Raw genomic sequence first — 109,815 nt, forward strand, 5'->3', positions numbered from 1 at the left:
CCTGGTCATGCTCTCCTGGCTAAGCAGACTCAGGGCTGGACAACAAACCCAGATATGTATGGCCAGAGCACTGCTCCCAGGAATTTGAAATTGATATCTGGGGACCACAACACGCGCATCTGGGAAATGGAGCTGAAAAGCAGATAAAGTCAGGGCTGGGGAGAGAGAATCAGAGTGAATGGGGAGAGGGAGGCAGAGACAGAGAAGGAGAGAGAGACACAGAGAGAGGGGGAGGGGACGGAGGCAGAGGGAGAGGAAGACAGAGACAGAGAGAGAGATGGGGGAAGAGAGAGAGTGGGGGAAGAGAGAGAGGGGGAGGAAGAAAAAGGGGGAGGAAGAGAGAGGGGGAGGAAGAGAGAGAAGGGGAGAGAGAGAGAAAGAGGGATAGAGAGAGAGGGAGACAGAGACAGAAAGAGAGAGACATTGATTATATAAGCAAGCAACTACCCAGAAGGAAGAAAAACGATTCAGGACCAATGGAATAATTCTGGTTCCTACTTTGATTCTTTGTCCCAGCCCACCCATGACTGTATGACAGTTCATATGATTCCAGTTTAGCTGGCTAGGAAACTGAGAATGGAAGAAGGCAGGAGTTCACTCGGGGCACAGGCGGTGGGGACCAAACGATTCCAAGTGGTACTGGTGCCCTCATGAAGCGCTTCCATAAAAAGCGGGAAGTACTCCAACTGCTGGGAGCGTCTTCTAAATTGGGATGTTCCTGGCGGTTCAGGGCAGCCAGAGGATGCCTCCTCAGAGGGCTTCCCCCACTATGTCCAGAGCGTCGCCGTTGCTCATGGCTCCACGCCTGCCTCACCGTTCTCAGCACTGATCACTCCCTGTCATCTGCTACCTGCGTGTTTATCCATTTGCTCCTCATCTGGCCCCACTGGGGAGTGCTGAGTGCTTGGTGCTTAGTCTATCCTCACTTCCCTCTGACTGCTGAGTGCTTGGTGCTTGGTCTATCCTCACTGCCCTCTGAGTGCTCAGTACTTGGTGCTCAGTCTGTTCTCACTGCCCTCTGAGTGCTTGGTGCTCCATCTGTTCTCACTGCCCTCTGAGTGCTCAGTACTTGGTGCTCAGTCTGTTCTCACTGCCCTCTGAGTGCTTGGTGCTCCATCTGTTCTCACTGCCCTCTAAGTGCATGGTACTTGGTCCATCCTCACTGCTGAGTGCTTGGTGCTCGGTCAATCCTCACTGCCCTTTGAGTGGTCAGTATTTGGCCCTTGGTCCATCTTCACCGCCCTCTGAGTGCTTGATGCTCAGTCCATCCTCACTGCCCTCTGAGTGCTCACTACGCAATGTTCCATCTGTTCTCACTGCCCTCTGAGTGCTCGGTACTTGGTCCATCCTCACTGCCCTCTGAGTGCTTGGTGCTTGATCTATCCTCACTGCCCTCTGAGTGCTCAGTACTTGGTGCTTAGTCTGTCCTCACTGCCCTGTAAGTGCTTGGTGCTTGGTTTGTCCTCACTGCCTGGAGCAGTGCCTGGCATAAGCTCAGTGGGTACACGCTAACTGACTGAGTGACTGCAGCCTCCCCCTCCCACCCCACTCTCTTTCAGAGACCTTGGGCAACATTATCAAATCCTCCAGGCCTCAGCTATGAAATGGGTGTGACTGGAACCTCCTTCCAGGCTGTGATGAGACTAACTGCGTTATCACACACAGCACGCTTGGAACAGCACCCAATGATATTAACTATTAAAACGGTGGTTAAACCTGGTGTCATGGACTACACTGCTACGTGTAATCTTAATGCAAGAGTACACAGACTGAAAGGGCCACTTGAGACGTGGTCCCCCAAATCCCTGACCAAGTTGGAGATCAGTGGTGGAATTTTCAAAGGTAGAGGACACAGCTACAACCTTGGGAGTGGTGGACTGCCCCGAGAAGACAATCATTTAACTGGAGAAAATGGTTTTAAACATCATTTAAAGTCTCTGAAATGATCCTAAGGGCATACACAGACTGAAAACTATTTCTTCAGGAAAATTCAGTAAATCTTGGTAAGAACAGTGACAGTCTGTGGCATTTGAGCCTCAGCCTCCTTCTCCCCTCCCTCCAAGCCCATCAAGAAAACGGGAGCTCTGCTCTGTGCAGACGTGGAGAAGAAAACGGGGGCCCTACTCCCCCAGCGCCCAGTCTGGGGCTCTGGCCACCTGTGTTTCCCACCTCCCAGCCCCCTTTGAAAATGTGGAAAGCCAAATAAAGAGAAAGTCTTGAGAGCAGCAAGGGCAAGTGACCCGCTGTGCAGGAGGGAGCCCCGGGGAGACCTGTCTCGCACAAGGGGATTCTGTAGATAATTGTAAAAGACAGTATACTATATTTCTTCTTTCTTCTCTTAACTTATTTAAAAAATACTTACATAAAAGAATATGTATATAATTATATTATTTGTATTATAACATATAGAAGTGTAATACATTTGAAAATAGCAGCACAAAGGAGGCGGGTTGAAACAAAGCTGTACTGGAGTGAAAGAAATGGCATCAGATAGTGACCAGAATCCACAGGGGGAAGAAAAGAGAATCAGAAATGGTAAATCAGGAGGTTAATATAACAAACTTTATAAACATATACTTTCTCTCCTTTCTTCTCTCAACTTCCTTAAAAGACTTAAGATTATGTAAAGTAGTAATTACAACAATATATTGTTGGGTTTGTAACATATACAGGGACAATATATTAAACAAGAGCACAAAAAAGAAGTCTATGGAATGAAACTATGTTTTATGAAGTCTATGGAATTGAACTCATTCCACAGGAGTATGTTTCTATATTTCACTGGTATTAGGCTAGTATAAATCTAAAATTAAATTTGACGTTAAGATGTACATGGTAAGCCCTAGAGCAACCACTAAGAAAATGACTCAAACAATACAGTAAAGAAGTCATTTAAGAAATAAAAAGTATTACATTATAAAATATCCGCTTAATACCAAAAAGCAATACAAGAACATAGAGGAATAATAAGGACATATAGAAAACAAAAAGTGGGCCAGTCGTGGTGGCTCACACCTGTAATCCCAGCACTTTGGGGGGCCAAGGTGGGTGGATCACGAGGTCAGGAGTCCGAGACCAGCCTGACCAACATGGTGAAACCATGTCTGTACTAAAAATACAAAAATTAGCTAGGCGTGGTGACGCACACCTGTAATCCCAGCTACTCAGGAGGCTGAGGTGGGAGAATCGCTTGAATCCAGGAGGCGGAGGTTGTAGTGAGCCAAGATTGCACCACTGCACTCCAGCCTGGGTGACTGAGTGAGACTCTGTCTCAAAAAATAAATAAATAAATAAATAAGAAAACAAAAAGCATAATGGTAGATATAAATCCAATAATCAATAAAAATAATATTTAAATGTGAATCAATTGAACAAGTCAATCAAAAGGCAGAAATTACCAGATTGAATAAAGGGAAACAAGAAACCGGCTTATCAAGTGTGTGTCTGTGTGTCTGTATAGTAGCTACAATGTACACTGACTTCCTATAGAAAAAGTATTCATATTCTGTAGAAAATCCAGTGTAGCTTTTAAAAATATAAATGAGTTGAAAGTTAAAGAACAGAAAAACATATGCCATCAAACAGCAACCATGACAGAGCTGGAGAGGCTATACTAACATCAGAAAAAATAGACCCTAAAACAGAAAATGTTACTAAAGATGAACATTTTGTAATGATAAAAGAGTCAATTCATCTGGACAATATAACAATTATAAACCCATATACACCTAACAGTGGCACTCCAAAATATATAAAGCAAACTGGTGAAACTGAAGGGAGAAGTAGACAATTTAATAATGGTTTTTACAAACTTCAATACCCCATTTTTAATTATTTATAGAACAAATAGGCAGAAGATCCACACAGAAATAAAAACTTAAATAAACTTAGATTTAACCAGCACCTACAGAACACTTCACCAAAAACAGCAGAATACATATTCCCAAGTACACATAAAACATTCTCCACAATTGACAATATGGTGCATACACCATAAAATAAACTTGAATACCTTTAAATAGGATTGAAATCATAAGTATATTGTCTGAGCACAATGGACTTAAGTTAAAAATCAGTAATAGGAAGAAACTTGGGAAATGCACAAATATCTGAAAATTAAACAATACACTCCTAAATAACCAATGGATGAAAGAAGAAATTACAAGGGAAATTAGAAAAAACCTTGAGAAGGATGAAAACAAAAGTACATCATGCCAATATTTATAGAATGCAGCTAAAGCAGTGCCCAGAGGAAAAGTTATAGCTCTACATGCTTATATTAAAAAAGAAGCTCTCAAATCAATAACCTTTCTACCTTAAGACACTAGAAAAATTTCTCACAACAAAAGATAAGTGTGTGATGTGATGGATATGTTAATTAGCTTGATATAACCATTTAACAATGTATATATATATCAAATATCATGCAGTAAATATATGTAATTTTTGTCAACTATATGTTAATAAAAATTTTAAAAATAATTAAATAATTAAAAAGAGAAACTAGATAGAGAAGGGCAAACTAAACTTAAAACCAGCAGAAGAAAGGAAATAATCAAGATTAGAGCAGAAATAACCGACAGAGAATAGAAAAACAATAGAGAAATCAACCAGACCAATGGTTAGTTCTTTGAAAAGATTGACAAAATGACAATCCTTTAGAAAGACTAAGAAAAAAAGAGAGGGACTAAATTACCAAAATTAGAAATGGAAGGGAGGACATCTTATAAAATAATGACCTTATAAAAGTAAAAAAGGATTATAAGTGAATAATATCAATTATATGCCAACAAAGTTAGATACAATTCCTGAAAAAACACAAACTACCCAAACCAACTCAAAAGAAAATAGATCTAAAACAATTAGAGATTAAATTAATAATGTTAAAACTTCCTTGCGGCTGAATGTGGTGGCTCATGCCTGTAATCCCAGCACACTGGGAGGCCACGGATAACGATCACTTGATGCTGGGAGTTTGAGACCAGCCTGGACAACACAGTGAGACCATCTCTTTAAAAAATAAAAATGAAAAAATTAACCAAGTGTGGTGGTATGTGCACCTGTAGTCTTAGCTACCTGGGAGACTCTGGCAGGAGGACTATTTGAACTCAGGAGTTTGAGGTTATAGTGGCCTAAGATTGTGCCACTGTACTCCATCCTGGGTGACAGAGCAAGACTCTCAGAAAAATAAAAATAAATAAATTCTTTGCTATGGTCTGAATATTTGTATCCACCCACCATGTATATATGACACTCAATCACCAAGATGATGTTATTAGGAGGTGGGGCCTTTGGAGAGTGATTAGGTGATGCAGGCCCTGTGAAAATGAATACGATTAATGCTTTTATAAAAGAGGCCCCCAAGAGCTGCCTTCCCTTCTGCTATGTGAGGATGCAGTGAGAAGTCACCATATCTATGAAGCAGAGAACAAAGCTTTTCTAGATACTAAATCTGGTGGTGCTGTGATCTTGGACTGTCCAGTCTCCAGAACTGTGAGCAATAAATTCTGCTGTTTATAAAGTACCCAGTATGGGGTATTTTGATATCATAGTCCAAACAGACTATCCTTGAAAACCCAGGCCAGGCAGCTTCACTAGCAAATTCTATCAGACATTTAAAAAGGCAGGGCACAGTGGCTCACACCTGTAATCCCAGAACTTTGGGAGGCTGAGGTGGGAGGATCATTTGAGCCCAGGAGTTTCAGGCCAGCCTTGGCAACAGAGTGAGACTCCATCTCTATAAAAAATCTTTTTTTTTAAATAGCCAGGTGTAGTGATACACACCTGTGGTCCCAGCAACCCAGGATGCTGAGGTGGGATAATTGCTTGAGCCCAGGAATTCAAGGCTGCAGCGAGCCATGATTGTGCCACTGTACTCCAACTTGGGCAACAGAGGAGATCCTCTCTTTAAATAAAATAAACAAACAAACAAACAAACAAATAAATAAATAAATAAAACATCCATAATAATCAATACCAATACTGTCAATACCAATCCTACCAAAAAATAGAAAACGGTTTAACACTTCCTAACTCATTCTATAGAACAGTATGACCCAGAGATAAAACAGGCAAAGATATCAAAAGAAAACTACAGACTAATGTTCCTTGTGAATACAGACACAAAAATCCTCAACCAAACACTAGCAAACAACTTAAAACAATGCATAAATGGAATTACACACCATGAGTAAATGGAATTTATCCTAGGAATTCAAGGTTGGTTTGGCAACAACCAAAGTAACAGCAACAACCAATGTAACAGACACCATATGAATAAAGTACAAAATCCATGTGGCTTCCCAATAGATGCAGGAAAGAAATTTGAGGAGACTCAACACCCTTTCATGCTAAGAGGATGCTCAACAAACTAGAAGTTGAAGGAAACCTCCTCAACCTGATGCTTATGTTTATGGTCAATTGATTTTCAACAAGAATACTATGACAACTCGAAGGGGAAATAATAGTCCTCTATTTTTTAATTTAAAAATGTTTATTTTTTCCAGGTTTATTGAGGTATCGATGATAAAAATTGTATGTATTTAGGTTGTACAGTAGGACTTTTTCATATATGTGTAGATTGTGAAATAATTACCACAATAAAGCTATTTAGCACATCTATCACCTCACAGAATTACCATTTTGTGTGCATGAAGAACAGTTACTTAAATAAATGATGCTGGAACAAGTGGATTTTATGTAAAAACATGAAGTTGAACCCTTTTCTTACACTACTCACAAAGTCTAACTAAAAATGGACCACAGACCTTAGTGTCAGAACCGAAACTATAAAACTGTCTGAAGAAAGCACAGGTGTAAGTCTTCGTGACCTTGGATCAGACAATGATTTCTTAGATATGAACCAAAAGCACTAGTACTGAAAGAAAAAAGTAGATAAATTGGCTACATTAAAAATTTTTTTGTTGCAAATGATACCACCAATAAAGAAGACAACACACAGAATGGGGGAAAATTTTGTGAATCATATACCTAATCTAATGAGGGACTAGTATCCAAAATATACAAATAACTCTTACAACTCAATAATAAAAAAACCCAACTACACATTAGTGAAGGATCTGAATAGACATGATTCTAAAGAAGTCATGCAAATGGCCAATGAGCACACGCAAAGATATTTGACTTCATTATCCACCAAGAAAATGCAAATTGAAACCACAATGAGACATCACCTCAAACCTGTGAGGATGGCTAGATGAGACAGATAGATGATGCAAGATTAGAGAGGATGTGAAGACATCAGAACCACTGAGATGAGGAACCAAGGTAATGCACACATTCCTGATGAGGATGTGAGATGGTGCAACCATGTGGAACACAGTCCAGCAATTTCCCAAAGAGGTGAACACAGAGTCACCACATGATCCACTCCTAGGCACAGACCCAAGAGAAGCAAAAACACATTCACGCCAAAGCTTGTACATGATTGCTCACAGCACAGTCGGTATCAGTCCATTCTTGAACGGCTATAAAAAACTACCTGAGACTGGGTAATTTCTAAAGAAAAGATGTTTAATTGGCTCCTGGTTCTGCAGGCTGTACAGGAAGCATGGCTGGGGAGGCCTCAGGAAACTTACAATCCTGTGAAGGTGAAGGGGGAGCAGGCACGTCCTGCATGGCTGTAGCAGGAGGAAGAGAGTGAAGGGGGAGGAGCGACACACTTTTAAACAGTCAGGCTCCCTGAGAACTCACTGTCACAAGGAAAGCCAGGTGGATTCCAGCCCTGTGATCTAATCACTCCCACCAGGCCCCTCCTCCAACATCGGGGATTACAATGAGATTCTACATGAGATTTGGGTGGGGACACAAATCCAAACCATATCAGAGTCCTTCACAATCACCCAAAAGTAGAAACAACCCAAATGCCTGCTATCCGATGAATGGATAAAGCAAGACCTATTCCAACAATGGAATCGTAGCCACAAAAAGGAAAGCAGCAGTTCATGCTACCGCAGGAATAAGCCCTGAAACCACGAAGCCAGACACAGGAGGTCACGTAGTGTCGTGCTTGTCTACAGGACACGACCAGAGGAGTGGACAAATCCACAGAGACAGGAAGTAGATTCGGGGTTGCTGGGGCTGAGGGTACGGGGTCTGGGTGCATGGTGGGGTCTAAAGAGCACAGATGTCTTTTGGGGGTAACACAAGTGTTCTCACATTCAGTGTGGTGATAATTGTACAACTCTGAATATACTAATAGCTGCTGAATTACACACTTTAAATAAGTGAATTTTATGGTAAGCAAATTATGTCTTAAGACATTCAAAATAATAACAAAGGACGGAACTCACACATCTTCTTTAGACGGAAATGGAGTCTCACAGCAGCAAGTGTGCTGAAACTTGCTTCTGAACCATGCGCAGTTGTAGGCCTGTCTCAAGTGTTCTGTCGCTGGCCTGTGTCCTGCCTTGCCGGGGGATGTGTACGTGGATCATGGTCATGTTCTCTGTTACGCAATGTAGTTTTCACCTTGGGCTAAGACGACGTGATTCTTCAAAGGTTTGTGGCAGAAATCCCATTTAAGAAACTGGTCCAGATTTCTTCATACCATAAAATTGTTTAAAGAAGTTATTTATTCTGCCTAGCAAAGAATATTATTTTTATTCCATTTTCATCCATTCTACAATAGAAAATGTACTTCACACTTCACAGCTTTCTTCTATACATATAAAACTTTTGAACATGTGAACCATTTCCACGCACCCTCCCTGGCCTTCTGTGTTTAATTTTCTTTGCCATTTTCTCAGGGAAAGGAAGCTGCATATTTTGTGGCTGTTTTAAAGAAGAGTGAAAATAGACTGCACAGAATTATCTGTAGAGTTTGACGTACAAATTGCTGGGAGTTAGGCCTGAGTCTACTTGGAAATTGTATGGCTGAGAAAATCCCATTCTCTGACAATTCTACTCAGAGCCAAATATTGAGGACCTGGGCACTCGCGGCTTGAAAGGGTGTGACCCGGGGGCTGCTCCAAAGACCCTACTTGTCTCCTGAGCCAAGTTTGAGCCTCTGCCAGGTCTGCAGGGGCAGGAGTGGGTCGTTCTGAGCAGGTTCTTAGATGAAGAAATGCACATGAACTCAGCTCTGAGACACACATAACACAGTGCCTAGCGCACCTGCTGCAGGTACAAAGGTAAGCAACGGAGAGAGATCCCCGGGACACAACCGAACGGACGCGCTGCCTGCAGAGGCACGGGTCCCTCCGAGAACTGACACTGTGCCGGGGGATAATTTTATCATGAATGACCTTGTCAAGGTCCTCCTAAATATGGAACTGTGGCTGATGGCCTGCCTAGAGGGTGTTCCAGCTGGGGTCTGTCTCTCATCACAATGCCATCCTCACCCTGAGCCCCTGGACTCCTGTCCTGCCTCTCGGTTGCAGAGTGAAGATTTTCTGCTTTTTATATTTGCTGACTTACATCACATCATGGAGTTTTTAGTCTCTTGATCCGGGAGGCTGTACAGGGAGAGCTAAGGAAATGCTGGCGGTTGGAATCTGCCTTCCAGGGCCAGCTGGGACCCTCTGGATTCCCAACCCCAGCTGTGCTGTGGAGGAGGAAAGCACAGCTCAGCCTGGTACTCCCTAAGCTCTCGTCATGGTGCCTGACACCCCCTCTGTCTCCTCGGAGGGCCAGGCCTCCGTGCTCTGCGCTCCAGCAGGACGGGGATGGAGGCATCGATGAACACCTGCATCAGTCAAGGTCATGGATATCGGGAAGACAGACAGCAGCAGATCCAGGTCTGAGCTCACATGCGGCCACTGACATGCTGTGTGACCTGTGGCACTGGCCCAGGCTCTCTGAGCTTTAGATTGAGCTGGAGATAAGAACACTCACCTTACAGGATTAAAAAGGGGTGTATAACACGCCAGGTGATGGCAAACGAAGTGCTTGAGTGAATGACGGCTCCTTCTCTCCCATCCCTGGACAGGAAAAGTCTGCACCTCACTGAGAGCCTCGACTTCACATGCCAACTTCAACAAACTCTCACTGCACCTCTCCCAGGGGTCAGGCACTCGCGCTACGTTATATCTAACTCCCAGCACAGCCTTCTGAGTTAGGACATATGACCGCCATCATTTTTCACACCAGGCAAGTTTTATGAAGTGTCAGTGCCTTCCCAGAGCCACGCGGCCAGCAGGTGAGAAGATGGCTCTCCAGCCACAGGTAAAGCACCTTGTCCTGTCCATTTCACTGGCCTTCACGGAGGCCCGTGGTGCCTCCCTGCACCGCCTGAACCCAACAGCAAGGCCACGGGGCTGTTGCTCGCCCCAGGGGCTCCTCTTGGCCTGAGAGTTCCATGTTCAGCCACAGGGGGGTTGCTGGTCCCTGGCCTCTGCCTTTTCCTTGGAGAAGCCTCTGTCCAACTGTGTGGTCATAGCAAAGAGACAGCGAGGGTCTGACAGGCTGGGGAGCCCAGAAAGAGGAAGGTGAGGACCAAGCTCTGGGCAGATCCCAGCCTCCTCCCCTAGTTCCCTCGGGAAGGGGAGGCCCAGCAGAGAACAGGGGCCGGGGGGGCCTGGAACATGCTGAGACCACAGTGCAGGACACTCCCAGCTCAAGGGGCCTCAGCAGGGGAGCCTTCCTGGGGAGTGAGAAGCCAGCAGCCCCTCCCCTCCCTTCCATTCTCATCTAAATGGTCCTCTCTCTGTCCCTGCCCCAGACCGCAGAGGAAGGAAAGCAGGTGCCATGAGGAAGCAACACGGGGCCTAGAGTCTTTCTAGACGGTTCATTATGAGGCTCTTGAAGTGCTGTGTGTGGAAATTACGAAATTACTTGATGTTATCTGCAGGCTAGCCAGGGCCCCAGGCAGGCAGAGCGGGATGGAACCCTGGCCAGGGCCCCTGTGTCAGCTCAGAGCTGGCTGTGGGTGGACCCGCGTCCTAACTGTCTGCTGTGGAAATTCTACTTTACTGGGAGTTTTTGTTGAAGTTTGGTCACAACTTTTGGCCTCTTGAGAGTGATGATCTCATAAACAGGACCGTTGTGATGGAGAGCAGGGCCTCCGCCTGCACCTTCCCTGGCAACCACTCCCCTGCACAGGGCATGTGGCTGCTCCCCGGTCCCCAGACAGCTGGCGACCCTGGCCAGGCCCGTCAGTGACCACCAGGGGCTGGGAGGGGCCTGAGAGGACTCCCTGGTGTTTTCTGGAACTCCTGGGGTAACCAAAGGCTCAGGGCTGCCTTTCTTAACACATGGAGGTCAGCCTCAGGTTGCGGCCGCACAACAGAAAGCAAAGCCAGAGGAGGACGTTGAGATGGGAGTAACGCCCTGGGGGCCTTCCCCTCATCCCCACCCACACCCTCACGCAGTCCCTGAAGCTACAGCCCTGGGGTGAAAATCCTTCCTGCTTCCCTTTCAGAAGATTTCATGAACATTTCCTGGGCTCACCCAGTGCTGAGGCAAACAATCCCCCCTCCCAGCTCCCCTCCTGTGTGTCCTCCTGCAAGCCCTTCCCCGCACGAACCTTGGGGTCCCAGGACCACCCCAGCTCGAGATCAACGTCAAGACTGAAGGAGATGGGAGGGAGGGCCTGGCACCGCTAAGCTGGCTTGAATCCAGCAGCATTCTCTGCTCAGAAGGGCTCGTGGGGCCATGCAAACCCAGACAGGGGGACTCGGGCCATCGCTCGCATCCCACACCCCAACACGAAGCACCTCCAAGGTGATGGGCCCAGGGGATGGCTGAGAATCAGTCCTAAGGCTCTGACGGTCCTCGCCCCCTCCCCAGGTTCCTCCCATTTCAGCCAGGAGGCCAAAGGCCAGGCCAGGAGCCAGTCCAAAGGTTGGGGTCAGAGTGGAAAGTTTAGGGACAAGCTCCTTTCTGTGAGCCCAGTCACATGACGACCGCACCTGCCAAACTGAGCACACATGATCACATGGTCCCACCCAGCACCCCCTTCCCAGCAACACTCAGGGCTTTATAATGGCAGCAAAAACTGCCGACACGCTAACCCAGGATGCATGTGGAACACGCAGATGATCAACTACACGAGGTAGAGCTGACTCGCACGCTCCCGTGAACACCCGCACAGACAGAGCTGACTCACACCCTCCTGTGAACACCCACACAGACAGAGCTGACTCACACCCTCCCGTGAACACCCACACAGACAGAGCCGACTCACACCCTCCTGTGAATACCCGCACAGACAGAACTGACTCATACCCTCCTGTGAGAACCCGCACAGACAGAGCTGACTCACACCCTCCTGTGAGAACCCACACAGACAGAGCTGACTCACACCCTCCTGTGAGAACCCACAGAGACAGAGCTGACTCACACCCTCCCGTGAACACCCACACAGACAGAGCCGACTCACACCCTCCTGTGAACACCCGCACAGACAGAACTGACTCATACCCTCCTGTGAGAACCCGCACAGAGCTGACTCACACCTTCCCGTGAACACCCACACAGAGCTGACTCACACCCACACAGAGCTAACTCACACCCTCCTGTGAACACCCACACAGACAGAGCTGACTCACACCCTCCTGTGAGAACCCACACAGACAGAGCTGACTCACACCCTCCCGTGAGCACCCACACAGACACAGTCGACTCACACTCTCCGATGATCACGCACATGAGGCAGAGCTGACTCATACCCTCCCCTGCTGGACATGGCCTGAAGCCTGGCACTGGGAGGAGAACAGAGGTGCCTGCGCCATCCTCTGTGTTTACTGCCTTGGTGCTGCCCACACACTGGCAATGCCCACCCCGTGCCGCTGCTCCCCATCTGTGAATGTGAAAGTGTTAGGAGTTGGCTGCTCCAGACCCAGTGAGGTGGTGAAGGTGACTCAGCTGCCAGAGGGAAGAGAGGAGGCTGCTCAGAGAAAGGTGTGCAGGGCAGGGGGCAGCCTGGTTATGCAGGCGGGTGAGGATGGTGGGGATGGTGGGGATGTGCCCTGGGGTCTGTGACCTGAGCGGGAAGTAGAGGGGCCTTAACAGTCCAATGTCTGCACCAGGAAGTGGTGACGGATTGGGCGAGAAGTCTTGAGGCCTGGGTGTGTCCGGGAATTTCGGTCTCTCCTCCCACAGTAGACACTGCCAGGGAGTGGGGGCAATGCTAGGAGTTTTGTTGTTGTTGTTGTTTGTTTACATCGTGGTAAAATATACACAACATAAAATTTTCCACCGAAGCCATTTTTCAGTGTGCTGTTCATTGGCACTGAGCGTTTCACACTGGTGCAGCCGTCCACACCATCATCTCCAGAACGTTCTCATCTTCCCAAGAACTGCCATTTTCATAGGCACTGACTAGTTTTCTAGGATGACCTCGTAGGGTGACGTGAAGGTTTGCAGGTGCCGCCCCCCTGCCAGCCCCCCATGCTCAGTCAATCCTGCACTTGTTTCTAGAGGAAGATTTAAAGCCCATGCTTCGCTCTGGAATGCAAACCCTCCTCTTTTCCCAAAGGTGCCCCTGTCCTTCCAGGGCTGGGGCAGATGTCCTGTGCTGCTTAGAACTCCCACAGCTCCACAGCTGGAACAGACTCAGACTGCGTCTCTGCTTCCCCAGGACACAGGCTCTACTTGCCCCAGCTGGAGGTGTCCGGCAGGGCTGCGAGTCCCACTGAAACCTTTGTGCTCAGGAGAGGAAAATTTTGCAGCATAAATGAACAAGGGAGGCTGTGACTGTTCCTCAGTCTTGAATTTTGATGTTGCAGTGACTTGTCCTGGGGTCTTGTTTTTCTATTATCTGTCATGTTTATCTTGATAACATCTGCTTTTGAGATAGTTTTTCTCAAAACTATTGATTTCATCCAGTCTTGCTGACAATTTCTAATTAGCAGTAAAATAATAATAATAATAATGAATGCCAAGGCTGCAAGAAATGTTTAAAAATGATCTCTTCTTGTTTCAGATGAAAAGGAAGGGAAAGATCAAATAGACCAGGCTGGGTGCGGTGGCTCAAGCCTGTAATCCCAGCACTTTGGGAGGCTGAGACGGGCAGATCATGAAGTCAGCAGATCGAGACCATCCTGGCTAACACGGTGAAACCTTGTCTCTACTGAAAATATTAAAAAAAAAAAAAAAAAACTAGCTGGGCGTGGTGGTGGGCGCCAGGCGTGGTGGCGGGCGCCTGTAGCCCCAGCTACTAGGGAGGCTGAGGCAGGAGAATGGCGTAAACCTGGGAGGAGGAACTTGCAGTGAGCTGAGATCTGACCACTGCACTCCAGCCTGGGCGACAGAGCGAGACTCCATCTCAAAAAAAAAAAAAAAAAAAAAGATCAAATAGACCAAAGGTTCTTAAAGCCCATGTTTTGAAAAATGTATGCAGCTCTAAAATTCAATGTTTTATATTTGTCATCTTTGTAAGACCAAATTTATGAACATTGTTTTGGGGACAGTGACTACTAGAATAGGATAATGAAAGATAAGTATCCAGAATACTTAAGAAATATACAAAACAATAAGAATAAAGTGAAAAACCCAAAAAAAGGGGCAGATGTTATGAATATAACATTCACAAACAGGAAGCAGGAGTGGCCACAAGCCACATACATGCTCAGTCCCACCAGTGCTCAGAGACACGCAAACTTAGACATGTGAAATGCACAAAAACTCAGATCATCGGCAGGCAACATAGCACCCAAGTGGGTGACTTTGCCCTGGGGGACATTTGACAATGTGTGGAGTCATTTCTGGTTTCACAGCTGGGGGTATCGTTGTCATCTGTGGGTGGAGACCATGGATGCGGCTCAACACTCCACAGTGCGCAGGACGCCCCACGGTGTGCAGGACGCCCCATGGCAAAGAGCCGTTTAGCCAGAGCCATCAGCAGTGCCAGACAAAGACACCGAGACGCATGGAGGGGGGTAGATTGGCCAGAGCTCTTGGACGTTGTTGGTGGCCTGAGAAACGTACACCCAGTGTGGAGCCAGCGTGGTGCCACCCAGGACCGTCAGAGGCTGTGCACACCCTATGGCGTGGCGATCATGTTCTGAGGTTTACGCCTTAGAAAACCTCTCACATTCAAGCCCAAGGAGACACAGCTAAAAATGTGTATTGCAGCATTGCTGTAACAAAAAATGAACACATCTGTCCAGGGGAAATGGATCAGGATGCACTTGTGTGATGTAGTACATGCTGCATTCAGTGAGGTACTCACAGCATGGGTAAATCTCAAAAACACAGTGTGGGAACAAAAGGGCCCCCAAAGTACAATAATATTTATAGGAAGCTTTAAAGCCCTCAAAACAATATATCTTCCTGGGAAAATCTCAAGGATGTTTCTCAGAGAAACAGAAAAACCCACCCTAAATTCATATGGAATCTCAAGGAACCCTGGATACCCAAAACAATCCTAAAAAGAATGAAGCTGGAGGACTCATGTTTCCTGATTCAAAATTTTATTGCAAAGCCACAGTGATGAAAGCATCACGGTCCTGACATAAAGACGGCAGATGGACCAATGCAACAGAGGCGAGGACCCAGAAATAAACCCTCACACGCAAGGTCGAATGGGCTCTGGCACGGGTGCCAGGACCCCTCAGGGGAAAAGATAGCCGTTTCAACCGATGGTGCGAGAAACAGGACATCCACACACACAGGAATGAAATGGGCCCCCTACCTTACAGCTGACAAAAATTAATGCAAAATACATCAAAGACCTAAATGTGAGACCTAAAACTGTAAACCTCTCACAGGGAAACACAGGGAAACTGTCACGATGTTGAATTTGGCAGTGACTTCTTGGAGGTGACACCAAAGACCCAACAACAGAAAAAGCAGACAGCGGACTGCGTGGAAACGAAGACGTTTTGTCCATCAAATGACATTAACAGTAAAACGGCAGAGCACACAACGGGGGAAATATTTGCAAACCATGCATCTCATAAGAGGTTAATAACCAGAATCTATAGAGAACTCCTAAAACTCAAAAAAAACCAAACCTGATTCAAAAATGGCCAAAGGACTTGAATCAACATTTCTCCAAAGAAGACACACGAAGAGCTGATAAGCCCATGAAACGGTGCTCACCTCACCCGCTGGGATGGCTGCTATGGAAACAACACAGGGAAGGCACGGGATGTCCCTGGAGCATGTGGAGCACTTGGAACCCTCGTCCACTGTTGGCGGGAATGTGGAATGGTGCAGCTACCGTGGAAGGTCCTGAAACAAGTAAACATAGAATCGCCACAGGATCCAGCAATTCCACTCCGGGGCGCACCCCCAAAACACTAAAGCAGGGTCTGGAAGAGAGTCTGCATCCCGTCGGGCTGGCACCTTCAACAGCAGGTTTGTGTGCGGCTCACTCCAGCTCTAAGCACAGTGCCAGGCAGGCAGGTGCCCACTGTGTGCACAGGACAGCTGGCAGAGCAGCCCTGAGGATGGGTTGGGGGCTGTCCCTGGCACCCGCTCAGCGGGTCCGGGTGTGAGGGGGCCGCTGTGACTGAGTCCCACGCGGGATGACCATGGCGTCCAGGAGACTCTGCGCTTCCCAGCCCCGCTGAGCAGCCCAGGTCAAGCCTCAGAAAGTCAGGGAAATGTTCTTTTTTGTCTCTTAAGGGTTTTGCAGCTCTATGGCCTCTCCCCTCCCAGGAAGCAGGTAGCAGGGCAGCCTCCCGCAAGGACCTCGGGGGCCGGGCTGGGCTGGGGCTGCGGCTGCCCTCTCGGTGCCTCTGGGGAAGGAAGGAGGGAAAAGGGATCAGGCGGCCCTCGGAGTTCCTCCTGCAGCCACCCGTGGCTTCAAACCGCACCTGGGGATGTCCCAGGCCTTGGACACTCAGGGACGTGGACTCAAGGGGTTGCCGGAGCCACTCGCTAAAAAAGAGTGGGCGTGGCCGCTTCTGCCTCTCCCTGTGAAGGTTTCCCGGTGACCCCTGTCCAGGAAACCCCCGAGGACAGGTCCCTCAGCCTCAGGAAAGAGCCAGGAAATGCACGTCCGAGCTTAGGAGTTTCCCTCGAGTCGCGTCAGGTCCACGGAGAAGACAGGCGTCTCAGCCTGTGATGGGGCCTCTCACCCGGGTTTATCTGGGTGCAAAGACGCACGCCAAGCCCGGGCCGTCGGGACCAGCCTCAGCTTCCCTCCAAAGTCCCCGCCGGGCTCAGCCCCACTAACAATCGTGACGGCCAAGGCTGGCTGTGTGCGGGGCTGTCTAGAGGGTTCACCTGAACCAGCGCCCCGCCCAGCCCCCGACCTGTCCTCCCTCATACACGGGTGGTCTTGGGAGCCCAGATCACAGCCCGCAGGCGGCACAGCTGCGGTCGACCTGGATGCAGCGGCCGGCCCGGCCCCGACCTGCCAGAGGACCCTGCGGGATGTGCCCAGGGACGCCCAGCAACCCGCCCCGGCGCCCTCACACTCACCTGTCATGACTGGCTTCTCAGGCAGGGCCCCTAGAGGCTCCAGCAACGGGGTGTGAGCACCATCCAGTGGGGCCGACGCTCCCCCGGCGTGTGTGTGTCCGTGTGAGTCTGCAGTCCACATGCGTGCTGCGCCCCACAGCAGGGACCGCTGGCTCACCAAAGTGTGCGGTCAACCGAAACTCTGGATCCAAAGAGCGGCAGGCCCTTCAAGGGTTCACCCCATTTAACTTGCAAGCGGCTCTTACGGGGCAGGTGCGGTGATTCCTCACCCTGCGGGCCGTTCAACCAGAGCGAGAAGGCTTCCGCCTCGGGAGGAACAGCGCAAACCTGCACCTTGCCAGGGCCACGCGGTGCAGAGAGGCTGTGGGCTCCTTCATGCCGTCCCTCAGGGATGCAAGAGCTGGGATCCTGTTAATAGCATTCTCCGCGGAAAATACTCACTCCGGGGCTAATGTCTGGGGCGGTCCAAGGAGGCTGGATCCCTGCGCCCCGGCCACCTCCACCGCCCTGAGCCGAGCTGGGCGCGCACAGCCCACCTGAAGCTCAGCTGCCTGACTACGTGGGGTTGCACGTCAGCTGGGAACTGGGAGCAGCCGCAACCAGTGAGCCAAGGCCTGGGATGTGTGGAAATCACTGATGGTTTCTGCTAGAGACTGTCCTTCTGGTCACGGATGCCTTTTTATCGTTCCTCCCTCCTAGAAAAGACTCTTAGCTTTTCCCAAAGGAGACAGCCCAGAGTGCCTTCCTCTCTCCGGGTTAGCTCAGAATTGGGGCATCTGCCCCACGTGAGTTCTGCCCCACGTGGGCCCAACAGTCTCCTCATGGACAGACGCCTGTGCACTGAGCAGGAGCGCTCCACTCAGCCCTGTCCACCAGACCCTCAGCCCTGTCCCACCAAATGCAGAACAGCAGACAGGACGCCTGCAACAAAAGCCCAGTCCAAACGAAGGGTCGCTGCTGCAGTGGCTGTGCAGCCTCCCACACTGCGACCTCTGGGCAGGAACGGTGCAGACCTGGCCCCCGCAGGCAGCTCCCTGATGAGGACACAGACGTGCTCCCAGGAGGGGTGCTCTCCGCTCTGCTCCGTCCAGAGTCCTCCATGACTTCCAGGCCACGTGTTGGGAATCGCCTTCTCAGCATTCCCCAGACTGCACAGCCCACTTTCTGCAGTGTCTGAGGGTTGGTTCAGGACTTTAAGCCAGATTCCAAACGCGTCCAAACCACCTGACCAAGTCAGTTCCTTGTGCAGTGACCACACCATAGCCGCTTCCTGTCGCCTGAATGCTGACCACACGTTTCTGCTTCTCTCTTCTCTCTGCAGCCACTGTGGCTTCTCTGGGCCTGCCGGGGCTGCAGCTTCTGACTCTGCAGTTGAGTTCACCCTGCTGGAAACAGGCTGGATCTGGCTGCACTCGTTCTGTGAAACACCCGGTGAGGTTCTGCAAGCAACAGCCTCGTCCCTGGCATCCTGCATGCCCAGCTGCTTCCCACAGCTGCCGCCCTGGGACCTCAGTGGCCTGAGTGGGTGAAAGCCGTGGCTATGCCTGATCCTGCAGCTTCTGGGCTGGGCATTCCTCCAGCCCTGTGTGTTTCCTCTCACGCTGCCTGGCATTCCATCCTCACCGCATGCTCGGGGTTTTGCTAGGGCAGCTTGCCACTCCTGGGGTGGATTTCTGCATCCCCACAGAGCCGGCTGGCCTAGGAGCAGAGCCCCACATCCCTGTTCTGGCTGTTTCTCCCGTGGAGGCGTCCAGGGCCCAGCTCCTGCTGTCTGGCCCTGCTCACGGTCACTGCAGATGCTGAATTCAAGAGAAGAGGGCAGGGAAGCTGTGTGGGGCGCTCTGCTGTTCGGACGACATCACGGGGCCACAGAACCTGGTGGGGTAGGAAACAGCCCCACTGTGTGCCCAGGAAAGCTGGGGAGCGTTGGCAGTTCCTGCCGCAGGAGCACGGCCGCTCAGTTGGGGAGTAGAGCAGCCGGGAGTCCAACCCGTGTTTGCCTGACGTCCACACCCGCCTGTAGTCAACAGCTGTGCCAGGGCAGAGCAGCCAACACGGAGCCTGCTCTCAACACGGAGCCTGCTCGGGTCACTGCAGGGGCCAGGCTTTCTGTTGAGGACTTTGATTCAACAGACGCATCTTTAACACGTCCCTAAGTTCTGTGGACTGTGCTTTGCGGGGGCAGGATTTGGTGAGGAAGCAAAATAACGACTTTACACAGAAGCCCTGCTCTCCAGGAGGTCCTGAGTCGTTTACGTCCATGACCTGGGGCAGCAGTCAGGCTGTGGGAGTGCAACCCAGGCACGGCACCTGCCGGGAAAGGGCCCAGCATCCTGTAGAAGCTCCCACCACGTGCGGGGTGCCTCGTCCTTGCCTTGGCGTTTCTTATCTTTTGCTTACATCTGTAATTCCAGAGCCTCCCAGGGTCCCAAGACCTTGCTTACCAGGCTTTGGAGCAGTTCCAACACTCCCGGGGCTCAGATGGGAAGCCCAGCGCCAGACAGCCACGCCCTCAGCCAGCACGGGCCGTGTTCTTCGGTGAGGAGGCCTGCTTGAGATATGGCTTCCATCGCTGTGGGCAGGTGGGCCGGTCGTGCCTGGAAGGAAGGTAGTTGATGAAATGCACCTGGGAAGGTTCGCGGGTTCAAAACTGTCTTGTCAGGAGGCAATAGAGTGTGGGTCAGAACAAGGCCACGGAGGTGGTGTCCACTGAGCTGTGATCGTGGACAAGGGCAGGATCTCACTTAAATACAGTGAAACTGTCTTGCGATGGAAACTCCCTTTGCAAACAGCTCACGATGCTGCTTGTGGATAATTTAAGTTGCAGTTGTGTCTCCTGCCTTATGACAGTTAATTGCAATCACTCGTCCCACAGGACGAGTGTCTAACCCACCTGAACGTGCTTATCCCTGAAGCCGTTCCACCCTTTCACTACGTCAGCATTGACCCAGAAGCCCCGTTTTGACCCCAGCCTGTCGTCGTTGCAGAGCAAGGCCACGGCGGTCACGCGCTGCCCTGGTGCACAATCACTGCTCGGTGGACACCGCCTCCTGGCCTTGTTCTGACCCACACTCATTTCCCCCCTGACAAGACAGTTTTGAACCCACAAACGCTTATCCTTCCAGGGGCATTTCACAACTGCCCTCCTGCCAGTCACCACTGCCCCAACTGCCCACAACACTGCAACGGAAGCCGTATCTCAAGCAGGCCTCACTGAAGACCACGGTCGGTGCTGCTGAGGTCGTGAATGTGCCCAGCGTGGCCACCTGGCGCTGGCCTTCCCCATCGGGAAGCTGGAAATGCCCCAAAGCCCTGGTCTTGGGTTCTGCTTTTTCTGCTCAGATGAAGACACTTGGATCTGGGTCTGAAGCGCATGCTGTGTTCCCACTTATCCCATCACCGAGGTCTTTGTGACCCCAGGGTCAGCTGTGTTCCCACTCGTCCCATCACTGAGCGTCTTTGTGATCCCAGGTCATGCTGTCTATTCTGCCCAGGCTGCAAATTTCAATGCATACGATCAGGATGAAATATCTTCCTAGAAGAAGTGATAGAGAAATGAATGAGGAGATGATTTGAAAAGAACTTTGAACTAAGAACTCGGAGCCTCTGGGCTATCACTCTGGGCATTCCACAAAATATCAAAGAGCCTGCCTGTCGTCAGCCACCAATCCGGTTCGCAGACACACAGAGCACCCTGGACTCAGAGGCAGCCCTGTTCTTTAGTCCCAGCTCTGTTGTTTACTAGCCTCCTGGCCTTAATTACGTTTCTTATTTCCTGAGCTTGTGTTTCCAGGTAAGAGTCTCAAGAGACAAAGGAGAATAATGGTCCCTAAAAGCTGCCGCATGCGTGCCCTGTGTGTGCCCATGACGTGCCCCAAGCCCTGATGGGGAGTGGCTCATTTTGTAGCACGCGGCTGTCATCCCCATTTTACAGAGGAAGAAACTGAGGGGGCTGAAATACTTGCCTTAGACATGGAAGCCGTCAGTGGCAGATAAACAAGAAACGGAGTGGAATGCACCTAGTCGAGGGACCTCTGTGGGAAGGTCCTCATGAAAAGGCAGCAGGTGCTCCTTTTTCACAGCAAAAATGTGAATTCTTTCTCTTTCGGCTGAACTTTTCACATCCCAGTTCCTTTCTGGAGCTGCTGACACACAAGCCCCGGTGGCAGCCTGAGCTCTCTCCGCCTGCTGATGTTTTTTTCTTGCTTGTGACCCTGAAAAATTGCCAAAGTCAAGGAACATTCTGTAATGAGATTTTACTATGAAACAGGAGATTTACTCCCATGAGTGTCAAATGGTACAACTTGTTTGTCAGCTAAGACGGCTGCTTTCCAGTCCTAACTCTGTTCTGGTAGATGCTTCAAGTATTTCATTTTTGTTGTGTTTCTAGTGAGAATGTAATGTGACATGAGGCCAGCCTCAAGCTGCAGATGTAGAGAATCACCTGAAATGATCACAGGGAGCTGCCCTGCAAGGATCTGGGCGCTCCAGGTGATGAGCTGCACGTGCCCGAGAATGTGTGGCTGGAAAGAGTCCACGTAGGTTATGGGATTCCTGAGTCCACGTCTTAGGTGTTGGCTCCTTGGGAATAGGCCTGGAATACTTTCCCACGTTGGGTGCAGCTGGGACTGAAGTTCTTCCAATTTGATTTTGACAAGAGCCAATAAAGGCTGGAAACACCGGACAACTGAAAATACCAGAAATTGTTAATTTTCTTAAAAATCTCAGTTTTGTTTCAATTAAGACTTCCAGAGTCAGTGAGTTTTGAGGGGGGTGTGGAATGCAACAAAACACTGCAGGACAGTTCAGCTCACTTTTCGACCTCACGTGGGATTCGCCCGGATGCTTCACCGACCCCTAGTTATTAGGAGAAAACTCAAGTCAGCGCCTCCCAGAACCACTCCCAGCCTCTCACTTCTGGACGTTGTTGACATTTCCTTGCTTACCCCGGACAGGTGGAGGCAGAGGACTTGGCATTTAATCTATAGTTTTACACAGAAACACAGACGCCAGTGGAAAATGATGGGTCATTTGCTGGAGTCTGACCACAAGTGGATTTTTCAAATTTCCTTCACTTAATTCTAGTGGAGGAAATCTGTGTGTAATTAATAATGCCACAGCCAACAATTTTCATACGTTAAACAGAAATCAGCCATTTAGGAGGCCCCTTAGTGGCCAAATATAAGCCGTGTTTACAGGGCCTCATTTTCAAAATTAAAAATTAAAGGAGAAAAAGAAATCTCCAAGTCCCCTTAAGGAGTAATCTCAAGGAAGTCATTGACAGCTTTAACCCCAGCTGGCTTTAATTAGCTTAGTAAAGGTTAATAGCTTGTATCGTAACGTATTTCCTCAAAGGTCTCTCTCATTCCACAGCTAAAGAACTTTCCCCACAGATTATTCAAATTACAGCTTAACAATATCTCTTGATTAATTTTACTGGGAGGAGGTGGCGTGTCTGAGCGTGATCTAACCTGTGGAGAACACAGTGGCCGTCACGCCCGGGTCCTCCCGGAGGACCCTCCCCCACCCTCCCCGCCTGACGATTGCCCTCCTGCTCCGTGTTTTCCAGGCTCATCTCAGATGCCGCCTCCTCCATGAAGCTCTCTCCGGTCCCTGCCCAGACCTCATCAGAATCAACGCCCCCACGCCGTGCCGGCCAAAACCCTTCGGTGCCTCTGGCCGCACGTAGTCGTTTCTTCTGACCCCATCTCGTCCTCCAGTCTCCACTGGTCTCAGGTCAAAGCTTTTTCCAAGGAGGCAGCTATTAAATGTTGAAAGAATAGATTTGCAGCTGCCACCTGCTCAGAGCGGTGGGAGACCATGTGTGAAAACGGCCTGCCAGGCAGACTGTGCCCTTGCAGGTTCCTGATTCAAGGAGAACTTAGGGAAAGCCCAGAGGTGATTTCACTCTGGATGAGCACATACAAGAAGGGGCGTGTGCAGATTCTTCACCAGCCCTCCTTAGACACTGGCCCACCACCCCAGCACTGAACGCGACTGGCCCGGGCGGAGGCACTGGTGTCCATCACGGCCCCGGGTCGGGAATGCACACTGCTAACTAAAATTTGCTTTGCTCTAATTCATCTTAGCAGGGGAACTGCTGCAAAGAACGTCCCTAAAAAGAATATCATGGTCTGGACTTTTTTTTTTTTTGAGACGGAATCTTGCTCTGTCGCCTGGGCTGGAGTGCCGTGGCGCGGTCTGGGCTCACTGTAAGCTCCACCTCCCTGGTTCACGCCATTTTCCTGCCTCAGCCTCCCAAGTAAGTAGCTGGGACTACAGGTGCCCGCCATGGCGCCCGGCTAATTTTTTGTATTTTTAGTAGAGACGGGGTTTCACCGTGTTAGCCAGGATGGTCTCGATCTCCTGATCTCGTGATCCGCCCGCCTCAGCCTCCCAAAGTGGAATTTTTTTTTTTTTTAAGTTACAGAAACCGCAGTTGAGTATTTCATAGCAATCAGCCCACTGGCACGTCTGTTAGGGGGTCATCATCCCACAAACGCGCTGGTCTGCGTTGATCTTGTGAGGCGCTGGCTCTCGTCTTGTGAGTTCTCACAGGCTCAGAGGGTGGATGTGAGAACCAACACGTGCGCACACCCAGGACGTCTACAGGACTGGGGGCCGGAAAATCGAGTGGCTTGTCTCTTGCCCTCGCACCTGTGGCAGGCAGTTCCAGGTAACGAACAGGAATCCCTCAGGCTGGTGGGGCTGGACAGGAGACTGCGGCCCCCTGACTGAGTGTGCAGGTGGGAGACGCCGAGGTACGTGCTGGAACGTGGCCCTAAGCAAACTGTGCGGTTTTGCTGGGCCTTCCCTGTTGCTAGGGGAAGAGTCCCGATGGATAAGCACCCCTGCCTCTCACAGCCCCAGGCCACCAGGTGCCCTTCAAGGTCCGGGGGAAGGCACCCTGCCTGGCACAGCCTGGACCATCTCCTGTCCACAGCCGGGACTGCTTCGCGCCCGGCGCCCACATCCTGCCTCTCGTTAAACATTGAGTGTGACTCCTGCGAGTTCTCTGGCATGAGACGCTGCTGCAGTGATGGGGTCGCAGCAGGGACGGGAAGCCGGCAGGGCGCAGGTTGTGTTCGCCAGGCAGGCTGTGCTGCGGTGCAGGGGGACCAACCGGAGGGAAAGGCTGACCCCCGGGTGCCTCAGAGTCTGGCACATTCCAGCCGCTCCATCGCCCGGCTCTCATGGGACGCGCCATCCGGGGACATTTTGCAGACTGGGGATAGGACTGTCACGGTGATGGGGGCACTGATGGTCACCAGCGTGCAGGGCCCTGGGTCGAAGCCCTGCCCCTCCTGCCCCTGCTGGCTGGGCCCTGGCAACTCCCCCAACCCCCACACCTCTGAAAACCACATTCCCACCAAGCCTTCCTCAAGGGATGGACTTGGTCTCCACGTCTGTCTGGGGACTCTGACCGGTGGGATGGCGTCTGGAACGTCACCGAGAGCCACCCGCGATTTCGGGAGCTTGTGGGATGTGGTGTCAGGCACGGGGCGGCTCCCCAGGGCTGTCTGGACGGTTATAGGCACAACTTCCTTTCGTCTCTTTTTATTGTAGTGAGGAAGCAGGATTCAGATTTGAAAATGAAGTTTATAACTAGATGCTATACTCAAGATGATAAGACACGTGACAGAAAAAGGAGGCACGGACTGAGCACCCGGAGAAACACCTGGAATCGTGCCCCCAGCGGGATGCAGCCCCCTGAGCACCAGGACAGGGCCTGACGGGGCAGGGGCGGCGCTCCAGGAGTCCTGTGGGCTCGGCGAGGGGGCGCCTGGGCTTTCTCCACTTGATCTTACATTTTAAGTAGGGACAAAAATCCGGGAAGGTGTCTGAGTCAAGTCCTGGCCTCATGGGGCCACTGCTGCAGGGATCACTGTGTGGCCTCCTGGCCCCATCCTAAAGCGAGTGCCTGGCCTCCTGCTTGTCTGGCCCCATCCTAAGGTGAGTGCCTGGCCTCCTGCATGTCTGGCCCCGTCCTAAAGCGAGTGCCTGGCCTCCTGCATATCTGGCCCCGTCCTAAAGCGAGTGCCTGGCCTCCTGCTTGTCTGGCCCCATCCTAAAGCGAGTGCCTGGCCTCCTCCTCATCTGGCCCCGTCCTAAGGCGAGTGCCTGGCCTCCTGCTTGTCTGGCCCCATCCTAAAGCGAGTGCCTGGCCTCCTCCTCATCTGGCCCCGTCCTAAGGCGAGTGCCTGGCCTCCTGCTTGTCTGGCCCCATCCTAAAGCGAGTGCCTGGCCTCCTGCTTGTCTGGCCTGCGGCAGGCTCTGGCTTCGGGGCTTCTGCGGAGGGCGGCTCCTTCCTCCTTCCCATGTGCTGTGGCCGTCGTCTGTAAATTTCAGTCTCTCGCTGGGGCCCACAGGTGGTGTTTTCTTGCTTGTGACCCAGAAAAATTGTCAAAGTCAAGGAAGATTCTTTAATGAGATGTTACTATGAAAGAGGAGCTTACTCATGATAATCAAACAGCACAACTCACTTGTCAGCTAAGGCCACGCTTTCCAGGCCGAATTCTGTTCTGGTAGATGCTTTAAGTGTTTCATTTTCATTTTGTTTCTAATGAGAACGTAATGTGACACAAGGCTAACCTCCAGCCACAGACACAGAGAATCACCTGCAGCAGGTTAACGGGACCCCAGTGCCTTCCAGGCGCTGCATGAGTGGCGTTCAGGGCCCAGCTGCGTCTCTGCCTCTCTGCCCCAGTGTTGGTCTTAGGAGGAAAACGTCCAGCCTGACCCGTTCTATGACACATGTGTCGCTCACCTGTCCAAACACTTCTCTCCCCGCAGCAGGTCTTGGGGCTCCCGAGTGGACCTGGGGTGAGTGGGGCAAGGTTTACCGGCAACGCCCACACGTGCGTTTCGGGCTCAGCCCTGCAACCACTTCCCAGAAGCCCAACACGTGCTGAACGCTCGCGGGAGGCCGGGCCCCGAACACGCTGTCCGCTGTCTCGGAGGCGGGAGCCACGGGGCCCAGGACCAGAAGAACTGAGATCCGCCTCCTCCCACGGGCTGGTCACGGCTGTAATCTCTCCTCTTTGCTTTCTGAAAAATGAAATGTTTATCAAAGGCCTGAGTCAGGGTGAGGGGATTTCAGAGGCAAATTCCACACAGAGCCGTGAACTGAGCTTCATTCACCCCGGGAGGGAGGCGGGTGCGGCCCCTGGCAGGGAAGGCCCCTTCCCCTCGGCTGGCACTGAGTCTGCGTTGAGCTGAGCTGTGACCACACAGATGCGCTGTCCCTGCATCGGGACGCACCTGCAAGGAGATCCCCACCGGAAATGGGCCTCGTGGACTTTGCCCCAAAACGATTTCCTGTTGTTGAAAAAACTTTCAATCTAAATTTGAAGAACACATTAAGTATATACTTTAAAAATGATAATAATTTGGGGTATAATACTGAAGAATTTTAAAAATCTGATATTGTAAAAAAGTACAGTCTGAGGTTATTTTGAAAATTTGCTTTCTGATATTCTCTTAATAGGAGCAAACCTGGGGTTGATCTAAGGAATATCTAGAGTTAACATAGTAGATCTAATAAATATCTAAAATTAACATAGTAATATAGTACTTTTATATCGTTAGATATCTCAGAGTTAAAAAATATAAAACTCAAATCTGGGGCTTTAGCAGTCAGTGGATTATATAGCTGGTACTTATTGTTCTCTATGGCTATCGTCCTACTATTTTTTAAAGAATTTGAACAAAGTGTCAACTAAAATAATTCACGTGGTAGTAATAAAAATATTTTTTTTTTACTAAAAAAAAAAAACTTTCAATCTAACTGTCCCCCTGAAATTACACAAGCAGGGTTTATTCTGGTATTTTTAATGTAAAAGATGATTTGATTATTTAGAAAACAGTGCATGCCTGAAGCTGTGCTTGAAAAGGTAAATCTCTTGAACCTGACGGCAGAGTCGTGCTGTCCTTGCTGTCCCCCCAACCCTCCTCTTTCTTCTGAAGGAATTCTGTGAAAGACCTGCAGCCATCCTGCCGTCGTTCCCCCAGCGCTGACCCAGTCCAGGGCATGGCTGACCGTGGTGTCAGGGAGGCGACCGTGGAGGCTTGGGAGTTGGCGGGAATTTGAATTTCTGTAATTTCGCTTTGCTGCCCAGGCTGGTCTCAAACTCCTGGAAGCAATCCTCCCACCTCAGCCTCCCAAAGTGCTGGGATTACAGGCGTGAGCCATGGTGCCCAGCCCAGAAATCTGAATTTCTAGGACTTTCAGCTCCTGGTATCTTTCACCGCAGCTCCAGCCCTGCTATCCACTTCACATCTGGCCCCCACTGGCTCCTTCTGTTCTGAAATGGAACCGGTGCTAATTGGGTCATCAGGCATTTCTGCACGTTGAGTGCCATGTCTGCACATCCGTGAGATGCACTGAGATGCATGTTTTTGGCACTGGCTGCTCTCGTTTGTCTCCAACACGCAGTTACTCCAGGATGACGTGCAGTGGAGAAACACGGATTGTTTAAAGCAGGAGCTGTTGTAATTCTTTCTCTGAAGGTTTGGCATTGGCCTTGCAAGATGGCGGCCATCATCAAAAGTGATCAAAACTCGCTTGCTCCTCAGCAGAGGTTTAATGACGTCTCCATGAACCAAATGTTATGAGACTCAAGCAGGAGACCATGTTTATCAAACCGGCTTCCCAGTGTCACAAACTAGAGTGACTTTGAGAAAAACTGATAGAGCGATTCAAAAGCTCTAATTAAAAGGAGAAAAAGAACATTTTTCCCTGCCTACAGCAGCCATATGTATTCAGGGTGATTCTCTGTAGATTAAAAAAAAATGATCCTACCAAGAGTAACAATTTAAGTCCTTGAAAAATCTTTAGCTCTCACAAAAATTGGGAAATTTGCCTAAACTGGTGTTTAATTAAATGCAGAACAGAAATCCATTTTGGAAACTGCATTTTATTCCCAAGTAATAAAACTGGCATCGGGGGGAACTGATGGAAGGTGCCAGGCAGATGAACTACGTCCCAACAGCACCAGCCTGTCCTTGGGTTCCGTGGCCGAGCCCTTTCTGTGAGGCTGGATGCTGAGGGAGCCGTGCAAGCCGCAGCCCCACTCTCACTGAGGGCCGCGTCCACGGGGAGGCGCGTCACAGCCCCGCCTTCCCCTGCCCACTCTCACTGAGGGCCGCGTCCACGGGGAGGCGCGTCACAGCCCCGCCTTCCCCTGCCCACTCTCACTGAGGGCCGCGTCCACGAGGAGGCGCGTCACAGCCCCGCCTTCTCCTGCCCACTCTCACTGAGGGCCGCGTCCACGGGGAGGCGCGTCACAGCCCCGCCTTCCCCTGCCCCTGCACCTGCTTGTCATGAAGAAGACGGCAAAGGAGGGCCTGGTGGTGCCTGCTGTGAACAATGCAGGCGACACGTGACCTCTGCAGATTCCCCGCTGCTGCCTCCGGTGAGTGTCCAGTGAACCCGGTGCCCCAGCGGTGCAGAAGTGTGCCGCCCACACCGGTCATGCTGGTGCCTCCGGTGAGTGTCCAGTGAACCCGGTGCCCCAGCGGTGCAGAAGTGTGCCGCCCACACCGGTCATGCTGCTGCCTCCGGTGAGTGTCCAGTGAACCCGGTGCCCCAGCGGTGCAGAAGTGTGCCGCCCACACCGGTCATGCTGGTGCCTCTGGTGAGTGTCCAGTGAACCCGGTGCCCCAGCGGTGCAGAAGTGTGCCGCCCACACCGGTCATGCTGCTGCCTCCGGTGAGTGTCCAGTGAACCCGGTGCCCCAGCGGTGCAGAAGTGTGCCGCCCACACCGGTCATGCTGGTGCCTCCGGTGAGTGTCCAGTGAACCCGGTGCCCCAGCGGTGCAGAAGTGTGCCGCCCACACCGGTCATGCTGGTGCCTCCGGTGAGTGTCCAGTGAACCCGGTGCCCCAGCGGTGCAGAAGTGTGCCGCCCACACCGGTCATGCTGCTGCCTCCGGTGAGTGTCCAGTGAACCCGGTGCCCCAGCGGTGCAGAAGTGTGCCGCCCACACCGGTCATGCTGCTGCCTCCGGTGAGTGTCCAGTGAACCCGGTGCCCCAGCGGTGCAGAAGTGTGCCGCCCACACCCGGTCATGCTGGTGCCTCCGGTGAGTGTCCAGTGAACCCGGTGCCCCAGCGGTGCAGAAGTGTGCCGCCCACACCCGGTCATGCTGGTGCCTCCGGTGAGTGTCCAGTGAACCCGGTGCCCCAGCGGTGCAGAAGTGTGCCGCCCACACTGGTCATGCTGGTGCCTCCGGTGAGTGTCCAGTGAACCCGGTGCCCCAGCGGTGCAGAAGTGTGCCGCCCACACCGGTCATGCTGCTGCCTCCGGTGAGTGTCCAGTGAACCCGGTGCCCCAGCGGTGCAGAAGTGTGCCGCCCACACCGGTCATGCTGCTGCCTCCGGTGAGTGTCCAGTGAACCCGGTGCCCCAGCGGTGCAGAAGTGTGCCGCCCACACCGGTCATGCTGGGAAACAGGCTCATCCCAGAAGTCACGTGGCAACGCAACTCACGTCAGTTCATCTGTGCCGAGGGCCTACCGAGCACTCCAGGTTCCTACAGGGTCTTCATTTAATCCTTCTCAAAATCCCGTGAGGGACAGCGTCATCCCAGTGTTCAGGTGCGGACGCCAAGGCTGAGCGTATTGGGGTAGCCTGTCCATGCAGGCGGTGGGAGTCGTGCTCAGGCCCTCGGTGTGCCCTTGGCGGCGGTTACACGCCCTCTTTCAGAGACAGGTGGGGTCATCGTAACCGTTTCTGGATCACAAGGGGGAGGGATCCTACCTCTCAGGAAGTGAGTCCTGTCATGCCACTGGTTGTCTCTGAACCACAACTGTTACTAACAACGCGTGAACATTACCACGTGGATGCTGAGTCTGTGTTCTTAATGAAATCCAGAATTAGGAAAAGAGGAGGGTCTGGCAGGAGTTTGAATGAATTATATGACACTGGACTTACACAAGGGTCAGGAGTCTGAGTGAATTTTACCTTGGCACTGGACCTACACAAGGGTAGACATTTGTGTGTAGGATAATTTAAAAAGGACTTGCAATTTGAAAATAAATGATTATTTTTATTTTAAAAGGACTTGCAATTTGAAAAGGAAACAGTGAGTAACACTGGGAAGGCAGCAGATAGCACAGTGGGTCTGCTAGGAGGGAAAGTACAAACAAATGGACCCTTGGTGAATGGGTCCAGGCGACCCGGGAAGCTGTCTGGCAGCCCCCATGGGGTCAGGCCGGCCCCCTCTCCTGGATGAGCCCCAGAAACGCTCCCCACCGTCTCCCAAGGTGACATCCTATGGCTGCTCCCAGGACTTCTCTGTGCTATCAGGGAGTGTCATCATCAGGGGAGCTGCATTTGTGGGGTAACAGGTTCAGGGGAGACGGGGCCCTGCCCACGGGGCCAGCTGGACTCTGAGTCTTTCAGTCCTGCTCTACTGCTGGCAGACGGTCTCTCCCTGAGGCTGAAGCTGCTTCCCTACAGCCACGTCACAGCACTCCGGCTCCTGGGAGGAGGGATGGGAGACGGGTAGATGGGAGGAGGGATGGGAGACGGGTAGATGGGAGGAGGGATGGGAGACGGGTAGATGGGAGGAGGGATCGGAGACGGGTAGATGGGAGGAGGGATGGGAGACGGGTAGATGGGAGGAGGGATGGGAGACGGGTAGATGGGAGGAGGGATGGGAGACGGGTAGATGGGAGGAGGGATGGGAGACGGGTAGATGGGAGGAGGGATGGGAGACGGGTAGATGGGAGGAGGGATGGGAGACGGGGACATGGGAGGAGGGATGGGAGACGGGGACATGGGAGGAGGGATGGGAGACGGGTAGATGGAGGGATGGGAGACGGGTAGATGGGAGGAGGGATGGGAGACGGGTAGATGGGAGGAGGGATGGGAGACGGGTAGATGGGAGGAGGGATGGGAGACGGGTAGATGGGAGGAGGGATGGGAGACGGGTAGATGGGAGGAGGGATGGGAGACGGGTAGATGGGAGGAGGGATGGGAGACGGGTAGATGGGAGGAGGGATGGGAGACGGGTAGATGGGAGGAGGGATGGGAGACGGGTAGATGGGAGGAGGGATGGGAGACGGGTAGATGGGAGGAGGGATGGGAGACGGGTAGATGGGAGGAGGGATGGGAGACGGGTAGATGGGAGGAGGGATGGGAGACGGGTAGATGGGAGGAGGGATGGGAGACGGGTAGATGGGAGGAGGGATGGGAGACGGGTAGATGGGAGGAGGGATGGGAGACGGGTAGATGGGAGGAGGGATGGGAGACGGGTAGATGGGAGGAGGGATGGGAGACGGGTAGATGGGAGGAGGGATGGGAGACGGGTAGATGGGAGGAGGGATGGGAGACGGGTAGATGGGAGGAGGGATGGGAGACGGGGACATGGGAGGAGGGATGGGAGACGGGGACATGGGAGGAGGGATGGGAGACGGGTAGATGGAGGGATGGGAGACGGGTAGATGGGAGGAGGGATGGGAGACGGGTAGATGGGAGGAGGGATGGGAGACGGGTAGATGGGAGGAGGGATGGGAGACGGGTAGATGGGAGGAGGGATGGGAGACGGGTAGATGGGAGGAGGGATGGGAGACGGGTAGATGGGAGGAGGGATGGGAGACGGGTAGATGGGAGGAGGGATGGGAGACGGGTAGATGGGAGGAGGGATGGGAGACGGGTAGATGGGAGGAGGGATGGGAGACGGGTAGATGGGAGGAGGGATGGGAGACGGGTAGATGGGAGGAGGGATGGGAGACGGGTAGATGGGAGGAGGGATGGGAGACGGGTAGATGGGAGGAGGGATGGGAGACGGGTAGATGGGAGGAGGGATGGGAGACGGGTACATGGGAGGAGGGATGGGAGACGGGTAGATGGGAGGAGGGATGGGAGATGGGTAGACAGATTTTTCATAAGGGCCTGGCCTGAAAGTTGCAGCCTTTGCTTTCCCTGAGGACCTCACTGGCCAGAACAGTTACATGCCGTGCGCACCTGCAAGTTAAAACTCACCGCCTCAATGAACGGAGGAGGGCGGAATGGACATGGGGACAATCAGTTTCTGCCACAGCGATGGAAACGTACAGTGTGGCCGATGCAAACGACGGCAGGTCAGACAGCAGCTAGAATCCACCGTGAGGGGCACAGACAGCAAAACATATGTGCATCTTAGAAACAGGCTGTGAAGAGACCAGAGACAGCGAAAAGCACAACCCTGCTCACCTGAAGGCTGCTGTGGCCTGAATGCGTCCCCTCCCCAGAACGTCAGCCCCTTCACAGTGGACTTCCCAGCACCCAGAACTATGGGAAATACATTTCTTTTCTTTACAGATGAACCCGTCTCGGGTATCACGACAGCAGCCCAGCATGGACTCTCACCATCGTCCTGTGCACTTTAATGGAAACCACTCACATCCACACGTCAGGCCCATGGCAAGGACGCTGACTCCAGGTCACAGTAGGGGAGGTGCTGGGGCCTGTGGGGCTCACACAGTCATGTCCCAAACTGGACACAAATCACACAGCTGCCTGTGGCCGAGGTCACCAGAGGAAAACAAAAGCAAAAAAAAAAGTACAGCAGACATCTGAACAAAAGGGGTTTTTAATCCCAAGTACGAAGCCAGGAAGGAACCTGCTGGTTCGGTTCTCTGCTTCGCTCCAGCATGCACTCCGTGTGAACTCCGTGTGAACACGGGGCAGCCCTGTGGCCACCGGCCTGGCCCCACCACTGCCAAAGTGCATCTTAAATGCAGAACAACAAATCATACTTCCATGTTTTGCATTTTGAAAATACTGGAAAGAAAGCTCCTTTGCAAGTGATTGAAACAGTTATTTTATATTTTGATGACTGGGCAAAAGCCACATTTCAGAGATGAAAATTAAAAAGGAAATTTAACAATTGCATAATAATAGTAGATTCAAATATATAATACTGGGAATCTAATTTTCCGAAGGCAAAAATGGAGAGCAGTTCTGTCATTTCCCATAAATCTATACCCAGGACATTTTCCTGCCTATAATCTCTGCATAGTTTTGAGTGGATTTGTTCCAACGGGTGTGTTCAAGGGTATTTGCATACTAGTGCAAATATGTTACACTCAGCAGGGTGATTTCCCAAATACATTCAGATGCTATGATTGATAACAGGATTTTCTGTGGAACCGTGTGCCACTGTGGAAGGGCTGATCTGAGTTACTGCCTGTACAGACACAGACGCACTTTATTGCCTGGATGAATTTAGACATGGGGGGCAGGAAAGTGAGGCCAGGCTTTCCTCCTGTCCACCAGCATCTACCAGCATCCAGGGAGAGCAAGAGACGGCATATCTGTGCCAGTGGAGCTGTCTTTAGAATAACCAAGTATTTAGTTAAAATAACACATACCTATTTCTTTGCATTTCACCCTGAAAACAACAAGAATAGAGTTTGCAAAAGGGGTTTTACGCTCGGAGTGTGGTAAACTGGCTTCTTGGCTAAGAGCAGGGCTTTCTTTTATTCTGTGCCGTCCTCAAGGTCAAGCACAGAGAATTCCAGGGTGGGTGTATCCTGTGCATCGTGGAAATGCTCAGAGCCCCTGGCCCTGGGGGGAGGGTCCACAGGGGAGAGATGAGCCCTGCTGTCACCTTTGTCAGACGTCAGGACCGCACCTCTCCCGAGGGTGGGGGGAAGGGGTGCCAAGCGCGGGCTGCTCTGAGCTCTTCCCGCAGGAAGGTGGGCTCAGATCATGAAGCACTCCCTCCCGGAGGCAGGAGCGGGAAGACGGGGCTCCAAGGCTCTGTGGCCCCTGGCTGAGCAGCGTGACCATGAGTCCCGGTGCTATCCATCCACGGGAAGACAGAGCAGCTGCACAGGGCGGACGGCCCATCAGAGCAGGTGAGCTGACAGCTGGGCGCCAGCATGAGCTTTCCAGGAATCGGTGTCAGGGCCGGGAGGAGCGGTGGCCCCAGGTTGGGAGGAGACGTGACAGGACTAGGCCTGGGGAAGCGTGTGCTGGGCCTCAGGGGGAAGGTGGCAGCTGCAACATCCGACACCCAGGGCAGTGGGGCCTGAGCACCCCAGGACCAGGCCAGGCAGGGGCGGCCTCCCTGCTGAGTGACCTGGGCCACGTGGGGCCTCCCTGCCGAGTGACCTGGGGCATGTGGGGCCTCCCTGCTGAGTGACCTGGGCCACGTGGCGGCCTCCCTGCTGAGTGACCTGGGCCATGTGGCGGCCTCCCTGCTGAGTGACCTGGCCACGTGGGGCCTCCCTGCTGAGTGACCTGGGCCACGTGTCGGCCTCCCTGCTGAGTGACCTGGGCCACGTGGGGCCTCCCTGCTGAGTGACCTGGGCCACGTGGGGCCTCCCTGCTGAGTGACCTCGGCCACCTGGGGCCTCCCTGTGCTGAGTGACCTGGGCCACGTGGGGCCTCCCTGCTGAGTGACCTGGGCCACGTGGGGCCTCCCTGCTGAGTGACCTGGGCCACGTGGGGCCTCCCTGCTGAGTGACCTGGCCACGGGGCAGCCTCCCTGCTGAGTGACCTGGTCACGGGGCGGCCTCCCTGCTGAGTGACCTGGCCACGGGGCGGCCTCCCTCGCTGCGTGTGACCTGCACGTCCTGTGCTTGGCTTTGGGGCACGTTCAGAAGAACGAGGCTGGCAGGCTGTGGTCTCGCTCCATGCTGGGAGTGCGCAGAGCTGAACGTGTGTTGAGTGTGCGGCTCGGCGTGGAGCCCGCGTTCCTCTCTGCGCGGGAGGGAGCTGCTTCCCCCTCAGTGCTGCCGAGGACGATGCCGGCCTCCGCCAGGCCGAGTCCGCGCTGTGTCCCGGGGTCTGGCTCCGCGGCCCTGTCCGCGCCGGGCCTCCCTGTTCCAGCTTTAGTGACAGCCTCAGGAGAGAATGCAGGCAGAGCGGGCTCTCCTTTTCCTGCCCTGGGGGCTGACACCTTACTCACGGATGCCACTGAAAGGGCGGCCCTTGTGGCCTCAACTCACTTTTCATCAGTTACCATCCTCGGCAGGACATGGGCACCTCCTAAAGTGAGAATGAAATGGGCTTGAGCTCCCAGCAGCAGCTGCCCCGTGACTGCAGGTGCCCCCGAGGCCGGCCCCAGGCACGGAGAGGGAAGCAGCCAGGCAGCCGGCCAGGGAGGCACCGTGCCAACGGAACCGTGCCAGCGCGCTCAGATTCCAGAGCCGGCGCCGAGCCGAACGGCGGGAGAGGAGGAGCACATGAGGCGCGGGACGCAAGCTCAGGCCACCCTGACCCTGAGGAGGTGCAGCCGCCCCGCAGCGCGTGCTGGTAAAACGGTCTCTTCTGCTGTGGGCTCCGAGGCCTGCAGAGCCCAGACCTGACCTTGCAAAGCGAGAGGAGAGCGAGGGGCCGCGGCCACCGCAGGAGGCTTCACCGATTCGTGGTGAAAGGTCCACGTGAAATCCCAGGAGAGCCCAGGAGAGTGTGACTGGGAGATAGATCTGGGGTCCTGTCGCCACGGCGGTGTGTAAACAGTTTACAAATGACAACAGATGTTAATCAACGAAGCCACGCAGAACAGCCCTCGTTCGTGCACGGTAGAGCTCCAGTCTTGCACGGGTTCAGTGGTTTCAGGAAGATGCGTTGTTGGGGAACCACAGTCCCTGGCTTATCGCACACACTTGCCATGGCTAGATTCAGGCCAACAGGGATACCGCATTCCAGTTAAGTTGAATCAGATGCTGCAAGTCAATGTCAGTTGTTTTGGGCTTAAGTTCACGTCTGGTCCAGCTTAAGTTGTTAGTCCAGGGTTGGGAAGAGAAGTGGCGCTGGGCTGACAGGGTCCTCATCTCCTAAACCTGCCTGATGCTGTGAGGCCCTGGGGTGGGGGGGAGTGGGAAAAGAGGGAAAGGGATTTTGAAAATACTGATTCTAATTTTGAAATCTGTCTTTAAACATATCATCCCAGGGCTCCTTGGAGAAGCAGCTGACCCCAGCTCTGGGGCACGGAAAGTTTCAGGTGAGCCTGGGGCTTCGGGGCCTTCAGAGCAAGAAAGTGCCCTTGGCAATGGGGCAGGTGGAGAAGATGCACGAGCCAGCCCAGAGGGGCTCCCTGGCCAAAGAAGAATCTGGGAGTCCACGAAGTGGGAAGGGGGATTAGGGAGAGAGCCAGAGAGCTGGGGGTGGGGACAGGAGAGCCAGAGAGAGAGGGGCAGGCAGGGTTGGGGGAGAGGAGTAAGGGGAGAGAGAGGCTGAGATGGAGAGGGAGGGGCAGGCAGGGTTGGGGGAGAAGAGTGAGGGGAGAGAGGCTGAAATGCAGTGGGAGGGGCAGGGCATCTCGCTTCCCTTCAGCGGCCACTACGACATCATTGTCAACTCTTTACTCGGAAATCAGTGAGGAAAGGGATTGACTTCAGCAGTTCCTCCTTGCTTAAGAGAAACTGTTTCATCTCCTCTTGATGAGAAAATACCTTTTTCACAGAATGCTTGGTAATAAATGTGGCAGGAATGGTAAAATTAGTTCGACTATTGTGCAACCCAGATGAAGGCACTGATTTAGGAAAAGGCCGTTGACAGTTGCCTCAGCCTCGGGGACCTGGAGGCAGAGCGTCTGCGGGCGCTGAGGCATCTCTGCATGGGTTTACCAGTGACGGCTCTGCAGTCACCTCTTCAGACAAGGGATTGCCCTGGTGCTCCATGCCACCCACCGACGCCTTCCCTGAGCTCACCCTGCACCCACATGCCTCTGAATCCGACGCCTGCAGACCTTACTTCCGGTGGCAGGAAACGCAGCTGGCAGAAGGAAAGGTTACGTGATGGAGGGAGAATCCTTTCCACAAGAGCAAGACTGTGGCCTGGCCCCATCAGTCACCACCTTTAGGGAAGCAGCGGACAGAGATCAATGAGACAACACAGGCCCGCAACCAAATGCAGAGCCCGACTGTTGTTGGCTGCTGGTGGGAAAGACGTGCTGGGGACAGTGGGGAAATCCAAACAGGAACGGAGTGGAGTTGATATCACATAAAGTGACCACGATGGTTCTGCCTGGGATGGTTCTGGCTCACACCTGCTGTTCCGGCATAATTATTAATCCCAACTCATTCACTTTCCAAAGTGTCGTGTTCTGGTGATAATTCCTATGGTCACTCAAAAGCTGGGGAATTGGTGTTAGTTGTCTTAGGCGTGAATAATGGTGTTGAGCTTACAGGGCATCTTCATTCCTAGGAGATGCCTCGGGCTCAGAGAATGTAAGCTACTTGGAGAGACCAGGGGCACACAGCTCATGTGATGTAGAACTGGTTTATAAAAGCTGTGGTAAACAAAACCCAAAAGTGGGCACGGGACTGGAATGGACATTTCTCCTAAGAAGATATACAAAAGTCAACAGGCACACAAAAAGACGTCTGACACCACTCATCAGCATGGAAATGCAAATCTAAACCACGAGGTGCTGCTTCATAACCATCGGGATGATTATCATATACTGTCACAAACCAGAAATAAGTGCTGGGGAGGATGAGGAGGTACGAGCACCCTCGTGCGCTGCTGCTGGGAATGAAAAACGGTGCAGCTGTTGTGGAAGACGGTGTGAAAGTTCCTCAGAAAACGAAACCCAAATTTAATTACTGTATGATCCAGCATTTCCACTTCTGGGCATAAACCCCGACCTTGAAAGCTGGCACTCAGCAGGTGCTTGTACACCCACGTCCGGAGCAACATTATTCAACAGCCAAAAGGCAAAAGCAGCACCATGTCCATCTACAGATGATGCAAATGAACAAATAGTGCAATGTGCTAACGCGAACTAAATATGGCCGGCGAAGGATGCCAGGACATCTACATTTGAGTCCTTGTAGACGAACTGTAACCCACCTTAATAGCAGACAGGACTGAAAACCTAATTCAGGAGTCTGTGCCTGTGACAGTGGCCAAGTCTTGACCAATCCCAGCGGCCATACGTCAACCACGCATAGACTGCCGAGTGTTCAAACTGTTTCAATAAGGCAAACGCCAACCTGGAACCAATGCAGCCGTTCTGTACCTCTCTGCCGATTTTTATACATCACTTCCCCCCCTTTTTTTTGTCTGTATATTTGTTCTGACCATGAGGCATCCCTGGAGTCTCGGAATCTGCGGTGATGCTGGTGCTGCCCGATTCATGAATCATTCATTGCTCAATTAAACTCCTTTAAATTTAATTCAGTTTAAGTGTTTCTTTTAACAAATGGAATATGATTCAGCCTTAAAAAGGAGGGGAGTCGACACAGGCTGTAACACGAGGAACGCTGAGAATGTTATGCTGCGTGAAATAAGCTGGTCACAGAAGGACGAATCCTTGGGGGTGGCACTGAGGAGAGGTCCCCGAGGAGTCGGAGCCACAGAGACAGAAAGTAGGATGGTCGGTGGCTGCCAGGTGCGGAGTTCCTGTCTAATGGGGACAGAGTTTAGGTTTACGAACTCTACATTTTAAAATGTAAATTTTACAGTATGTGTATTTTATCACAATAAACATGTATTTTTTAAGTGTAGTAGACTTTGCCTCAAAAGCCCCAGTTCTTTCAATCTAAATAAGAAAATAATGCAAAATACACCAAAGACTTTAAGACCCTGTTCATCCTAAGGCAACGTAACAGCTCACAAATAAAGGAATAGCTAAGTTAATTGAGGTCCGTTAACTTATTAGCATATTGTGCTGCCGTCAGGATGGACGGCCAGGAAGCTCCTTCAGAAGCTTGGTAAGAGAAAACCTGGAGTGACTGGAGGGGCGGAGTTGGGGGGGCCTCCTCGAGGGGCTGCGATGCTGGGGAGGGCTGTTTCCCGTTCCGGGTGTGGGTTACAGGGGTCTCGGCATTTTGTGAGAATTCCAGGAGGTGTGACATTATGGTTTATGTATGTTTCTATATGGATGTTACACATCAAACAATGTTGACTACACTTTTAAATAAATTCAAAAATTATGGATCCGTATTGGCAACTATGTAAAGACACACACTGAAGGGAAAGATGGAAAGGAACCTCCCACCAGCTACCAGAGATGGCTTAGGTGACATTCCCGAGGCCACCACAGTGACACCCCCCCAAGGCTGCCACAGAGACGTCCCCACAAGGACTTGGGCCGACACCAGTGTCCCCGTTGCTGCAAGGGGCGGGCAGTGGTGCCCGTGGTGTCAGTGCAGGTGGAAACACCATGGGTCTGCCCCAGGAGAGGACCCCCCGTGGCTGCTGTGCCCCCAGCGGGGACCTGGGGTGGGAACAACTGCTGAGCTGGAGACAGCGTGTCACAACGGCTTTGCTCGCAGTGACCAAATCATCTCGGGCTGGACGCCAGCCCCCTGGGGAGTTGCGCCCTGGTGCTCACTTGAGCACTTTGATTATCTTTAGTAACAAATTCCCTTCAGCCCAACTCACCGCAGAAAGCTGTGGAGAACAACAAAAAGGAAAACCAACCCCAAGTGGTCTCCGCGGAGCCCTGATGCACGACGGGGCCTCAGGCCGAGCCCACACCAGGTCACGCCCCACGGGACTAGGAAGAATAGCCACGTTTGATTTTGTTCTTCAGCTTCACCTGAGTCTTTCTAACAGCAAGGACTTGGCTGTCTCTAGATAGGAGACAGACACTGTCCAACTTATTCTAAAATTCTCTTTCAGACGCCCTCATGCCACAGGCAGGTTGTAAGCAAATCCAACACGGCACATAGTATTAAGCCTGCAGAGAGGAATTCTGTACGTCAGCACACCCAGGACCGTAGGTAACAGGAGTCTCACTTGTTTTCATTTGTCCTGCTCTCACACAGACTTACCTTCTTACCTACGTGTGGGTCTCGTGGTCTGGACGATGGTGCACCGGCACCTGCCCTCGCAGGAGCTCCTCCTTTCTTCTTTGCTGTGGTCAGTTCCTGGGACCCAGGGGCCGAGTGGATCACGCAGCAACCTTCATCACGGGGGATCGTTCTGGGGGCATGCGTGGCCTTTTCTCCGGCTTGCTCGCTCCTTATCTGCATCCATTCTGTCCTCGGCACTCCTTCCTTCTTTCCTCTGTGCCCCACTCCCATTCCACTCGTCTCTCATGCACAGTCACACACAGTAGAGTGTATTATTTAAATACATTCTTGCAGGATTTCTATTGTTGTACGTGCCTCGTTTTTAACTCATGACAATGTTTTTCGTGACACATCCTGTCCTGTCTTACTTTCCCCTCCACGCGCGCAGGTGCAGAGACCACCCATCCACTGTGCTGTTCTCACAGTTACACCTGATCCCAACAGGTCCCTCCCCCTGCCCAGGTGGACACCAGGGGCACCCTCTTCAGCCTCCACAGATGACACACAGGGCTGTCCCTGTGCCTGCAGACTCATGGCCTGAAGACTCCCCCAAATCAGGCTGTAGAGCTGCCCACCAGGCCTGAACTGACCGTGACCACAGCCATTCTCAAGTCCTCTCCGAATGGCCTCGCTGCTGGCACGGTCCTCAAGGGACATGCCCCTCATCCCCATGGCATCTTCTAAACTCCCCTGGTTCCTTTTTCTGTTTTCTCCTAAGAGTCTCCCGTCCGGGCGCTCAGTGCCAGTGGCTGGATCCCCCTTGCAAAGCTGCTCCTCCCCTTAGAAATCCACAAGTCACCTGTGGGGTAAGGTGAGGCTTCAGGACTCTCCCCTTCCCCAAAATATCTGACCCAGTGATTTCAGCATCTGGATCATCCTTGTTGGGTTTGGTTATTATTCCCTTGCGGACGATGAACATTTTTCTAATTCTGTCATCTCTCTGTTTGCCCTGCTTTTTTGTGAGAAGTAGAGCTTTCTCCTTCTGACCTTCCCCACCTGCCTCTGGTGCTATGGACCACAAACCATGGATTACGCTGCCCTTTGTAATGCGCTGCCCTCCATTAATGACCTTGTTTGCATTGAGGCTGAAATCAGCCAGAGCTCGCCCCTGGGACCCTGTCACTCTGACAAGTGTCAAAGTTTGGGGCTTACTTGCCTCTGGAAATAGAGGACATCCCCACTCACGCTGTGTCTTTCCTGCTGCAGGTCTGGGATGAACATTTCTGCAAAGGGCCTTGGCTAGTGTTGTGCCAAACGGTGCACAGCAGTGGTTCCCAGACTTCTGGCCTCAGGACCCCCTCGCTCTGAAGAGCCCCCCGGGGAGCCCCCAGCACGCTCCAGCCTAGAAGCCAAAGCAGAAACTTAAACATTATGGATTAATTCATTTAAGATAAACAATACACTCCTTGTATGTTAACTTAAATCATGCATTTTAGTGAAAAATAATTTTTAATAGCAAACAATTTTACTATTAGCAAACGTTTAATAGAATGGGAAAGAGGGGAGTATGTTAATAGCTTTCTCAAATAAATACGGATTTTTTTTATACAACAGCAAAACTCAACAAACTGTAGTTTCTTAAAGGCTGGTTGCAATGTGGAATAGGAAACCATAACAAGAATGGTGATAGATATTGCAAGAGTTGAAGAAAGAAGAAAGAAACACGAAAAGCAGCTCAACAGTCTAAGACAGGTTTATTTTGGAGAATAAACCAGAGAGGGGCTTCTGCCCAATTTCAGTCAGGAGCCTTTTCTCTTAGAGACTAAGGGTATTTAAGAGTTCCGGGAGGGGCAGCTTATCACAGGCTAGGAATGTTTCTGTGTGGAGGACAGTCTTATTGCAGGATTGGAATGTCTCTGGTCGGAGGGGAGGTTATCTTGGGGTTGGCACATCTCTGGTCAGAGGTTTCATTTGTGGTTTAAGGTCATGCTGACATTAGCCATTAGGCTGATGTTTTGGGACTGGATTTAGGCAGTTTCTAAACAAGAACTTACAGTGGTGATGCTTGTCTAAGATGGCGACGCTCCTGCTCCGTCAGTGCAGACTCTGCCAGTCTCCCTGATGGTAAATCCAGTCTGGGTCTCTGCGGGGAATGGCATCATCGGCCACTGGATTTTGTACAGGGGCTTGATTATGGAGTTCATCTGCATGGGTTTCAGCTGAACACCAGGTGCGCCCTTTTTCATTAGGAGTGAGGGTGGAGGCTAGAATGATAAAAATGCCATGCCACATTAAATTAAAGGACTGAGTAATATGCAGGAATTCCTTGCGATAATGAGAGGGATTTTCAGAGGAAGATCCCAGATGCTGTTGGATCTGTGACAAATCAGACGTAGAGAAAGGGTCACAAACGCAAGCACTGCCTTCAACCCAGCCACTCCCGGAAGAGGAAGAATGGCAGAGGTGGTTTGACTGGCGGGCGTTTCCTTTGTCTTTAATGTCCAAATGTAAGGCGGGCATCCAGGAGGGCCCCAACCCATCCCCATAGACCACGTTTGAGAGAGTGGCTGGCATAGCCCCTTTCTAGAGGCCATTCTTAGCTCCAGCTGCTGCTACCCTTCTTCGTGCCCAAGTGGCCTCTGGCTGGGCCCGTCTTTGGCTCCCAGGGCTGGGGCTGCAGCTGGACTGCGGTTCCTGGACTTCCTCACCCACCCTCAACACAGGGACAGGAGGGCCTAGCCTGGCCCTGTCACCTGCCCCTCCTGGGTAATCTGCCCAGGCAGATTACCCGGGCAGGCCTGATGGAGTCAAATGCGAGCTTTAAAAAGAGGTTCTCCATACCAGAGGGTTCTTCTGCCACCCTGAGGTTGGCTGCCAGGTTGGAGGGGCCACAGGGCTGGGACTTGGGGCCTCGAGGAGTGGCAGCGGCCACAGTGTCAGCCGGCAAGGACACGGAGCCTCTGTCCTGTGGTCACAGGAACAGCATTTTGCTGGCGGCCCGTGGGTCCACAGAGAGGTCCCCACATGGCTACACCGAATCCCCACCCTGTACAGACACTGTGAGGCGGCAAATGGTGTCGTTTCAAGCCACTGTGCCTGTGGTCGTTTGTTATACAGAAGAATAAAATTAGTTAATACTTGTTACGATAAAAATTTTAGAATTCAGTTTCCTCCATCCCCGGCCCAAACTGGGAGGGAGCAAGAGATCAAAGAATGGCTGGGACACAGCCTGCCTGGACAGCCACAGGACAGCACTAAGCCCCGCAGCTTCCGAGCTGCTTCTGCGTGGGTTCCCTGGCTTGCTGCTGACCACGAGCGATGGGACTGCTCTCCTGGGCGGTTGCTGGCTCCAGGTTCTGGGGATGCCTCTGCTCCTACCCCAGCTCCTGGACAGTTCTCGGGCTGGCTCCAGGTTACTGGGATGTCTGCTCCTCCACCGGGCAGTGACCTTGGCTCGCCACTCAGCCTTCAGGGTTCAGGCAGTGGACAAAGGCCTAAGTAGCCTGGTGGGGAACTCACTGCACCACAATACCCTGTTGAATAGGTTTTGAGGAATTTCTGACCCCTTCAAAGCTGTACCCAACACTGGTGTGAGGCGGCCGGAGGCACGCTTCTTATGTGGGAGGGGGTGGAACCCATTCCTGCGATTCTCTGAAGAGCCCTGGATGAGAGGATACGTCACCTGGACAGCGCTCGGGGCAAGCGCTGCAGAGAGAGACAAAGCCCAGAACCGACCCTGTGGGCCCTGGAGTTTCCCGAACCCACCACAGTTCTGCCCTGGAGCCGGGCGGCAGCTGGGCCTGGAAAGCAAATTGGCGACGGGCTCGTGCAAGCCCTCTCTTCTCAGGCTCTGCAGACACAGGCGGAGGTCCCAGGGTGCAGGCAGTATTGACGAGCTCAGAAATTCTGTGCTTTTTTTCCTTCTAGGCACAACTGTCTTAATATTAGCAACCTGATGACAATTCCTCATGCTCCTGAGTGCTTCCTTCTCTGCCTGTCTTAACTGACATGGTTTACAGAAAATAAATTACATGAACTGAATGAATATTTTGCACTATTGTAGAAAATAAATTGATTTAATTATTATCTAACTTCAAACTCAGTGGAATAAACAGATTATCATATCTATGCTGGCATATTAGAGACAAGATTTATTTGCTTTTGTTTTGTAGAAGATGCATTTTCCCTTTTGGAATCAGAATGATACACAAAACGAATTAACCCTAAACTTCCACCTGCTCCCCTGTACCCCTGTTCCTCAATATTCTCAGGGTCAGGAAAGTGAATGCAGGAGGTTTCACAAAGTAAAGCCCCACAGGATCACAGAAGCAAGAAGTGAGTCTACAGGGATTCTGTGGAACGCAGGAAAAGGCTGACACATTCCCCACCGCCCCCTGCACTGGCAGGGATTCCGTGGCACCCATAGGGATTCTCTGGAACCTACAGGGATTCCGTGGCACCTACAGGGGGTTCAGTGGCACATACGGGGATTCCGTGGCACCCACAGGGATTCCGTGGCACCTACAGGGGATTCCGTGGAACCTACAGGGGGTTCAGTGGCACATACGGGGATTCCGTGGCATCCACAGGGATTCCGTGGCACCTACAGGGGGTTCAGTGGCACATACGGGGATTCCGTGGCACCTACAGCGGATTCCGTGGAACCTACAGGGATTCTGTGGAATGCAGGAAAAGGCCGACACATTCCCCACCACCCCCTGCACTGGCAGGGATTCCGTGGCACCCATAGGGATTCTCTGGAACCTACAGGGATTCCGTGGTATCCACAGGGATTCCATGGCACCTACAGGGAATTCCGTGGCACCCATAGGGATTCTCTGGAACCTACAGGGATTCCGTGGTATCCACAGGGATTCCGTGGCACCTACAGGGGATTCCGTGAAACTACAGTGATTCCGTGGAATGCAGGAAAAGGCTGACACATTCCCCACCGCCTCCCCACAATGGCGCATTCACTTGCAGGGGATGGAGGAGGTGGAGATGGTTCATCATTAAAAGACACAAGTGGGACGTTAAGAATAGTAAAATTATGAATTTGCCAATATTGAATTTATTTTCATATTTGCCAAGCACGTGCTATTAATTAAGAAGCATTTAGGCTAGGCACAGTGGCTCACGCCAGTAATCCAGCACTTTGGGAGGCTGAGGCGGGTGGATCACCTGAAGTCAGGAGTTCAAGACCAGCCTGACCAACATGGAGAAATCCCATCTCTAGAAATAAAAAATACAAAATTAGCTGCGTGTGGTGGCGCATGCCTGTAATCCCAGCTACTCGGGAGGCTGAGGCAGGAAAATCGCTTGAACCTGGGAGGTGGAGGTTGCAGTGAGCCGAGATGGTGCCACTGCATTGCAGCCTAGGCAACAAGAGTGAGACTCCATCTCAAAAAAAAAAAAAGCATTTAAATGGGAGGTTTGCAGGCTGGTGCCTCTGAGAGCCCAGGTTCCACAAGGCCATGGAGGTTCTCGGTGGAGGCAGGAGTCTGGCTTGGTGTCGCTTCAGCACAGGTTCTTACCATGGGACAAGGGGCTCCTGGCCACTCCCACGCCTCACAGTGACTTCCGAGTTAGGGGAAGAGAAGGGAGGGCAGGGCTGGGCAGGGCGCCCTGCAGATGACCACGGCTCCCCTGAGGCCGAAAGACGGTGGAGCAGCAGCACCTGCAGCTCCTGCCTCACGTGTGGCCTCCCGGGAACGCCCTGTCTGGAGCGGCCTGCGTCCTGTCCTCGGGCGACGCTGGGAACAGTGGCGTCCACTGCCACACGCCTGTGCTCCGGGGCCTGCAACATGCATCACGCTGGGGATACTGCATGACCACCAGATCCCAGGGGACCGTCTCCAGCGCCAGAAACATCCCTGTTTCACCTGCTTCCAGAAGGTTCCAGCTTGCGGAAGAGACGTCGCTTAGAGGCCTGGAGGGAACTGGCAGGACAGGGGGCAGGGGGGATGTCAGGGCTTCCTTCCCCTCTCTCCACGCTGCCCACCTGAGCATCAGCTTTGGGCAGGGGTGGTCTGGGCTGATGTTCTGCAAAGACAGAAGTGGACAGCAACCCCCGAGCCGCCACCTCCACCCGTCAGAATGGCCCTGATCAGCACTGGGGGTGTGAGGGGCCCAGCAGCCTGCATGGCAGCCCCTCAGAATGTCACCAGCATCAGGTGACCCTGCAGTTCCACGCCCCAGAGGAAGGGAGACGAGCACCACACAGCGCCTGGGACATGGAAGCTCACAGGCGGGACAGGGCACACGCGGGTCCTGGAAGCTCACAGGCGGGACAGGGCACACGCGGGTCCTGGAAGCTCACAGGCGGGACAAGGCACACGCGGGTCCTGGAAGCTCACAGGCGGGACAGGGCACACGCGGGTCCTGGAAGCTCACAGGCGGGACAGGGCACACGCGGGTCCTGGAAGCTCACAGGCGGGACAGGGCACACGCGGGTCCTGGAAGCTCACAGGCGGGACAGGGCACACGCGGGTCCTGGAAGCTCACAGGCGGGACAGGGCACACACGGGTCCTGGAAGCTCACAGGCGGGACAGGGGACACGCGGGTCCTGGAAGGCACAGAGGGTTGCTCTCACCACAAACAGGACGAGCGTGGTGGTCCCGGCAGAGCACGGCAAATGCATGTGGTACCCTGAATTATGCACCTAAAAATGACGAAAATGGAGTTTTATGTATGTTTTACCGCAATAAAACTCTTCATAGACAGAGGCACTGCCCACTGCCCTCACAAATGTTGTACCAATTGACTGATGCTTTTTTTTTTTTTGAGACAGAGTCTTGCTCTGCCGCCCAGGCTGGAGTGAGCGGCGCCATCTCGGCTTCTGCAAGCTCCGTCCCCCGGGTTCCCGCCATTCTCCTGCCTCAGCCTCCCGAGTAGCTGGGACCACAGGCGCCGCCACCTCGCCCGGCTACTTTTTTGTATTTTTAGTAGAGACGGGGTTTCACCGTGTTAGCCAGGATGGTCTCCATCTCCTGACCTCATGATCTGCCCGCCTCGGCCTCCCAAAGTGCTGGGATTACAGGCTTGAGCCACCGCGCCGGGCCTGACTGATGCTTTTAAAACTTAGTAATACCAAGAACTGACGACTGCTTCTATGACAAAAAAGAAAGTCAAACAGGAAAAACAGGTACTTGATATGATTCACAAAGTAGAGAAGAGAAAAAAAGAAATTCAACTGTAATCAGACTAAACTAGAACATTTTAATGCCCAGAAAGCTTTCTTAAAACAGACTTTCAGATACAAGGTGATTCAAAACTTCATAAAAGTATATGAGCTTCAAATGATACAGTTTAACAGAATGTCCATTTTCAATTTTTACAATAATTAGAAAAACAGAATCACGTTTTATGTAGTAATTCAAGACATATATAATTGCAAATCGGTGAAAAATTTCCATTTTACCCCAATTTCTCATCCGAAGCCTCAGATGGCACGTTGCCCATCAGAAACAACACGTGAATAAATAATACAGCAGAAACGTCTTTCGAGTTCCCAGAGAACTAACTCTAGGCCCATTTCACATTTGTCTTTCATGTTTTTTATTAAAGAGGAGCTCTTCTTAAAGAGATATTCCATTTTAGTCACTGCTCTTCTCAGGGAGGATATGTGTGATCCAGTAACTAAAGAAAGCTGAGATTACTCTGGCATGGTCTGGAAAGCAAAAAACAGAAATAAACAAAAAATAAAACAAAGACAAAAAGAAAAATTGTAAGTTATTATTATGTAGACATGAGCCTTTGGGCCCAAAGTGAACTCCCAAATAATCTAATAAAATGCAACTCTGGCATAAAACCGATGTTGAAAGTGACACATTACACCTGCTAATCACACATTATGTAATCCGTATGGCAACACACTGGCTCAGTTATGAATATTTGTATTTCACTGGGGCATGAACCCTTGGTTCACTGGCTCTATTACACCTGCACTTCAAAACGTTACAGTGCAATATTACAGGCTTAAAATCAGACCTGAAAGAAAACCCACATACAAACTGAAATGAAAAGGAAATAGAAGTTTATGTCAAAGGTGAACAAGTAGAAAAAATTCAGAAGTGGAGCCGTGAGACAACATAGGACCACGTGGTGCCCACGTTGTGAAACCAGGGCTGCGGCAGCACCAGCCAAAGGCAGCCGAGACACCACATCGCGACACCACAATCACCCCTGATGTTACCACAACCCTCAGGGCTTGCACGGGGGGGCTGTGGCTCTGACCTCTGAGCCCGCCGGTCCCCAGGGTCTGACCTCTGAGCCCGCCGGCCCCGGCTCTAACGTCTGTGCTCACCGGGCTCACGGCAGGACACTGGCTGCCAGTGAGGGCTCTCCCCAAAGTCAGGTTTTACAACTTGTCAGAGCACCAAATGCTGCACCTAGAATCTGCTGCTTCTGAAGTTTCCAACCACAGAGAGCCAAGCTACAGACCACAGAAGCCCATCCATGCTCCCCGCCCAGGCGGGCTCCATCCCGCCCAGGGGCAAATTGCCTGAGCTCTGGAAATCCCCAACAGTCGGGATGATAAAAATCTAATTCCCTCACGGAGGGTTAGAGGAGGGTGACAATCCCCAGCCCTTCTCAGTGCATGTGCGAGAACACTCAAGGAATGGCGGCTACTACTGATGAGGAGCGTGTGTAACAAAACGTCACAGACGCGGGGGAGCTTCGCCCTGACGCTGGCATCCCAGCTGAACGCAGCCCCCACGACTGAGGAAAAGTAACTGCTGAGCCAGAGAAGCGGGAGAGGAGACACGATCGGCGGAAAACACCCACACCTGCTTTTAAAATGTGATTTCTGTGCTCATCCTATGGAGGTGAGAGACACAGTGACTAATTAAATTCCTAAGCTAGTATTATGGAAAAAACCCTTAATTTCAAAAACTATATGCCAAGTCTGCATTAAACAAATACAATGTGTGAAAACGAAGCTTCATTGTTTATACAATTTTATTTCATAAAATAGCTTGACGTAGAAAAACCGTAAGCACATATCCTACAGAACTCAAAGGAATCCTTTCTTAGAGAAAACAGATTCCTACACACAGTTTAGTTCTATCAGTGGCTTGACGTAAATGTGTGTGTATACAAAACCTGTCCGATGAGTTTAATATAAGAAACCAATTGTTTTAATATTGGGGGTTCTGCTAAATTCTTCTGATGCAAAAAAGAATTGCCAAAACTCTTTTGGTGCATGACAGAAAAGCCTCAAGTGTGAGAAACAGAACACAAATTTAAAAAATTAAAAATTTAAAATTGCTTACTTTCATCTCTCATAAAAATCTCCTACCAGTTTAACATAATAAAATTGGTTTTTTTGCGGTTTGAGATAAATCTTATTATGGAAATCTAAGTTTGTTAAGTACTTGCTGTAAGAGGCCTGACGACCAACCAGAAACAGAGATGCCGGCCTGGGGCCAATGCCGCCCTCTCTTGCACACACAGGTGCCACCTTCCCCGTGGGGCTCCTCCCCTCTCCTCCACTGTCGCCCGTGGGCCCTGCGTCCTCCTCCAGTGTCGCTTCTCATGACCCCTGGCCACGCTCCTGGTGGGCGTCTGTACTCACTGTCCCTGATCTCTCTCCTCCCTGCACTCCGGGCCCCACGGCCCTCTTGAGCCTCAGAACCCGAGGTCTGACTGGCGCCTGCATAGCCACCCAGCACTATGCTCCGGGCAGTGCTCTCACCTCAAACCCGATCCTTCTGGGAGCTCCTCCTCCTCCTCGCAGTGACCTGGTCCTCCCAGTGCCTCGCCGGCCACTCGGCAGCTCCCACTGGTTCTACCTCCACAGTCCACCCGGACGTCGGCTACAGCTGCCTCAGCCGTGGCTGCACCTCGGTCCATGCTGCAGGCCCCTCTCAGCAGGTCCTCAGCAGCACCCACCTGGTCTCCATTCTCCATGCCCTCCATCCAGCCTCAAGATAATAGCCCAGAAGCCTCACAGCCTCCAGGAACCTCCTGTCTCTGCGTAGAAGCCCACAAGGCCGCACATGCCCAGGGTCCCATGTGCCTGGTCCTGTCACCTCTCCCCCTTCTGAGACTCAGTCAATGCACCTGGCCCTGTCACCCGCATCCCCTGGTCCAGCCACCAGGCTCCTCCCATGTGCCTGGCCCTGTCACCTCTCCACCTTCTGCACCTTCTGCGACTCACATCCATCCCCTGGTCCAGCCACCGGGCTCCTGGCAGCTCCCCAAACACACGGGTTCACCCACCTCAGCGCAGGTGCACTTGGCTGCAAAAACACCTCCTCTTCCCACTCCTCCACAGCCTCATCTCCAGGATCTACCTGCAGCTCTACGACGCATCTCACCGTGTATCTGGCTTCTTGTCCTTCTTTTCCAGCTCCTCAGCCAGGGAGCGAGTGCCCCAGGGTGGGGTCCCTGCCAAGCTTCCTCAGTGACAGGCTCCACAGCCCAGAGCACCATGCAGGGCAACACACAGCCAACACCTCCTCGACGGAGGAGGGCGTTCTGCATAAAGGCAGCTCCTCAGGCACCCACATGCTCTGCACGCCGATGGTTCCTGCAGCCCCCGGCTCCCTGCACCTGTGCCACGGCGTCGTCACACCACGGTGATGTAATGCTGCTCGTTATCTGGCTTCTCTAACATGCTGGGCTTGACCCCTCAGCAACCCTGGGGGTTTCCAAGCACAGAAACCACCCCCGACACTTACTTTGAAACTCCCTCCATGAAATCTGCAGACTCCTTTTCTGGGACGGGTGCCACACACTGGCCCTGGGCCAGGTGTGCTGCTCTGCACTCAGTGGTGTGCAGGTAGGTGAATGGCTCAACAGCCTGGACTTCAGATTTTCAGCATTTGCCGGTTTCTGTGGCCTGAATACCCTCACCACAGCTTGTGTCACCACACATGGCATCGGGAAGACATGAGCACAGCCGCCCCAGCACACAACAGTTTGCATGAAAAGGATGCCCGGTGAATGTGGTGGAAAATAAGTCATCATCACCACGTCACGGGTTCAATAAGGTACCAGACAGTTGGAAGCCAGCAAAAATTTACCATCTACCACACTAGTAGCGGAGAAGGAAAAGAGGAAGAAATGAATTCACTTCTATTGAAACTTAGGAAACTTTGGCTCCAAGAGTTGACAGCTCCCAAGTCTGGAAACTCAGACTGCACATGCGTTTCTGCATATATTATGTGAAATATTTTTGTATCAAGCAGAGATGCAGGAAGCCTGTTTCTCGGTGGGACTCCATTCTCCCACGCCATATGTGCAGTGTCATATTTTCCAGCTCATTGCTGTTTTGGTGGCATGTGAGTCTTTTAGAGGCAAACCTCGATGAGAGTAGCTTAAGCAGGACCTTGAATAAATCGTGCGGTACTTACCAGGAGGCATCGTGCAATGTTCTGGGAACATTTCCAGAGCGCGCTTCAATCTCTCAGTATCTTGCAGAAGCAGCAGTGTTTTCAGGTGGTGCAGGATGGACACGTCTGAGGGCGGCATGCTGTGTGACGCAAGATGGCCCAGCAGTTCCTCAGCGGCATCGGCGAGGGCGGCTGAAGCTGCATCTCTGGAGACACCTACATAAAGTCAGTTTTGCTTGGAAATACAGTTTTGTTTTTATTTCTACAAAGATAAGCTTTCCTCTCTTAAGGAAGGCCTCAAACCTACGCTTCCACATAGAACGAGATGTCTGGGAGATGAGAAGCTACCGGAAGAGAGAATCAGAACAGAGCTCAGTACAAACACCACTGTAGGAATGACCGTGGAAACTGGGCCTGTCTGTGCACCTGTCCGGTGAGACGTCTTCCCTGGCCCATCCACACGTCTGTCTGGTGAGACGCCTTCCCTGGCCCGTCTACCCGCCTGTCTGGTGAGACGCCTTCCCTGGCCCGTCTACCCACCTGTCTGGTGAGATGCCTTCCCTGGCCCGTCTGCACATCTGTCTGGTGAGACACCTTCCCTGGCCCATCCACACGTCTGTCTGGTGAGACGCCTTCCCTGGCCCGTCTACACATCTGTCCGGTGAGACGCCTTCCCTGGCCCGTCTACCTGCCTGTCTGGTGAGACGCCTTCCCTGGCCTGTCTATGCGTCTGTTGGGTGAGACGCCTTCCCTGGCCCGTCTACCCGCCTGTCTGGTGAGACGCCTTCCCTGGCCCGTCTACACATCTGTCTGGTGAGACGCCTTCCCTGGCCCGTCTACGCGTCTGTCTGGTGAGACGCCTTCCCTGTCCAACACACAACTCAAGGCCATGAACAGCAGCAGGATAAACCAGACGATGAAACCAAGCTCTCTATGTCACATAGTTTTAAAAAAAGAATCAGACTGTGGCTGTTTAGAAGAAATCAAGGAGAACTGAAAACCAGCCCCTGACTTCCCCTCAGTCTGGTGGCTGGTCTTGTTTCTCTGGCTGCTGCTCAGCAGTTCCACTGCAAAACATGGTCGCCTGTGGTGGTTTCGGCATTAACCCTGCTTGGACGTGGCAGGACTTCTTCAACCTGTGACTCTGTGTCCTGTAACAATTGTGTAAAACTCCCAACGGTCATGTCGTTCTGTCCCGCCCCTGCTCCGTCCTCTCCTGTCCACCTGGGCCTGTTGCAGACACCGGACTTCCCGCTCCAGGTCTGCTGGGCTCTTTCCTGTGTTTTCCATCTGTTTTCTCTCCACCCTGCATTCTGGAGACTTTCTTTCACCCGTCTTCCCGGTCACTAATTCTCTTTTAGGCGAACCCCATTTGCCGTTTCCCTGTCTTTTGAGGTCTGAATTTTTGTTACCTTATTTCTCGGGCCTAAAATTTCCATTTGATTATTTTAGTAGATTCAAATTACCTGGGAAAATGCTCCAATTTTTTCCCCCCTTACTTTAAGCTCCTTGTCTGATAACACCAGTATCTCTCGCTCCAGCTCTGCTGCTCTTTTTCTCGTTTTCGGTGCTGTGGTCCTGTTTCGTGGCATGCCTGGTAAACTGTTGCTGAATGCATAGGAAAGACCGCAGAGGTCTAGGATGGCGATATTTTCTTCTAGAGGTCTCACCCTTTGCTCCGCCAGGCAGACAGAGCAGAGGTGGATCCCCTGGACTGTGCAGGGACTGAGCTGACTCCAGGGTGGCCACACATTTGGGACAGGGTCGTCTGCCTCTGGGCTGCCCTGCTCTGCTGGGCTCCAGAGTCAGGCCAATCCTCATCTGATCAGCACCTCAAGATGGCCAAGAGGCCCCTACGTTATTCGGAGGCTCTGTGTGGCTTCTCATCTTCCACTCACAGCTTCAGAATTGGGCAAAGGCTCTAAGGGAAGCCATGCAGAGTGTTGAGTTCTGTTCTCCGACCTCCGAGCCCACCGGCCCCGGCTGTGACCTCCGAGCCCACCCGCCCCGGCTGTGACCTCCGAGCCCACCCGCCCCGGCTCCGACCTCTGAGCCCACTGGTCCCCCGGCTCCGACCTCCGAGCCCACCGGCCCCGGCTCTAACGTCCGTGCTCACCAGGCTCCAGGCTCTGCTTTTGGTCTCTTAACCTGTGAGGCTGGTTTTTCTGCCTCTCTGGGCTCCACCAGGTCCTTTCCCCAGACCCTCACCCAACGCCCACACTCAGGACTGGCAGATTCCTGAAGACAAGTGGCTGCAGATGTCTCCACGATAATCTCCCCGTGCGGGTTCCAGGAGTTTCATCTTTCTATGAGCCGATTTCCTGAGGAGCTTGCTGATTCCTTCAACAGGTGTTTCTCAGCCTGGCTTTTTGGTTACTCCTGGCATGACTGTTGGTCTGCCCCAAGGTGCTCGATCACACACAGAATAGAAAGTTTGCTGAGATCTTTCCGAATTCTACTCCACTTTGCAGTGTCTTAGCCACGTCTTCCTGATGTGCCATCTGGACGTGTTTCCAATTTGTTAATATAATCTGCTGAGAAACATGCTAAAGAGGAAGAGGCTCGAGTGCTCTTCGTACTGAAATCAATCTATTAAAAATGGTACTTCTGCATCACTGTTAAAAATCAGTTACTTAATTCCCAAATTATTACATAGCTGATACTTCTTAATCTTGTTCATAACAACACTGTCAAATGTCCTGCTTAAATCTGGATCTGCTAAACCCACATTAACCTGAACCTGCTGGTAACATCATTACCCACAAAATTAAAAATTAAAAATACCCACAAAAATTAAAAAGTATTAAAAAAAAATTAAAGAGAAAAAAGCCAGGAAGCCAGCCCCTGGTGAGCATCTTTGTTCTGGGGCAACCACGTGTCCCTAGGTCAGCTGTCAACAAAGCAGAGTGCAGATGTAAGCAAGAGCCATCTGTGACATTAAGCCTGTGCTTACTTTCCTTATGTCAATACAAACAACTGCACAAAAATGTTTGCTGAGAAATCACGCATCCATTCTACGTGGAAGAGAAAATGAAACCTGTCCTAAAGGCGCAAGCTGTGTTTCCTTCACCTCTCAGTCTGCTTATGAAGGTGAGCTCAGCTCATCAAAACCTCTAATTTCGATTTATCTCTTGTTTAGAAAAACAGCCTGGATGCCCACACACTCCAAAGCCTGACCTGAGGCATGGAGGACACGGGGCCAGCCTGTTCTTGGCGCAGGCCACAGCCGCCACACTGCTTCTCTGGATATGCCAGGGGCACGTGCCCGTCCACATCATCAGTGGAAAGCACGTAAATACTCTGATCTTTGCCTTATAACTAACCATTTACATTGAATATTTTTAATGTATGTTTTCACATTTAAGCATTATATTTCTTTCTTTCAATAAACTTTTAAGTGGATGTCTCTATGCAAAACAGTAAAAAACATACCGTCATAAAAATACATTTCCTGTGTTGACTTCAAAAAATTTAGAACACTATCTGCCTTTTCATTGGTAACTGTATCATCTTCCTCCCCGGCGTCCGCACCATCGTCCTCCCCGGCCGGTATCAGGTCTTCCTCGCTGGCGTCGGCACCTTCCTCCTCCCCGGCCGGTGTCGGGTCTTCCTCCCAGGAGTCCGCACCTCCCTCCTCCCCGGCGTCTTTAATGTCTTCCTCCCCTGCCGGTGTCGGGTCTTCCTCGCTGGCGTCCGCACCTCCCTCCTGACAGGCATCTTTTACATCTTCCTCCCCGGCAGGTGTTGGGTCTTCCTCGCTGGTGTCCGCACCTCCCCGCTCACCAGCCTCTCCCATGCCTTCCCCTTCACTGCTGCTGTCCTCCGGCTGGTACATGAAGCTGACACCAGCAGCCTTTGTTGCCAAGCCGGCTGCTTTCTTCCTTTTAATTTGCTGTTTCTTTTTCAGTTTCCTTTTTTTATTTTTGCTTATCGTGGGCCCATCTGTGTGCTGTCGCTGAAGTTTCTCCTGTAACAGACTCTGCTGTTTCTCTAATTCTGCTTGTTCTACAAGAACACTGTTGGGATTTTTAAATTTTTTCTTTGACTTATGCTTCCTAATTCTTCTTCTCTTTGGCTGGTCATGAGGATCCTGATCTGTTAAAAAAATCAAATATAACAATTTTCAGTACAATGAAACCATAACAAACGTATGAGGCTAAATAAATTTTCCATCAGGATCTTGTAGTTTTAGTAGAAAAAGAGCTTACACTATTTACTTCGGTGATTCTCAACTTTACCATCAAAGATCCTGGAATTAACAATAATGTAATTAGCAGCCTACTTTTTTTTTCCCCATAAAAGACTCATTTAGATGTATATACACTCACAGATGCTACGATCATAATAAATGGTGTGTTTTGAAGGATGTACAAGGTGTTGCTTTTTTTTTTTTTTTTTTCCTGAGACAGATTTTTAGTTTGTTGCCCAGGCTGGAGTGCAATGGCACAATATCGGCTCACTGCAACCCCTGCCCCCAGGTTCATGCGATTCCCCTGCCTCAGCCTCTCGAGTAGCTGGGATAACAGGCACGCACCACCACGCCTGGCTAATTTTTGTATTTTCAGTAGAGATGGGGTTTCACCATGTTGGCCAGGGTGGTCTCAAACTCTTGGCTTCAAGTGATCCACCTGCCTCGGTCTCCCAAAGTGCTGGGATTACAGGAATGAGCCATTGCACCTGGCCAGTTATTGCATTTTTAGAGTAAAATTTCATTTCTATGGGCCTTGGGGTGGGGGGGAGGGACGGGAAACCCTTATTTCTTATTTTTTTTAAATTTTATTTTACAATTAGGTCCTTTCTAAAGTTACTTGTGTGTGAGAATAAAAAGTGATGATGACTTGCCCATCTTCGGGCATTTTGACACGAAGGCTAAGCTGGACTCCAGGTTGGCAGAAGGTGGTTTATAGACAGCATAGGTTGGTGGTGTGCTGGTAAATGGCTAACAACCAGCTCTCTGAAAAGTCCTGAGTCCTCCCATCTACTAATTTCCCTGGTGTAAATACTTCCCCACGGCCGATTTCAAACTGCCACTCTGGTGATGCGGAACATGCGGAACAGAAGAGGCAGCACAACCGATCTCACGGGCTGAGAGGGGCAGCCTGGGTTGAAACGGGGGACTGGGGAGAGGGTGAGTAGAAAGCACCATGGATAAACCACGGCAGTCCCAACACCTCAGTGAGGACAGAGGCGCGGGGTCCCCTCGGTGAGGGCGGAGGCGCGGGGCCCCCTCGGTGAGGGCGGAGGCGCGGGGCCCCCTCGGTGAGGGCGGAGGCGCGGGGCCCCCTCGGTGAGGGCGGAGGCGCGGGGCCCCCTCGGTGAGGGCGGAGGCGCGGGGCCCCGTCGGTGAGGGCGGAGGCGCGGGGCCCCGTCGGTGAGGGCGGAGGCGCGGGGCCCCCTCGGTGAGGGCGGAGGCACAGTGCCCATGCTGCTGCTCCCTGACAGAAGGGTCTCAGATGAGTAACTGGCACCAGGCAGGGGGAACAGAGGATGTGTGCAGGCCAAGAACAGACAGCACATGGCACACCTGCCCTGCCCCATACCCAAGCCACGTCCGGACACTGATGGGTAAAGTCTATACCACAGATGTCTGTGCCACGGCCGGCACACGGCTCCCAGGCGCTGCCCGAGCAGATCTAGAACTACAAGGCTTGCGGCTGCACCACGCCAGGGGCGGGGGTTCAGACAGTTCTGATTTTTAGGAAGTGCCTGTGTGAGTTTTCTGGGCTGTGCACCCCATCACAGATTGTGAGGAATCAAGATGAAACGACGTGAGTGAAGTTTGTGAGACACTTGTAAAGGCAGGTTCCCTATCATTTCCACTCAGGCGCTCTCCCTTCACCTCCGAAATGAGATAGAATACATGAGTTCCTCTTCCACACTGCATCTCTTCACAGCGGCCTCCTATTCCCCTCCGTCTCAACAGCCTTCAGCACACTGCCCTCAGCCCAGGGCCCGCCCGCGAGCCAGACAGGAACCCTGCAGAGGGCAAGCTCCGGGCTCCTGCCCAGCCGCGGACACGGGGAGCCGTGATTCGGTCCCACCGCACAACTGGATGAAGCAGTCGCATCGGTTTCTCTCACCCTGAAAATACAGAAGTATTTTACCAAGCACCAGCCTCCCGTCTCCATCGGATGTAGACACCCCCAGCTCTGTTCTCGGTGAAACGGGGCGCCGCTGTGGAGCTGAGACGAGGCCGCTGCCGCTTTGTGGAGAGCTCCCACCGTGTCTTCACGTGATGAGCTTCTGCGCAGCCTCCGCCGCCACAGCGTGGCACGGGCTGAAGCAGCTCAGCGCACAGTCGCAAGGTGAAGGCCGCCCAGCCTGAGTCTCCTCAACACCTTCGTCTTGCTCCTCCTCACCAGCGGGTGTTGGAATAATTTCATCTGCGAGTGTGTGTTGCTACTGGGGTCCACTGTGCAGGTCTGACCAACCAGCCTGGCCCAGACGTCTTTGAATGGCAGCCCCTAGATCCGCCCTGAAAACACTGATGTTTAAAAACCAACCACGGCTAGGTAATCCATTTTAATTTCCCAGGTTCCGTTAAAAACAGATGAAATTAAGCCTCTCCTCTTAGGTGTCTATTAAAAAATATGCTTGCCTTCATTAATTTGGAGATAAGTAACACAGAGCATTTCCCCACCCAGAGGAAGCCCATCTGGGGCGTGACAGGTCACAGGGGAGACCCTCATCACCCGGCAAGAACACTGTGTGGGGGCTTATCAACCTCCAGGTTCCTCTTGGCACGTCCTTCTCCGCCAGCTCTCAGTCAGTGCAGCTCCTCACCAGTGTCCTACCCCGGGGTCGGCTTCCCCTCCTACGACTACAAGAGAAACAAATGGTTGCCCTATTGAGATCGATTATGCTATTGCTCTATTTTTATAAGACTATAAAACAGTAATTTAAAAAGGTGAAGGAGGCAAAAAGGCCATAAAATGGTAAGTTTATCCTATTTTTTCACATAAATGTGTGTGCATGTGCTTTTGAAAAGGAAAACTTAATATACATTAAAAAGAGAGACTGGACATCCATTTCTCAGGATGCTCCCTGCGGTTGCTCCTTGGGTAGTCTAAGTATAGGCTGCTTTTTTTCCCCCACTGTGTTTCTCTGATTTCCACGTCTAGTTTAAGAGAGGAGGCTTGAACGACCAGCATCGGGAACACAGAGGGGCCGACAGGTCTTGCTGGTGTTAAGAAGGTAATGAAAGGACACTGCATGTAACTCCATGCAAATCAGTTAATCCGTTAGAAACAGATTCCTGAGAAAAGTACAATTTATCCAATGGACACACAAAGAAACAGAAAATCACAAAACTCCTGTATCTGTCTTTAAAAATGAGTCTAGTTAAAAATAATCCCACAAAAGAACTTCAGGCTTAGATAGGTTCACCCGTGACTTTTACTAAACAGTTAAAGAAAAAGTCTTAGGAGGCTGAGGCGGGCGGATCACGAGGTCAGGAGATTGAGACCATCCCGGCTAACACGGTGAAACTCCCTCTCTACTAAAAATACAAAAATTAGTCAGGCGTGGTGGCTGGCGCCTGTGGTCCCAGCCACTTGGGAGGCTGAGGCAGGAGAATCGTTTGAACCTGGCGGGGGCAGCGGTTGTAGCAATCCGAGATTGCACCACTGCACTCCAGCCTGGGTGACAGAGCGAGACTCCATCTCAAAAGAAAAGAAAAAGCCAACACATGTCTTACCCGTTTCCAGAGAGCAGAAAAGATAATGACCCCTGACGACTCCAAAGGCCCTCACGGCTCTGGGCCCTCATGGCCCTGACGTCAGTCACAGCTCTGGCCTCAGTGTTCTGGCCCCTCACAGCTTTGATCCCTCCCAGCTCCGACCCCTCTCAGCCCCTGTCCCTCCCAGCTCCTGCCCCTCCCAGCTCCTGCCCCTCCCAGCCCCCACCCCTCCCAGCTCCAACCCCTCCCAGCTCCTGCCCCTCAGAGAGAGTGACCCCTCACAGCTCTGGGCCCTCCCAGATCCAGCCACTCACAACTCCCACCCCTCAAAGAAAGTGAACCCTCACAGCCCTGACCCCTCCCAGCTTCGGCCTCTCACAGCTGCCACCCCTTATAGTTCCCACCCCTCTCAGCTTGGACCCCTCCCAACTCCCAATCCTCACAGCTTCGGCCCCTCCCAGCTTCGGCCCCTCACAGCAAGTGACCCTCTCAGCTCGGACCCCTCCCAACTCCCACCCCTCACAGCTCCAACCCCTCACAGCTCCAACCCCTCACAGCTCCCACCCCTCCCAGCTTCGGCCCCTCACAGCAAGTGACCCTCTCAGCTCGGACCCCTCCCAACTCCCACCCCTCACAGCTCCCACCCCTCCCAGCTTCGGCCCCTCCCAGCTTCAGTCCCTCCCAGCTCCGACCAATCACAGCTCCCACCCCTCACAGCTCCCACCCCTCACAGCTTCAGTCCCTCCCAGCTCCGACCCCTCCCAGCTCCCACCCCTCACAGCTTCGGCCCCTCCCAGCTTCAGTCCCTCCCAGCTCCGACCCCTCACAGCTCCCACCTCTCACAGCTCTCACCTGTCATAGCTCCGGCCCCTCACAGCTCCCACCCCTCACACCTCTGTGAAGCCCCCAGCATCTTCACTCCCCTGACAAGGGCATTGCAAGAAGGGAGCGACATAGGTCCATCTCTCCCACTGATGTTGCTACAAATATTCCACGCAAAATATTCACGAGACTCCAGTCATGTAAATTGTATGATAAAATCTTGAATCAAACGGCCTCAAAAGAAGAAATCTAAATCGGATACACGGTACCTACAAGCACCCACAGCCAAGGTCGTACGTGATGGTGAAATGCCGAAAACCTTTTCTCCGACAGGTCCTGGGACACCCTGTGGCCACCTCCACACCAGGGCTCCGGGCAGGGCAAGAGGGAGACAAAGTGTACAAGAGCTGGAAGGAAGAAATACAGCTGCCACCCCTGTAAACACAGAAAATCCAAGAGAATCCACAGACTCCACCCCATCGACAGGCGAGCATGTTACAAACGCAGCGGTCACTACCCAGGAGAAGAAGGAACGCGCCACCAACACGCACATCGTGAGCTGCAACATCCCGACAGTGTGTGTGAGCCCAGACCGCCCCGCGCCCCCAGCTGCACACACCACCTGGCCCCACTTCTGTGAGTCCTGGGGTCCGTGAGCTGATCCACTGGGGCTTCCTGGACAGGGCAGAGGGGAGGAAGTGGCCCTCTCAGGGCACAAGGAGACCTGGTGGTGATGGACACATTCATTATTTCAACTGCGACAGTGGTCTTGGGGTCATGCTACATGCAGACTCATGAAAATGCACACTCTGAACGTCGGTGATGCTGCCCAAGGCCATTAAAAAACATCGTATCCCAAAGAGAAAGATTGGATGCGTCTGGCAGGCTCTGCCGCACCAGCTTGTGGCCTCTGCACCCCACTTCCCCTGCTGTCAACTGGGGGCGAGAGAGCAGCTCCAGGGTCATGCAAATCCCCATGCCCAGAGTGCTGCAGTGCTGCCCGGCCCGAGGAGGCCGAGTCCACGGTGGCTGCTCCATCCCAGATCTCAAAGTTCCTGATGCTTCTAGACAAGGGAGCACTGTACAAAATAGCCGACAATCTGGCTCGCAGAAAAAACAACTCTGTCTTATTTAAAACATGTGCCTGCGTTTGTGGTGAGACGTACCCAGCAGGGGGCACATGAATTTGGCAACTGAGAAAAACAAGATGTTTATGAATGACTTTCACATACGAGATGGAGAAAAGCTTCCTTGGGGATTGGAGTCTAATGCAAAGAATGCAAGAGCAATCAGAACGTGGAGGAAGAAACGCAAACAGGATTGCAAAGCAGTGTCTCCGCCTAACTGAGACAGAGGCCCTCCACAGGCCTTGCCAGCAGAAGCCACAGAACCCATCCATTTTGCAGTTGTTGAGCTTCGGTTCATTCAGACAGACGTGTTTCTTTGTAATGATGCTTTCATTATGCTGTTAAGTCTCCTGCCAAGCCGGAAACCATTTCTTAAGCGAAAGCCGCATTTACGTTTGGGTGGGAAGATGGCCAGAAGAGCCTCTTCGCGGCCGAGACTTCGTCAGGCTCCGGACGGAACCTCCTCTGAGGCCCACCTGTGTGTGCACTTCCCTGCAAAATCCAGTCTCAGCAACAACCCTGCTAAGCCTGACACCTGATTGGGTTCCTCACCCCACCGCCCCTCGGTGACCTCTGAGCGCCCTGTCTGCCTTCACTAAGACTCCTGGTTGGGGTGGTTTAGCCAGAATCTCCCTCACTTTGAGGTCTCCTCTCAGAAGTTTTCCATCCACCCCCACCCTGCTCCTTGGCTCGATTCCCACTTTTCCTTGTTGTGTTTGTTCTTGAGCCCAGGCCCCCTCCCCCAGTGCAAACCCGTTGTGGTGGTCCCTGTACCTATGGCGATGTCCTGAACGAAGGCTTCCTCACTGTGGTCTGACAGGTGTCTTGACCGCCGTGACACAATTACAGTCACAACCTCCCAGCTCCGCAGTCTCATCTGAGTGGTCTGACCAGCATTCCCTTCTCAGGTCTAGTGAGGAACACAAGACCCTAAGGAACATTACCCAAAATAAGACAGGGGCTCAGCAGCTCAAGGGGAAAACAACTGAGGCTTTATCCAAACAGCTCTGAAGCCCTGAGCGTGCTCTCCCTGCTCTGGAGTCCCAGTGGCTCTGACACAGGCCCTTTTACCCTGATGCACTGCGACTTCTCCACTCATGCTGCACCCTCCATATGACTTTTCAGAACCACTCCACAGACTCCAGAATGTCCACATCTCCAGGGTATCAGAGGCCCACAGTCCACGCCCTTCACACGCAGCAGCTGAACGCGATGTGAGGGAACAAGATGCCTGGCTATTTATAGTCAGAGCGCAGCACACTCTGAAGAGCTGCCATCCCCAAAACATACCTCTCAGACACACTCACTTCAAAAAGAGTCACAGTGTGTCAGAAATCCCTCCGCTACTATCGGGCACCTACCTTCTGATGAACTGCTGGAGTACAGATAAGATACCAAAAATAACCAGTCTTCAGCTTATTCTAATTCTCACCGCCGCACCTTCTTACATGAAAGCAGGCTAGGCATTTTAAAGGAAATATGAATTTTATTCTAGATTCAAAGCTAGGCTACAAATTGCATCTGATAATTACCGTTAAGCTCCCCATGTCCACTAGGTGCTAAATAAAAAGTAGTAAACTTCTTACCAAGCAGATCTAACCCCTATCTGTGAAAGCAGACCTTTCAAATGTAGTAACATGAAATCTTCCAATTGCTGAGCGTGTTGTTTGCCTAAAATCCAGAACAATATTTTGTAATAACACAGATTGTACTCATGTAGCCAAGGAAACACTGGGGCCTGCTGAGAAGCATGTCCTGCTCCAGGCAGGGTGGTGTGAGACCCCTGGGGACTCGGGGATGGACGAGTGGTGGCTGTGGCTGGGGTGGACCATGGCAGTTGCTTTCCATGTAGAAGGCCTGCCACACAGAGAGGAATTCATGTTCGATTTGGCCTCTGAGGATAAAATTCAGACCCAGCAGCCAGGGCTTCAGGGAACGAAGGTGGCTCACACGGCTCCTGGGACAGAGACTTCTCCCCAGGGCCTCGGCCACCAAGGACTGCCTGTGAGACGGGGAACACCCCTCCAGGGTCAGCCATGAGGGTCAGCAGGTGCCCGAACACCCTCCGAATAAAGAGGACTTGAAGAGTTTCCTGTCACTTTAAAAAAACGGATTCTCGCTCTCTCTTCTCTTAATGGATCTGAATCTGGAGCAGTAATTTCCAAAGACAGCAAGGGAGGTGCAGCCTCACAGCTGGAAATGTGGCTTCCTCCCCCGGCTCCAAGCCAGCTGCAGGACATATTTAGCTTTTGATTTCAAATGGCACTGAAAGAACAGACGCGACCTCAACGTTATCAAAAACTGAGTTGGGCTAAAACACAACAATCTAGATGCTAAAGTTTTTGTGACTTTGTATTTGGATGCCTGGCAGTGATCAGGAACCACCAAAGGAAAGATGAGTTTTGCTCTAGATGTGATCTGCTGCTAAGCTAAATGTCTGCCTTATGAATACTTACTAAACATGTGGTCAAATACACATTATCTCATAATCTTCAACAAGATTAGTTCCTGAATTCTTCCTTGAGACAGACTTTGATACCGAAATAATGTTCAAATTTTCTAGGTTAGTTTTGAATAAGCTTGAATTATACATACTCAAGAAAATGTTATGTTTCATGTTTACATGTTTGAGTCTTAAAAACTGACATAGTGGAAGAGTGAGTAGTGTCTCACCATAAAACACTTTGACAGTTTTAAAAACAATTCACATTTAGTCATTTTCTGTAACTTTCCATAAAACGGCCAACAAAATGATAAAAACTTTATAAGCAATAAAAGGCTTAAAATAGGGCAATAAAGTGCTAAATTCCCTTAAATAAAACTGCCAAAACCATGAGGCAAGTCATTAAATTAAAATTAGATGAAGGAAAAATTTTTAAATTTAAATAATTAAATTTAAATAAATTATTTAATTAAATAATTAAATTTAAATTAAATTTAAATAAAGCAATTAAAACAGTACAAATGAACAAAAGACACTGAATTATTCAATAAATATAAAGCCATAGTAAATAAAAAATTTAAATAGTAAATTTAAATAGAGTAAATGTATCCTCAAAAATGTTAAAATGAGGTTATATTTGTGGGAGGCTCTGAAACTATGAAGTGTTTTGTAAATATTCTTCACTGACTTGGACTCGTGACTTTCTGCGTTGAAAACTTAACTGAAACGCTCATTTACTTCACGGGTTTTCAGTGGTACCACAGAGAAGACGGAGGCTCTGAAGCCTGCAGCTTAATTCCAATTTCTGTCAAGACATCTGTTTTCCTCCTGGGGATATTTTAGCATCTTCTTCCGAGGCCTGTGTCTGGCATCTCGAGGGTCTTTCTTCATTATCGTGGTAGGGACTTTCAGCCATCTTTCTGTTCCTGAGGGTCTCTTCAGCTTTGGGCAATTCATGTATTATTTCTTCAGTAATTGGCTGGCCACAGTGGCTCAGGCCTGTAATCCCAGCAATCTGGGAGGCCCAGGCAAGCAGATCACTTGGCCCCAGGGGTTTGAGACCAGCCTGGCCAACAAGGTGAAGCCCCTCTCTACTAAAAATACAAAAAAAAAAAAAAAAAAATTACCTGGGTGCAGTGGCGCACACCTGTAGTCCCAGCTTCTCGGGAGGCTGAGGCAGGAGGGTGGCTTAAACCCAGGAGGCAGAGGTTGCCTGGGTGACAGAGCAAGACTCCATCTCAAATTAATAATGATAATCATCATTTTCTACCTTTTTTCTCAGTTATTCTTTAACTTCAATTAATTATTAGTATCTAGTAAAATGTTCATAATCACTCTATTTTTGTAACACATTCACTTCAAGCTAAAAGTAGTGTTAAGATATACCAATATCTAGACATTTCTCTAGTCCAAATTGCTTAGGCATATGTGCCAACAAGAGCTCGGAAATCAAGTAAATATGTTTTAAGAAAACAAATGGCAATAAGAACAAATGCATTCTTTTCTTTTATTTCTTCCTAGGCAAGCAAAACAAAACAAAACAAAACAAAAAGTGTAGATCTCACAGGTGAGTTACTTCAAAGTTAATGCTTGACACCCTGCAACCACAGTCTTTAATCAAACAGCCAATGCTATGCTCACTGGCTTAAGTCCGGGAAGAATCTAGGAGATGCCAAAGATACAAAAACATGACCATACACAGTGCCAGCCTTTTAGAAACCATCACAGCCTTTTCTGATGGCCCAGGATGCACAAGCCCTCCAGGTCCAGGCTCTCATCTCACTTGTGCATAGGTAAAGGCAGCCGAGCAACATGTCCCTCGCAGGACACCCAGAGTGAGAGAGCGAGAGTGCGCGCACAGCAAGGGGCCCCTCCCCTCTTCTAGGATCAGGCGAGCTTGGACACAGCTGAATGTGTGAAGTCTCATTTCAATAAACCAGCACGACAAGAATGAAACACTGCTAGCTCTGACTTTGACAGGCCCTTGAGAGGGCGAGATGCGAGGACTGTGGAGCGGGGGCAGCCCCACCACCCGCCCCCCGCACCCACGAGCCAACACTCTGGAAGGCCTCAGAGAAGTCAGGCTAGGGCTCCTTCAGCAAAGGCAAAAAGCGGAGAGAGCCACGATTCTGTCACAGCATGGACGGATGTTTAACTCACACGGAATCCACATTAGAACCGCGCATTTACTGCATGCTTCCAGAAGCCGTGAAGTTAGTAGCTAGTTCAACTGGTGCTTGCTGCTAGAATAATCATCACAATAGCTCTCCACAGAAATGACTTATGTTCATGATTCTGCCGCTGGATCTGAGCACAGAATCTGAGTCAATGCCTCAAACACCGCTTGTGATTACGAACCGGGGAAATACTGACACTTGCCTTATGGGCTGTTTTTATACAAAATCATTCAACGCAGTTCACCAAATATTGACTTAAGAATTCCACCAGGCGCCAGGCTAAGGCGCCTCAGGGAATAAAAAGCCGGCAATGCTCACGTTTGCACAAGCTTTGCAATAAGCCCAGACGGTCTGGCACAACAAACGCTAAGCGTGTGGGTCGACTATCACCCCCTGGGCAGGGAAGGGGCCCGCTAACAGCACGCGCTGAGGGCGCGCAGGGGAGAGGCGGGAACCCCTAGACGAAGGCGGGAACCCCTAGACGGAGGAGGCGGCGGCGCGGGGAGCGCGACTGGAGGGAGGCGGGTCCCTGTGGAGCGCGGCAGGGGGGAGGCGGGTCCCTGTGGAGCGCGGCAGGGGGGAGGCGGGTCCCTGTGGAGCGCGGCAGGAGAGAGGCGGCAGCGCAGGAAGCGCCCCGGCGGCCCAGGCGAGGCAGGAGGCGGCGCCCACCCGACCCAGGGCTGAAGTCAGCGGAACCCGGGCCAGTGCCCGCGGCGCCAGGGGGAGCGCGCCAGGCCCGCGGGGCAGCCTCGGGGCGTGGCCAGAGGGACCCGAGCCGAGGCCGGAGCAGGTGGACTTTGGGGCGGCCACGGAGGAATCGGGGTCGAAGTGCGGAGCGGCCCCGGGTGCAGCGACCCCGCCCCTAGAACTGAGCGCGCGCGGAACCGGCGCAGGCCTCCGAGGCTTCCAGCCGAGACGGGACCCGGGTTTCCAGAGCAGGGTCTGAGGCTCCAAGGACATCCTGGAGGGCGGGAAGGCGCCGAGAGACCCGCCTGGCCCCGATCCCCGACCGCAGGAGGCTCTGAAAAGGCGGGGGAGACGCGGGGCGGCCCGCGGTTAAATTCCTCAGGCACCCCATGCAGTTCCCGGCTGCAAAAACACGCGAGACAGGAGAGGAGCGAGGGTCTGCAACCCAGGTGGGGCAAGGGCCCCTTCAAGGCCGTGGCGAGCGGGGCGCAGGACGCGGCGAGGCTCCTGAGCCGTCCACGCACGTTTCCCCGACGTTCTCGCAGAACCCGCAAAGCAGGACCCCGGCCACAGCTCCAACCCGCGCACCTCCGACCCCCTCTCCCCCGCCCCACCCGTCCACTTCGGTCCCGCCCCTCGGCCACGCCCTCCTGTCCCGCCCTCTCCCCCTTCCCCCCCAACCTCGGTCGCGCCCCCGGCCCCTCCGCAGGCGCACACGCTCGCTTCCCTCTGGGCTTCCTTAGCGCTGCGCCCATTCTGTAGGTCAGGCTCACATAGGAGCCCCCCCAGGTAGGATCAGCTTCTACAGCGCCCTCCTGGAGCTCCTCCTAGTCTTAGGGCCTGAGCACACCGCCCAACAAAAGCGTTTAAAAAGCATTTGATACAGTGAATTACTTGGTAAACCCTGATTACTCAGTGTACTTCCAAAAAGGAAAAAATGTAGCTCAGAAAACAAGCCCTGTTATTATTAACTTAATCTAAGAAGAATGAGTTAAGCAGCTGAGAAGTGGGGAAAAGTGGAAACTACCAGAAAATGGAGGTCAAGGGAAACAATGCTACTGAATAAAAACAATGAACAGCTGAAATCTGGGCTTCCTGGCAGCCAAAGCAAAAAGGGTATCCATGGGAAATCACTCTCGTATCCAACAAGAAGTATACGAGTTCATAAGAACAAAATGTTTTTCTGGCGCTGAACTTTAAAGGGAGTACCTTTCACCTGGATTTCTACAGAACTGCTAGTGACTGCACAGTGAATGGGGAACAAGATTTTAAAGGACAGTTTTACAAAAACAAGGAAAGAAGGCCAACACTCTCCATGTCTTTCGATTAATCTGCAATAAAAGATGAATATAAAAAGTGAAACTCCAAGATGATATTTTCCCAGAGAGGTAGACTCATATAAACTAGGTGAAGAGCTCACGAATGATTTTTTTTTTTTTGAGACGGAGTCTCACTTTGTTGCCCAGGCTGGAGTGCAGTGGTGTGATCTCAGCTCACCATGGCCTCCGCCTCCCCAGTTCAAGCAATTCTCATGCCTCAGCCTCTCAAGTAGTTGGGATTACAGGTACGTGCCACCACACCTGGCTAATTTTTGTATTTTTAGTAGAGACAGGGTTTCGCCATGTTAGCCAGGCTGTTCTCAAACTCCTGACCTCAGGTGATCTGCCCACCTTGGCCTCCCAAAGTGCTGGGATTACAGGCGTGACCCACTGTGCCTGGCCTCACCTATGATCCTGACTGGATGTAAGGCAAGCATTTCCAAAACCTAATGGACTGATCAATTCCTGTGTTCCCTGAATGAGGCTCTGAGATGCTGGTGGTGCCCCCACACCTCTTGTCTCCTCCTGGAGGTGTCTGGCAGGAGCGAGAAGGTGCACCACCATGGAAGTTGCCAGCCACTGTGTGCCACTGGAAAACCCAGGGAAGAGAGGCATGTTGGGGGCACTGTAGACATTTTCTTCTAAAAGTTACCTGGCTGGACTTGTTTCCAGCACAGTGGCATAGGGACACACTCATGCCGCTGGGAAGGTAACCAGTGTCCCCACAGTGGTCAGCTGGGCCCAGAGTCCTGCCGTCCCCACAGTGGTCAGCTGGGCCCCGAGTCCTGTAATGCGGTCTACACAGGAGAAAACGGACGTGAGGGATATTTTGAGGACAACGTGCTTACCCCAGCTGCCCGGAGGAATGTTCACATCATTGTATTTAATAGACTCTGTAACTTCAGGTAGGGCAGTGTTCCTATGACACGCAAGGACCACGAGCAGAAGAGTGTCCTGCCAGATAAGTGAGTTCACCTGCTAAATGCGGCTGTGTAGCATTTTCCATGGAGAATCTGCCAAAAAGGACAGCTTTCTTCTGGCATAATCTATAGTGGGTTGTTCTGTCACTGACAGGCCAGGGGCTCACCAGCTTTGGGAGAGCAAGACACAACCCCACAGCAACAAGAGAAGGAGTATGTGCATGTTTCTGTCTAGAGCCGAGACCCATCAACCCAGGTGGGAGAGGTCCCAGAACCACATCCAACACACCACCACTCAAGACTTCCCACAGCCCGTCTCCTTCCACCTGTTCCTGACGAGCTGTGAGCCCAAAAGCACCCAGAGTCTGTGCTTGTCACATTCAGAGATTACCCACAGAACACAGACAAGACAGAGACAAACGGCTGGTACTTGGGTCTTCCTGTGCTGGCTTCTGGGCACAGGCCTGCCTGTCTTCATAACAAATACACACAGGCCCTAACTGATATGGTTAAAGAGCACTAAATCTCCACTTATCACAAGGCAGTGGCCAGGTACCCAGGACAAGACCAAGGGCAGGGCCTCAGCCTGACGGAACCGGGACCGGCAGACCCGAGACCAGGGGCAGGGCCTCAGCCTGACGGAACCGGGACCGGCAGACCCGAGACCAGGGGCAGGGCCTCAGCCTGACGGAACTGGGACCGGCAGACCCGAGACCAGGGGCAGGGCCTCAGCCTGACCGAACCGGGACCGGCAGACCCAAAGGCGCAGCAAGTGCTACTGCGGGGGTCCAGACGGCCTTTGGGAGGATGGAAACTAAGTCTCAGAGGCCAGGCAGCCAGGAGGGGCCAGGCTGAGGGCTAAGCACCAGGTGTGACACCCATGCCTGGGTGACAGGGCCATGGGCAGCCGATCCAAGCCGCTGCGGGGCCGCCCGGCACAGGGCAGGGCTGCTCAAGGTCCTGAGTGCGAATGCCCAGAGGGCCCAGTGCCAGGCACAGCAAAGGCAAAAACAAACAGCACTTGCCTCTGCAGCTTCCTGGGAGTTGAGGTGTGGGCCCCACCTGTTCAAAATGAAAGCCAGCGACCTGAGTGCTTCCAACAACGTTGGCCATTGCTTTCCCAGCTCCAGTTCTCACCTCTGTGCTTAAAACCGCAACAGAAAAAGCTCAAAGGCTCTTGCTTCTTGTGTGCCGTGTTCCCACATTGACCTCGGAGGGTCAGAGACAGAGGGGTCCTGTCCTTGCTTCTCCCGGCCTCTGGCTCCTGAAGGCCCTGGAGGCTCCATCAGCTCCGCAGCTGCAAGGCTGTGCTTGGGGCTTGCTCTGGCCATTTTCTCTTTCATTTTGAAGAACAAAGGTAGGAAACACGATTACAGGGTGGGCATTGCTGCCTTTTACCCAACTTTACCATTTCAAGTCACTGGCACCAAGCCATCCTGACAGTCTGCCTGGAGGAGGTGGCAAGGGGGCCCGGGCAACAGGAAAGGAGTGACTCCTCAAGGGCTCCTGGACACACGTCCTCAAGAAGCAGCTTGTGAAGAGGAATGCCTGTCTACCTGGTGCAAGTATCTTTCCACTTCCTGTAAGAACACTGGCTAGCCCGGTCCTGACACAGCCTGTCTGGGAAGCAGTGATGGCTCATGGCCAAGTCAGCCTTCTACGCTGGGGTCCAGCACAGGTCTGCCCTGGGAACATGAGCAGCATGGACAACGGGGTACAACAGGGCGTGAAGGCCAGCCGCGGACAACAGGAAGGGCGTGAGCGAAGGCCGACGCGCTTCCTTCTTGAACAGATTAAGTACACAATGAGGCATATTCACCCAGAGTATTTATCTTCATAAGAACATAATTAAATTTTCTAGTTAAATAATCTATTTATCTAATAATTGTGTTTCAAAGATTTTCAACAGGGCTTGAAAGGATGAATCCATTATTCCCTAGTTATCTCATTTTTGTTTGGATGGTTTCCGATCTTTTAGGAAGCCAGAAAGACAAAAGCAGTCAAAAACCATATTTTGTTGACATTCAAATTAATTAATGTTTGTAGTACAGAGTTTCTTAGTTTATATATTGCTACAAATCATCTAGGTACAACTTTTATTTGAAAATTCTAAATTCCTCTTGTGCACCTTAAAAAAGATCAACGTAAAGCGAAAAGAACCATATCCCTCTTAAGGTAAAAAGTATCTGGGCAACTCCAGCTTTTCCATGCTCAACAGTAAACTGTATTAAGAGAATATTGTATGTTCTTTCATTCATACGACATGCAACAACAGCAATTATAATGATTTCTTCCAAAAGAGATTCGAAATAAGTTATTTCCTTGATTACAAATTTGATGTACAATCTCAGAAATTTTGAGAAACTTGGAAATTCAAGAAAATAATGTTTTACTAAACCAAGACAAGTACTGTTAACAATTATTTAATGGCATTTGATATGTATTTAGTTCCAGAGTACTCCTAAAGCATTAACAAACATGGGCTATAGTCATATTCCCACTTTCAATCTCCCCCATATGAAGTCTTTTTTCCTGTCATTACAAGTTTTTAAGCATCACTTTTAATGGCTATAGAATACATACGTACACCATGTGGTTCACTATACAGTGTAAGAACATGCTCACCTACCCCCCAGGTATAAACTTAGATAAAGGTATTACAATACTTCAAAACTGGGAAATAAGAGCTTATCTGCAAAGATGTCCACCTTTCCTCCCACCCAGCATTTTACCTTCTGTGTCATCCCCGCTGGAGGCGTGCTCGGGGCTCCCACAGCTGCTGGGCTCGGGCCAACAGGGGACATAGCCCTCGGGAGGCCCACTGGCGGTGTACAGCCGTCTGGCAGTCGGGGTCTCAGAGCTAGCGTCTGCAACACAGGAGGAAAACAGCAGGAACTGGTAAATATCACAAAACGCAGTCATACATTTATTTGCCTTGATTACATCATCATTGTTTCTCTAAATTCATTCAAGATGTGAAATCAAATAGCTCAATAAAACCTAACCACTGTCATAAATACTGATTTTAATATGTCAAGTATTGTGCCAGAAAAGCAAGTCAGCTACACATCCAGCCAAGAAAAAGGAACTGTCCATGATTATTTGAATTCGCATTAAATTACTTATCATGTAATACATAATAAGTTTTGTAATACAATACAAAAACATAACTAATTCATGAGCATCGCACGACACACCCTTTATCATCACACCAGGAGTCCCTGGGGATTTTAGTGCACAGACTTCTGGGTCTTTTTCTCCACACGTGCTAACAACATGTATACACTGTGGCTGTGTGCACACATAGACACACACACAACAGACACACAAACATCCAGAAAACAGAGACAACACACACAGATACACACACAGAGACACACACAGAGACAGCACACAGATACACACAACAGACACACACGTGCAGACACATCAACATCCAAAACACACACACAGGATAACACACAGAGATAACACACACACACACAGATACACACACAAATACACGGACAACTCACACAGAGGCACACAGACACAGAGACAACATACACAGCCACACACACAGATACAGACCACACACACAGGGACAACAAACATACACAGACACAGACATGTACAGAGACACAGAGAGATACACAAACACACAAGCACACACACACATACATCTTCACGGGATCGTGTCACACACTTTATTATTATACACTCATATAAGTTAGACATTTGTATCTTACATGTATAACATCAGTTAGAGTGAATACAGCATGTTAAAATGACATATTGCAACTTAAATCTGCATACTTTTAATGGCTACATCATATCCCATGCGATGGAATTATAACCAGGACTTAACCACTTTCCTCAATGGCCACGTGGAGCTGACCAGAGGTTGCCACTGCAGACAGCTGCTGGGACCTCCCTGCTGTGTGCCCCTCTGTGCATGGGACCTCCCTGCTGTGTGCCCCTCTGTGCACGGGACCTCCCCTGTAGTGTGCCCCTCTACCAGAGGTCATCACCACCGTGGACGGCTGCTGGGACCTCCCTGCTGTGTGCCCCTCTGCGTACGTGGCTGTTTGGTTCCTGCACAGGGATCTGCTGGTTTAGGGGCAGGTGCTTTTGCCGGCTTTTCACGCACACTGTCTGGAAGGCAGCAGGGCCACTTCCTCTCAAACTGTTGGACACTAGGCAGCCTCTGTCGGTTTAGTCTTCCTTTTTTCATGCAGAATATGGCAGTGACGCTCTTGCAGGTGACAAACACAAGTGGACATCCCAGCTGGGCTTTCACCAAATGATGTGCATTTGATTTTGAAAACAACAATGACAGCTATTGAGAAAAATCACTAACACATATAATAGAATGTAACTGTAAAAACCTTGAAGCCTTTTCAGGTTCCACTGTCGTTAACATGCTTTGCTGTCTTGAAGGCAGGGTGCCAGAATCCTAGTTCTTAAACTAATCGGATTCACCGCAGCTGATTAATTCCTATGTCATTCCCTGCCAGAGCCAAGGGCGGATGGAGATGGCTTCTAAGTACACTGTCCCCTATTGGGTAAATCAACATTTGATCATTTGTCACAGAATATTTTTGGAAGCTTTTAATCAGCTAAATCTTTCTAAATAAGAAAGTTAAACAGAACTTAGAAATGTCACTGTTCACTTAATCATTAGGATGGACACGGGAGGGATCAGGGAACACTCAATGACTCACGCAGAGAAAACAAGAAAACAAGGACATGGCTAAGAGGATGGGTCCAAAATGTGCCGCGCCAGGGAGACGGTTCCGGTCTGTGGGTGACCGCGGGCCGGGCTGCGCTTCTCAGCCATAAGTGGCACCTCCTGCCACAGTCACAGGCACCAGGCAGACAGGAGCACCACGAGGGGCCTCAAGGCTGGCCCGTCTGTGAATCACGGTGACCTTATAATCCATAATACCTTCTGGTTCTGACGTTTGATATTCTTTTGGGTAACTTATGGTTTACTGTGAGGACATTTATGCCTTGCACAAGTTGGATGTTACATGTCTTGATCAGGTGTAAGGAAGAGACTGGTTACACTTTATGGGGTGGGCGACAGCGAGAAGATTCCCCGTCCCATCGTCTCCGCCACCGGACGCACAGAGAATGCAGCATCTGTGAAGCATAGCTCCCCCGGACCTGGCATCTAAGAGTCAGGTCAGAGAGGGGCAGGCAGAACCCCACCTCCCTGCTGGACAAGTCACAGGCACCAGCATCCCTCAGGAAAGGCAGAGGAGTGTGGTGGCTCAGAGCCCGGGGTGACAGGCGGTTGGGTGTCCTGCGGGTTCCACCAGCGTCACCCCTTCGCAGGTGTCATTGAACCTGGCTCCTTTCTTCCCGTCATGTTCTCTTCGGCTCCTCTGGGCTGCTCCTGGCAGCCATCAGTTATGGAGGGGCTCATGGCCAGCCCCTGGCCCACTTTAGGTGACCGCCGGGTACCACCCAGCCCTGTGCGGAAGAGACCCTCATCTGTTCCCTCCTGGCTCTCCCACCATCTTTCAAAGCTCCTCCTCCCTCTCCCCACAGCCCTTGCCCTTGCTTCACCAGGAAAATAAAGAAATCAGAGAAGACTGCCACGGACACCTGCCCACCACGCTGGCTATGAGCAGAGCCCACATCTGACACAGATCCTTACGCCGCGCACCTGGCAGAGGCCAGCCATCCTGCCTCTGAGAGCGCGGCAGCTCCCACCTCCCTCCCTCTCCTCCCTCCCCATCAGCCTGCGCCTGTGCTCTTTCCTCTCACCCTCCCTCCCTCTCCTTCCTCCCCATCAGCCTGTGCCTGTGCTCTTTCCTCTCACCCTCCCTCCCTCTCCTTCCTCCCCATCAGCCTGCGCCTGTGCTCTTTCCTCTCACCCTCCCTCCCTCTCCTTCCTCCCCATCAGCCTGTGCCTGTGCTTGTTCCTCTCACCCTCCCTCCCTCTCCTTCCTCCCCATCAGCCTGCACCTGTGCTCTTTCCTCTCACCCTCCCTCCCTCTCCTTCCTCCCCATCAGCCTGTGCCTGTGCTCTTTCCTCTCACCCTCCCTCCCTCTCTTTCCTCCCCATCAGCCTGCACCCGTGCTCTTTCCTTTCACCCTCCACTCGTCTCCTTCCTTTTGGAGACCTCCGTGGGGCTCTCCTGTCCTCACCGTGACTTCCCTCCCAGGAGGCAGCTGGCGTCACCTTGCTGCATGTGCTAGCAGGGCTCTCTGTGTATAGACAGATGCACACATATTGTTCTTTCCTCTGTCTTTTAAATGAATTCAGCAGCGAACTCTCACGGCCTCTTGCTTCTTCACCCACGGCCTGTCTTGGTGCTGAGGCTCCCATCCCTCCTGACAGCTGTGAATGGCCCCAGGGGACGAGGCGGACACCACTCACTCTCCAGCCTCCTGCTGGCGCAGGCGCAGGCTCGGCCTCGTCTCTTCTCTGAACAGCGATGGAGAAGCCCGTGCAGCGCTGGCCACACACGGGCCAACTGAATCAGCAAGAAAAAGTGCTGGAGGCAAAACCAGGGCCCACGGTGCCTCCTGCTGCATGCCCACACCTCGGGGTGCCTGGAGAGAAGCTTGGCTCAGACTCCCAGTGACAGGCCTGCAGGTGCCCAGCCCCAGGCGACCCCTCCTCCTGCCTCCCTTGTCAAATCATCCCCTCGCCTGGCACGGAGCCAGGGGTCTGAGGGCGGGTGAGGGGTCAGGGCAGGTTCTACCAGCTCTTTGCCATTTTGGTCTCCCTGCCCCCACCCACCCCGCGCAGCCCTTGTGGAAGCCACACGGTGCCCACCCCCTCCTGCCACCCTCAGCCACCCACACAGGCGCCCTCTCAGGAGAGGAACTTCAGCGGTCAGCACAGCAGGTTTTCCCTGAGCAGATTCAGGACACGCAGCAGCAGCACGTGGGTCTGAGAGACAGAGCAGAGTGGGTGACGGGTGTGGGGTGACCTAGGCTTGAGCCCCTGGGAGAGGCCGTCCCTGAGATGAGGAGTGTAGGGACTAGGAGCTTTGTTTTGGGGAATAAGGCAGCTGCCTGATGGGCTACAAGGGACAAAAATCCCTGCGTTTGGGGTTGGGCCCAGGTTGGAGAGCTCACGGGGGCCACAGACATGTGCACTTGTGACACAGGAGCCATCGGACCTGGGAGTGGGTGTGGACAGGAGTCGGAGGCATGAGCTCTGGGTCCCTCCACGTGCAGGGGTTGTGGATATGAGTCAACTTAACATGCAGAAGGGAATTATTCAGCCAAAGACAGAACACTTTAATATTTTAATGCATCATATAAACTACCCTAAGAAAGGCCATCCTAAATCATATTCCTTTTTTTTAACTTTTGAGATGGAGTCTCGCTCTGTTGCCCAGGCTGGAGTGTAGTGGCTCGATCTCAGCTCACTGCAACTTCTGCCTCCCGGGTTCAAGCGATTCTCATTCCTCAGCCTCCCGAGTACCTGGGACTACAGGTGCACCACCATACCCAGATAATTTTTGTAGAGATGGGGTTTTGCCATGAACTCCTGACCTCAAATGATCCTCCTGCCTCAGCCTCAAGTGCTGGGATTACGGGTGTGAGCCGCCACGTCCGGCCCTGAATTACATTTCTGTCAGCAATTGATGAGTATCCATTTTCGTGAATTCTCGATGACAAGGTGGTCATTGAAAAAGTACACACTTTTGAAAAATATTTTTAAAAAGTATTTTAGAGTCGGGGTGTCACTCTGCGGCACAGGCTAGAAGCAGTGGCGTGGTTAGGGCTCGCCGTCTCCCTGAGCCCCTGGGCTCAAGCAATCCTCCCTCCTTGGCCTCCTAAAGTGCTAGGATTACAGGCCTGAGCCACTGTGTTTGGCCTGAAAAGTCTTTTGTCCGTTTTGCTGGAAAAAGTGCTGGAGGCAAAACCAGGGCGCATGGTGCACCTCTGTCCTCCTCACATAGGATGCCACCAAGTAGCACTAAGCAGTCTCTGTGGGTTTTTTTTAACCAGGGAGGGTCTCCAGGATCATCTTGCAGGGAAACTGCAAGTGCCAAGCACAGCTGCTGTGCGTGCTCCCAAGTCTCAGCTCAGCCTTAGTGGGAGGCTCAGGTGAGTCCAGGAGCTCAGGCCATGGGTGCCAGGACCATGCCTGGGAAGAGGCACCGCACTCCAGCCTGTGCAACACAGGGAAACCCTATAAAAAAAAACCCCAAACCCACTAAATTTCAGCTCAGAAACTCCCCGCGCCTTTGGCTCCATTCTACAATATGGTCACAGTTACTCTGAAATGAGATGTGTAAGGTTGGTTATTATCAGGAACGAAAGAAAACGGTATTTCCCACCAGCAAAGATAACTGGCAAAATGCTAAGGCAGGGAGCGCTACCCCGACGAGACGGCTGGACAGAAGAGTGGAGGCCACCCCGATCGCTGTCCTGATGGCCTTCTTCTCTCCTGGTACCACGACATTTCAAGTAATTAGATCTACATCCACTGAAATCAGTGTAAAACCCGAGGACAAGCACCACCATGCTGCCCGGTATCTCTGCCGCACGCGGCACCGACCCCCTCCACCTCTCGGGGAGATGGCGACTCACAAAAGCGGGCGTTCTGGAGAAGGAGAGCGGTTTCATTTACCTCCTATTTTCATCATATTTAAACAAGCTCCAGCATCCAAGATCTCAGCACACACGCGAATGCACACACACGAGCAGGTAGACACTCAGACCCACAGAGGCACACAGGCCCGCACACGTGCACAAACCCGCACAGGCACACAGACCCACACGCGCGCACAGACGCGCACACGGGCACAGACCCGCACACGCGCACAGACGCACACATGCGCACAGACCGGCACAACGCACAGACCCACACACGCGCACAGACCTGCAAAAGTGCACAGACCCGCACCCGCGCACAGACCCCCACAGGCGCACAGACCCGCACCCGCGCACAGACCCCCACAGGCGCACAGACCCGCACATGCACACAGATCCAAACATGCGCACAGATCCGCCCACACGCATAGGCCCACACAGGTGCACAGACCCGCACACACGCACAGACCCGCACAGGTGCACAGACCAGCACAGGTGTACAGACCTGTACACACACACCCGCACACACGCACAGACCCACACACATGCTCACGCCCGAAAGCTCCACTCAGTCCTCACTACCCTGCTTCCAAGCTACAACTCCTTACAGCTGTTTCCTGGGCCATAAAAGGTTCCACTGCCTCGTGGCTGCTCCGAGAAGGTGCTCAGCCCTGGAGGTCCTGGCCCCATCGGATGGGCTCCTCCGTGCAGATGTGGTTTGCCGTCTTTCACAGACTCTTAACCAGCTAATCACAGTCTTGGTAAAATATTCCTTTATCAGAGGCTTCCACATGGCAGATAATAGGAAAAACTCTCCCAAAAAATACTTAACAATGCCAGATAAAACACAGCAAACCTTCCTTAAATGCACAGCCCAGCTCTCAAGACAAGGGCAATCTGGCCCAAAAATGAAGGAGGAAAAGCAGTGGAGAGGAAGTGCAGGTGCCAACCACACTGCATGCAGTATCATGGACAATGTGAACTGTCCCCAAATCATCTACCAGTGACACAAATGCTGCAACTTGACCTGATTTTAAAATACACATGGAAAAGCCAAGGGCCAAGAAGGGCAGACCAAGGGCTGAAGAATAATGAGGTGGACAGGTCTGCCCTGCCGGATGGGAGCACGCCGTACCCACGGGTGGGTCTGCCCTGCCGGATGGGAGCACGCCGTACCCACAGGTCTGCCCTGCCGGATGGGAGCACGCCGTAGGATGGGAGCACGCCGTAGGATGGGAGCGCGCCGTAGGATGGGAGCGCGCCGTACCCCAGAGCAGCTGGGAAGCTGAGGCACAGGCGCGGGCCCGGGACAGAGCCGCTGCCACAGGGGCTGGCCCAGCACAGAGGGCTGAGGAAACTGCAGCCCCAGGTGAGCAGCGCAGAGTCGGACCCACCAACTCACACCAGACAACAACTGCAAGGGCAAACACTAACTATGATACGTGTGTTTTTTTGCAAAAAAGTATAAAATATCTTTGCTATTGAGGTAGATTTTAGATAAAGATTTCTTAAAACACAAAAACTATGAAATTAAAGATGAAGTCACATTATATCAACTTCTAAACAATGGAAGACGCTGACGTTTTTAAAAATGAGAAGGCAGCCAGGCGCAGTGGCCCACACCTGTAATCCCAGCACTTTGGGAGGCTGAGGTGGGCGGATCAAGAGGTCAGGAGTTCAAGACCAGCCTCACCAACATGGTGAAACCCCGTCTCTACTAAAAATACAAAAATTAGCTGAGCGTGGTGGCAGGTGCCTGAAATCCCAGCTACTCAGGAGGCTGAGGCATGAGAATCGCTTGAACCCAGGAGGCGGAGCTTGCAGTGAGCTGAGATCACACCACTGCACTCCAGCCTGGGCGACAGAGCAGGACTCCGTCTCAAAAAAAAAAAAAAAAAAAGAAAAGGTAATCCATGAGAGAAGGTGTTTGCTGGGCTTTGGAGCATCTAAAGAACCCCAGAAATTGGTAAGACAAGCCCTGCAGAAACACGGGCAAAGGCAGATGGTCAGGAGGCATGAAAGGCTGTCCAGTTTCGTTAGCTGGGTAACGTGCATTGAATAAGAAACAGAAACCTCACACTTGATTAGTGAGACTGCAAACACCTGGATTAACCGGGCTCTGGAGAAACAAGAACGCCGGGTGAGTCAAGCAGACACACAGTGGCATAGCTGCTTCAAAGACAAGCTGGGAATCTGTCCCTCCATTGAAATGTACAACCAACACCTCTCTAGGCACACACCCCAGGGAAACTCCCCAAGTGCAGACACACGAAGACAGAGAAAGATGCCAGAAACCACAGGAGCAGGCACCTCCCACTTCTAGCCAAGACGGAAAAGACTTGAACAGACACTTAGAAGAAGAAATGCAAATGGACAATAAGCACAATCGAAAGCAAAACATGAAAGAGGCCGGACGGTGCAGTCCGTGCTGCAGGATTCACTCTCACCACACTCAGCACCAGGTTCCGTGACAGCGGACGGTCACGACTCGGCAGGAGGGTTTGCATCTTGTGTAGGAGTAACATTGGTGCTCGCAGCTAACGGCCAAGACCCGCCAAAGTGTACCCTTTCGGCCCGCACAGCCTTGGTGATGGACGCAGAGGGGCAGGGCGGAAGCCAGAAGGCAGGAGCGAGAGCTGGACGCCCAGGGAACCAGGCGGAAGCCTGTCTCAGTCCTTGCTGCTGACAGTAGCAGCGGTGTCCTGCCCAGGCCAGGTACCCCACAGGCCTGGGGTCAGCTGAAGGAGGGCCCAAGAAGCTGCAGAGAGCTGGAGGCCCAGAACTGCCCACAGCACCCAGGCAGGCAGCAAGTCTGCAACAGTGCACGTGAGCTGCGTGAGCTTCCACCCCCAGGAGCTGGAAACTAAAAGGGCTTACGTCCACCTTCCGAGTTTCAGGCAGAAGGGCCTCCCGTGGCCCCCTGTAACCAGGAACATTCGGGGAGGGAACTGTGGGAACCGCAGTTCAGCACAGCCAAGGGGACAGAAATGAACCCATCCTATCTGTTAATGGCACGTCAGTAAGATACAGATGAAGGTGCAGGACAGAACAAATGCACACACCCCACCCTCCTCCCAAGGCCCCACCAAAATGAGAGTAAGTGGGTTTGCAACACACGGAGGACAAAGGAAGGACAGATGAAAAAATACAGTGTTGGAAGGTGAAAAGTAGACGGGATACTGAATCCTACAATGGCAGCCGAAACACACCAGACACGAGACCTGTGCCAGTGGGGCTGCCAGGGAGCCTGGAAGTGGGCAGAAAAGGGGTGCAGGCAGGCTGTGGAAGCCTCCCCACCACCGGAGGGAGACCAGAACTCACTCTCTGCCAAGGCCAGGTCTGGCCCCCGGGAGCCTCAGACACCACAACTGAAGGCGAAGACCCCGTAAGATAAACAGGGAGGTAGAGCCTGTCCAGAGTGTGGGAGGCCCTTCTCCTCCTTCCCGCTCCCACTCTGAGATGCAATAACAGAAAAGAAGGGTGCAGCAGGAACGGTGGAAGATGAAGTTTGAGAAAATCTCCCAGAAAGTGGCCTTAAACCACTAAACCATAAAAAATCAGGGAGAAGATGTAAGAAAAAAAGGGAATCTATTGGGAGACTCAATGTCTGAATGACAGGAATTCTGTAAACTGAAGATTGAAAGCAAAGAGGAGGAAATGATCAAGGAAACAAGAGAGCGGCACACGTTCCCAGACTACGGAGGCCAGGACAGATAAAAACAGACCACGCTCAAGACCTCAGCATCAAACCCCACCACACGAAGGCCAGAAGCAAAACCTCAAACTGCTGCGAGGGAGGAAAACTGCTCGTAGCCAAAGGAATCGAGACTAGAATGGCAACTGCCTTCTCACAGCGACACGGGATGTTAAAAGTCTTAAAGTGTGAGAGACAATTATTTAGCCCAGAATTCTACACCCCAAAAAACAAATTTTAAGTACAAGAATTAAGGTACACTTGACCTTCAAGATCTCTAAAATATTTATCTCCCAAAAACCATTTTTCAGGAAGTTACTAGGGAATGTGTTTCAACAAAATGGAAGCAAACCCAAGAAATAAAAAGACTGAGGCCCAGGATAGCAAAGGAATCCCCTGGGAGAGGCGAGACGGGGAGTTACAGCAAGGACTTGGGGGTGGCCCATGCTTGGGGGTGGAACGGTCTGGAAGAGGCCACGAAAGATGAAGCTCATTGAGCCCTGAATGTGTCTGACCATAGAACAAAGACAGGGAGGTGCGCGAAGAAATTGGTACTATTAAGTATTCAGGAGAAAATGTAAAAATCCAAGGAAACTACTAACTCTATTAAAGCTCCGCTCACTCCACTAAAGGTTTCACAAAATGGAATAATCATGTGTTACGTGACCAGCAAGAAACTGTATTTACGGAGACATAAACATGTAAACAATATTGATGTACAAACATTTTGAAAAAATTATATTGGAAGGACAGGGGTTGTAAAAAATATGCATACATGGTGGGGGAAGGTGCTAAAAAAAAAAAGGAAATCCTTAGTTTCCAAAGTCAATACATAGATTTAATCCCCTCCTTCCCTGCCAAAAAAGAAGAAGACGACAGGAAGCAACAGCGTAAGTGTGTGACTCCGAAACGGGGGGTGGTTTACCCCGGAGCAGCCGCCGCAGAGCTGGAGGGTCTGTGACTGGAGTGAGGGGCAGAACACTGCTGTTTTTAATAATTCCTGAAGAATTATTTGAATCTAAAATATATGCAACATATAACTGACAACTTAAAAATAAAGTTCAATATGGGCTCTTCAGTGAAAGAAATTTACCGAAATGCGCACACCCTGGTTATTTTGGTTGTTGACAAATTAGTCTTTCTTTGGGACAAATGGAATTATCAACACTCTTCTAGAACCAAAGAAACAGATCGTGTAAAGTGAACAAGTATCAATCCACTGGTTAAATCATTGCCATAATTACCATGCTTTGTCCTAACTGTACAAGAACATTTTCCTCTGTCTCATGTCCAAGGGTGGATGTGGGCACTGATCCTCATCCGGCTGCCTCCTGTCCCTCACAGGGCACCACTCGGCCCAGCCCTGATATCCAGCAGGCCTCCTCCTGGACATGCATCTCAATGAACCCTGCGCGATGGCCCGTGCAGAAGGGACCCACGGTTCTTACCTTTTTTATTGTGATTTCATCATTTTGCCCCGGCCAAGACTTCTTTTATTCTAGGTGCAAGTAAATTATAACATTTTTCCTTTAACATTTCCAAGGCATAGCACTTCGAAAAATATGCTGCTCTTTCATGATTTAAAAAAAAAAAAAAATCAATAAACTGGGCATAGAAGGGAACTTCTTCAACATGATAAAGGCCACGTATGAAACCCACAGCTAACACCATACAGGATGGTGAAAATGGGGATGCTTCCTTCTCAAGATCAGGAATGAGACCAGGATTCCCACTCGCGGCACTTGTTGTCAACATCATAGTACAACTTCTAGCCAGGGCAATTAGTCAACAACAACAACAAAAGGAAGCAAAGGGCATCCAGACTAGACAGGGAAAAGTACAACTATCTTTACTCACAAAGGAAAAAGTAAAACTACCTGAAATCACAGATGACAGCATCTTGCACAGTGATGCACCACACAAGACGCTGGTCAAGGGCTGGCTGCATGTGGGATGGCAGAGCCTCAAGATAACGCGGACCCTGAAGATGGTAACTCTGCACTTTCCGTACCTCTTTAACGTTTGGATACATGAACACTCACCATCGTGTTACAGCATAGGCATGTACTGACCGGGCAAGCAGCCTGGGAGCAACAGGCTGTACCACACAGCCCCGGCCCGCAGCCGGCTCCACCGCCTCCTGTGTGCAAGCAGACTTTGCTCACACAACAATGGAATCCTCTAAGGATGTACTTGTTGGAATGCATTATCATTGTTAAGTGATGTGTGACTGTATATAGAAAACCCTAAGGGATCCACAACAAAATTGTAAGAGCTAATAAACTAGTTCGGCAAAACTGCATGATACAAAGCCAATGCACAAAATCCCTTGCATTTTCACACACAAACACCGAACGTTCCCAAAAGAAAACAAAAAAGAAAGCAATTCCACTTAACAATAGCACTAAAAAGAATAAAATACTTTGGAATAAACTTTTTAAAAAAGGGTAAAACTTTTCTACGTCCTGAAAGTACTGGAAGGAAAAATAAAAAAAAAGATAAGGCCAGGCGCAGTGGCTCACACCTGTAATCCCAGCACTTTGGAAGGCCGAGGCAGGCAGATCACCTGAGGTTGGGAATTCGAGACCAGCCTGACCAACACAGAGAAACTCCATCTCTACTAAAAAAATACAAAAAAAAATTTAGCTGGGCATGGTGGCACATGCCTGTAATCCCAGCTACTCAGGAGGCTGAGGCTGGAGAATCACTTGAACCCGGGAGGTGGAGGTTGTGGTGAGCCAAGATCATGCCATTGTACTGCAGCCTGGGCAACGAGTGAAACTCCGTCTCAAAAAAAAAAAAAAAAAGATGAAACTGCAGTCTGAAAACTACAAAATACGGTTGAGAGAAATTAAAGAGGACTTAATTGAATAAAAAGACATCCTAAAGTTAGGGAACTGGACAACGTAATATTGTTAAGAAGACAATACTGCCCAGTGTTCTACAAACTCGTGCGATACCCATCAAAACTTCATTTTTTTTTTGGCGGAAATTGACATGCTGATCCTAAAATTAATGCAAGAGACCCTGAGTCTTGAAAAAGAACAAAGTAGAGGGACCCACACTTCTCAATTCAAAACTTAGTACACAGCTACAGCAGTCAAAACAAGATGGTGGATGGTACAGACACGGGATGGACATAAATCAATGGAACAGAATTGAGAGCCCAGAAATAAACCCCACATCTGTGGCCAACTGATTTTTTTTTTTAAGACAGAGTCTTACTCTGTCACCCAGGCTGGAGTGCAGTGGTGTGATCTCGACTCACTGAAACCTCTGCCTCTGGGGTTCAAGTGATTCTCCTGCCTCAGCCTCCCGAGTAGCTGGGACTACAGGCTCCCGCCAGCACGCTTGACTAATTTTTGTATTTTTAGTAGAGACGCATTTTCACCACGTTGGCCAAGGCTGGTCTCAAACTCCTGACCTCAAGTGATCCACCCACCTCAGCCTCCCAAAGTGCTGGGATTACAGGTGTGAGCCACCGCACCCAGCTGCCAACTGATTTTCAAAGAGTGCTAAGTCCACTTGATGGGGAAATGATGTCTTCCACAAATGGTGTTATGACAATTGGATACCCACATGCAAAGGAATGAAGGTGGAGCTCTACCTCACACCATACACAAACATCAGCTGAAAATGGATCAAAGACCTACACATAAGTGCTAAAACTATAAAACTCTTAGAAAAAAACCTAGGCATAAATCTTTGTGACCTTTGATTAGGCAATGATGTCTTAAATATGATATAAAAAACACAGGCAACAAAAGAAAAAATTGATAAATTGAACTTTATCAAAATTAAAAACTTTGGGGCTTTAAAAGACCCCATTAAGAAAATGAGAAGCTAACTCATGGTATGGAAGAAAATATCTGCAAATCAGGTATCTGATGAGGACTCAGTATGGAGAATGTACAACCAACTCCTACAACTCAGCAACAGAAAGACAATCCAATTAAAACTGGGCAAAGGATGTAAACAGATAGCTCTCTAAAGAAGATATACAAAAGGACAACACGCAGGAAAAGATGCTCAACATCCTCAGTCATCGGAAAAATGCAAAACCACAATGAGATACCACTTCACACCTACAAGGGTGGCTATTAAAAAAAAAAAAGGAGTGTTAGTGAGCATGTAATGTAGAGAAATGAGAACCTTTGTACAACACTGGTGGGCATGTAACATGGTTCAGCTGCTGTGGAAAAGAGTCCAGCAGTTTCTGAAAAAAATAAACTTGGAGTTACCATTTGACCCTGCGTTTCCACTCCTAAGTATAAACTCAAGAGAATCGAAAACATACGTCCACGCCAGGCCACACAAAAATATGTGCATGGATTCTCACAGCAACATTACTGACAATAGCTAAAAAGGAGAAGCAATCGAACGTTCATCAGCTGACGAATGGAGAAACACAATGTGGCCCATCCACACAATGGAGTATTAGCCTTAAAAAAGCAAGTGAGTTCTGACCCACGCTACAACAGGAGGGACCCTTTAAGAAATTATGCTACATGAAAAACCCCAGACACACAGGGTCATACGTTGTATGATTCCATTTATATGACATGTTCAGAACAGACAAATCTATAAAGAAAACAGATTAGTGGTTTCCAGAGGCCAGAGGGAGTGGGGAATGGGGGCTGAGTGGTTAAGGGATGAGGAGTTTTTTTTTTTTTTGAGACAGGGTCTCACCGTGTTGCCTAAGCTGGAGTGCAGTGGCACAATCTTGGCTCACTGAAGTCTTGACTTCTCAGGCTCCAGTGACCCTCCCACCTCAGCCTCCTGAGTAGCTGGGACTATAGATGCACATCACCACACCTGGCTAATTTTTGTACTTCTTGGTAGAGACGGGGGACTCGCCATGTTGCCCAGGTTGGTCTCCAACTCCTAGGCACCCACCTCGGCCTCCCAAAGTGCTGGGGTAACAAGGTGAGCCACTGTGCCCAGCCAAGGTGTTTCTTTCTGGTGTGGTAAGAATATTCTGGAATTAGAAGGTGGTAATGGAATGGCTGTACAACAGTGTCAATATACTAAAAAGCACTAAATTGTATACTTTGAATTGGTTAATTTGAAATGGTAAATTTTAGGTTACCTTTCTGGGGTGCAGCCTTATCTATCTCGTCCTTGTGACACGACCTCATCATCACAAATTCCCTTTGAAGCCAGGGCCAAGTGGTTTTGGTTGCTTGTAATTTAAAGGTCTAAACTGTCCAGGGAACTCACCCAAGGACATTAGACTTGATAGACCAGAGTCTGAACCCTCCGAAATCACATGGGAGACCATGTCACCAAGGGAACTGAAGCAGGGGCAGCGTCTGCACGCTCACCCTGGCGGGGTCCTCCCTCAAGGGCCATAGTCTGTTTCTCTGGGGTGTGCCCACCCGTCCTGACTCTGCGCTGGCACTTCCACCTGGACATGGCTCCAATGGTTCAGCAAAAGGCTTGTGCACTCGACCTCATTTGCTCCCTGGAAAAACAATTTTTTACCCTGTGAGACTAGGTCAACTCACATCAGTATTTTGACTTTTAATTCAACATCTGCATATTAAATAGTATCTTACAAATGCCACCGAAACGAAGTGGTTGAATGCTGAAGCTCTGTGAAAAGATGTCACCCAAAGGATCACCAACAACTTCAAAGGCCAAGTGCTTTGTCAGAATCACAATGGACCAGCCAGTTAAAAATCACAACTCTTTCAACACCAACTTGAAATGATCATCCTGACATTGTAAGCTTCCCATATGCCACTGCTGCATGAGTGCATAACTTAGTAAAATAAAACAGGAATAGTGATGCGAAGAATTGTCTCCTGACAATTTCAGAGAGAAAAGGAGGTCTTGAAGTGTTTATTTTTAAATAGTGATTTTAAAAGTGAAAAGCCAATCACTTTAGGCAAGAAAACACATAAATCTTCTAGAAGTAAACTGGCCTGGAATTTACAGATATTATTTTTTCACTTAGAAATGATCCATCATCCATCCATGCATACAGCTTCAACTGCCCCACCTAATTTCATCTTCCTACCACCAGATATGTTATTGGTGAACGATCACCTTTAAAACTTTCGTTAGGTTAGAGCAAAGAAAAAGCAAATCGACCCTAAAAATACAATTTTAGAAAAGATTAAAAATGTGGGTTCAGTAAAATTCAGAGAAAAACAGGAAATGTTAGGGACGGCCTGCTCCTTGTAAGGCATGACAGTGCACATGCTCCCCATTACCATCACCGTGAGAGTCGTACGTTGTTATAATCAATAAACTGATGCTGACACACTGTTGCCACCCCAGTCTGCAGTTTACATTGCGGTTCACTCTCGTATATCCTGAGTTGGAGCAAATGCAGAATGAGATGCGCCCACCATGACGGCATCGTACAGGGCGGTTTCGCCATCCTGCAAATCCTCTGCGCTCCACCTGTTCCTCCCAGTCCCCGGCAGCCACTGATCTTCTCAGGGTCTCCTCGGCTCTGCTTTTCCACAGTGTTACAGAGTTGGAATCACAGCGTGTGGCCTTTGTAGATTGGCTTCTGTCACTCAGCAATAAGCGTTTAAGGTCCCGTCATGTTTTTCATGGCTTGATAGTTCATTTGTTTTTAGCCCTGAATAATTTTCCGTTGTCTGGATGCACCACAATTTGCTTATTCATTCACTTACTGAAGGGCATCTTTGTTGCTTCCAAGTTTTAGCAGTTATGAATAAAGCTGCTATCGACATCCATGTGCAGGTTTATTGACGTTTTCCATCTATCTGGATAAATGAAAAGGAGCATAACTGCTGGATCATACAGGTATGTTTAGTTGTGTAAGAAACTACCAAACTGTCTTCCAAAGCGGCTGCCCTGTTTTGCATTCCCACCTGCAGTGATGAGTTCCTGTGCCTCCAGCATTTGGTGTTGTCAGTTCTGGATTCTGTCCACTCTAGTGGGTGTGTGATGGTGTCTCATCATCTTAATATGCATTTCCCTGATGACATATGTGAAACATCTTTACATAGGGTTATTTGCACCATATTTTCCTTGGTGAGGTCCACATCTTTGGCCCATTTTCTTAAGTTTTAAGAATTCTTGAAACATTTTGAATAACAGTCCTTTGTCAGATATGTCTTTTGAAAATATTTTCTCTAAGTCTGTGGCCTGTCTCTTCACTCTCTTGACAGTGTCATTTGCAGAGCAGAAAATTTTAATTTTAATGATGTCCAAGTTATCAACTGGACATCTACTAATCAATTCTTTCTTTGACTGATCAAGCCTTTGGTGTTGTAGCTAAAAAGTCACTGCTGACCCCAAGGGCACCTAGATTGCCTCCCATATTATCTTCTAAGAGTTTATACTTCGGTCTAAGATCCTTTTTTTTTTTTTTTTTTTTTAAGAGATGAAGGCTTGCTCTGTAGCCCAGGCTAGAGTGCAGTGGCACCATCTCACCTACTGCAACCTCTGCCTCCTGGGTTCAAGCGATTCTTCTGCCTCAGCCTCCCGAGTAGCTGGGACTACAGGTGCGTGCCACCCCACCCAGCTAATTTTTGTATTTTTAGTAGAGATGGGGTTTCAACGTGTTAGCGAGGATGGTCTTGATCTCCTCACCTCGTGATCTGCCTGCCTTGGCCTCCCAAAGCGCTGGAATTATAGATGTGAGCCACCACACCCGGCCCAGATCCATTTTTAACAAGATTTTTTTGTAAAAGATTTAAGGTCTGCGTCTATATTTTTATGCATATGGATGTCTAGTTGTGCCAGCACTATTTGTTGAAAAGACCATTCACTGAATAGCCTTTGCTTCTTTATCAAATGACTTAAGTCAGTAGTATTTATGTGGGTCTATTTCTGTACTCTCTATTCTGTCCCATTAATCTATGTGTCCACTCTTTTGCCAACAATACACTGTCTTGATTACTGTAGATTTATCGTAAGTCAGTCTTGAAGTCAGGTAATGCCAGTCCTTTGATTTTATTTTTCTCATTTAATATTCTGCTGGCTATTTTTAGTCTTTTGCTTCTCCATCTAAACTTTAGAATCAGTTTATCAATATCCACAAAATAACTTGCTGGGATATTAATCAGGATTGTATTGAATGTGTATATCAAGTTAGGAAGAATGAATATCTCTATAATATTGAGTCTTCCTATCCAGGAACATGGAATATCGCCTCAATTTTTAGTCTTCTTTGATTTCTTTCATCAGAATTCTATAGTTTCTTCATATATATGTTGTACGCATTTGTGAGATTTACACCAAAATATGTTATTATGGGGGAGTGATGGTAATATAAATGATACTGTGTTTTGTTTTGTTTTTTTGACAGTCTTGCTCTGTCGCCCAGGCTGGAGTGCAGTAGCGCAATCTCGGCAGACTGCAAACTCTGCCTCCCGGATTCAAGTGATTCTCCTGCCTCAGGCTCCCGAGCAGCTGGGATTATAGGTGTTCTCTCACAGCCCGGAAGACTGGAAGGCCAAGGTCATGGTCTCAGCAGGGCTGGTTTTGGACCTTGGCTTGCAAATGCTGTTTTCTCTGTTGTCACAGGGTCAAGCCTCTGTACGTATGCGTGTCCTGATCTCATCTTCTAATATGGACACCAGTAATAATGGATTAGGGCGCACCCTGACGACTTCATTGACCCTTAATCAACTTCAGGACCCCATCTCCAAATACAGTCACATTCTGAAGTATGGGGGGTTAGGGCTTCAACTTACAAATTTGCTGGTGGTGGTTGTGGGGAGGGGCAATTCAGCCTTTAACAGGTATATTCTTTAAAAGGTAAAAATATGCCCAGCAGCAGTCACTTACTCCTTAATTGGAATGTTATCCTACTACACTGGGAGCTTGTACCATTTGAAAACATTACGCCATATGGGAAAAATGCAGAAAGGAACATGGAATACATGGATTTGTCTCATAGGAAAAGCATGCTTAGTGTAACCCCGTATCTAGGAGACATGAAGGAAACTTTTTCCTTCTTACTTGTCTTCAACCCTGGACCAGAATGGTGTCCGTGGCACTCGTCACATCGCAGGTTAGACAGGATTTCTGAGGGGGCCTGGAAATAGAATCACCACACAGAATATTACGTCTGTGGGAAAATGTGTTCACAGTCAACGGAGATCTGACCTGTGGGGCTGGAAGGTGATCTGTGGGATGACAAGGACTGCCTGTTGAGATCCCATTGAGCGGCTCCATTATAAGGTCTGTGAAAACCAGACACCGTGCAGCTCTCAGGAACACAAATGCGTGGCGAACAAATGCCCAGTGAGAGACCACCGCTAAAGAAACACGAACGAGATCCCCAGAAATGGCACCCAGGAACCCACGTCTGGCTTTATGGACTTATGTGTTTACGGGGGAACAGAATGGACCCGCCCATATGTGCTGCACGCAGGTAGTCTCCTCCTGTCTCTCTCAGTGGGATGTGCTGCACACAAGCGGTCTATTCCCGTGTCTCTCGGTGGGATGTGCTGCACCCAGGTAGTCTATTCCCGTGTCTCTCGGTGGGATGTGTTGCACCCAGGTGGTCTCTTCCCGCATTTCTCAGTGGGATGTGCCACACACAAGCGGTCTACTCCCACGTCTCTCAGTGGGATGTGCTGCACCCAGGTGGTCTATTCCTCTGTCTCTCAGTGGGATGTGCCGCACACAGGTGGTCTCTTCCCGTGTCTCTCAGCGGGGGTCTCTCACAGTCTCACAAGTGAGTGGAGCTGCACTGCAGGGATCGGAGCTGATGGGACCCTCATGGCGGATGATCCTGCAGCCACCAAGAGCTTACGTGGGACTGTCATGGGACAGACGTCTGCCAAAGACCACGGGACAAGAACATCAGAAGCCTGTCCCTGAGTGGGTATAAGCTAATGGGGTCAAGGAGGCCACCACAGTGACTGGGGACACGGTGTTGTGGTGGGGAAGGCGCCTGTTTTCCTCAGAGGACAGGAAGGCTGCGCCAAACCCGAGTTATAGTCCAATTGGCATCTTCAGAGCACACGAGTAAATGACCCCAAAAAGGCAGCACCCTGACCTGGCCTTGGCTGGGGAGTCCACAGGGGCCATGGCAGAGCTTGTGTGGACAGTGACGCCTGCCCTGCCCACCTGCTGCGAGCCCTGTGCAGACCTGCAGACAGAAGCCCGAGGCCCAGAAGACACATTCTCCAGGGCAAGTAATGATGACAGAGGTTAACTTCAGTCCCTGAGACCCACCCACATCTGCAGACAACCTCACCTGTCAAAGGCTGAGCATGTTTCCGACTCACTTTCTCAGAGGTCACTTTCTCTGGTGGACTTTGGACAGCCAGCGTCTGGGGCTCCCTCTCTCCTTGGCCACTTGGAACACGAGGAAAAAGTCTCTGCAGCACCTTCTCAACAAACACTGTACGGACAACCGACGCAAAGAAAAGGAAGAAAAGGAACCAGTTATGCAGTTTATCTGAATCACACATGCCTCTTACTTCACACAAACACATCCTGAAAGCACCAATGGAGACCCAAGTCCCCGGTCCTCCCACTCTGGGCACTGCACACCAGGATCCCCCAGACTCTGCCCCTTAGAGAAACCCCTGAGGCCGGCCCTAGAGGACCCCCCACCATCCTGCCATCAACTGACCCTCTCCCCAGGGCATCACCCTGTGTCCAGTAGGCTGTGCACTGCCGGCAGGTGCTACCTCTGGCTCTAGGTCGCTTGGTTCCTCCCTGTGAGGTTGAGGCACACACAGGCCGTGACCCGTCAGTGGGGCTGTGGTCCTGGGTGGATGGTGTCAGTGGCCCACAGCGCCTGGAGCCAGGTGTGTGAATGGAGCAGGTCTGGGGGGCCCTCAGGCAGGGCAGGCACCACCCCGCGCCCTCTGGGAACCCGTGGTCTGCACTCTCTCCCTTAAACTGAACGTGTCAACAACTGCGACTGGGGAGAATTCCGTGCACCTGACGTGGTTTAGCCACTAAACAGATTCTTTACTTTGTTTTTGTTTACACTGTTTAAACTGTGGGGACAAACTGTCATAATGAACAAATATTTCTGCCCTGAGTTAAGTGTGGTTAATGAACAGCCATTGATCTCAAAATAGCATAGTGGATAAGGTGTGGGGAAAAGTTAATGAAATGAATTCTTTTAACCTCATAAAATTTAGAAAAAAGCTGCTCTGGAATAACCAAAAGTCGCACAGCAGAAATCAGCACTCCTGACACAAGTAATTGGTGCCTTTAGGAACAGGGAGGCGGGGACTTGGCCTGACTGGAGGCGTGCAGGGATCTGTCATGGGCTCCCTGAGAGGAGACGCTGGGGGTGGCTTCTGGGCGAGGGAGGGAGGCTCCATGGCCCTACATGGGGACACTGCAGCCGAAGGCACAAACCTTTCCTAATTCTGGCCTCTCAGACAAACACGTGGTAGAAATCACCCTCCTACAGGCCCCGCTGTTAAGAACACTGTGTGGGTTTCCACGCAACGCTCCCCGTGTCCTCCGTGGATAGACCGTGAAAACCCTGAGCACAGAGCTCAGTGGAAGCGGGGTGCAGTGTGATCACGAACACGGGGGCTCTCACCTGAGACTCTGCACCTCCACGGCTCCCAACAAGTGAGTGCAAAGTCTCCTTTTGCTGGGAGGAAATGACCTCCGGTTAAGTGGAAAACCTGAACTGAAACGATGTGATCCCTAAGACCCTGGGGTCTTCACGAGGTCCTGGCAATGAGAGGGTCCCCATACGCTAATTTTTGAATATGATGCACAAGTGCTCTAGCACAGGACCCCTCAAAAGCTGCGGCTGGCCGTGGTGAGCGGGTCTCACCCCTACAGAAAGGGTTTGCCTCAAGCACACCTGCCCGGAGACACCTTGGCTCTCAGGGAGCAACAGGCGGTCTGTGAAATGCTTCTAAAAATGTACTGCAGTGCTTCCAGGTATGTTCAAAAGAAGGTTCCAAGACTTCAGATACAAATCCAATTGTCACATTTCCTTTAAATGTCAAAGAAGAAAATGTCCTGTGCGGATGACCGACCTGGTGATGAGCAGAGGAGATGGCGGGCAGATAAGATGAGCTTTATCCAACATCTTCACAAACCAGAACAAATTCGAAGACAAAACCGTAACCAGCCACCCAATTCTGCAAACAAGGACAGGGCGCTCAGAGCTAAAGCCTTGCTGGGCCGGAGGCAGCCAACGCGGACATGTGGCTGAAGTCGTCTCCCTAGGCCCAGCTGCCTGCCAGTGTCTGGAGCTAGGAAAATGCTACGGAGAAATCCCAGGCGATGGTCAGAGCCAGGCAATGCGGCAGAACGCCTGAAGCTGGGCAGGCACAAGACCGTCCCAGGGAGTGGGGCAGGCCCTGACTAAACAGCCACCGCCAGGAGACGCTGGGCCCAACCAAGCATCAGATGACAGAGTTTGCGGAAACACGGCAGCTGATCCCAAAGAAAATGGCAGAACACACCAGGGCAGGGATCGGAGCGCACTGAGACACAGCACAACACACCAGGGCACGGGTCGGAGCGCAATGAGACACCGCACAACACACCAGGGCACGGGTCGGAGCGCACTGAGACACCGCAGATCACACCAGGGTGCGGATCGGAGCACACTGAGACACCACACAACACACCAGGGCAGGGATCCGAGCGCACTGAGACACCGCAGAACACAATAGCGCACGGGTCGGAGCGCACTGAGACACCGCACAACACACCAGGGCAGGGATCGGAGCGCACTGAGACACCGCAGATCACACCAGGGCACGGGTCGGAGTGCACTGAGACACCGCACAACACACCAGGGAATGGGTCGGAGCGCACTGTGACACTGCACAACACACCAGGGCAGGGATCGGAGCGCACTGAGACACCGCACAACACACCAGGGAATGGGTCGGAGCGCACTGAGACACCGATCACACCAGGGCACGGGTCGGAGCGCACTGAGTCGGGCCCCAGGTAACAGTCTTTCAAGGCTTCCTGAGGCAGATTTCTGAGCTAAAAGCAACATAAGAATGTGCCTAAAGAAAAAAGATAGGTAGGGAGCATTTTCACTGAATTCCATCCAGTGCCTGCAATAAATTACATTTATAGCCTAAGTAACAGTGGTTCTCTAACAATACTGTTAAATTTCATGTTTCAAATGAAAACATCTGATATAGGTGTACAGTACATTCAGAATTTTTATTAAAATTCCAAAACGGAAGTAGAAGGCGGGAACAATCTAAAGTCAGCTGGCTTTAAATTCAGAGTGACAGCTGGCAGGGGTTTCTCCGGGATAACTGACAGGGCAGAGGCCACCCTGGGAGTCACAGGCTCCGCCTTCTGTAACACGGTCATTTCTCTCGGAAGAGACTTACATGATCCCAGCCTCATGACCTGAATGCCAGGAATCAATCTGCTGGCGCAGCGTGCAGGGCCCACAGAACCCCAAGGCCTCTGGGTCTTCAGCCTCTAGGATTTCTGCAATTCCCCTGCAAGCCTGCTGAGGCCCCGCACAAGCAGATTCAGGAAGGGTGGTTCCCAGAACCATGCAGACCAGGGAGTCCAGGCCACATGCTGAGGCCGCAACACCCTCCTAAGGAGCTTCCCCATAGACCACCTAGGCAGGTCCTGGACTCACTTCTCACTGGGAGCCCAGGGCCTGGGGCCACTGCCAGGGCTGACAGCCTGACCCTCGAGGCTTTGCCACATGAAAGCCCCTGGCGAGGCTCAGGGAGGCCGTTTCAACGTGAAAACTTGGGTTTCTGCCCCAACCCAGCCCTGGCTGTGTGAGCCCTCATCCAACAGCGGGCTCCCACATCGACCAGACTCTGATCCTGCCCCATCCACCCTCGAGGCCTCACTTTCCTCCCATTTTCCTCGTCCCCCACCGTTGTGACATCTCTTGCAGCAGTTATTTTTTGGAATTGCTGTAACTTGGGTCCAGCGTTCTCAGGGTGACACTGAGGTCATTCACTTCTGCAGAACTGCAGATGGGCCCTGGCGCCCACATCCGGCTGGGACGCTTCTCTCCGCTGACGCCCTCGGTCGCCCGCAGGTGCTGTGAGGTCTGCTGGATTTCTCCTGGCCAAGCGACCCTCTTTCCTTTATAACCAACAGACACCGTGGAGGAGACACCTCGGAACTAGATCCTTTTCCTCCTCAGTCTCACCCACTAATTCTGGCATCTGCTGGTGGGTCCTGCCGGCAAAAGACGTGGCTCTGGGCTCCTCAGTGGCTTCCTTTCCTCACTCCTTCCGTGTTTATCACATGGAATTCTGTACTGAAGAACTGCCCGCACTTGCACATGTATTGAATTATTACCTTTGTGTTATGTAATACCTTAAAGACTCGCAGATATTTCATTTGTTCCAAAGACCATCACCCTGTACTGCCCACATATACTTTGTTGCTCAAACAGTCCCGGCACTGGCCACAAGGTCTGCCGCAGCGTGGACCCGGCGCCCTCCAGCGTGGACCCGGCGCCCTCCAGCGTGGACCCGGCGCCCTCCAGCCCACCTGGCCCTCCCATGAGCACACAGGGCCCTTCACGGTACCGCAGGCTCATCTTGTGTTTCCTCTGCCTAGGCCTGGAACCAGCCTCTCCTCCAAGGAGCCCAATATTTAGAAAGCAGGACGGGGCCCTAGGCGTGCACCTTGCTCCTCTTGTCTTCTGAACACAAAATCTCATCATGCCAGTCCTTGAAAATCACCGACTACTCTGTACAAATGAGGCCTTGGAGGAAGAAGAATGTCCTGGACACCCTCAAAGACAAATGAGATGTCCGAGAGGTAAATGCTGGTCACACAGACACGACCAACGGCAGGACGCCGAGGTGCCCACGAGGAAGGACAAGGACACACACCCGCACCGTGCCAGCGTCACCCACGGACATGACCGAAGGCGGAATGCCGAGGTGCCCACGAGGAAGGATGAGGATGCATGCTCGCACCGTGCCAGTGTCAGCCACAGACACACAGGATGACAAAGCTGATATCTGGGATAATAAATCAGGATGCCAGAAAGAGCAGGCAACTACTTAAGAATGCAGGAAAACAGGCTGCTTAAAATCTTAAGCAAATAATACAATTTAAATATAGAAGTTTAGTCCTTAACAGTTAAATCCTGAGTTTTCACACGGAGGGGGGAGTGGGAAGTCAGCCGTAGGGATCTGGATGTGCTAATTCACGACGGTCAACACAGAAAGGTCCGTACAGTTTACAGCCATGGGAAAGACAACGTCCCTTTTCAAATTCAAACTTGAGCATGGTCATCCAAAAAAACTAAAGCAAAAAGAACACCTTTCGGTAGCCTAAGCTAAACTGGTTTAGGTATCTCATGAAACCTGTGGCTGAAGGGCCTCCATCTTGCATGGGTGTTCTAGAACCTCGAGAAGGAAAACACCTTTCCCGGCGGCCCACACACTCCTGGAGGTCACCGTGTCTGCTCCATCGCTGGAATGAGCCTGAACCCACGCTGGCCCCCGCTACTTCTGGTAAAAGCCTCGTTACAGAAAAGGCAAGTGCGTCCCACACAATGCTTCACTGACAGGAGTTACAGCATGATTTTGATATTAAATATCGGCAAAGACCGGTTTTGTGTCATATTATGCATGACCAATGAATTATTCATAAAGCGTCCTGTAAACAGGCACAAAAACAGATGATCTCAAATAGATGTCAAAACGGGTATCTCATTATAAAGTGGGAGATTTTGTCTTCAACAAGAATTTTAATAAATCTTAACCCAGTTTAAAACAAATATCCCGGTATCTAAAAATAACTTTGCTGACAAATATATATGTCTAAATATTTGCAGCTGCTAAAATATAAATCGTAAAGTATTTTTAAAAAAATACTTTTAACTTTTTAAAATCGGTTTTTAAAAGAGCAAACTTTAAAAAGCAAAATTAAATATTAATAATTACTTTCCACCAGCTAATATTGCTGGCAGATGCATAGACGAGTGTCACTTCCTCCCAGCCCCGGAGAGGAGAGGATGGAGGCTGGGGCTGGGAAAGACCTCACAAACACGGTGCCACTTTGGGTTTAGCATCTGAGCTGACAAGCGCCGAGTGTCACACCTGGCCCAGGCACTCAGGGCCTTTAACACCAGTGCTCACACTGTTTATTTACACAGAACTCATCAGCTGTTTTAGACCAAAACCACATTACATGGCACTGATGCCCTTGCTGGTTCTTGGAATCGTCAGAGGAATGACGTGAGGACCCCACGAACTGCTGGTGGTTTCCTGCAGATCTGGACCTGATTTTGTAAACACAGCCTGTCTTCCAACGGGCCAGCTCTACTTGGTGACTAATACCAAAAGCAGAACATAATGAAAGGCTTTTTCCCTCCAGAATAACCAGAACACAGTGAAGCATTTGTCATTTTTGGTTTGTTGAAATGCTCCTTTTTGATCTAATGTGTTTTTACCTAAGTGTGTGTACGTCTATGAGCTACAGATGGAGACTGAAAAAAATCAAGTTAGAGGTTAAAAGCCTCTTTTCTGTTTAATTTACAATGTGTTGAAAACAAAAGAACCCACAAAAACAGCGCTGGACCAGCTGGTGCGGCAGGAGCTCCCGGAGCCCCCGATGCTGTGTGGCCCAAACGAAAGTGCCTGGTGGTCACAACGACTTCTGTCTGCCAGAAGCCTGAGGCTGGTTCTGTTCGCCTTCCCACACCTCATCAACGTGCTCCGCTTCCAGCAGCAAGAGCAAGTTTTAACTTGAAACTCTAGTGCCCATCAAAAAGCAATCACCAGAAAATAAAAAGGCAGAGGACTGAGTGTTTAATGCCAATCGAAAAAAATAACCTGCAGGAAAACAAATAAATTACCAAGAAGGCAAGCAATCAGCGCTGAGAAATGAGAGACACAACAACAAAAGGCCAAGGCCCAGAAAAACACCCCACCAGAAATTCACATGCCGCAACACCCAGTAGAAATGAGCCCCTTTCACGGAGGAATTAAGTCACTTTGGTATAATCCTCAGAAAGGATTGCTGCCTACACTTGCTATTTCAAGTCAAAGACGTAGCCAAATACCAATAAAATCTTTCAGTAAAGTGTTCTTTGGAAATTGGACACTTAGGAAAAACTGTAAATATATGTATCTCACAAAGAAACACAGTTTGACCCTGGAAGTGAACCTATTCAATTCTAAACTCTTCCTAAATGCAGTTGCTGAATTTAAAATCTAACAGTTGGGTATGAAACTCTTGGTGCTGGAAGGTATTAGAAATAATGATCATTCGTGATTCTCTAAAATTTCAAGTTTTGCTATCACCCTTATGAACTGGTGTCTCTTGGGAAAGTGTGACTTTCAGAGAAAATACGTGCACAGCTTATTTGGGGATGTGAAGAATGAGATCAGTTCGAAAGGACCTATTTCAAAATGTGGATGCTCAGGAGAAGCTGCAAAACCGACAGGACCACACGCTTACAGTGATTCACTAAAATAAGAGAGACCACAAATATTCATAAGTGACTTTACGATGTGAAGTCACTGGAGGAGAAAACGCACTGACGTGGTCTGGCCGTGTCCCCTCCAAATCCCACGTGACATGTGAGCTCCAGTGTTGACGGGGGGCCTGCTGGGAGGTGTCTGGGCCATGGGGGCAGATCCCGTGAGAATGGCTTGGTGCCCACCTCGTGGTGATGAGCTCTTGGAGACCTGGCTGCTTAAGAGGCTGGGACCTCCGCCTTCTCCTGCTCTCCTTCTCTCACCATAGGACGCTGGCTCCCCTCTGCCTTCCCCAAGAGCTGCAGCTTCACGAGGAGGCCTCACCAGAAGTGGGTGCTGGCGCCATGCTCCCTGTACAGCCTGCAGAGCCATGAGCCCAGTAAAGCTCTTTTCTTTATAAATTACTCAGCCTCAGGCATTCCTTTACAGCAATGCAGAACAGACTAATACTCCTAGAGAACAAAATCGGTTTATAACATTCCTTTTTAGTTTCCACTTAATAGATTTACAAACAGAAAAGTGAGTAGATTTTCAAACAAGAGTTGGCAGGCTTCTAACATCATATTTAAATGAAAAACTGCTACAGAAAACAAGACTGGAGATAATCATTGTAGAAATTTCCACCGTGGCCGGCTTGGAGGTGCTTGCTGCCTGCCTCCTTCACCTGTCATATTACAGAAATCTCCCAAAACATTTCCACTAAAACCACAACACACACACAAACCACATTATTTCATCAGTGTAGAGAAAATAGAAAAATTCTGCTCTCAGTGAACGGCAGCTCTAGCTGATCTTTTTCCTTCTACATCTGCCTTGTCTCATTGTAATAAGCATTTTAAATTTAACAGTTATCAGGACTATTACATTTTTTGAAAATCTGACAGTTTGAATTTTCTTTTTTCAGTAAAAACTATGTTTAAATGCCTGCTGAAAATATGCTGGCCCGGTCACAGCTTTCTTTAAAACAATAATCCCTGTGGGATTTTTCTTTTTTTTTCATTTTATCCCTGTAATGAGGCAAGGTATTTAGCCTTTGACTATAATCTAGAAATAAAGGAATAAACTGGTAATACAATTACATCACTTCACAAGAAAGAAAAATTCAGTATGTTAATTCAATGAGTAGTAGATTCTTGAGAAGTTTCATAACAGAATGACAAATGGAAAAATAACGGGCTACTATTTAAGCAGAAGCGGGCAAGCTCTGAAATATCAAAAAGAAAGAACAAAAACAAGCGCTCGACATCAAACCAGAAAGAACCCCTGAATGGGACGTCACTAGAACCTCACGCCATGACCGATCTGACGTGGGCTTCTCACGGAGAAGGTGAAAATACAGCAGATCATCATTTTCTACGGAAACTCTAGCCTTTGAACAAAGAAGAAAGCCAGGCACCTGTAGGCCAGCTACTCAGGACGCTGCGTCAGGAGGATGACTTGAGAACTAGCCTGGACAACATAGTGAGATCCGATCTCTACAAATAAAAAAGGAGAAGAAAGGAAATATTCCACGCAAACTTTGCCCAGAGTTTTCCTTGTAGTTTTTTAACCAGCATCTGTCATATCATGAAGCGTTCACAAACATCTTCTACCTTCACGGGCGGCTGCAACAGTTTTCATTCAGCAACTGGCAAACACACCCAGCGGGGTGCAGAGCAGCCCAGGGGCTTCCGGAGAGGCTGGCACTGCCCCGACAGGGCACGACCCTCTGGCAGCCCACTCAGTTCTCGGAGTTGTTTTCTCGCCGAAACAAGGCTGGGCTAAAACACGCTGAGAGGTCACTGGGAAGGCACTTCATCAAGCTGCTTGATGAAAATCAGGAGACACCAGACAAACTATACCTTTTACTCCAACATTTTAATTTTTTCCAGTTTCATTACACATTGGCTTTTTCATCAAATAGGTCTTGAATTCAGCCCAAAGAACTTGCAACTCATAAGGGATTCCACACCGACAAGCCCCGTGTTGTTCGCACGGGCAGGTTGCGCTCACTGAGGAACACTATCAAGGATGTGGAATCCAGAACCCGGGAAGCAGCTGTACCTCCTGCACCCACGCCGCCTTGCCTGGAGCACGAGTGAGCCACGGCAGCCCCATTGTGGCCTCCTGGACCCCACTTCTTCCCTGCGCCAGCCAAGAAGGTCCATGTGGTCCTTTTTGGGTGCTGTGGTTTCTCATCCCACGCCCCGATGCAGTGACGCGTCCTAATTTGCTGTCCCTCCGGCTTCCGTACCTGCTCCCCTCCCCCCGGCTTCCGTACCTGCTCCCCCCCCCCGGCTTCCGTACCTGCTCCCCCCTCCGGCTTTCGAACCCGCTCCCCACTTCCGGCTTCCGTACCTGCTCCCCACTTCCGGCTTCCGTACCTGCTCCCCCCCCCCACCTCCGGCTTCCCTACATGCCCCCCCAGGCTTCCGTACCTGCTCCCCCCTCCGGCTTCCGTACCTGCTCCCCACTTCCGGCTTCCGTACCTGCCCCCCCAGGCTTCCGTACCTGCTCCCCCCTCCGGCTTCCGTACCTGCTCCCCACTTCCGGCTTCCGTACCTGCTCCCCCCTCCGGCTTCCGTACCTGCTCCCCACTTCCGGCTTCCGTACCTGCTCCCCCCCTCCGGCTTCCCTACCTGCCCCCCCAGGCTTCCGTATCTGCTCCCCCCTCCGGCTTCCGTACCTGCTCCCCCCCCTCCGGCTTCCCTACCTGCTCCCCCTCCGGCTTCCCTACCTGCTCCCTCTCCGGCTTCCGTACCTGCTCCCCCTCCGGCTTCCGTACCTGCTCCCCCCTCCGGCTTCCGTACCTGTTCCCCCTCCCGCTTCCGTACCTGCTCCCCCCTCCGGCTTCCGTACCTGCTCCCCACTTCCGGCTTCCGTACCTGCTCCCCCCACTCCGGCTTCCATACCTGCTCCCCCCTCAGGCTTCCGAACCTGCTGTCCCCTCCGGCTTCCCGTCTGCTCTGTTCTCACAGGCACATGGGTCCCCCACCTCCATGTCTCCTGCACCCAAGGGACAGAACCAGCAGCGGCAGTGACCAGCTCGTGACTCCAACAGAACCTTGCATGTGATGAGTCACCTGGCTGGGTCCTCACGGTGCTGCCGCCCACTTTACAGATGACCCACCTGGGCATTAGCAGAGTGAGCTCTGAGGCAGCAGTCCAGCAGGACGACCTCGGTGGCCGTCCCCATCCAGACCGAGGCCTGCTGCGCGCTGGGGCGCCGGCCACCAGGGATGGGCGCATTCGGCACCCATCACCTCCTCGGCCCACTTCCCTCTCCAGCCGCACACCAAGCACGACTCTCTCCCAACCTGCAAGGAGCCGAGACTGCAGTGGCCCCCATGTCCGGGCAGCTCTTGCAGCCCTCCTCCAGCCACCGCAGTACCGCATCTCCTCGTCCCCACGTGCGCTGGCCTTCCCACCACTGCACCTGCCCTTCCCTGCTGGGGCAAACCTCCTCTACACCCCAACCTCACCACACACCAACACTCCTGCAGGGCCTGGCTGGCACGGCGCCTCTTGCTTTGCCTGCCGGGATTCTCTAAACCCCCGTTCCATGAGGTAGGTTCCTTCCTTCCCTCCCTCCCCCCTCCCCCCTCCCTCCCCCTTCCCCCCTCCCCCCTCCCCCTCCCCCCTCCCTCCCCCCTCCCCCCCTCCCCCTCCCTCCCCCCCTCCCCCCTCTCCCTTCCTTTCCCCCTGTTCCATGAGGTTCCTTCCTCCCTCCCTCCCTCCCTCCCTCCCTTCCTCCCTTCCTTCCTTCCTTCCCTCATTCACTCAGTTATTCACTTGGGAAGCGCTCCTGAGCGCGCTGTCCTTCCTTGAAGATGGGGAAAGAGGTGCCAACTCCTGTTCCGGAGGAAGGGCTCTACCGCATCTGAGAATGTCAAAGCCACACGGGTCAATGAACACAGCCCCACTTCTCCTACAGGACAGCGATGACTCCGTCCAGCTCTGCACAGAGTCCCACACACGGGGCCAGAATGAAAGTCGGCCCCAACAGAGGCATCAGGCACCCAGCCAGACCAAGGCCACGCTGCAAGAAGGAAAAGGAGCCTCTTTCCAATGGAAACAAATCCGAACTGGCACCTTCAGCTCTGGCACTCCAAGGGAGAGGCAGGTATCACAGGCAAGTTGCAGGGTACGGCTGGGAGATGCACACACCACACAGGGACACATCCAGACACGCATGTACACACACACCACACGCAGACACGTGTACGCAGGCACACGACACACAGGCGCACACACATACATACACAGGCACACATGCATGCACATATACACAGGTGAACACCCAGATGCGCATGCACACACACGCCACATGCAGACACACGTACACAGGCACAAAACACACAGGTGCATGCACAAACACACACAGGCACACATGCATGCACATATACACAGGTGAACACCCAGACACACATGTACACACATGCCACAGACACATGTACACAGGCACACACACCACACACAGACATGTGCACACACACCGGCACACACACCCACTGACACACATGTACACACACCACACATGCACAGACACCACACAGGCAATACATATGTACATAAGTACACATACACACACACGTACATACACATCACAAGAAGACATGCATGTACATACACACCACATGCAAAACACACATATACACACCACACAGGCACACATACACACTACACACAGACATATACACCACACAGGCACAGATATGCATGCACACACACATATGCACACCACTCAGGCACATACACATGCACACATGTACACATATACACACGCACACCACAAAGGCACACACATGCGTGCACAGATACACACCACACACACCTGCACAGATGCACACACAGGAATGCACACAGACATGCATGCACACAAACACCAGACACGTGTGCACAAAGGCATACACAGACACGTGCACACGCAGGAATAGCGGCACACACACATGCATGCACATTGACAATATGCACACACAAGCTCACAGACCCACGCCTACACGCAGACACCTCTCCCCAACTACCAGAGCTGCAGGAACTCTGGCACCAGGCCAGCACCGTGGACAGCGCCAAAGATTCCTGGTGTGTGAAGTTGGGGCAATCCACTCCCAGAGGTGCAGGAGAAACCAGAAGACGACAGGGAGGTGGCCAACAGGAAGTGTGACCGCTCACAGCAAGGCGCTGGCAGCTTCAACTTCATCTGAGGAGTCTCAGGAAGACAGAGGCTGCTCACCTGCTCCAGACTCCTTGGCCCTGGAGGACGCACCTGCAAGGGCGAGGGAAGCTGTCCTGTGCGTGCGGCAGTCACAGCAAGAATGAATTCTTATTAAAAAGCAACCAAGCGACCGGGCGCGGTGGCTCAAGCCTGTAATCCCAGCACTTTGGGAGGCCGAGACGGGCGGATCACAAGGTCAGGAGATCGAGACCATCCTGGCTAACACGGCGAAACCCCGTCTCTACTAAAAACACAAAAAATTAGCCGGGCGAGGTGGCGGCGCCTGTGGTCCCAGCTACTCAGGAGGCTGAGGCAGGAGAATGGCGGGAACCCGGGAGGGCGGGGCTTGCAGTGAGCTGAGATCTGGCCACTGCACTCCAGCCTGGGCGACAGAGCGATACTCCGTCTCAAAAAAAAAAAAAAAAAAAAAAAAAGCAACCAAGCATCCCACACTCCAGCACACGCTCCCCAGGCTGACAGCAGGCTGGGTGCCACCCAGGAGGAGGGCCCAGCCAGGCCAGCAAGGCCGTGCCAGCAGCATGGTGCCCTCGGAGCTCTCTCCTTGATGCGGGTGGCTGGCACCACTGAACCACCTTGATGGGAAACTGCAGGACAAGGAGTCAAAGAACTTGCCTCGGTGCAGTGAGTCAAATGCAGGGGGCCCTCGGGGCAGGGACTCTGCTTAAATCCACTGGCACATCCCCCCCACCACACACACAGCAGCAGGTGGTGAGGACAGGTCTGGTGCAGGGAGAGAGGGAGTGGCATGACCGCCTGGCACTCCTCTGCCTGCTCAGGGCTGGGCCCTGGGATGGGGCTCCCACCTCCACGAGGCTGTGGCCCTCACCCCAGCATCTGAGGATCGCCTCTGCCCAGCAAACCCCACGCAAGCTTTGCCTCCTCCGGAAACGTCCCTGAAGCACACACGGAGTCAGGGAGAGGACCAGAGCCAAACCCCTCACAATGACCAACCACCAGGGAGGAGGCTCCGTGAGCCGGACAGCAAGACTCCGCCCAGGGAGCAGGCACACAGTCAGCATCTCGAGAAGGAAGCAAGGAGCAAGGTCCCGCATGGCTCTGCTCACCAACACAAGATGCCCTGACAGGCACTGGGAGCCGTCCAGGGAGGAGGAGGCAGCCAAGGCTCAACCCGGCCAACAGCAGACGCAGTCACTCCTGCCAGGAGTCACCTGGGCAGCTCCTAAGGTCCTCACCCACCGCAGCAGGCCCCTTCCTCGAGGAGCACGCAGCCCCTGGGGGACCTCCCCAGTCCACTGCAACCCCACGCCAGGCACCCCTGACCGCTGGCTACCCTACGTGCAGAAACAGCCCGACCTGAGCTAGCACTTAATTACATGCCAGATATTCACCCAATCTCCCTGGGTAGAATGGAGGCCACAGTGCCCTTCCCCTTCCTGGGATCCTTTTCAGTTAGGAGAGCGGTTCATGGTCAGAGCTGCACAGCACCTCTCAGGCTTGCAAAGTAGGCCCAAGAAACATCCTCTAGTGCTCTACTTACACCAGCATAACATAGAGCACATTTGACAAATTTGTACTCAAGTGGTGCTGCTTCAAAGGCAACACATTCTTCCCATTAATCCTGCGGAGCTTTGCTACACATTGTTACAGGGAAACTGTCTCATTAACAGGTTACATTGCCTAGCAAAAACAGTCTACTTCCAGGAAAAAAAAAATGCTTAGAATCACCGTTTAGCCTGACCGCCAACCTTACCACCTCATGTTTCTTGGTCTGTGCCAGAGCCGAGCAGGGGAAAGTATGGGCCCCTGGATGTGTCCTCTGTCAGCAAGCACTGCCCTAACCCCAAGCACAGCCTCAAAGCACAGCAGAGCTTCACTTAGCTCGGGGAGGGAAGGATACCGTGCCTGATCCGCTGCTGCAGCCAGGGCCTGAGGGGCTCTGCCACACTCAGCAGACGCTCGGCCAACACCCTGCGGTGAAAAAACGACGCCAAGTCAGAGTTCTGTGTGGGGTCCGCTCCAGGAAGGCACACCTGCGCCTTGTGGCACCTGCCTCCTCTCCCACCATCAACAATGGTGCCCAACCCCCATCTGCAACCACCCCACGACCCTGAGCTGGACCACAGGAAAAGAGACGTTCCTGCAAGCGGGTGTCTCCATCCCCTCCTCCCGAGGCACACTCGGCGCAAGCATACCCCAGTTTCCTGCTCCATCAGATCACAAATGCTGGGAAGTTTTATTCCAGCTAAATCCTCCCTTCAGTGCCTCTCAGAGCCTAAGTGCCACTCAGCCGATGGGCTATTCAGACGATCTCGAGGAAGACACACAGAAAACTAATATTTTCTCTCCCAGCTACATGTTATACTTTTGGGATTTATTAACCCATCCTTCCAACCACAATGTCCTTAAACAACCTAAATTTACTTGACCATTCTGTCACATATCCAATAGTTTGAAAAAAAGGCCGTTTCAAGGGAAGATGATTAGTGAATGACTAAAACAATTAACTTCCATTCACTTTAATTTAGTGAGTGGAGAAAGGTTTTTTTTAAGTTGATTAGGTACATTACAGATGCTATAATTTCTTGAATAGACAAAAACATTTTTTTGCAAGCTTAGAAGAGTTGCAAACATTTGAAAGAATGTAAGAGAAGAACGTGCTATGGTTTAAAACGAGAAGAAAACCCGCAGTAGCAAGAAGCCCCCCACCACGAAGGCAGGGACAGCTTTGCAGGCAGTTCACCGTCAGGTCTGCTCCTAAGAACCTCGACACTGAATTCACAGCCTGCCAGCCCTGCTTCCAGGAGAGGGTCATGAACAAGGTAGTTCTGGTGCTCATTAACATATGTGAATGTCCATTTTAGAGCCTAACATCTGACTGCTTAAAAACTGTGAGGTCATTTTTAACCTGTGAGCTGATCAGGTGACAATTCCCTGGCCCTGAAGGAGAGGGGGAAGCCCAAGGGCAGTGTTTCCCTAAAAAGGAAGACTTGAGAACATATTTTCCTCCACATTCTGCCTCACTGAGAAATTTTTTCTTTGTAAGCAATTGTTTCGTACTACAGTTTGCCACTATCTTTTCATTTCAAAGAGAAAAATACCAGTTTTAAACATAGAGAAGGAAAAAAATTCATCAGCCTCTGAATTAATCCAAGTAACACGAGATTCATGTCAAAAACCGCCACTCTTTTCATTATAATGATGATTACAGGGTGAGGGTAATGAGCTGGGGTCTGCAGGAGGAAGGAGCACGCTTTATTTTCTAACACTCCCGTTCTAAGGCATGGCCAGGTTGACCAATTGCATTAGTCTGCTCCTGTCTTTGGTACTGCCTAATACTATCACAGAATTTCATAAGCACTAGGATGCGCCCCACACCTTAGGTCCACTGAAGGTAAACGCCACGACCTACTTCTCTCAGATGAGGACACAGTGGCTCAGGGAACTTCTGCTGTACTTTTTGGTGAGGCTGCCGGAGCCCCGGGCTAGGACCCCTCTGAAGAGCTGAGCGGCCCTTACTCACCGACAGGGGCTCTGCTAAGAACACAAACCCCTGGCTGGGCTCGCCTCCGCCCAAGTCCCCAGACACCAGATGGGGCCTGGCAAGGCCGGCCCGACCAGCAGCCATACAAGGAACAACATGGGCGAGGGGTGGGCCGCGGTCCGGGGTCGGGGTCTGGGGTAAGAGCGGGGGATGGGTAGGGACTGGGGTGGAGGTGGAGAGTTGGTCCAGGTTTGGGGTGGGGCCTGCAGAGGGGCCGAGGTCGGGATCCCGAGTCAATACTGCGGTCTGAGCCGAGAGCCGGGTCTGGCGTCCGGGCAGAAAGCCTCCGCGCCGCCCCCACCTACCGTGCTTCCTGTGCGCCGCCATGACCCGGCCGCGGACCTCAATCCACCGCTCTCGGGCCCGACCTGAGCCTCCTGCCTTCCGGGTTCCGCCCTCCTGGGCCCGCCCACAACAGCAGGACTGCCCAATCCGAATACGGGACCCTGACACGGGCTGTCAGTCAACTACAACACGGCCGTGGATTGGCTGATATCGAGTCTGTGGGTGTGTCGCGAGGCTCCAGACCCGCCTCTGGGAGCCTTGCTGCGGAGCGTGCGCGGAGGGAGGGCTGCGGGGGCGTCGGCGCGGGCTCTGGGGAGCCTGAGGACGCTGTGGGGGCGCTGGTTGCGCCTGCTCTACGCGGTGGCGGAATTCTGGGGGCGAACGCTAGGAAGGACGCTGTGGAGAAGAGGGGAGCGGAGAGCCCCAGAGGAGACGCGCCCACCCCCAGCCCCACGCGTGCACCTGCGGATCCGCAGTCCCCGCTTCGCCCCTAGGCGCCTGACGGACACGGGAGTGGCCAGGGCAGTGCCCCCGGCCCCAAGGCACCTGCAGGATACAGGGAGTGGCTAGGGCGGTGTCGCCGGTCTCCAGGCACCTGCGAGACACGGGGAGTGGCCAGGGCTGTAACCCCAGCCCCCAGGCACCTGGAGGATACAGGGAGTGGCCAGGGCGGTGACTTTCAGCCCCCAGGCACCTGCTGGACACAAGGAGTGGTCAGGCGGTGTCCCTGGCCCCCAGACACCTGCTGGACACAGGAGTGGCCAGGGCGGTGACCCCGGTCCCCAGGCACCTGCAAGATACGAGGAATGGCCAGGGCGGTGTCCCTGGACTTCAGGCACCTGCAGGATGCAGAGAATGGCCAGGGTGATGCCCCCGGCCCCCAGACACCTGCTGGACACGGGAGTGGCCAGGGCGGTGACCCCAACCCCCAGGCACCTGCAGAACACAGGGAGTGGTCAGGATGGTGCCCCCGGGCCCCAGGCACCTGCGGACATGGGGAGTGGCCAGGGCAGTGACCTGGTCCCCAGTCACCTGTGGGACACAGGGAGTGGCCAGAGCAGCGGCCCCCACGTCACCCCGACTTGCCCGACCCCATCTTGGCTCCCTGTCCAGCTTTGAGGGCCTCTGCACTCTGCTCCACCCCCTCAGGACCCTCTTTCTTGAATTCATTTCTTCCAAAACATTTCCCAAGTGTGTGCCAGGTGCTGTTCCTCATGTGGGCTGTCTCAGGAGAGAAACCCACGGAGATGAGTGTTTTGGAGGAAAATGAAGCTGGTAGGGCCTAACTGGAGAGTGATGGGCGTGGGCTTGAGGTAGGTGAGGGAGCAAGACCAGGGAGCAACCCAGGGAAACAGAGCCCACAGGAGGGAAATGATGTCCCAGGAGAACGGTTGCCCTGTTTGAGTTTGGGGACCAGAAGCAAGGCCAGGATAAGGGGAGGTCAGAACAGGAGGAAAGGAGACCTAGGCCCGAGCAGGGTCTGCAGGGAGCCTGATAACTTGGCATGTTCCAAGAAGCAGGGTGGAAAGCTGTTACACGATATAGAGCAAAGGGGTGAAATGATCTGATGCACTTTCTTTCTTTTTGGGGTAGACAGTGTCTCACTCTGGCCCAGGCTGGAGTGCAGTGGTGCCATCACAGCTCACTACAGCCTCCAGCTCCCAGCCTCCAGCAACCCTCCCACTTCAGCCTCCCAATGTGCTGGGATTACATGCCTGAGCCACTGTGTGCAGCCTGATGTACACTTTAAAGAAGTCATTTAGCCTTGTGGTAGGAATAGAGTTGCATGGAAGGAAGCGTGGAGATTTCATCTGCTGCAGTAAGAGATGCTGACAGCTCACGTCCAAATGGTGGCACTGGAGGTTCTGAGTCGGGGGCGCTAGTTGGATTGTGGATGTGTTTTAAGGTAAAGCCAAAGAGATTTTCCGATTGATCAAATTGAGCTATGACAGAAAAGGAGAAATGTAGAATGGCTCTAAGTTTTTCATTTGGAAGCTGGAAGGCTGGAGTTGTACTGAGGAGGTGGAGAGCTTTCTGGGGGATCTTCGTTTGGTGGTAGTGTGCAGTTTTAGACAGGTCAAGTTTGAGGTGCTCATAAGATGAGTAAGCATATGAGGTCATGAAAGGAGCAGGCATGAACTTCAGAAAGTGGTTCAAGGAATAAGCCCCGAGGGGCTCTGGCCTTTGAGAGGTGGGGAGATGAGGGGCCCCAGCTGTGGCACATGAAGGGTGGCCAGGGAGAAAAGGAAGGTCCTGAAGCCAAGTCAAAGAACAAACCATTTGTCTCCAATGATGTGGATGAAGCAAGAGCAGGACGGTTGCATTTGTCAAGGGCAGGGGCCATCAGTGATCTTGGTTACAGGAATTTTGTTGAAGTGGTAGAAGCAGAGGCTTGATGGAAATTCACAGAATTTCAAGGAAAAGTTAGACATTGACTGTACACCATTCTCTGGTGGGATCATGCAAATAAGGCAATAGCTGGAGGGTTTCTGAAGACAGAACACACACATACACACACACACACACACACACACACACACACACACACACAGAGCAAGAGCGAGAGTGAGAGAGAGAATGAGAGAATTTGACCTGATCAAGTTGCCATTGAAAATGGGTGATGCAGGAGGGGAAATGATCCCTGTAATGAGGCTGCATCTTGAACTTG

General features: G+C 51.4%; 1 protein-coding gene and 3 long non-coding RNA genes across 12 annotated transcripts; all 4 read right to left on the bottom strand.

Annotated features, from left to right (window-relative positions):
* Nucleotides 1–15,362: 15,362 nt before the first annotated feature.
* LOC141407541 (uncharacterized) lies at nt 15,363–18,547 on the bottom strand. The gene is made up of 2 exons (XR_012416988.1): nt 17,335–18,547; nt 15,363–16,137 (listed from the first exon to the last, which is right to left on the bottom strand). It is a non-coding gene; the product is annotated as an uncharacterized lncRNA (long non-coding RNA).
* An 11,811-nt stretch (nt 18,548–30,358) lies between these two features.
* LOC141407542 (uncharacterized) lies at nt 30,359–32,446 on the bottom strand. Its single transcript, XR_012416991.1, has 2 exons — nt 32,320–32,446; nt 30,359–30,814 (listed from the first exon to the last, which is right to left on the bottom strand). It is a non-coding gene; the product is annotated as an uncharacterized lncRNA (long non-coding RNA).
* A 9,517-nt stretch (nt 32,447–41,963) lies between these two features.
* Nucleotides 41,964–107,227, bottom strand: ERICH1 (glutamate rich 1). Of its 9 annotated transcripts, none has more exons than XM_074000174.1 (8): nt 99,738–100,376; nt 99,542–99,620; nt 98,331–98,597; nt 90,963–91,109; nt 71,259–71,393; nt 54,786–55,448; nt 51,375–51,569; nt 46,370–46,505 (listed from the first exon to the last, which is right to left on the bottom strand). In XM_074000174.1, exons 3-8 carry the CDS (start codon nt 98,515–98,517, stop codon nt 46,477–46,479), a joined length of 1,356 nt encoding a protein of 451 aa, XP_073856275.1. In that variant the 5' UTR covers nt 98,518–98,597; nt 99,542–99,620; nt 99,738–100,376; the 3' UTR covers nt 46,370–46,476. The 9 variants fall into 9 exon arrangements, 7 of the variants coding, with proteins under 7 accessions (XP_073856279.1, XP_065374791.1, XP_073856275.1 ...); XR_012416989.1 differs by lacking the exon at nt 46,370–46,505 and adding an exon at nt 47,213–47,683 and having other exon boundaries at nt 51,375–51,559; XR_012416990.1 differs by lacking the exon at nt 46,370–46,505 and adding an exon at nt 47,213–47,683 and having other exon boundaries at nt 52,853–55,448.
* LOC141407543 (uncharacterized) lies at nt 45,061–45,682 on the bottom strand. Its single transcript, XR_012416992.1, has 2 exons — nt 45,548–45,682; nt 45,061–45,245 (listed from the first exon to the last, which is right to left on the bottom strand). It is a non-coding gene; the product is annotated as an uncharacterized lncRNA (long non-coding RNA).
* Nucleotides 107,228–109,815: the final 2,588 nt, after the last annotated feature.

Source organism: Macaca fascicularis, chromosome 8 (assembly GCF_037993035.2).
Source record: "Macaca fascicularis isolate 582-1 chromosome 8, T2T-MFA8v1.1".
NCBI lineage: Eukaryota > Metazoa > Chordata > Mammalia > Primates > Cercopithecidae > Macaca > Macaca fascicularis.

Coding starts and splice junctions, on each gene's coding strand:
- ERICH1 (XM_074000173.1), bottom strand. CDS start 98,517: ATGGCTCTGCAGGCTGTACAGGGAGCATGGCGCCAGCACCCACTTCTG. Junction 91,110..98,330: donor CAAGAGCTCATCACCACGAG/GTGGGCACCAAG, acceptor TTGTCCGTACAG/TGTTTGTTGAGAAGGTGCTG. Junction 47,684..51,374: donor ACATTGCACGATGCCTCCTG/GTAAGTACCGCA, acceptor TTTGCTTTCCAG/ACCATGCCAGAGTAATCTCA.